Source organism: Mobula hypostoma, chromosome 2 (assembly GCF_963921235.1).
Source record: "Mobula hypostoma chromosome 2, sMobHyp1.1, whole genome shotgun sequence".
NCBI lineage: Eukaryota > Metazoa > Chordata > Chondrichthyes > Myliobatiformes > Myliobatidae > Mobula > Mobula hypostoma.
Genome location: NC_086098.1, coordinates 155,714,029 through 155,858,207, shown reverse-complemented (window position 1 = coordinate 155,858,207; position 144,179 = coordinate 155,714,029). Strand labels below are relative to the sequence as shown.

Sequence of the window (144,179 nt, the reverse complement as noted above, 5' to 3'; positions counted from 1 at the left end):
GGATTCAAACTATCCTTTTTGTACAGGTACCACCTGCCCCAAATGAGGTCCCAAAGATCCAGATATCTGAATCCCTGCCCCCTGCTCCAATCCCTCAGCACTGTCACATGGCACAGGCAGTAATCCTGAGATTGCTACCTTTGAGGTCCTGCTTCTCAACTTCCCTCTTAACACTCTGTAGTCTATTTTCAGGACCTCCTCCTTTTTCCTACCAATGTGGTTGGTACCAATATGTTCCAGGACCACTGGCTGTTCTCCTTCCCACTTCAGGATATTGTGGACTGTCACAATGGCGGGGCATTGGGAGCACGGGTGGACCCAAATGCAAGACACATCTTGTGAGGTTACTTAGGTTTAGTTTATTGTACGATACCAGGAGAGCAAGACAGAAGTAGGAATAGCGAACAGGATAAGGACTCAGGACCTCGACTAGGCTGGGACCTAGGGTCTGGGCTAGGACTCGGAATTGGCTCCCAGAACTAGAGGAGACATGAAGAGGCTAGGGGTTGGACTCCGAGCCCGAGACTGGGCAAGGACCCAGTACCTGGTTCTTGCCTCGGGCACGGACCCCAGAACCAGGCATGGACATGACATGGGTTAGGGAGAGGAGGAACATAGAAAACAGAGCCTCGGTCTCGGGAGAGCAGGTACATGGAACCATGGATACATACACAGAACACAGAGTCAGGACCCCTCCTTGGGTACAGGACATAGGGCCGGGAATCATGTCCCTCCGCGGGGCAACGGCAAGACGGCCTGACTTACCCCACGGAGACCAGGACAAGACACGACAAGACATGACCCACCCCCCCCCACCCCCCGCGAGGCAACGACAAGATGGCCTGACTTACCCCACGGAGGCGAGGACAAGACAAGACAGACACGACTCGCCGCGGGGCAACGGCAAGACGGCCTGACTTACCCCATGAAGGCGAGGGCAGGACAAGACAAGACCAACACGAATGAACACCAGACAGTACCTATCTAGCTCCGGTGATGGAACTATACCGAACTGCAGGCAGGGGCTGCAGATGAGGGCCAGAGGCGAGAGGGGCAGAGAAGGGATTCAGACAGGGGGATAGGACAGGAATCACAGACTGCCAGGGCCAGGACTTGATTCGGAAATGGGATGCCGCCGGAGCCAGGACGTGGACGTGGCACTTGGATGCCGCCGGAGCCAGGACGTGGACGTGGCACTTGGATGCCGCCGGAGCCAGGACGTGGACGTGGCACTTGGATGCCGCCGGAGCCAGGACGTGGACGTGGCACTTGGATGCCGCCGGAGCCAGGACGTGGACGTGGCACTTGGATGCCGCCGGAGCCAGGACGTGGTGCTTCGGACCTCCGGGTAGTGCCGAGCTCTGGACTCGGCCCGGGAACAGTAGACAGCGGCTCTTGATTCTCAGCGGCGGGTTAACTGACGGGCCCACCTTGAAGAGGAAACTTTGCAGGCTCGCTCCGGTGAGGAAAGGCGAATTACCGGCACTCGATTCGGGCGGAGATAAGGCTTGCACCGGCCAGATGATATTGGCACGCCGTGACTTTGCAGACGCTCCCGCACTGAACGGCTGAAAGCCGGAGACTATAAACTACCGGTTCAGCCAAGCGTTAATTGCCTCTAATCACCAAAGTCGAGGGACACGGGAAAACAGGGAATCAACGGTCGGGATCGTAACATAAACAAGGTAAATTTAAAGGGATCCCGATCCGGACCATGACATGGACGTGATCAGAAACATCCCCGACGCTGGCAACTGGGAGGCAAACTGCCCTCCCCGTTTCTTTCCTGCGTCCACAGAACCGTCTGTCTGACCCCCCTAACTATAGAGTCCCCTGTCACTGCTGCCATTCTCTTCCTTTCCCTACCTTTCTGACCATAGGGTCAGACTCTGTGTCAGAGGCGCGACCACTGTTGCTTCCCCCAGGTAGGCCGTCTCCCCTAACAGTACTTAAACAAAAGTACTTATTGTTAAGGGCGACAGCCACTGGGGTACTCTCTAGCATCTGCTCCGGGATAACCTCCTGGAGGCTGGGAGTCTCCAGGACCTGCCACATCTGACACCGAGTTCAGAAAGCCAACCTCACAAACATAATTCCTGTCTGTATTCTACACGTACCTCTCCTCGTCCCTATTCGGCCCATCGAGTCTCCTCCACCATTCGATCTTGGGCTGATCCACATCATCCAGTCATCCCTATTCTCCTGCTTTCATTTCATACCCTTTGATGCCCTGGTTAATCAAGAACCTATCTATTTCTGCCTTGAATACACCCAGTGACTTGACCTCCACAGCCGCTAGTGGCAACAGATTCCATAGATTTACCGCCCTCTGACTAAAGTAATCTCTCCACATCTCAGTTCTAAAAGGATGTCCTTCAATCCTGAAGTCGTGTCTTCTTGTCCTAGGATCCCATATCATGGGAAATAACTTTGCCATATCTAATCTGTTCAGGCCTTTTAACATTTGGAATGTTTCTCTGAGATCCCCCTCATTCACCTGAACTCCAGGGAATGCAGCCCAAGAGCTGCCAGACGTTGCTCTCATTCCTGGAATCATTCTCGTGAATCTTCTTTGAACCCTCTCCAATATCAGTTTACTGTATCCTTTCTAAAATAAGGAGCCCAAAACTGCACATAATACTCCAAGTGTGGTCTCACGAACGGCCTTATAGAGACTCAACATCAGATCCTTGCTCTTATATTCTATACCTCTAGAAATGAATGCCAACATTGCATTCGTCTTCTTCACAGCCGACTCAAACTGGAGGTTAAACTTTAGGGAATCTTCCACAAGGGCTCCTAAGTCTCTTTGCATCTCTGCATTTTGAATTTTCTCTCCATCTAAGTAATAGTCTGTCTGTTTATTTCTTCCACCAAATGCATGGCCATACATTGTATTTCATTTCCCACTTCTTTGCCCATTCCCCCTAAACTATCTAGGTCTTTCTGCAGGGTCTCTGTTTCCTCAACACTACCCACTCCTCCACCTATTATTGTAACATCGGCAAATTTAGTCACAAATCAATTTAATACCGTAGACCAAATCATTGACATACATTGGAAAAAAGTAACGGTCCCAACAGCGACCCCTGTGGTACTCCACTGGTAACCGGCAGCCAGCCAGAATAGGATCCGTTTATTCCCATTCTCTATTTCTGCCGTCCAGCCAAGTAACCTCCTTGTAATTCCATGGGTTCTTATCTTGCTAAGCAGCCTCATGTGTGGCACCTTAGGGCCTTCTGAAAATCCAAGTGCACCGCGACTACTGCATCTCCTTTGTCTACCCTGCTTGTAATTTTCTCACAGAATTGCAGTCGGTTTGTCAGGCAGGATTTTCCTTTCAAGAAACCATGCTGGGTTTGGCCTATCTTGTCCTGTGCCTCCAGCTACTCCGTAAGCCCATCCTTCACAGTCTATTCCAACAATTTCCCAACCACTGATGTCAGGCTAACAGTTCTATAGTTTCCGTTCTGCTGCCTCCCACCCTTCTTAAATAGCGGAGCAAAAGTCAGACACATCGTGCAGTTTGTAGGCGATGTCTGTATTTAGGATATCATCCGCATTTTCTACTCAGCAAATTAATGTATTTTCATTGAGCAGAGGACATCATGGTGATGTTCATGTCGGTTGTTTGTAACCCACATAGTGATGTGGATTGCAGCTTCTCGTCTGCTGCGAGGAGGGTGTTTGTGGATGATGGCAGCGGTCATTTCTACATTTGGATTTGTCTGTTTTCTTAGATGGCATTTCAAAGTCCACCCAACTGTTATGACACGCTTTGTAAATGGTATTGAAAGTTACATCCCCTCCTTAGCACTTGTGAATGTGACCACAAGGGATAGTTTGAAGCCAAGGGTTATGAAACTTTGACGGAACTCGCACAAACTTTGTTTTCACTCTGAAGATGGCTGAACACTGGAATGATCTGCTGAGAAAGAGATCCGAATGACATATAAAAATGTTCAGATTAACGTCTGAAACGACATGGGAAGAAGGACAGAATCCGAGAGCTGGATATTGGGATCAAAACATAGGGAGACTCCTGTTGCGGTTCGTGGAGAGAGAGTCGAAATAGCGATTCAAGGTTTAATGACTCTACGACACCTTTTTTTTTGTGGCCTTTCATGGACGATGACATAATTTGGAAGGTGCCAGTCTAGGCGGGTGTGGCACTGGGTGTTTCTTCTCATGAAGTACAGTGTTGGATGTAACAGAGTCGTCTTGGACCGTGCGAGAGTCTAAGTAACTGTTTCTTATTCATACATGAAGCAGGTCTGGTAACGCAGTCTTTTTCGATACGTTATCGTGCCAAAATTCTGATCTATAGACAACTGTAAAACAAGATCTTGTAAGTAATAGCGGTACCCAGGATTAAACTGACCTTCAACACTGACATTCTCCGGTTAATATATTCATACCTTGCTCGGTCAAAACATGCACAATACACCGAATTCAATTTACTCATCTGAATGCCTAACCTGGATTAAATACATCAACTCATTTATTGCGTAATAAATTAGTAGCAAATTTTAGTTTTACTCACTTAATTCTAATCGCAGGCCTGGCTGCCCTGGTTACATGTATAAAAAAAATTACAGTCATTCAGAAAATAATATGAATGCCCCAGATTTAACACTTACACGCCCCCATCACGCATTTACTGTTGTTGGTCGATCCGTCCCCACTTCTACGCCCGTTTTTTTTTGTTCCTAGTTACTAGCTGTGCACTTTTATTTCTAAGTTCATTCTCAGTTCTATCATACTTGATTCCATCCCCCTGCTATATTAGTTGAAACAACTCCCAGATTGCTGACCTACTGGGCAGCAATTGTTTTGGTACTTTATTTTGTTTTACTTGGGCACTTAGATTATAGTAGTGGTCTTCTAAAGCAGGTGGTAACCACAGACTAAAGCAGGGAGAGGTCCCATTTATACAGGTCACACCTGCCCCAGAAGAGATCCGGATTATCCAGAAATCTGAATCCCTCTCTTCTGAGTTAATTCTTCAGCCACACATTTATCTGACACCTTATTCTATTCCTATCGGCATTGTCGCGTGACACAGCCAACAATCCTGAGATTACTACCCTTGAGGTACTGCTTCTCAACTTCCTTCCCAATTCCCTGTATTCTGTTTTCCTTTTTCTACCTATGTCATTGGTTCCAATATGCACCACGACTTCTGGCTGCTCACCCTCCTTTCTCAGGATATTATTGAAAGCGTTCAGAAACATTGCGGACCCTGGCATCTGGGACGCAAACCACCATCCACGTTTCCCTACTTACCATACCTAATTCCCAACACATTATTTGTGGATTAACCTTTCGTGCTGGTAAGGATCACAGCTAACACCAGTTTCTTTGTCATCCAATGGAACTGAAACAATAATCTGTGACACCTCGCAGTTTGCAGATCTTGTTTGCATTTCGTACACGATTAACCTGCCCTGCCTGTGGTGAGAAGAGGTAAGAGGCACCGTGGGCAGTAGAAGTGGGAGGCTTTGTTTACTGGAAGGAGAAATCGATATTCATACCATCAGGTCGGAGGCTACGCAGAGTGACTGTAAGGCGTTCTTCCTCCACCCAGGAGATTGGCCTCATCTTAGCACAAGAGAAGGCCATGGACCGAGATGTCAGAAAGGGAACGGGAGGCGGAATTAAAATGCTTGGCCACAGGGAAGTTCCGCTTTTGGTGGATGGAGTGGAGGTGCTCGACGAAGTGGTTCCCCCAGTTCACGACGGGTCTCATCAATGTAGAGGCCATATTCGGTACACCAGATACAATAGACTACCCCAGAAGATTCCAGCTGAAACGTTGCTTCACCTCGAAGGACTGTTTAGGTCCCTGAATGGAGGTAAAGGAGGAGGTGAATGGGCAGGTGCAGTAGTTGGGCTGCTTGCAGGGATAAGTGCCAGGAGGGATGAACGGACAAGGGAATCGGGAGGGAGCGATCGATGCGGAAAATAGAGAGTCGGGGGGGAGGGGAGGAATAGGGAAAGGTGTGTTTGTCTGTGGGATCCCTTTGGAGATGGAAAAATTGCAGAGGATGATGTATTGGATGTGGAAGCTCGCGGGGTGATAGGTAAGAACAGGAGAAACTCTATCACTGTTAATGCGACAGGAAGATGTGGTGAGCGTGGATGTTAGACACTGGAATGATGAAAGGGTAGAGCAGAGAGCAAAATGCATTAGATAGATGAAACCCCACTGTAGGGTGTGCGGACCATCAGAATTTGTGCCAGAGCTCCAGAATATAGCAATAATTTTGCCTGAAGACAACAAATTGACCCAGCTTGGGATCTCATGCTTATGTGGTAGAACCTGGTGACCCATATCTTGATCACAATGCATTGGGACATTATGCGTTCCTTCCAGGCACAAATGAGATAGTGCCCACACCAGTAAGCCCTAGAGGTACTAATGAAGCCTGGAGAACCGATGCTAGGGACCATGCTCTAGAATTTCTAAAAAGATTTACTATAGCCAGTAAATGAAGAATGCAGAAACAGGTTCCTGTATAGGGAGCTGCTGCAATTTGTCCAGAACAAACTTCCCATCGAATCTTTGGACCGTTGACTATTCAGAGGTTGCAGGCATTTATGTGACTCGTCTCCTGCTGATGCCGAAGGAATGCCAGAGGTTATAGGCCTTCTGGGTCAGACATACTTTCCTGCATATTCAGCAATTTTTATTCATGTTATTTCTCATAGCCTAGGCAACACCTCCACAACAGTGTGGAAATCCATGCTAGATACGTGCACGGATTTACAAACAAATAAATTGTGCCAATGTACCCAGAAGACAGTAGTGCATTGAGTAAAATAATCAAACCCAGGGCTCAATGACTGCCTGTAAGTCCAGAGAAGAAAGAACAACGGCAAACTCGGACCTAGTTCATTTTATAACCCTAGTGAAAGTCTGATCACCTCTGAGGAATCGCTGTTACTCAACACCCAATACATGAACGATTTCAGGCTGTTGAAGAGATCCTATGCACCCACATAGTGGAAGCAGGATTGACGGTCATACCTGTAATTGGACAAAGAGGAGCCGGCATAGAACCGTCCCCATTTCCCTCTAAAGGCAATTTAGGAGCTTAGGGTCAATAACAAAGTCATCAAATCAGCCTCATTCCACAGATCAATCGCATTCACAGCGTTCTGCTACACCAACATCTCAGAAAGGAAATGTAATTATCAAACTGAACAAGTTCCCTGGAGACCACCTGCCTTAGGAAGAGATATTCACTCTCAGGCTAGATTGCTAGACACTAGGTATAGGCCATTCCCTTTGGCCCCACACCTTTCTTTGCATAAGAAAGTTTTAGACCAAGATACTACTTCCTGGACAGAGGGAACAATCAGAGGCCAGAGCGTTATTATCGAGAATAGCGCAAAAATGAGTACATCCCAGTAGGCCCACTTCCTCTTTCACCCTCTAAATATGCAAATGGACGGGACCGATCACTAATATCCACTCCCTCCCCTGCAGTCCAGGGAAAGAAAGAGAAATGGAAGGGCCAATGTAATAAGAACTCGACAGGAGAAATTCAGCAACAACTCTAATCAAAATGTTCTCCCTGATGAATAGGACGCAGGCATAAATGGTCTCACATTTCCATATGCCAAAGATCGTTTTTTTGGGCTAAATTCGACCCTGTCATTTTAATACAACAACAGCCATTGCAATCTGCGCAATTAATGATTGGTCGGTATGATGTTGTAGGCTTCACTGAGTCGTGGCTGAAGGAAGGCTTTAGTCGGAAGATTAACATCAAAGGATATACTTTGCATCGAAAGGACAGGCAGGAAGGCATAGGCGCTGGTGTGGTTCTGCTGGTAAGAGATGGAATTACATCTTCAGAAAGATGTGTCACAGGGACAGAGAATGTTGAATCTTTGTGGATGGAGTTAAGAAACTGCAAGGGTAAAAATAATCCATTATGGGAATCATATATAGGCCTCCAAATAGTGGCCAAGAGGTGGGGTTGAGATTGCAAAGGGTTCTGGAAAGCGCATGTAATAAGAGTAACTTCACGATTGCAACGGGGTCTTCAATGTACAGAGAGATTAGGAAAATCAGCTTGGTGTCGGATTACAAGAAAGGAAATTTGTTGAATGCCCTCAAGATGGATTTTTGGAGCATCTTCTGGTTGATCCTACTCTTGGAAAGGTTATCTCAGATTTGGATGTTGTGTAATAATCCGGATCTTATTAGGGAACTTAAAGTAAAGGAACCCTTAGGAAGCAATGATCATAATATGATTAATTCATACATGGAGAAGCACGAGTCACATGTATCAGTATCGCAACCTATCGAATATTGAAATGACTAGATAACGTGGATGTGGAGAAGATGTTTACCATGGCGGGGGTATCCAGAACTGGAAGGAACAGTCTCAGATTTGAGGGGCGACCCTTTAGAACAGAGGCATACAGGAATTTCTTTCAGCAAAGAGTCTCTTTTTGGCTATCCATCCCATGGAATGATGATGGTTCCTTTCAGTCAGTTAGTGGAGTGGTACCCCACTCCTCGGAAAGGAACAGCGTGTGACTGAGTGGATTTTCGGTGAGTAGGGGGTTGCGCACGTCCAGACCCACCCTCTCGACATTCCCTCCCGGAACTGGTGGGGTCCAAGACGGCTGGGGGAAGTTCTGTTGCAGTGAATGGCCAGACCAAGCTTCGATGCAAGGGATGCCCTTTCTACTCCTCACAGCACGTGTTTGCCAGATGGCTGTTGACCCTACGAGAGGGTTCATTCACCCTTTGACAGGTCTTGTTTTTCGCCCTGCGGATGTCTAGCCACCCTCCTCACCAGGCAAGCCTGGTGGGAGAGCCAGTTCAGTCGCCGACCACCCGACCATGCGACAGGTAGTACTGGGTTACATGGCACCAGTAGCACTCAGTCGAGTGACCTGAACAGAGAAGTGAATCTGTGGAATGTTCTTCCACAAACTGCGGTGGAGGCGAAGTCTGCGAGTACTGTTTAAAGCCGATGTTGATCACTTCCTGTTTGGTCAGTGCACCAGTTCTGTCTTTGCTCTGTCAGTACTTTGGTTTTGTTTTCATTAAGGAGGACATGAATAATCTTCCGGAAATAGTAGGGGACAGAGGGTCCAGTGAGATGGAGGAACTGAGTAGGCAATGACCAGTGGGGTACTGCAAGGCTCAGTGCTGGGACCCCAGTTGTTTACCATATATCTTAATGACTTAGATGAGGGAATTAAATGCAGCATCACCAAGTTTGCGGATGACACGAAGCTGGGCGGCAGTGTTAGCTGTGAGGAGGATGATGCAGTGTGACTTGGATAGGTTAGGTGAGTGGGCAAATTCATGGTAGATGCAATTTAATGTGGATAAATGCGAGGTTATCAACTTTGGTGGCAAAACCAGGAAAACAGCTTAATATTTCTAATACTATTTTTATTTCCATGACTATTACTATTTACTAATAGTAGTATTACTATTATTATTTCTATTACTATTTATTATTTATGCTGCAACTGTAACGAAAACCAGTTTGCCCCTTGATCAACAAAGTATGACTATGACTATGACTATGAATGGCGATTCTAAAAATGGATTCCCGAGACTAGTAAGAGCATATGAATAGTGTGCATGGCTTATGTTGAGCCGAGTTTATTTTGAGCGTCCTTCTATGTCCCCGGAAATATCGAACATACTAAAGCCTTTTATACAATTTGCAATCTTATTGCCATCCCTTGTCAAATAATTAGAATTAATTGGTTTAGGTTCAATTGGGATTCTCAAGGGGTTGCGGGGCGGTGCGGAATAGAAAGTGCCTATTCGGCGCTGTATCTCTACATAAATGGAAATCAAGAAATATTTATGCTGGTTAGGTTGTAACCGGTGCCATCCGATCCCAGCCGCTGCGCGCAGTCGTTGTTCCCGTTGTCTTACAATTCAAAATCTCAGTTGTAATGAAAGCTGTCTACTTCGGACGAAACATAGAAATCAACCCAACAGGAGTTTGTGGCACCAAGAAGAATCGAATACATGAAAGAAATGAACTATAGAGGATGATTCCATTCCTGAGCGACCGCGTACACACAGTTAACATATAGGATCTCTAGAGAGCGAAATTAGGCTACGTGTTCTGTCTACGATACTTCAGAACTGGCCTATTATATTTCGTCCGTTTTTCTTTCCACATGTAGAGTGTATAAAACTGTTGAGTGATCCCATCACTTTTAGACTTTATTTCAGATTTTCCGTATCTGCGTTTTCCTCGTATATTTTCACAACGGGATTTATTTTTTATCACAGGTTCAGCTGTTCAAGGTCATTTTGTTCAATATTAAAGCTTAACATTAACAATTTAATTGCTTTATTAAGTTAGGAAAAGATTCTACCACATCATATTACTAATTTGAAAAATCTACTTCCAGCTTCAACAGGTTTTCAAACTAAAGCACGAAGGGAGATCAGAACTGATAGCTTTCAAACATTAAACGGAATTACAGAAGGTTTAAAATTTGGAATATTGAATCAGTACAGCTCACATTTCACAATTTTATGTTTCTACTTAACTATTTAGCATCGCACTTCTTGAACTTTAGGGTTCCCGAGGACTAATTGGTTCTTCTGCGTGAGAAAGCTACGGAAATAGAGAACAATTACCTTTGTACAATTATGCGCTTCACAAATTATGTCGTTCTCTCCTGTTTATTAACCGTGAGAATGCACTGAAACAAGTAATTCCTGTCGTAGTGTTGGATTCATTCCAACAACCTTAATGAAAATTCTTGTGGTATCTAAACAGTTGGTATGGATTTCTTATTCTGAAAGGGGTAGAGAAAAAAACGTTCTGGTTAATTGCATTGGAAGTGTCAGTGCTATGTGAAATCGTTTGTTTGGCCTTTACTTAACCGCCCCGGTTTTTTTAAACCAGATCCTCGGCCCCCAGTCGTATCGGTCTTGCCCCCTTCAGCGGACGAAATCAGGGTGAAGGGAAGCGCCACCCTTGTGTGTTTAGTGAGCGGGTTTAATCCGGGAGCTGTGGATATTGAGTGGGCTGTGGACGGCAGCGCGAGAAGGAACGGCGTTGAGAACAGCCGACTGCAACAGGAGACGGACAACACGTTCAGCGTGAGCAGTTACCTGACATTGAAAGCCTCAGACTGGAACTCACACGAGCTTTACTCCTGTGTGGTAAAACACGAGACCCAAACAAACCCTCTACGGGCAAATATCGCAAGATCCCGCTGTACTTGATGTCATAAACTTGTCAGCCGAGCTAAGAAAATTTCTTTGACAATTAGTTTCTTTTATTCTTTGGAATGTTATTATTTTTTTTTAAAAAATACGTCCTTTGCAGCAGAAGCTTCAGCTTTTACCATTTGTTTCCTGTAAACTCTGTTCTGTTGACAGAAAGCCAGTGTTGATTGAAGACTCCAGATTAATTGAAAGTTGTTTCGGTGCATTAAATAACATAACTAAAGCCAGGATGCAACTATTGCATCTTTGTAGTGGTTCAATAAAGTCAGCAAACTTATCTCAAATGCAAGGTTATTACATTCTGATGGGGGAAAATTGACTGGAAATTTGAGAAAAATTGATCATCGGACCTCTTTTTTCTCTGTGGAAATTAATCCCTCTTGGTTTCGGTCATGAATGGCAATTCTGTAACTGTAATGGGTATCAACTGGTTTTCAGGTTCCACGACGCGGCTCATTTGGCACAGGGTAATGCAACGAAAGCAACTGGCGTAGTTAATCATTTTGCAACACCGATTTGATAGCTGTCCTGTCAAGAGCTTTTGCATCGTGGCAGGTAAACCACCGTGTGTACCATGCAGGGCACACTTGGTCTGACTAGGAAGTGGAGGTATAACCTCAGCGTTCTTACTCGTACACTGTTTTACTCTGTATCAGAGACTCGTTTGTACACCAAACAACCTTAAGTAAACTTCAAATAATGTTCCCGACAGACGTCCTTTTAAAATAATCAATTTGTTCATTGACTTTGAATAATGAGTCTAGACTTAATAAAAATCATGTAGTAGATTCAATTGCATAGAAAAGGTCAACTTACAGAGCAATAATAGAAAACAGAAAATCCATGCAAGGTTCACGAAGTTTCGTCGCCGTAGTGTCAGGGTTATCATGATGCTTTATAGTACCAGCGAACCAGGTTCATTTCTCATCTCTGCCTGTTAGGAGTTTGTAGTTCCCTCTATGACCGCGTGGGATTCCACCGGGTGCTCCAGATTCCTCCCTCAGGCCAAAAACGTACTGATTAGAAGGATAACTGGTCATTTTGATTTGTACCATGATTAGGCTAGGATTAAATCGGGGGATCACTGGGTCTATTCCATACTCTATCACATAAACAAACAAATAAATACATAAGCGAGCAAATAAATGAGGGCAGCATAATTTCTCTAAAACAGTGAGTGCAGTGAGCGTACAATTTTTCTGCGCAAGTAGACAGTCAATTAGTTTTAGCACTGTGGTCTGAAACGCGACAGAACATTGAATTAAGCCATCGCTGGCACCCTCACTAGCTACGAGGTTGCTGCACGCACCTTAAATCAACGATAGCTTGCTTGGCTTAACCTTAGGTTTCAAAGAGATTAAATACTTTCAATTCACTTCTACTTTCGCAGTACAGATGTCTTTAATGTTGGGTATGTTGCTGATTAGAGATTCGAGTTTTTATTCCGTATTTCAATGCACTGCCTCGGTAAAACGACAAATTTCACGACATACACCTATGATTTTAAACCTGATTCTGATACTGACATCTCGTTTCATGAGTGATTTTTCTGACACGTTCAGCAAATCTTCCACTTATCATAAAAAGATTATTTCAAGTAAGAGAAAGACCTTCAGTTATTTATTGTTTTACAGGTTCACTCAGTCCACCCAGGAACCAAATTCTATGGTTACCCAACTAATTTTGTACTGTAGTCACCTCACACTATAGCAAATCTGGCAGGTAGTTTTCACGGATCAGACTCCAGTGAGGGTACCAATTGGCCGAGACATATTTGCGTGACGCACATCCAACCACTGACGAAATCATTGCACACTACATAGCACGAAACTCCACGCTTTCCACTCAGTGTGTGTAACCGGTAAGAAAGGCTGAAAGCCAGTAATTTCGATGTGACCACTTGTCTGTGGATTGATGTTTATCAGTTAACGTCAGAAGTCCTCAGATGCAGATATCTATCAAAAGGGGGATCTTTTAAATTAAGACCCAGGGCTTACCGTGCTGGGATTTCGGTAGTAGAGGTCAAAGTAGGTGAATTAGGCAGAGCCATTGACCTATAATAAGGTAGTAGGCCTGACCCGCCACATGGAGCGGAGACAAGTATATAGACGGTACAACTTTCCAAGTATCTTTTCATTTGTTATGGGCCCCCAAATCCTAAGAACTTTCTGCAGGCGCACAATTGAGAGCATCCTGACTGGTCGCATCACTGCCTGGTATGGGAGATGTACTTCCCTCAATTGTAGGACTCTGCAGAGAGTGGTGCGGACAGCCGGGCGCATCTGTGGTCATCTCACTATTCAGGACATTTACAAGGACAGGTGTGTATAAAGGGCTGGAAGTATTATTGGGGACCCGAGTCAACCCTAACACAAAATGTTCCAGCTGCTACGATCCGGGAACCGGTACGACACCATAAAAGCCAGGGCCAAGAGACTCAGGGACAGCTTAGCCACCAGGCCAATCAGACTGATTAATTCATGCTAATGTAATTATATTTCTATGTTATATTGACTGTCCTGTTATGAATACTACAAACCCTCAACGGGCAAATATCACAAGATCCCGCTGTGTTTCATGTCATAAACTTGCTATCTGATCTAAGAAAAGTTTTTGACAATTTGTTTCTTTTATTCTTTGGAATGTTTTTTTTAAAAAAACAAACATGCTTCGTAGCGGAAGCTTCAGCTTTACGAGCTGTTTACCGTAAACTCTGATCTGTTGACAGAAAGCAAGTGTTGATTGAAGACTCCAGATTAACTGAAATTTGTTTCGGTGCACCAAATAACATAGCTAAAGCCACGGTGTCACTATTGCATCCGCATCACTCTTTGTAGTGTTTCAATAAAGATGGCAAACTTATCTCAAATGGAACGTCGTTTCGTTTGTTTTCTGATGGGGGAAAACTGACCGGAAATTTGAGAAAAAATGGATCATCTCACCTCTCCTTTCTTTGCGGAAATTGCTTCCTCTTGATTTCGGTCATGAATGGCAATCCTGTAACTGTAATGGGTATCAACTGGTTGTCAGGTTCCACGGCGCGGTTCATTTGGCACAGGGTTACGCAACGAAAGCAACTGGCCTAGTTAATCCTGACTGGCCGCATCACTGCCTGGTATGGCAACTGTCTGTCCCTCAATCGCAGGACTCTGCAGAGAGTGGTGCGGACAGCCCAGCGCATCTGTGAACTTCTCACTATTCAGGACATTTACAATGACAGGTGTGCAAAAATGGCTCGAGGTATCATTGGGGACCCGAGTCACCCCAAACACAAACTGTTCCAACTGCTACGATCCAGGAGACAGTACCAAAGCATAAAAGCCGGGACCAGAGGCTCCCGGACAGCTCAGCCACCAGACCAGTCAGACTGATTAATTCCTGCTGATGCAATTATATTTTTAAGTTACATTGACTGTCCTTTTATAGATACCGTGTATTATAAATTACAATAAATTGCACATTGTACATTTGGACGGAAACGTAATGTAAGTATCTTTATTCCTCATGTATATGAAGGATGTAAGAAATTAAGTCAATTCAATTCAAAATTTCTGGCTGCTATATGTAAGAATAACCTACTGCACCATCGATCGCCATCTTCACCGAGACTAACCTGCCTGTACGGATGACGATTGCGGCGAAGTTTAAACGCTTTATCTTTAAGTCATATCGTGAAACAAGTATTAATTTCCTCTGACATTATTCAGTCCGGCATGGAATTCCAGTTTCAAATGATATCATTGTACTTAACATTAGATGGGAATAACACGAGAATTATTGGCAGTGGCGAGTGGCGCGGTTACAAAGCTAGCAGGTAATTGCATTTACAGTGAAGATTTTCCATTGCCAAACTTTTTCATGGCATAGGAGAGATAAGTGGCATAAGGCCTCCAAACGGTAATTCCAGTCTGCCAAAGAGACAGCAATAGAATCGATTGTTGGACTTAAGTAGAGGCGAACATGTGCCCGTTTCCTTGGAGGAAGAACAAAACGGGCGTTTAAAGAGTCTTTGACGGTTTCCTGTGAATTATGTCAAAACTTAATTCTGTGGTTTAAGGCCAAATTCTAACGCCATTGGCTCCTGACTCCAGTGAAACGCCAGTGTTCTCCGGTTATTGATCTTAATTGTGGCGAGTAACGTCCATGCAGACAAATACAACCTCAAGAAAATATGCTTTGTTCCAACGTGTCACTGAATTCTATTACTGGAACTACACTGAAGGAAGTCAGATTATCACCAGCGTTAATTTGCGTTGACCCTTGCACTCACGTCCGGATTGTCTTGGCAATTTGCGTACTGCTGAGAAAGCCAGCGGTCACTGGCCGTTTTTAATTCGCCTTGAAGGGATAGTTGTGAGCCGATCTTCTCCAGCGCTGTGCTTCTTCTGTTGACCGGACTCCCTCAGTATTATTGACGGGGAATTGCCATCGCTGGACGTAGTGAAAAAAAAAAGGGAAAACAGTTTTTTTTTTCCAATTTAGGTTGGATTATAGTTGTTGGCGCTGCTGTCGGTGTCCCATGTACTTGGAACAATTGTCTTTCTTGTTGATAAAAGTTGCCAGTTTGGCAGGTGTGTTGTGATTATTGGTTAACTGCAAAGAATTTAATAGATTATATACATTGCAGCCATTATTCTTCAGCGGTTTGCATTGGTTTATTATTGTCACATGTACCAAGCTACAGTGAAAAGATGTCTTGTATAAAATTTAACAGTGTTAAAGCTTACCACTGAAGGGGAAGGCTTTTTTTCGCTAACAACACCGTGCTTTTTGAGTGTAATTTTAAATAAAGGATTGGGTAGGGCATTCAATTATACTGGACATATGTCATGTAGTTGGTGCTATGGATTTGTGACCTCCACAGGGCCCACGGTCTCTACTTGAATTGATTACCTATGTTGACTTGAAAGAACAAGTTATTTTTATCGCTTTCCAGAATTCAATCGTGACTTTATTTACTAAAGTATTTGCAACAAATGCATATCTTCAAACTTGTGTCAGGAAATCGCCATTTTTTGGGATATCTCAATACTGTTCCAAGGACAGTTTATATACTCTCCCAAAGTGCTTCATACTTTGTTTTGTTTTCCACCGCACATTCGCACCAGCACAGTCAGTTACTCAACTCGACTGGACGGTAAGTATCTCTATTCATGATAAAATCACTTTTCATTGCGGATATAAAAAGAAAAGAACACATCTAAATGATGATAATCATATATTAGCCGCATTGTCACGAAGCTTATATGACTCATTATTGCACGTTAGGGGATAAATTCTGCCATCCGTACCCAGTTAGGCTTATATATGACCCCAACCTTACAGTAACTGGACAATTAACTCGTTTCCGTTTTAAGATGGCTCTGGTGAAGCACAACGACGACTTGATGGCAGAAAACACGATTAAGGACTACTAGTCACACATTTTTTCTTGATAACGATCACTAAAATCAATAGCCTGTAATTTTTGTTTTGGAGTTCAGCCTTTGAAATGGCTTTGCGACTTGGCATTTTTGAGGTGTGATCTGAAGACTGGAGCGTGCAGATCGGTTGCGACGTGCTGTGTTCAGGCTGAATTGAGGAGGTGAATCCGGAGCAAGAGAGAGGAAAAGAGCCAATGTTTTGATGTTGCTGGAGCGGACTTGGAACCTATCGAAGCGGCAGGGCCCGGGAGTGCGATCGAGGAACAACCTAAGATTAAGCCAATTTAAGCGCCAGGCCGGAATGAAAATACCAGGGTGTCAGGGAGGCGATGGGTGCACCGGTATGCCGCTCGCTGCTCCACGATGTTTACTCGTCTCTGCACTGAACTGTGAGGCTGTGGCCTGCAACTAACGGTCTCCTGAACCAGTCGAGGTGACGACTGGCTTCGTGCCGGTGGGCTCACTTACGCAAACTTCAGTTCTGAATGTCATTTGCTTACTTTGATTGTTTGGACGCTTTGTTTTTTTTACCCCTTGCACTCTATGTGTTTGACGGTCTTCGTTTTTAATTAATTTTATCGGGTTTCTTTGTTTTGTGGTTTCCTGTAAGGAGACGAATCTCAAAGTTGCATATAGTATACATAATTTGATAATAAACGTTCTTTGAAGATCGAACTCCGAATTGTCATCAGCTGTACAATACAGAGCTATCTCTCTGTCCCCCCTTCTCACTCTCTTGCTCTCTCACTAATTCGCTTTGTCACACTCTCACTCTCCCTCTCAGTCACTCTCTCTGAGTCTCCGGCTAAACTCATCGCAATTCATTGATACTACGGCTCCATTATAGAAAGAAAGGCTCGTGCTAAGCCGCTTCGAGCAACTGGAGCCCCTTTCGTGCTGTTACTGCTAATTATATACAATATCCTAAGATTTAGCCGAAGCAATATTAGACAGACGGCAACGTATTTCCCAGACACCGTGACTTGAATATTAAATTGCAATCTGCGATGTTGACCTGCTGTCCATGTCCGTTTGTCTACAGGCGTTCTGCTGGTTATAAACTACGTAAGTGACAGGACGAACTTTTGGAATGAAGCATGGTGAAGGTACAATCAGTATACGGTATAGTCTAAGTATTGGAACAGCCAAAGATCGCAGACCAAATAAGCAAGCGGAGCATGGAAAGAGGCAATAGCAACAGCCTAATTGTACGGGGTAACTTTCGTATCCGCAACATTAATTGCGACTTTTTGAAAGACGAACGGTTTATTGGAGCATAATTTGTTGAATAAATTGTGCTAATTTGTGAAATACTACTTGCAGCAGGCACGCGGAGAGTAGATAGGGAGCGGTTGTGGTCATGTAACTGCACACTTAACAAGTGAGAGCTGTTTCACGGTCAGAAATCAAGACCTACGCAATCCTTTAAGCATCAAAGACAAGGATGGCAAGGCAACAAAACTTTGGATGATGAGAGATGTTTCAAATTTGGTGAAAATGGAAAAGGAGGCATATGTAAAGTTTTACAACCTGTAATCGGACGGGAAATAGAAGAAAATACAGGAAGTAAGAGAGAAAAGCAAGAATAAAAGGGGCCAATAAATGTCCTTGCCTATTGGAATTGAGAATTTCGAAGCAGTTTATACATGCGTTGAAAAAGAGAGTCGCAAGAGAGACACTGGCTACTAAAGGGAAAAGTGGGGAATTTATATCGGGAGCCACGGAATGTGAATGAGGTGGTAAACGTCCAACAACCACCTACTCTGCTGGGGGTCTATGCGGCTCCGCAGTTGGGCTGCACAACGGGTCGGCAATTTTGCTCATGACAAAATTGTTGAGACTCGACTCAAAGCACAGCAACGATACGCTGCCTGCGCAATCTCCTTCCTGTCCGGAAAAACAGGACAACCCTTTAGACTGACGCTGGAAAGGAGCGGTAGTTATTTAGTATTGCAGTATTGCTTCCAGCCACATTGGTGGAATTTGACTTTCAGTTAACGGCCCTGTTGGCATGGCGTTTATTTTTTTCTTTCCTCTTAAATTCTGTAACAGTTCTCGACCCGCTTCAGTCTCTCTCTCTCTCTCTCTCTCTCTCTCTCTCTCTCTCTCTCTGCCACACTTGGACCATATAGGAACGTTCTGACTGTGAGACCCGCCAACAAAAACAGATACAGTAGAGAGAAAGCAACTCACCTTGGCCCTAAGATTCATTGACCATATAGGGTAGAAGTTACAGGTGATCGAATCTGTTTGGGAGAAGTGACTGAAGTAATGCAGCAGATAATCGCATTTCGCAAGCTCAGTCTCAATTGTGGGAACAGATGTCATATCTCGCAGCAATAATTCAGCGGCAAACCACGGACAATCGAATCAGATGTCTGTCATTTCTGCTTTAACAGCTACAGTCCATGAACTTCCAGTGCATAACTAGCGTTAGCTGACAGCGATTAGCGCTCTCACAGACGCAATTTAGCAGCCTTTTACCACGTATTCCCCCGAGTATTTAATTTTCCACGCAACTCTTCTAGCTTTCCGAATTAATATAATACTGATACGGCGAACATTCAAAAAGCTGGAGGAACTTTGCTGGTCCTTCTAGCATCTATGGAGAGAAATGGACAATTGACGGTCATGTCTATAATTGGGCAACGAATTGCCAGCACAGAGACCTCCCTATTTACCTCTAAAGGGAACTTAGGAACTTAGGGTCAATAACAAAGTAATGAAACCAATCTCATTCCTCAGATCAATCACATTCACAGCGTTCTGCTACACCAACATCTCAGCAAGGAAATGTAATCATCAGACTGCTCACGTTCCCTGGAGACCACCTACCTCAAGAAGAGATATTTACTCACAAACCAGATTGCTAGACGCTAGGTATGGGCCATTCTCTTTGGCTCCACAACTTTCTTTACATAAGAAAGTTTTAGACCAAGATACTACTCCAAGGACAGAGGGAACATTCAGAGGCCACATCATTATAACGGAGGAGAGCGTGAAACTGAGTACACCTCAGGAAACTCACTTCTTCCTTCACCCTCTAAATATAAAAATGGACAGGGAACCTCCCTAATGCCCACTTCCCCTCCTGTAGTTCAGGGAAAACAAAAGAGAAGGGGAAGGGTAACGTGAGTAAGAACGTTACAGGAGAATGTCAGCAGCAACTCTAATCAAAATGTTCTACCTGGTGAATAGGGTGCAGGCTTATTTAGTCTCACCTTTCCAGATCCAAAGGTCGCTTTGTTTGGCTAAATTGGACCCTGTCATTTTAATACAGCAACAACCTTTGCAATATGCGCAATTAAGAATTGGTCGGTATGATGTTGCGGGCATCATTAAGTCGTGGCTAAAAGAAGGCCGTAGTCAGAAGCTTAACATCAAAGGATGTACTTTGTATCGAAAGGACAGACAGCAGGCAGGAGGGTTTAGGCGCTGGTGTGGTTCTGCTGTGAACAGATGGTATTACATCTTCAGAAAGAGGTGGCACAGGGACAGAGAATGTAGAATCTTTGTGGGTGAAGTAAAGAAACGGCAAGGGTAAAAGTAATCCATTATGGGAATCATAGATAGGCCTCCAAATAATGGCCAAGAGGTGCGGTTGAGATTGCAAAGGGAGCGGGAAAGGACATATAATAAGTATAACCTCACAATTGCAATGGGGGACTTCAATATACAGAGGGATTAGGAAAATGAGCTCGGTGTCGGATTAAAAGAGAGGGAATTTGTTGAATGCCCTCAAGATGGATTTTTAGAACAGCTTGTGCTTGAGTCTGCTCTTGGAAAGGTTATCTCAGATTGGATGTTGTGTAATAACCCGGATCTTATTAGGGAGCTTAGCGTAAAGGAAACCCTAGGACGCAGTGATCATGATAGGATGAATTCATACTGCAATCTCAGTGGGAGAAGAATGAGTCACATCTATTAGTATCGCAGTGGAATAAAGGCAATTACAGAAGCATGAGAGAGGAGCGTACTCAGGCAGATTGGAGGAGGATACTGGCAGGGATAACGGCAGAGCAGAGGTGGCTGTAGTTTTTGGAAACAGTTCACATAGCGCAGGATAGATATGTCCCACAGAAGAAGAAGTTCTCAAGCAGCATGGGCAGGCAAATGTGGCTTACAAGGGATGTTGAGGACAGCATTAAGCCAAGGAAAAGGCACGTAAGGTAGCAAAAGTGAGTCGGAAGCTTTTAAAATCCAACAAAAGGCAAATAAAAATCAGTAAGAAAGGAAAAGATGAAATATGAGGGCAAAGTAGCCAATAATATAAAGCAGAATACTATTTTTTTCAGCTACACAAGGAGTAAAAGAGAGGTGAGAGTTGATATTGGGCCATTGGAATGTGATGCTAGTGAGGTAGTAGTAGGGTTGGAAGAAATGGCAGATGTACGTAATGAGTACTTTGCATCAGTCTTCACTGTGGAGGACATTAGCAGTGTGTGAGTGTCAGGGAGCAGGAGTGAGGGTCATTGGTATTACAAAGGAAGAAACGCCAGGCAAACTGAATGGTTTTAATGTAGATATGTCATCTGGACTAGATGTACTACATCCTTGAGTCCTGAAAGAGGGTGCTGGGAAGATAATGGATCACTTGATGATGACATGGTCCCGGAGAACTGGAAAATTGCAAATGTCACTCCACTGTTTAAGAAGGGAGAAAGTCAAAAGAAAGGAAATTATAGACTAGTTAGCCTAACCGTAGTGGTAGGGAATATTTTGCAGACTATTATTAGTGATGCATTTTCGGGGTACTTGGAGACTAGTGATAAAATTAGTCAGCCAACATGGCTTCTGTAAAGGGAAATCTTGCTGACATATCTTTTAGAGTTCTTCGAGAAAGACACAAGCAGGATCGACAATAGAAAGGTAGTGCATGTCATTTACTTGGATTTTCAGAAGGCATTTGAGAAGATGACATTCGTGAGGCTGCCTAACAAGATAACCTCCCATGGCGTTACAGGAAAGATACTGACATGGATAAAGGAATGGCTGACAGACAAGAGGCAGTGAGTGGGCATATAGAGGACATTTTTTGATTGGCTGCCAGTGACTAGTAGTGTTCCTCAGGCGTCAGTATTTGGACCTTTACTTTTCGCATTGCTTGTCAATGATTTAGATAATGGTGAACTCAGCATCTATAGGAAGAGGTGCAGTCGACGTTTCAGGACTAACTGAAAGAAGAGATAGTAAGAGAGTTGAAAGTGGGAGGGGAGGGGAAGATCCGAAATGACAGGAGAAGACAGGAGGGGGAGGGATGGAGCTAAGAGCTGGAAAGATGATTGGCTGGAGAAAGGAGAGGATCATGGGACACGAGGCCCAGGGAGAAAGAAAGGGAGAGAGCCCAGAGGATGGTCAAGGAGTGATAGTGAAAGGGACAGAAGGAGAAAAAAGAGAGAGAGAGAAAAGGGGAAAATCATCATCATAATAATAAATAAATAAATATATAAATAAGGAATAGGGTACGAAGTCGGCTGGGGTGATATACTGAGTCCGGTGCTCCCGATGCGGCCTTCTATATATTGGCGAGACCCGACGCAGGCTGGGATACCGTTTCGGTGAACACCTACGCTCTGTCCGCCAGAGAGAGCAAGATCTCGCAGTGGCCACATATTTAATTCCAGGTCCAGTTCCCATTCTGATATGTCCATCCACGGCCTCCTCTACTGTCAAGATGAAGGCACACTCAGGTTAGAGGAACAACACCTTATATTCCGTCTGGGTAGCCTCAAACCTGATGGCATGAACATTGTCTTCTCTAACATTAACTTCCGCTGATGCCCCATCTCCCCATCATACTCAATCACTTATCTATCTATCTATCTGTTTATTCATTCATTTTATCTATGCATTTATTTATCTATCTATCTATCTATCTATCTATCTATCTATCTATCTATCTATCTATTTATTTATGATGATGATTCCCTCCCCACTTTTTCCCTCTTTCTCTCTCTCCCTCTTTTCTCCCGCTGTCCCTCTCACTATAACTACTTGCCCATCCTCTGGGCTCTCTTCCCCCATTCTAGCTCCCTAGGCCTCTCGTCCCATCATCCTCTCTCTTCTCCAGCCTCGTATCCCTTTTTCCAATCATTGTTCCAGATCTTAGCCCCATCCCTCCTCCTCCTGTCCTCTCCTATCATTTCGGATCTCCCCCTCCCCTTCCCACTTTCAATTCTCTTACTATCTCTTCTTTCAGTAGGTTCTGACGAAGGATCTCGGCCTGAAACGTCGATTGTATTTCTTCAGATACATGCTGTGTTCACCAGCATATTTTGTGTGTGTTGTTTGAATTTCCAGCATCTGCAGGTTTCCTCGTGTTCGTGTAGATAATGGAAGTGATGAATTTGTTGCAATGTTTGCGGGTACGAAGATAGGTGGAGGGGTAGGTGGTGCCGAAGAAGCCATAGGATTGCACCAGTGATCAGACAAATTGGAAGAATGGGGGAAAAGGTGGCAGTTGGAATACAGTGTTGGAAAACGTATGATAATATATTTTGGTAAAAAGAAATGATAGTGCAGTCTATTATCTAAATGGGGAGAAAATTCAAACATCAGAGGTGCAGGGGAAATTAGGAATCCTCGTGCAAGACTATCAGAAGGTTAAGTCACAGACTGAGTCTGTGGTAATGAAGACAAATGCAATGTTGACATTTATTTCAAGAGGAATGGAATATAAAACGCAATGAGATAACGCTGAGGCTTTATAAGCCACTATTCAGGCCACACTTGGAATATTATCAGCAGTTTTAGCCCCCAAAACTCAGAAAAGATGAATTGTCATTGGACAGAGTCCAGAGGATGTTCCCGAGGATGATTCCCGGAATGAAGGGGTTAAGATCTGACGAGCGTTTGGCAGCTTTGGGCCTCTACTCACTGGAATTTAGAAGAATGCTGGGGGATCTCACTCAAACCTACCGAATGTTGAAATGTCGAGATAACGTGGATGTGGAGAAGATGTTTACCATAGCGGGGGTATCCAGAACTGGAGGGCACAGTCTCAAATTTCAGGGGAGACCTTTAGAACAGAGGCACACAGGAATTTCTTTCACCAGAGAGTAGTGAATTTGTTGAATGTACTTCCACAAACTGTGGTCGAGACCAAATGCACAGGCATCGCTTAAAGCGGATGTTGATTGTTTCTCGATTTGTCAGGGCGTGAACGGATATGACGGGAAGGCAGGTGTATGGGGTTGACTGGGATCCAGGATGAGCCATGATCCAATGGCGGCATAGACCCGATGGGCGGAGTGGCTTAATTCTGCTCCTATGCCTTATAGTCTCATGCTCTTATCCTATCCATCCATCTACCTTCCTGTTTGAGTTCCAAACATCAGGCAGGAGACTCCGAAGCATAAAAGCAAGAACGTCAGGATGGGAGAGAGTCTCTTCCTTCAGGCCATTAAGCTTCTGAACTCACAGCCGCATCACATTCGAAGTGTCACCGGTTAATCTGTTCTCTACCTTACAATATTTAATTTATGCGCAGTTCTACTGTAGATTCTATCCTTACTCTCCTAAGTTAGTGTGCGTTATGTGTCTGTTATATTTGCTACCGTGCTTTTACATCCTGGTTCAGAGAAACGTTGTCTCGTTTGACGGTATATATGTACAAATGACAATAAACCTGACGTGACAAGGCAAGTTACACAATCAGAGAGTGGGTGACTGGACAACACTTTATGGTGAAGTGTTGAAAATAAATACAATAGCAACGCTTAAGCGGCATTTAGACAGACACGAGAACAGGCAGGAAGCCGAAGGTGCTTCTAATTTGTAGGAAGATTCAAAATGACATTAGCACTCTCCTGCAGTCTAGAAAAAAGTAGCACCGTATTACTTTATGATCCGTTCTTCCAGGGCGCCTCAACCGTACATGTTTTAAATCCTGGCAACAGACGTCGCTGCCGCACGTAAGAAATCCGAAGAACTTCTGAACATTACTGAAGCAACTCTTATAACAGCAGTTAATTAAAAAGTAGAAATTAAATTTCGGAATCTGAGCACAGTGAGCTGATGAGTTACATGGCGCAACTTCTGTCATTGATTCAGGGCTAATTTCTAATTTTCATTGCTTCTGCACCGAGAGAAATTGTCTGGTGTTATACAGTATATTGAATATGTACCAATCATATGAAATCCTGATACTTGATGCTGCTCCTGATTGAATGATACTATACGCGGATGTGATGAACCGCTTAAAACAGAGCAGCAGGTTTTTGTTTGCAACATCCCGATGAACAACGACATTTTGTTTTTTGACGTTAATCACTTTGTACGTTACCATCACCGGGTCGGTTAAGCTTATTTGTGCCTTCACCAAATTCAAGTGCAATGAACCTGCTGATTTATGATTTATGAACCTGCCCGGAGCACCGATGTTGCTGCCGTGTGCTGGGGAAAAGTTTGTGGCACAGCCCCGACAGCTCACTCAACGCAGAGAATACATTTCATTGTAATTGCCTTCCTGAACAACAACCCAGAATTTATTTCCTGTGAAACTTTTTCATCGGTTTAATGTTGTTCTGAAGTTAGCCTACGGCTCCCATGCAGGAAAATGGGATTAATATAGAGGTAGGTGGGTGTATACTTGACCTGGTATGGACTTGGTGGCCTGGGAGATCTGTTTCTTTTCTTCATTACACTTAAGATTCTACATCTTATATACATAATATGCAGCGCTGCCTCGTAGAACGTCTCTGATCACAATAATCCGATTAAGAAATTCTGTTTTGTTTTATCCCAGTTGAAGAGTCCTGAATAAACTCGTGGAAAACTTATCTGGTATTGAGTACCGTGCAAATAAGCGTACAGAATCCAAAATTAAACGACCGTTCTTTCATGTAATGTTTGCTTGTAATATTTAAAAATACATCGAAATGATCAGAAATACCGAACTTAAAACTATTTCTGGCTTGAATGGGGACACACGGAGAAGCTGACAACTTCTGATTGGCCAAAGGAACGCCATAATTTGCATTAATGAGGTGACACTTTGCAACATACTTCATAAGCGCGTTGGCAACAAGTTTACAAACCACTTCATCCAGAAATTGTTGCCCTGCCCGACTTAATTCGGTCATTTACAATGTCTTACTGGATCCGTGTTGTCAGTGCGCTCCTTTATCTTGCGAATTGTAAGTATTTTATTTTCCGCGATATTAGATTTCTTCTCAAGGACGATTCACCGGAACGTTTCCCTCACGTTTTTCATTATAAACTATTGTTATAAATATGTCGCATTTTTTTCAGATTTACGCGCAGAAGTTACAGTAACTCAGCCGCTATCGAAGTCGATCAGTCCGGGGCAGAACTTACAATTAAGCTGTACCATGTCCGGGGCCAGTTTAGGGAATTATGACGGTGTGTCCTGGTATCAGCAGATTCCCGGAAAGACTCCCCGACTTTTAGTCTATTATTGGTCCAGCAAGGGAAGCCCTGGACGAGGTCCGGGAGTTTCAGAAAGGTTCTCCGGTTCTCAGTCGGGCAATACGGGATATTTTACAATATCCAACGTTCAATCGGAGGACGCAGCGGACTATTACTGCGCCATGTGGAAAAACGCCTTAATATTTGGAAAAGGAACAAGGGTGGCAGTGGGCAGTAAGTAAAATTTCTTCTTTCTAAGGCACTGTGTGAGTTATTGTTAACGTTCTAAATTAATTGCATAATCTAACTTTAAATCTGCCGAGAATATGCAACCATAATGAGTTTGTCTTTATCGAATCTTGCTCTCCTGTTCTAACGTTAACCACATCGTCAACATCACCACCCTCACCCGCCCACAACCCCTCACTGCCTGCGCACGTTTCCCCCTCCCGTTCGAACGGTTGAACAGAACAATTGGAAATGAAAGTTAATAGTTTCCTCCAACCTTTCATGAAATAGCTCTCAATTTCAAAATATAAAAGAAAAGTAGCACCCAGAGCGTTTGCAGCTGACAATGAATGATCGTTTTGTTTGTCAGTTGGTACTGTGTTACCGCGATGCAGTGTTCACAGCGGTTCTAAAAATGGATCCCTGACAGTCTTAATAGGTACCCTCACGATTTGCATGGCTTATGTTGAGCCGAGTTTATTTTGTGCGTTCTTCTATTTGCCCAGAAACATCGAACATATACCATTTTATACCTTTTATACCAATTGCAATCTTATTGCCGTCTCTTGTTAAATAATTAGAAGTAATCGGGGATTCTCAAGGGTTTGCGGGCGGTGCGGAAGAGGAAGTGCCTTTTCTGCGCTGTATATCTACATAAATTGATATCAATAAATACTTATGCTGGTTAGGCTGTGACTGGTACAATCCAATCCCAGCCGCTACGCAAACAACAGGAATTCTGCAGATGCTGGAAATTCAAGCAACACACATAAAAGTTGCTGGTGAACGCAGCAGGTCAGGCAGCATCTCTAGGAAGAGGTGCAGTCGACGTTTCAGGCCGAGACGTCGACTGCACCTCTTCCTAGAGATGCTGCCTGGCCTGCTGCGTTCACCAGCAACTTTTATGTGTGTTCCCAGACGCTACGCGGAGTATTTGTTCCCGTGGTCGTAAAATTCAAAATCTCAGTTGCAATGAAAGCTGTCTACTTCGGAAGTAACATAGAAAGAAACCCAACAGGAGTTTGTGGCACCGAGAAGAATCGAATACAGGAAAGAACGGAAACATAGAGGCTGTTCGTATTCCTGAGCACCCGCGTTCTCACAATTACTATATAGGATATCCAGAGAGCGAAATTAGGCCACGTGTTCTGTCCACAATACTTCAGAAATGGCCTATAATATTTCGTTCGTTTTTCTCTTCATATAGTATAAAAGTATAAAAAACTTTTGGGTAACCCACCATTTTTAGATTTTATTTCAGAAATTCAGTATCTGCATTTTCCTCGTTTCTTTGCATTACGGGGTATCTTCTTCATCATAAACTGTTAAAGATCATTTTGTTCAATATTAAAGCTTAACATTAACAATTTGATTGCTTCATTCAGTTATGAAAAGATTCTAACGCATCACATTACTAATTTGAAAAATCTACTTTTAGCTGCAACACGTTTTCAAAATAAAGCACGACAGGGAGAACAGAACTGATAGCTTTCGAATATTAAACTGAATTACAGAAGGTTTAAAATTTGGGATATTGAATCAGTACAGTTCAAATTTCACAATTTTATATTTCTACTTAACTATTTAGCATCGTACTTCTCGAACTTTAGGGTTCCCGAGGAGTAATTGGTTCTTCTATGTGAGACAGCTATGTAAATAGACAATAATTAACTTTGCACAATTATGCACTTCACAAATCATGTCGATATTTCCTGTTTATTAACCGTGAAAATGAACTAAAAGAAGTAATTCCTGTCGTATTGTTAGATTTATTCCAACATCCTTAATGAAAATTATTGTGCTGCCTAAACAGTCGGGATGGATTTCTTATTTGGGAAGGTGTAGAGATAAAAACGTTTTGTTTAATTACATTGAATGTGTCAGTGCGATGCAAGAACGGTTCTATGGCTTTTTCATAACCGCCACTGTTTTTTTTAAACCAGATCCTCGGCCCCCAGTCGTGTCGGTCTTGCCCCCTTCAGCGGACGAAATCAGGGTAAAGGGCAGCGCCACCCTTGTGTGTTTAGTGAGCGGGTTTAATCCGGGAGCTGTGGATGTTGAGTGGGCTGTGGACGGCAGCGCGAGAAGGAACGGCGTTGAGAACAGCCGACTGCAACAGGAGACGGACAACACGTTCAGCGTGAGCAGTTACCTGACATTGAAAGCCTCAGACTGGAACTCACACGAGCTTTACTCCTGTGTGGTAAAACACGAGACCCAAACAAACCCTCTACGGGCAAATATCGCAAGATCCCGCTGTACTTGATGTCATAAACTTGCCAGCTGAGCTAAGAAAATTACTTTAGCAATTTGTTTCTTTTATTCTTTGGAATGTTATTTTTCAAAAACAAAAATTCCTTTGCAGGGGAAGCTTCAGCTTTTACGAGTTGTTTACTGTAAACTGTGTTATATTGACAGAAAGCCAGTGTTGATTGAAGACTCCAGATTAATTGAAATTTGTTTCGGTGCATTAAATAACACAACTACTGCCAGGGCCCGACTATTGCACCGGCAGCACTTCTTGTAGTGGTTCAATAAAGTCAGCAAACTTAACTCAAACGCAACGTCATTTCGTTTGTTTTCTGATGGGGGACAAACTGACCGGAAATTTGAAAAAAAAAATGATCATCTCGTCTCTCTTTTCTTTGTGGAAATTACGCTGCACGTACCTTAAATTAACGATAGCTTTCTAGGCGTAACCTTAGGTTTCAAAGAGACTAAATATTTCCAATTCAGTACTATTTTCGCAGTACAGATGTCTTTAATGCTGGGTACGGTGAAGATTCGAGAATACAATACAATTTACACGTACTCACATCGTACTGTAACTTACAGTTTTTAAATGTATTTCAATGAACTGCCTCCGTAAAACAACAAATTTCACGACATACGCCTATAATTTTAAACCTGATTCTGAAACGGATATCTCCTTTAATGAGTGATTTTTTTCTCTGACACGTTCTGCAAATCTTCCACTTAACATAAAAAAGATTATTTCAAGTAGGAGAAAGACCTTCACTCTTTTATTGTTTTACCGGATCACTCAGTCCAACTAAGAACCAGATTCTATGGTCACCCAAGTAATTTTGTACTATAGTCACCTTATACTATAGCAAATCTGGCAGGTAATATTCACATATCAGAGCTCCAACGAAGGTACCAATTCGCCAAGACATTTTTGCGTGACGCAACTCCAACCACTGACGAAATCATTGCACACTACATAGCCCGAAACTCCACACTTTCCACTCAGGGTGTGTAACTGGCAAGAAAGGCTGAAAGCCGGTAATTTCGAAGTGACCTTGAGTCTGTGGATTGATGTTTATCAGCTACTTTCAGAAATCCTCAGATGCAGATATCTACCGAAGGTGGGGTTCTTTTAAATTAAGAAAAAGGCTTACCGTACTGGGTTTACGGCAGTAGCGGTCAAAGTAGGTGAATTAGGCAGAGCCATGCACTTATAGTGAGGAAGTAGTCCTGAACCGCCACATGGAGCAGAGACAAAGTATCTAGACAGTTGAGTTCTCCAAGTATCTTTTCATTTGGTATAAGACCATAAGACCATAAGACAAAGGAGCAGAAGTCGGCCATTCGGCCCATCGAGTCTGCTCCGCCATTTTATCATGAGCTGATCCATTCTCCCATTTAGTCCCACTGCCCCGCCTTCACACCATAACCTTTGATGCCCTGGCTACGCAGATACCTATCAATCTCTACCTTAAATACACCCAATGTCTGGCCTCCACTGGCAACAAATTCCATACATTCACCACCCTCTGACTAAAAAAAATTTCTTTGCATTTCTGTTCTGAACTGAATGGGCGCCCTTCAATCCTTAAATCACGCTCTCTCGTACTAGACTCCCCCATCATGGGAAATAACTTTGCCATATCCTCTCTGTCCCTGCGTTTCAACATTCACAATGTTTCTGAGGTCTCCCCTCATTCTTCTAAACTCCAAGGAATACAGTCTAAGAGCGGACAAACGTTCCTCATATGTTAACCCTCTCATTCCCGGAATCATTCTAGTGAATCTTCTCTGTACCCTCTCCAACGTCAGCACATCCTTTCTTAAATAAGGAGACCAAACCTGTCCACAGTACTCCAAGTGAGGTCTCACCAGCGCCTTATAGAGGCTCAACATCACATCCCTGCTCCTATACTCTATTCCTCTAGAAATGAATGCCAACATTGCATTCGTCTTCTTCACTACCGACTCAACCTGGAGGTTAACCTTAAGGGTATCCTGTACGAGGACCGCCAAGTCCCGTTGCATCTCAGAACTTTGAATTCTTTCCCCATTTAAATAATAGTCTGCCCGTTTATTACTTCTGCCAAAGTGCATAACCATGCACTTTCCAACATTGTACTTCATTTGCCACTTCTTTGCCCATTCTTCCCATCTATCCAAGTCTCTCTGCAGACTCTCCGTTTCCTCAGCACCACCAGCCCCTACACCTATCTTCGTATCGTCAGCAAACTTAGCCACAAAGCCATCTATTCCATAATCCAAATCGTTGATGTACAATGTAAAAAGGAGCGGCCCCAACACAGATCCCTGTGGAACACCACTGGTAACCGGCAGCCAACTAGAATAGGATCCCTTTATTCCCACTCTCTGTTTCCTGCCAATCAGCCAACGCTCTATCCATGTACGTAACTTTCCCGTAGTTCCATGGGCTCCTATCTTGTTAAGTAGCCTCATGTGTGGCACCTTGTCAAAGACCTTCTGAAAATCCAAATATACAACATCCACTGCATTTCCCGTGTCTAGCCGGCTGGTAATTTCCTCAAAAAATTGTAATAGGTTTGTCAGGCAGGATTTTCCTTTAAGGAATCCATGCTGAGTTCTGCCTATCTTGTCATATGCCTCCAGGTACTCTATAACTTCATCCTTGACAATCGACTCCAACAACTTCCCAACCACTGATGTCAAGCCAACAGGTCTGTAACTTCCTTTTTGCTTCCTTGCCCCCTTCTTAAATAGCGGAGTGACATTTGCAATCTTCCAGTCGTCCGGAACCATGCCAGAATCTATCGACTTTTGAAAGACCATTGCTAATGCCTCCGCAATCTCCACAACTACTTCCTTCAGAACACGCAGGTGCATTCCATCTGGTCCGGGAGATTTATCTACCTTTAGACTATTCAGCTTCCTGAGTACTTTCTCTGTCGTAATTGTAACTGCGCACACTTCTCTTCCCTGCCACCCTTCAGTGTTCGGTATACTGCTGATGTCTTCCTCAGTGAAGACTGATGCAAAATACTCGTTCAGTTCCTCTGCCATCTCCTTATCTCCCATTACAATTTCTCCAGCATCATTTTCTATCGGTCCTATATCTACTCTCATCCGTCTTTTACTCTTTATATACTTGAAAAAGCTTTTAGTATCCTCTTTGATATTATTTGCTAACTTCCTTTCATAGTTAATCTTTTCCCTCTTAATGACCTTCTTAGTTTCCTTTTGTAAGGTTTTAAAAACTTCCCAATCGCCTGTCTTCCCAGTAATTTTTACTTCCTTGTATGCCCTCTCCTTTGCTTTAACTTTGGCTTTGACTTCTCTTGTCAACCACAGTTGCATCCTTTTCCCATTCGAAAATTTCTTCTTTTTTGGAATATACCTGTCTTGCATCTTCCTCACTTCTCGCATAAACTCCAGCCACTGCTGCTCTGCCGTCTTTCCCGCCAGTGTCCCTTTCCAGTCAACTCTGGCCAGTTCCCCTCTCATGCCACTGTAATTTCCTTTACTCCACTGAAATACCGACACATCAGATTTCGGCTTCTCCTTTTTAAATTTCACAGTGAACTCAATCATTTTATGATCACTGGCCCCTAAGGGTTCCTTCACCTCAATCTCTCTAATCACCTCCGGTTCATTACACAATACCCAATCCAGTACAGCCGATCCCCTAGTGGGCTCAACAACAAGCTGTTCTGAAAAGCCATCTCGCAGACATTCTACAAGTTCTCTCACTTGAGATCCAGTGCCGACCTGATTTTCTCAATCCACTCGCATGTTAAAATCCCCGATAATTATCATAACACTGCCCTTCTGACAATCGTTTTCTATTTCCTGTTTATAATTTGTAGTCCACGTCCCTGCTGCTGTTTGGAGGCCTATAAATAACTGCCATCAGGGTCCTTTTACCCCTGCGATTTCTTAGCTCAACCCATAAAGATTCTGCACCTTCTGATCCTATATCACCTCTTTCTAATGATTTAATATCATTTCTTACCAATAAAGCCACGCATCCCCCTCTGCCTACCTTCCTATCCTTCCGATACACCATGTATCCTTGGACGTTCAGCGCCCAGAGACATGCATCCTTCAGCCACGTCTCAATGATGGCCACAATATCATACTACGGGCCCCCAAATCCTAAGAATTTTCTACAGGGGCACAATTGAGAGCATCCTGACTGGCTGCATCACTGCCTGGTATGGGAGATGTACTTCCTTCAATTGCAGGACTCTGCAGACAGTGGTGCGGGCAGCCCGGCACATCTGTGAGCTTCTCACTATTCAGGACACTTACAAGGGCAGGTGTGTATAAATGGCTGGAAGTATTATTGGGGACCCGAGTCACCCCTAACACAAAATGTTCCAGCTGCTACGATCCGGGAACCGGTATGACACCATAAAAGCCAGGGCCAAAAGACTCAGGGACAGCTTAGCCAACAGGCCAATCAGACTGATTAATTCATGATGATGCAATTGTATTTCTATGTCATGTTGACTGTCCTGTTATGCATACTGTTGATTACATATTACTATGAATTGCACATTGCACATTTAGACGGAGACGTAATGTAAAGATCTTCATTCCTCATATATATGAATGATGTAAGAAATTAAGTCAATTCAATTCAATTCAAAATTTCTAGCTGCTATATGTAAGAATACACTCCTCCACCACCGATCCCCATCTTCACCAAGACCAGTCTGCCTGTAGGAATGACGAATGCGGCGATGTTTAAACGCTTTAACTTTAAATCATATGGTGGCACAAACATTCATTTCCTCTCGCACTTTTCAGACCGGCGTGGAACTCCAGGTTCAAATGATATCATTGTACTTAACACTAGACCGGAATAGCCCGAGAGTTATTGGGAGTGGCGAGCGGTACGGTTACAAAGCTCGCAGGTAATTGCATTTACAGTGAAGATTTTCCATTGCCAAACTTTCCATGGCATAGGAGAGATAAGTGGCATAAGGCCTCCAAATAGTAATCCCAGTTTGCCAAAGAGACAGCAATAGAGTAGATTGTTGGACTCCAGTAGAGGCGAACATGTGCCGGTTTCATTGGCGGAAGAGCAAAACGGGCGTTGAAAGAGTCTTCGATATTTTTCTTTCATAATGGGAATGCGTTGGCAAAGGGGTTAGATTAGTTTTACATGAAAGAAAGTGTTCATACAGGAATTTCAACCTGCACACGAAACAATGATTTTCAGACCCTTAAGACAGAAATCCATTCCTCTTCTTCTTCAACACATCAACCCCACAACAGCACAGGCCGCTGAGAGTAGCTCGGCAGAGGCCTCAGTCCTGGGCCGAAAGATGATTGGCCCTGTGGATTCCGCTTTCACCACACGACTTCATACGTCTTTTAGGCGAAGATCATTCCTGCCGAGGGATGTGGTCTTTAGGGCTTCTTCTGGCGTTTCCGTGGCTCAGGGTTTTTACAGGTTGTGGTTGCTAGCCTCATGTCCAACCCTCCGCCTCTCGCAGACGAGTGTGGGACTGTAATGGTTCATGTAATGCTTTGAGGAGATTATACCACACATTTTTTTCTAGTCTGCTCCAGGAACTCTACGTCTTTGATCGATTTATGTCAAAATTTAGTTCTGGGGATTAAAGACAATTTCTAACGCCATCGGCTCCTGACTCTAGTAAAACGCTCTCATTTTCCGGCTATTGAGCATGATTGTGGCGAGTTACGTCCAAGCAGACAAACAGAGCCTTAAGAAAATATGCTTTGTTCTAACGTGTCACTGAATTCAATTCCTGGAATTACACTTAAAGAAGTCAGATTATCACTAGCATTAATTTGTGTTGACCCTTGCACTCATGTCCCGCTTGTTTCGCTGATTTGGGTGTTGCTGACAAAACCGGCGGTTATTGGCCGTTTTTAACTCGCCTTGAAGGGACAGTTGTGAACCGATCTCCTACAGCGCTGTGGTTCTTCTGTTGACCGAACTCCCTCAATATTATTGACGAGGAAAAGCCATCGCTGGACGTAGTGAAAATGAAAGAGGGAAAACAGCTTTTTTCCCAAATTAGGATGGATTACAGTTGTTTGCGCTGGTGTTGGCGTTCCCACGTACTTGAAACAATTGTCTTTCTTGTTAGTAAAAATCGCCAGTTTGGCGGGTGCGTTGTGATTATCGGTTAACTGCAATGAATTTTATAGATTATACACTTTGCAGCCATTATTCTTTAGCGATTCGTATTGGTTTATTATTATCACATGTACCTAGATACAGTGAAAAAGCTTGTCTTGTATAATATTTAACAATATTAAAGCTTACCACTGAAGGAGAGGGCTTTTTTCGCTGACAGCACCGTGGTTTTTGAGTGTTACTTTAACTAAAGGATTGAGGAGGGCATTCTATTATACTCGACATATGCCTTGTAGTTGGTGGAATAGATTTGTAACCTCCACAGGGTAAACTGTCTCTACTTGACTTGACACCCTAAACTGACTTGAAAGAACACGTTAATTTTATTTCTTTCCAGATTTCAATCATATGTCTTTATTTACCGATGTACTTGCCAGAAATGCATATCTCTAAATTTAGTGTGAGGAAGTCGCCATTTTTTGGGATATCTCAATACTGTTCCAAGGACAGGTTATATTCTCTCCCAAAGAGTTTCATACTTTGCTTTGCATCCAGCCGCACACTCACACCAACACAGTCACTTAATCAACTCCACTGGACGGTAAATACTGCTATTCATGGTAAAAGAAAAACTTTTCATTGGCGATTTAAAAGTAAAGAACACATCTGAATGATGATACTCTTATATTCACCGCATTGTCACGAAGCTTATATGGCTCATTATTGCACGTTAGTGGATGAACTCTGCCATCCTTACCCAGTTAGGTTTATATATGACCCCAGCCCTATAGTAATTGGGCTATTGACTCGTTTCCGGTTTAAGATGGCGCTGGCGAAACACAGCGATGGCAGCAAACTGGATTAAGTACTTTATTTTTTCTTTTCTTTTTCTTTTTCTTGAAAACGATCACTGAAGTCAATTGCCTGTAGTTTTCCTTTCGGAGTTCAGCCTTTGAAACGACCTGGCATTTTTGAGGTGTGACTTAAAGACTCGAAGGTGCAGGACGGTGGCGGTGTGCTGTGTTCCGGCTCAATGGAGGAAACAGATCCCGATCCCGAGAGCCATTGTCTAGCCATTGCTGGAGCGGACTTGGAACCAATTCGAAGCGGCAGATCCGAGGCGAGGCAGAGAGGAGACGGCGGGGCACGGGCTCGAAAGGGTATCGACGCGGCAGGACCGGGGTCCGTGATCAATGAACAACACAAGTTTTGGGCAATTTAAGCGTCGGCCCGGTTTGAAAACGCTAGGGTTCTCCGCGAGGTTTACTCGTCTCTGCACTGAACTGTGCGGCTGTGGCCTGCAACTAACGGACTCTTGAACCGGCCGCAGTGATGACTGGCTTCGTGGCGGTGGACTCACTTACGTAAAGTCCAGTTCTGAATGCCATTTGCTTAATCACATGTCAAATCTGAAGTTTTTTGCTTGTTTGGACATGTGCAAGCTATATAAAGGTCAGAAATCAAGGATATCTTTAAGGATCAAAGACAAAGGTGGCAAGGTAACAAAACCCTGGATGATGAGCGATGTTTGAAACTTGGACTAAAAGGAAAAGGAGGGACATGAAAAGTTTTACACCCTGAAAACTGGTGGGAAATAGAGGGAAATACAGGAAGTAAGAGATAAGTTAAACACAGTTGTGTTGGGCAAGTGGCCAAGTGGTTAAGGCGTTCGTCTAGTTATCTCAAGGTCAGCTAACCTCAGCTGTGGCAACGTGCTTGTGCTCTAGAGCAAGGTACTTAATCACATATTGCTCTAGTCTGTGCGAGGAGTGGCGCCCCACACAGACTTCTAATCTGCGCCTTGTAAGGCATGAAAATGCCCGACGCAGGCCTCTCATGGTCTGAGGCGACGTTCTCTCCCCTCCCCTAAACACATAGTCGGGAGGAATGTAAGGGGCCAATAAATGTACCTATTGGAATAAAGAATATGGAAGCTATACAATATAGAGCGCTCTCTCTCTCTCTCTCACACACACACACACACACACACACACACACACACACACGCACTCTCTCTCTCTCTCTCTCTCTCTCTCTCTCTCTCTTTCTCTCTCCCCTTGTCACTCTCACCTCACTCTCTCACATTCTCACTGAGTCTCCGGCTAAACTCATCACAATTCATTGACAGGGCGGCTGCATCGGAGAAAGAAAGGTTCGTGCAAAGCCGCCTCGAGCAACTGGAACCCCTTTCTTGCTGTTACTGATATCGTGCCGGATATACTAAGATTTAACCGAAGCAATTTTAGACAGACGGTAATGTATTTCCGAGACACCGTGTCTTGAATATTAAACTGCAATCTGCGAAGTTGTTATGTACCCGCTGTCAATGTCCGTTTGGCTATAGGCGTTCTGCTGCTTATATACTACGGAAGTGACAGGGCGAACTTTTAGAAAACGATGGACGCTGCAGCTATGACATCATTGAAGACTCATCCTGTGAATCTCTATGGGTAGCAATGAAGCATAGAAAAGGTACAATCAGTATACGGCATAGTCTAGGTATTACACAGCTGAGGAGAGATCATGGAGCAAATAAGCAAGCGGAACATGGAAAGATGCAAAAGCGACAGCTTAATTGTAGTGGGTGACTTTGGTATCCGCAACATTAATTGGGACTTCTTAAATGCCAAAGGGTTAGATGGAGCATAATTTGTTAGACAAATTGTGCTAAACTGGGAAATACTAGTTACTGCTTAACTTCGGAGATGGAGCAGAGTGATGATGAGGCTAAACGGCGGCTCCTGTCGTGATTTTACAAATGACCAGGAGACGCAGAAGATTCTTCAAGAAGTTTTTAAACTTTAATTTGCAAATCAAAGCTGAGACAGTCAGTGAGCTAGTCGCTAAATGCCCGCCCATCTTTTTACACAGCGTTCTTTATAGCCCCCTTTTGGCTTAACTGCGTTAGCGTACTGTTGTATGTTTCACTCTAGCTAATAAATAAACCACCCTTATCTTTCTACTTGGTTACATTGTTCTTTCTCATGGGGTCAATAGTACACAGGTTTCATTCTAGCTAATAAATCAATGGTTACGTAGTAAAATACCGTAGGAATCCCCTACGTACTCAATAACAAACGCTTAATGCGTAGTAAAGGCACAGTAAACACCTAAGTAAAGACTTGATGGGCAATAACAGCATAATAAGTACTCGAGTAAACACTTGATATGTAGTAGAAGCACACTTGAGTAAATACCTAGAAAACAGTCAGTGGTTTCACTATAGTGTTACAATGTTTTCCAATATAATTCACCCTTGAGATCCACAGGGTCTAACACAGAGAGAGGAAACTACGAGTCCACGCACAAAAGCTCAAATAAACTCCAGTATTTACTCCCAAATCTGGGTCAAACTATAATTTTTTGTGCTTAGAACTCGGTGTTCTCTCCCTACCTTCCTAGGCCACTGAGCCAAAAACCTGTCTCTTTGTGTCTGAGACAGGAAAAAAGACTCTGGAGCCTTTACAGTCTATTCCTACATTATCATTTCCCTCCTGTACATGTTGCATGTCGTGTAAGCTGTAAGAGTACATCATCGGTACTTCTCTTTCCACTGGTCTTGATTCAGCAATTTTCAGGAGCATTGGAAAACGTCCTATTGTGGCCCGCACTATAAGGGACTGGAGACACGGAAGAAAACAGCACAAAACAATCGCACAGCTTACCAATACAATACCTACAGTTATCGCTAACTTGGTTAGCCATGCTCCCCATCCCCCTAGTTTACTATCTAACCAGCCAAATAGCTGATGTCCGAGCCCTGCATTCTGTCTAACTTCTCTTCTCAGACTTTTCAATTTGTTCATTGCTCTAGTAAATGATCCCTCCGGACTAGTGTTATTTGGTATAAAAGTACAGCACTGTTCTCCAAACATTACACAAACTCCTTCTTTTTCTGCCAACAGCCAGTCTAACACCTGTCTATTCTGCCACGCCATTCTACTAGTTGCATCCAACTGTTGTCCTAGTGCCTCCAGCGCATCGTTGGTGTAGTTAATGAATCTCTGTTGATTATAATATATATAATTTATCCACTCAACGTTTTTGCTAGCCCCTATTACAGGTATAATTGCTTCCCAGCTAGCAGAAATCTCGTTTCTTACCATAAACTCGTTAGGTATACCTCTCGGCTGTCCTGTACTGTCGATTCGGATCGTTGGGTCAGGTTCATATTTTCGCCTCTTCCACCGCAGTGTCTGCTGCTCCGGATGTCAAATTATACTTCAGGGGATACTACAACTTCTTGAATCAGCATAACCCGTGTACATGTACCTGCCCAACTAAGAGGAAGCGTCGATCTCAGGCCTTCCTCCATTCCGCACAGCCACCAAGTGTCTGTTAATGGGATGTTCTGGACATCCAACGCACCTTCGGGTGGAGGGGTACCTACTATGTATCTTCGGCCTGGGGTTACACCCCAAGTCCAGACGCAGTTACCCCTAAAATGGCCAACCGAAAAAGCACCTATCCGTGTAAAGCATTCATAATTCAAATGATCCTGCACTATCAATTTTCCCACTGTGGGGGTCTGACTTCTTTTACTGATGGCCCAAGGTCTGCTATAATTACATTTAGGGGCAAGCACGTTTCGATCGAATTGCGAGGAGGCTTGGGATAGCATACACCAATAAGGGAAATAAGGGGTGTTGTCAATACATTTCTGATAACAAGGATCCGTCCCGCTACAGATTCCCATGTTGCAAGTCTTGACTACACTTGGACACTGCTGCGCACACTGCCCCCTCCGCTCCTTTCGCCATTGAGTGCAGGTGGAGGAGTTATAAGGCTTGGGGGCTACGTGTTGTACGGGCTTCGCCCTGGAGCACAGATAACAATTCTGTCTCTCCATCATTCCTGCTGTGTATTGTGCCCATTGGTACCACTGGCTAGTACGTGTCTGTTGCCACTGCAAAGAGGTAACTGTTGCGCTCCGCTTACTCCTTTCTTTTAAGGTTTGCGGAGTTCTAACATTCCCATGCCATATCTGCCAAATTAGTGGTTTCCAAGTCCGTATAGGGGTTTGTGGGTGTTTCATCCCAAGGGGCAAGACTGGTCGCTCCCAAGTTATCCTCACTATCTGAAGGAGTACTACTATCCACAACACCATCCTTAGGGTCGTCAGACCTGTTCTCAAAACCAAAAACTTCCCTTATCGTCCGATCAAACTCCTGTGGTGCAGTGACAGCTTCTTGTTCCTCTTGACTGTCCCCTGCTATCCGTTCCTCTTTACCACTTACCTCGGGCTCCACACCTGGCTGTACCTGCGGGACTGCTCTGTTGCAGAGATTGAGATGGTACCAGGTGGAGCGTCCCTCTACTTGAACTGCGGTGGGTGGCGCCTTGGTTACCGTAAATGGCCCTTCCCTTCTTGGTTCGTTCGACTTTCTTCGAAAAGCTCGCACAGAGACCTGATCTCCTGGCTTGATTGGTCCTTCCCTTTGCACGATCTCCGGTTCTTTCCGTTTTTCCTGTGCATAGATAGACTTATGTATCATGGTTAGTTGCTGCATGTATTGTTTTACTTCTACTTCCAATTGTTCCAAGTTAGGCCCTTTGTATGGTCCTCTCCACTGGGGCACTGGCATGGGCCTTCCGGTTAGACACGTCACTCGATTAGTTTGCATGCCGTAACTCATTAACGCTAGCGGCCGCGCGTCGATCCAGTTGAGTTTAGTACCCGCACAAATTTTATTCAGTTTGGTTTTTAGCGTCCCGTTAATTCCTTCCACCATGCCCTGCGACTGAGGGTGATACACGCATCCAAACCTGTGCTTTATTCTTACTGCTTGCAGTACTAATTTGACCAGCTTTTGGATGTACGCTTAACTATTGTCTGAGCTGACTTCTGTAGGTATTCCGAATCTTGGGATCACCTCGTTTGTCAGGAATTTTACTACTGTTCCTGCCCCTTGATCTTTCGAGGGTGCCGCTTCTACCCATCTACTGAATCTGTCAATTACTACTAACATGTATCTTTTCCCTCTTACTGTCGTTATCATGTCTACGTAGTCAATGACTAAATGTTTAAATGGCCCTTCGGGCAGGGGTATATGACCTATTGCGGTTGTAATTCCTTTCCAAACATTATTCTGTGCACATACCTCGCACTGCGACAAAACATGGTCTACTGAAGCCTGTAGATAAGGCGGTCAAAACCCGTCCTTTTTTATTTTCCTTATCACGTCCCCCCTTGCACAATGATCCACCCCATGCGCTTTTGAAATCAGGATAGTCAACACGGGGTGGGTGCTACCAATAAACCGTCCTCCGTGCTCCACAGACCGTCTGGGTTCTGCTTGGCCCCCCTTCGTCTCCACATTGTCTGCTCTGCCAAAGTTGCCTTACCTTGTATTTCAATCCGGTCCTCTACCATAGGTTCCGGGTCCAAGCTTACCTGGGGCGCAATGATGGCCAACGTACATCCAGATGCTTTCCGGCCTGCTTCGTCTGCAGCTTGATTTCCCTTGGTTATTACATCGTTTCCTTTTTTATGTGCCTGACACTTCACTATAGTAAGCGCTTTGGGTTTCATCATCGCTGTTATTAAATCTAAATTTTGCTGACAGTGCTGTATGGGATCTTCATTACCCTTCTTAAAGCCTCTCTGTTTCCACACTGCCCCAGGCAAATGACACACTCCATGTGCATATGCCGAATCAGTATGAATGTCTACTTTCTCACCTTCCATCATTTCGCACGCTGTTGTCAGGGCTTTGACTTCCGCAAACTGGGCTGAACACGGTTGGGGGCAAGCTTCCATTCTAATAGTCTTAAACCTTGTCTGATCCTGCTGCACTACTGAGAAAGCTGCATGATTTCCTTCATAATCCCTATAACAGGAGCCATTTACAAAGAAAATCTTGTTATCTTCATCTTCTAGTGGTTCGGATCGTAAATCCGCTCTTAATTTGGCAAATACCATTGCCTCCCTTACACAGTCATGGGGTTCTCCTTCATGACCCAAGGGGACATAATCAGCTATGTTACTGGTGGTACATCTCTGTATAGTTATATCTGGAAATGTCAATGACATCTGATATGCTGCTATTTTGGCTGGTGTCAACACGAATTTACCTCTTTCCAGTAATTCGGCTACCTTGTGGTGTGTGTACAGGATCACAGGGTAGCCCATGGTCATGGATGATGCCTTTTCATAGGCATAGTACAATGCTGCCAGTCTCTGATAGCAGGGTAGGTACCCCTGAGTCACTTCATCCATTTCGCACTATAGTGTGCTATTGTCTGTTTTGCTTTTCCTGTGTCCGTCTCTTGTGTCAGAACCACTGCGACAGTGCCCTCCTGCTGGTTGGATACATACAGATGGTAGTCCCTCCCATAGTCGGGCAAAGCTACCGCTGGGGCTGACTGCAATTCCTGTTTAATAGTATTAAACGCTATTTCCGCCTCCTCATTCCACTGTAGGCCATTCTTCAAACTTGTATGTCCTGCTTCCTTCACTAGTTCCCTTAATGGCATTGCGATTTCAGTATATCCCCCAATCCAGTCTGAACTGTATCCTGGTAATCCTAAAACCTTCATCATCTGCTTTACTGTCTGGGGTTTAGGAGCTTTAGTTATTGCCTCAATTTGATCCGGCGCTATCACCTTCATTCCCTTGGAGATTACCCTACCTAGGTATTCTACCTGTTGCTTACAGAATTGCAACTTCTTTTTGGATACCTTATGTCCTCCTTACGCCAGTCTTTCTCAAAGGGTTATGGTGTCCTGTTCACGCTGCTCCTCACTTTCGGAGCAGATTAACAAATCATCCACATAAAGTATCAATGTACTTTCCAACGGTACTCCCTGTAGGTCTGCCTTTAATACTCGATTAAAAATGCGCGGTGGGTGCTTAAATCCTTGCGGCATTCTTGTATAGGTATACTGGTTTCCTCTGCATGTAAATGCAAGTAGATACTGACACTGATCGGCCAGAAGAATGCTGAAGAAAGCTGAGCACAAATCAATCACTGAAAAATAACTTGATTCCGGCGGAACGTTAGTCAAAAGCGTGTGCGGGTTGGGGACTACCGCTAGCCATTCCTCCACTACCTCATTTACCGCTCGTAAGTCATGTACCAGTCTCCATTTGGATTTGTCCGCTTTGAAGACGGGCAGCAGCGGGGTATTACATGGACTATCTACCCTCTTAAGTACGCTTGCTTCGAATAACCCCTGTATCGTGGGTGCTATTCCCTCCTCTGCTTCTGGTCTTAGAGGGTATTGTGGTCTCCAAGGTGGAACTGCTTCCTTTTCCAGTTTTATTTCTACCGGACTGGCTGTTTTTCTTCTCCCTACGTCCGTGTCATATTGCGACCACAGAATAGATGGTAACCTATTCAGCCTGTTATCTTTTTCCTGATCTTTCCCCTTTTCCAATAGTGACATGTGCAGCTGAGGAATTACTTCGACCTCCTTTATAGTTCCTGTCATATCAATATCTACCATTATTTTAATGTAGTTGTTGTCTCCCGATGCCCATACCTCCGGCATGATTTTCCTCCAAACCGTTACGGTTCCAGCACGTTTTACTAAGGGTTCTAGGTCTTTAGACTGGTATCCTTCATTCACCAGCAACGTTATGTGGGGCACAGCCTCCGGTATTCTATACCATTTCTCCAAGAAGGTGTTTCACCTGACTTGTAGGGCTGCCCCTTGCTTTCCAATTATTATAGCCTCTCCTCTTAGGTGCTACCGGGTACATGTCCCCTCGTGCCATCTCTCCTCTAACTTCTCACTCTGAGTCTCGTCAAAAATTACTGTGCAATGTAACTCAGACTTGGGCGCTACCGCCTTGGGAAATATAGCCTGCACGCTCGTTTTCCATTTTTCCCAGGTTTCCCAGATCTGATCTTCTATGTCTCCTATCCAGGAAACATTAGCTTTCTTGATTTCCCGCACTACTAACTGAGTATTCGCTCTTTCCACACTCAACCCATTTCTAGTGCATTCTAATTTTAATTCTAGTTTTAATAGGGCATCTCTGCCTAGCATATTAATCGGGGTTCCTTTGGACACTAGTACTGGCAGAACTATTCTTTTACTGCCCATCCCCAACCGTACTGGAGCTGTGCATTGTTGTTAACTGTGTTTTCCCCGAGAACCCTACAGTGTTAATAAATTTTCCTGACTGGGAAGGCGAAGGGCATACTGCGGCTGTACACAGGTATACGTGGTTCCAGTCTCTATCATCATGGGTGTCATTGGCCTTCTAACATAACCTGAACAATGGGTTCCTCTTCCGCCTCCCTTGTTATCACTGGGTAATGTCCCTTCCCACCTGGGTTCTCTGGGCACCCCTAGCATCTTGCATAAGGGTTCACGGGTCCACCTGAGCCTGTGGGGGCTGGTCCTTGTCTAATCTGCGGTTCCCTTCTCATCGGTCCCTGCTGGTAAGTAACGGATAATGACCTGAGTGACAGTCTCTTCTCATGTGTCCTGGCTGGTTACAGCCCCAGCTCAGTCTCTCTATCTCTCTCTCCCCTTGTCTCCTCACTGGCCCTCTTTGTCCATAACCTCTCTGTCCCCCTGCTTGGGATTTCCAGTCCTGTCTGGGCTGCTGTTTAAGTTTACTCTGTTCCTGATAGGGCATTCGTGGGAATGCTCCTCCAAAGACGTTTATTATTGGCATGGGGTTTTCTGGCCCCTGTCTGACAGCGCGACCGGTTCCTCCATACAGTGGTGTTTCATTCATTTCAACGGTTGCACTCAAATCGGGTGCTACTAGCAGCATCTTTTTTCCCTTCTCTTTTTCCTTCTTTTTGAGTTCTTAAGCTGCATTTGCATTAGCTTTCTTTGCACCTCTTCCTGCTGCTCAATCAGCTTCCGTTTGTCTTTCCGATATTTCTCAACCGCATGGAGTACGTGGTCTCTAAATTCATGTGAGTTCATTGACGTCAGTCCGACCACTTCCTCCAGTTTAGATTTAACTTGCGGAGGCATTGTGTCCAAAACGATGGTTCTGAACAGTATGCTCATAAACGAGTTGCCTTCCACTTCTTGCTCAGTCTCCAGTCTCCACCTTTTTAACTGATTCTCTACATAGGCTGCTGGATTCTCAATGTCCCCCAGCGGATCCCCTTTCAGACTTTGGGGTCCACTTTGGGTGGGTAAAACTTCCTGAGGGCCTTCCATATCTTCTGCCTCACTTGGTCAAAGCTGTTCCCGATGAACGCATTTAATAGTCCAGCCGTTTCCATCAGCTCTTTTAATTTGGAGGTTCCCATCAACCTTATCAGCAGTGCCTTCAAATCTCCCATAGCCAATAACCGTCCCGTGGTTTCTTCTTCAAATGCTCTAATCCACCTCCCTGCTCCTTCATGTAAGCTAGGCACGGTGTTTCTCAGCCCTTCCAGGTCCTGGGAGCCCCAAGGAGCATACTGTATTTGTCCCGATCTTTTTACTAACAACGGCATCACTTTTTCCTTCTCTCCCCGTATTCTGATTTTCCTCCTCAACCGACTCCTCATCTCCTTCTGACCTTGTTCTTACTGGCTGCCACACAAATCTCTCCGGGGTTTCCTCTCTCCCTTGTTTTCCTATTTTCTCTTGACATCTTCTTGGAGTCCTCCCTTTCTGATTCGGGCTAGCATTTGCTCGGGTCCTCGTGAATTCCTCAAACTTTTGTTGGAAACCCAGTGGGAAACCCAATTCCCGCTGTAATATCCTACACTCTTTCTCCGCTTCTCTTAGCTCCCTTTCCACTCTCTCTTTTTCCTCTTCAAGGCTATCCTCTTCTATCCCCCGTCTACACTCTCTTGTTCCCTCATATTCATTACTTGACTCTTGCTCTTCTGATAAGTCATCTTCTCTTCCAGCCTGTTGTGTCGCGTTCCTGTAACAGGAATTCCTCCGGATTTTTCCTCAGTCTCCATTCCCACAACTCTTTAATACATTCTGTTATTATCTCACTTTCTCGTTCTACTTTTTTCTTGTCTTCCTGCATCTCCTTCCACAGTGCCTCCCTCTCCTCCTCAGATTTTCTTCTTTCCTCCTCGGTATCCCAGACTTTAAACTCTCCCCTGAGTTCTAGTTTTCCTGATAATACAGGGCATTGTTTATGAGTCTCCTTCTCGTAATTGGGGGGGGGGGCGGGGGCGGGGTGCAGTGGTTTCTACATTTCTCAGGTCTGGGTATAGAGTCGGCTCCTTATTCTGTTTCTCCTGTGGTTTACAAGACTGCTCTTCTTGTTTCTCAGTGTCTTCTTTACTTACTACTGATATTCTTCCTTTCTTTCTCAATCTTTCTCCCTCCATCCTAAAGAGTTTTAACACTTCTGTCTCCTGTTTTCTTTTTTACTCTCCTTTCTTGGATTTATCTCTTGGTTTGTGATTTTTAATCAGCGCCTCCATTTCCTCACATAAACTTACATCAAATGTTCCTTCTTTCGGCCATTTCGTGTGCAGATTTGTGGTTCTTTTTTCCAATTTTTCTGAAATTTCCGCGATCTTACCTTAACACACCGGGAATATTTTGCTCAGTATTTCTACTGCCGTTCCTTCCCCTGTCATGTTGTTCTTCCCCTTTTTAAGGTATTCTTGGCGTCTCACACCTTGGTAATGCTATTTTCTGTAACCTCGTTCTCTATCTAGCCTTATGGTTTCTTCTCACCCGCGTCTAAATTACCTACTTAAGCTATCCTTATCTTCTGTTCTGTTCTGCCCGTGCAGACCCCTTTCTCGGGCGGTATCGGCAGAACTTTCTTTTTGTACCTCCTCTATTCAGACACTTACTTTTCTTAAGCCGGTATTCACGAGAGTTTTCCCTTCTTTTCTTTCTTTTTCTGCCCGTTCAGACCTTCGTCTCGTACGAAGCGGTATCCACAGGGACTTACCAACACTACGTGGAATTTCTCTTACTTAACTTCTCGTTACCTTATTCATACTCACCCCCCACTGCAGTGCTCTTGCTCAATCCTCCGAGCCTCCTTTTAACCCTCAATTCTGCCAGATTCTTTGGATGGGAGAGACTCTTCGGCAGTGGTTTCACACTTCTGATTCCCCGAGATCTCCCCAAAAACCGATAGAATTCTTAGTCCAAATTGTCGTTAAAACGCGCTTACCTTTGTTTGGGTGCACCCTTAATTCTGTTAGCTCTGTGGAAATCCCCCGGGGACCGGGAAGCGCCCTCAATCTGCCGTTTCCTTCTTCCACGGGTCTCTTCCCGATCCCACCGACTACGTCAGTTTTGTCGCCATTTTACAAATGACCAGGAGAAGCAGAAGATTCTTCAAGAAGTTTTTAAACTTTAATTTGCAAATCAAAGCTGAGATAGTCAGTGAGCTAGTCGCTGAATGCCCGCCGATCTTTTTTACACAGCGTTCTTTATAGCCCCCTTCTGGCTTAACTGCGTTAGTGTACTGCTGTATGTTTCACTCTAGCTAATATATCAACCACCCTTATCTTTCTATTTGGTTACATTCTTCTTTCTCATGGGGTTAATAGTACACAGGTTTCATTCCAGCTAATAAATCAATGGTTACATAGTAATATACCGTAGAAATCCCCTACGTACTCAATAACAAACACGTAATGCGTAGTAAAGGCATAATAAATACCGGAGTAAACACTTGATGTGCAATAAAAGCATAATGAATACTGAATAAACACTTGATATGTAGTAAAAGCACACTTGAGTAAATACCTAGAAAACAGTCAGTTGTTTCACTATAGTGTTACAATGTTTTCCAATACTGCTTTGCTTGCATCTTCGGAAACAGCTCTCCATCTTTAGAATTTTTATTTTTCCCTTTCAGGGTTCTTTTGAAGTCTCTGACCCGGCATTACACGCTGACTGCTGTTCTTTGCGGGAATGCGACCCGCTCTCGGAGTTTCATAACCGGGCGTTGCTGTTCGGCACCCCAAAGGCTCGGCCTAAGTGTCCGGCTCGGCTTTGGAGGCCTAGCGTGTCGGGGCTCTGGAGAAGGGCGGATCGAAGGCCGGTGTCACGGCAGGGGATCAGTGTGTCGTCTGGCAGTGGAAATATCTACGGCTGTGTGCCCAGATGTATGGGCACAGAGATCAGAAAAAAACGGATCGTTACGGACTTTCAATACCGTAATCCAGCGGGTTGTTTGTTATGTCTCCCCGCTTGCTGTGAAAACGGAGACATCTCTCTCTCCCAGAGAGCGAGAGCCTGCGGTATGTCGTATGCCGGGTGAACGCGTAGTCTTTGGGGTACTGCAAGTCTGTGTCTTTGCTGTTGCTCTGCTCACGCTTGAGTGCTCGGTGTCGGGTGCCGATGCTTTTTTTTGCCGGTGGAGGTGGGGGTGGATCGATGCTTGCTGCCGCTTACATGCGGGAAGGAGGGGAGCCGGGGGGTGGAATTTGGGGTGCTATCAGTTAATTATCGTTCATTCTTTGGGGAAGCCCTCGGTTTTCATGGATGGTTGCGAAGAAAAAGCATTTCAGGATGAATACTGTATACATGTTTCTGACATTAAATGTATCTCTGAGATTTTGAAACGCAACGTTTGGTCTACAAATGTTTCAGGTAAAAGTTTCTGTCATAAGGGGGGCATTGGTGGCGGACCCAAATGCAAGACACAGACATTGAAGTACTAGGAACAGGACTCGGTGTGTCAGGAATGCAAGGGAAGTGGGGGAGAATGGACGCTGGTCATTGACACAGGCCCTGGGCGAGACTAGGATGCAGGACCTGGGCTAGGACATGGACAAGAAACACGGAACCCGGACAAGGAACTAGGAACAAGGAGCCTTGACTAGGGACACGGGACTCCGGAACTAGAGCCTGGACAAGGACCAGAACCTGGGTTTTCGTTAGGACTAGGAACCTGGGTCTTGACTTGGAACCGGAATCCGGGTTTAGGCTAGGACAAGACGTAGCTACCGGACAGGACGAGGGACTCCTGGACAGGACGAAGGAACTCCAGCACAGGGCTCGGCGGGCACTCCTGGGCTGGGCAAGACACGTGGACAGGACGAGACACATGGACAGGACGAGAACACGAAGCCTTGACTTGGTCTTGGGAGACAGGAATCTCTGAGCATTGGACTTGGAACTCAGTGTAAGGGGTTTCTTCTTTGTTATATTAAAATTAAAACGGTTTCTTTGTTATGTTAATCTTCTATGTTGATGCGTATGTGAAATAAAATGGCTTCAATGTTATGTTAAATGCTAAGAAAGTCTCTAGCTAGCACTTTGCTTGGGTTATAACAGATAGCAGATGTACTATGAGCCAATGGGTGTCCATGTTATTCTTTCTTGGGGTGATATGCTGTCTCATATGACTGGGAACCAGGGGCTTTTGGCGGGGAGTTGGAGGAGAGACCGCGAGGACGACGGACGTGCGGGAAAGCTCAAGTTGATCACTCCAGGTGGTCCCGAGCTGCGAGTCGAAGGGGTCAGAGTGGTCCCGAAGAGGTCCCCGAGCTCCAACGTGTGCACGAGGAAATTGAACTTTGATAAGTCTGGCCCCTTTTCCATTGCTTTTTTTTTGCATTGAACTACTATTAATCTCATAGACTTAGCAATATCTATAAAGTGTAATTGGTAAAACGTACATTGTTTGCTGGCCGATGATTGATGTTTGAAGCTGAATCACGTGGCAGTTGTACAGCAACCAACATAACCAGGAGACAAGGTGGGCAGCAGACGGGTTTCCCCTAGATAAATACGAGCCAATATAGCTGAGCGCTACATCAGGAACCTCGGAGCCTTGGATTTGGAACGCAGGAACCTCGGAGCCTTGGATGTGAGCACGGGAAACACGGAACCTTGGACTTGAACACAGGAACATGGAACACAGAGCCGGGACACCTCCTTGGGAACAGGACCAAGGGCCGGGGCTCTTTCTATACACAGTACACTGAACACGAAGAGACAGTTCTTCACTCAGGGTAGCGGCAAACGGCCGGACCTACCTATCGAAGGCGAGGACACAAAGAGTCAATTCCAAACAATGACTGACTGTTCCCTATCATGACACAGCAAGACCCCGGTCTTGCTCCGGCAGTTGAACTTGACGGCGTTACAGGCGAGGACGCAGGCGAGGTTGTAGGCGATGGTTCAGGCGAAGGTCGCAGGCAAGGCTTTAGGTGGAGGTTGCAGGCAAGGCTTCAGGCGAAGGTTGCAGGCAAGGCTTCAGGCGAAGGTTGCAGGCAAGGCTTCAGGCAAGGCTTCAGAAGGAAGGGGAAGGGAAAGGAACAGTCCAACAAATGAAGCTGAACCCAGGAGCCAGCCCAAAATGTGAATCAGGTGCCTCATTTGAGAGACCCTAACAGAACAAGGGAAAACTGGAAAACCCGGAATAAGGATCGATGGACCAGACCGTGAACCGGAATTCAGACTTCACGGACCAGACCATGACAAATTCTGGCTCTTCTATTCCTTGGTTAGAATTGGCGTGAAACAATGCAGAGATAATTAAAATGTCTTCAGGTCATAGTGTTAGGTGGATCACTTGAGTAAAGGAATGACAGGACTCAGACAGTTACGAAGTTCAAAAACTTACAAACTTAAAACTAAAATGTATTATCAGAGTACATGCATGTCACTACACACAACCATGAGATTGTTCTTCTGTAGGCCATTTTTAGCAAATCTATAGAACAGTAACTCTGAGCTGGATCTGTAAACTGTAAACATCAGGAACTGTAAACTGTAAACAAACTGTGCAAATGGAGATAATAAATAAATTGCAAGAAATAATGAGCATGAAGTAACACGATAAAAGAGTCCTTAAAAGAGTATGGTTATCCCCTATTGTTCAAGAGTCTGATGATTGAGGGGTAGTAGCTGTTCTTAAACCTGGTGTTGCGAGTCTCGAGGCACCTGTACCTTCTACCTGATAGTAGCAGCGTGAAAAGAGCTTGGCCTGGGTAGTGAAGATCTCTGATAATGAATCTCTGGGGTAATGTTTCAATTTGATCTGGTCAATGGTTGGGAGGATTTTACCCGTGAGGTACTGCACCGAATTCACAAACCTTTGTAGGATTTTCCACTCAAATGTATTGTTTTTCCCATACAAGGCAGTAAAGCAGTCAGCACACTTTCCACCAAACATGTATTGAAATTCGCCAAGGTTTTCGATGACATGCCGAATCTCTGCAGACGCCTGAGGAAGTAGAGGCGCTGTCGTGTTTCTTCGCTTATATTTATATGATGGAACCAGGACAGACCTTCTGAAGGAGGGGTTCCTTCATACCTTCGAAAGAAATGTGCTGGTAGAATTGGAATACACCTTTGAGCTGTCATTGTCATTAACGGACGTTAAAACGTAATCAGATAAAAATCTTTCAGTGCATCTGAAATGATAAACTTTGAGCCACACACACAAATCATTGCTAGATCCCAGCAGGTCAGATAGCATCTCTGGAAATGAATAGACGGTCACAACACGCTGGAGGAACTCAGCAGGTCGGGCAGCATCCGTGGAAAAGATCGGTCGACGTTTCCGGCAGGACTGTAGAGGGAAGGGGCAGAGGCCCTATAATGAAGGTGGGGAGGGTAGGAAGGAGAAGACTGGTAAGTTCCAGGTGAAAAACCATTAAGGGGAAAGACAAAAGGGTGGGGGAGGGGAAGAAGGGAGGTGATAGGCAGGAAAGGTGAAGTAGGAATAGGGGAAAACACAATGGGTAGTAGAAGGAGGCGGAACTATCAGGGAGGATCTTTTACACAGATGCTGTCCGACCTGCTGAGTTCCTCCAGCGTATTGTGAGTGTTGTTTTGACCCCAGCGCCTGCAGATTATTTTGTGTTTATGAATACACGGTCGACATTTAGGATCGAGATCTTTCTTCAAAACTGGGAATGAAAGAAGGAAATCGCCAGAATAAGAAGATGGGGGAAGGGGAAAGATGAAGACATGGGATGGGAAAGTTAAAGGGTGAGAGAAGAAGGAATCTGATAGGAGAGGAGAATATCCCTTAGGAGAAAAGGAAGAAGGAGGGGTACCACGGGAAGTGATAGGCTGGTGAGGAGAAGAGGCGAGAGGCCTGAATGGGGAAGAGGGGGGAAGAGGGAGGGAAAATTACTGGAGGGGGAATCGATGCTCATGCAAGCAGTTGGGGGTTTCCGAGTCAAACTATGGGCTGCTGCACCTCCACACTGAGAGTGGCCTCGTCGTGACAAAAGAGGAGGCCACTGACCAACATGTTTGAATGGGAATGGGGATAAGAATTAAAATGCTTAGCTACTGGGAATTTCTGCTTTTGGCGGATGGAGCAGTGGAACTCGAGAAATTTGTCTGACAAATCTAGAGAAGGCCGCATCTGGACTACCAGATACAATAGCGACACCAACAGATTCAGAAATGATGTGTTGCCTCACCTGGAAGGACTGTTTGGAGCCCTGAATGGAGGCGAAGAAGGTGCTGAATGGGCATGTGTAGCATTCATCTCTCTCGGATTGCTACAAAGGTACGTGCCAGGTGGGCGCTGAGTGGGGATGGAGGAATGTTCAAGGGACTCGCGAGGGAGCGATCACTATGAAAGCGGGGTGCCGGCAGCGGATAAAGATGTGGTTGCTTGTGGTATCCCGTTGAACATGGCGGAAGGTGCGGAGAAAGATGCGATGGTTGCGGTGTCTCATGGGGGATAGGTCAAGCCAGGTGGAACACTATCGCCGTCAGGGTGGCGGGAAGACGGAGTGAACGTAGATGTCCGAGAAATGGAGGAGTACAAACTGTTGGCTGGAGTTTTTGCAGTATCTAGTGTCCTCATCTATTTCTTGTTCTCACGTGGACTGAATGGAAGTGAACAAAACCTGGCGTAAGCAAGGGTGTGGTCGGAGAAAAATGTACGGTCCACTAGGCAAGTTTGACCATACAATGTTCGGGGTATTGCAACGTTCTCTTCAGCATCCATAACAGACGACACCATGGTTGAGGATGACCATGTTCTATAACCACCAACCCGTCATCTTAGCTCTTTAAGTGGCATAACCAGGCATATCTATGGTGAAAGTAACAGGATTTCCAAAAATTGATCTAATATGCTGGTTGTGGCATCGTTTGCTTTTCTAGGGCATAGACCGTTGAACATTGAGGAATACAGTAAAAGGACAGATCATTCGGCCCAGAATATTGTGCTGTACCAACTAATAAGTAAATCAAAAACGCCGACACACGAATCACTTCTACCGACACCATGCCCATATCCCTCAATCCTCTTTACATCCATGTGCCCATCCAAACGTCTAGGGGCCTCGAATGTATTTGCCTCTACCATCATGCCAAGCAGCGCATTCGAGGCATCCACAACTCTCTGAGTAAGTAACTTAACCCTCACATCCTCCTTGAAAATACACCATCTCACATTCAATGCATGCCCTCTTTTATTAGAGACTTCAGCCCCGGGAGCCTCTGCGCTCCAGGGAAAATAGCCCAAGTTTATCAAAACACTCGTAATAGCACATGCCCTCTAATACAGGCAGTATCCTGATAAAGCTCTTCTGTACCCTTTCCAAAACCTCAACATGCTTCCTATCGTGGGCCGACCAGAACTGTATCCAGTACTCCAGAAGTGGCCGAACCAGAGTTTTATAAAGTTGCAATCTGCTGATTTTTAAACTCGGTGCCTCTAGTAATAAAAGCAAGCATTCCACAAGCCTTCTCAACCACCCTATGAACCCGTGAAGCCACTTCCAAGGAGCTGTGAACGGTTCCCAAGACCTCTCTGCTCATCAACACTGCTACGGATGCTGTCCTTAACAGTGTACTGTCTCCTTACCTCCTACCGAGATGCAACAACTTACATTTATTCGGCTTAAGCTCCGTCTGCCACTTCTCAATCACCCACAGCTCCACCAATCTTGGCAACATCCTCAAACTTACTAAAGCAACCATCTACATTTTCATCCAGGTCATTTATATACATCAAAAACAGCAGACGTCGCAGCTGAGGTCGCTGAGAAACTCCACTAATTACAAACCTCCGGCTCATGTAAGTCCGCTCAACCACTACCATCTGTCTTCTATGCGCAAGCCAGTTCTGAATCCAAACAGCCAATGGACGCTATGATGTCTAATCTTCTAGAGTAACCTGCCATGAGGGACTTTGTCAAAAACCTTACTAAAATCTATGTAGACGACATCAACTGCCCTATCCTTATCAATCTCTCTCGTAACCTTGTCAAAAAAGCTCCATCAGTTTGGCAAGGCACGAGCTGCCACGCACAAAGCTTTGCTAGGTTTCCTTAGTTAGATTGCGCGTTTCCAAATGCTAATATATCGTATCCAGAAGTAATTTTCCCAGCAATTTCCTTTCAACGGACATCAAGCTCACTAATTCCTAGGATTTTACCGAGTTCCCTTCTTAAATACAGGTACAACATTAACTATTCCCTTGTACTCCGGGACCTCGCCTGTGACTAGAGCGGGCATGAAGATACTGGTCAAGGCCCCAGCCATCTCCTTTACTGACTCCTTCCTGTGGTAACTTCCAGCAGACCCTGGGGCATCCATCTTAATACTCATTAGGAGGCCCAATACTCCCTCCTCCTTAACCTCTAAATGCCCTGATGTGTTTATACAGTCAGCATTGTATTATTTTGAAAAGATGGCTTCATTTTTGTTATTTTGCATACATGTAATGTTACGTTGGCCTTCTCTAGCTTCACACGTCATAGTCGTCTGTCCGTCTGTTTAGGTACCACATCCGATGCGGACTTTGGTGACCGTGGTTTTCCATATAGATCTATCCTTCGTTTTTTGGGTGACTTCCATTTCGTCGACTTGTAGCCACCTGGCTATGCTTTTGATGTACATAAGCCGAGGTCTTCCTCTAGGTTTGCTACTCTCAATCTTTCCAGAGAGTATGAGTTTTTCTAGTTCATCTTTCGGCATGATGTGTCCTAGGAATCTGAGTTGTCTTTCTCTAATTGTTGGTATGAGTGATTGAACTGCTTGGGCTCTTCTGAGAACTTCTTCATTTGATGTGTGTGTGGTCCATGATAATCTTAACATTCTCCTGTAGAACCATAATTCAGCTGCTTCTAGTCTCTTTTCCATTGCTGGGGAAATGGTCCAGCATTCACCTCCATAAGTCAGGATAGAATAAATGTAGCACTGCAGTATTCTGTTTTTAGTGTATGTGCTCATCTTTCTGTCTATTAATATGGTCTTCATTTTTTGGCAAGCTTCTTTTGCCATTGCTATTCTGTATTTGATATCTGTGTCGCACCTGCCATTACTTGTAATTAGGCTGCCAAGATATTTGATATCATGGTCGTACGGCAATCAAAATAAAAGTCAGGTGCTAGAAATCTAAAGCAAAACGGAGCATCCTGGAGACACAGCTGCTCAAGCAGCACCTGTGGAAGAAGCAGAGTTTACATTTCAGATCCCACACCTGCTATCACAGTATTCTGATGAATTAAATTGTCAGTAATGCCCCCTCTTCCACATAGGCTCCCTGCCTTGATGAGTGTTCCCAAAATTTTGTGATTATGCTTAGCTGCACATTTACAGCTCCGAGCATGTATTTTGACATTTATTCTGTTCTCTCTACCTTCCCTATTCCCTGTACTTAAACTATTTGCACTTTCTGATGAAAGGGCATTGAATTAAAATGATAGCAGTTATACGGAAAGATGTCTGACTTGTTCAGCATTTCTTATCTTGATTAAATCTTTTTGATGACATGCAATTTGTATATTACGCAATTTCAAGCTTTGAGAACAATTTATTGAAAACGATCTGCATGCTGGTCAGTTTTCGTTGGAGTACCAAATACTGCGCTGCACGAACCTATAGCAGAACCAAAAGGACATCAGCCAGCATTACACTGTTCAATCTGCCTTGTATCTTGGGCCAGGTTCACCCTTACAAAACACTGGAGACACCATTGTTAGTGAGGAGTATGGAAAAGATGAGTTGTATAAACGGAAGGATAAAATGTTTAAATGTGGTTTATTTTAACTTATTATTTTAACTATTTGTATGTTTACCTGTTTCAGGAACTAATTTTAATTAAAACGTTAGTTTAATTGTTTAAAAACATGATCCAATTTCAATATATTTTAGAATTTTATGTGGGAGATTCGGTAATGTTCTTGCTTAAAGCAAACTAGGCGTCGGCTTCTTGAAAGCTGAGATGCCAAAGAACAGACCACGAGAAAGATAAACGTTACTTGTCATGAGAAAATTTGTGTGTAGAGATGATGACGTCGTTCTCTGCTTTTGCTACGGCTGTTGAAAAAGATGGAAGGATTTCAAGAAGTATTCAACAGACCAGTCCTGAATTCGCCAGCTGAGAAAAAAAATTACGTAGTCGGACACTGTTTACTCCAGAACTTCCGAGAATGAGGGGATATCTCGATGAAAATTTAAATCCCACCAGGACTTAACGTGAAGAGAAGATACTTTCCTAGATGAGGAGTCCACAATCATGGCTCCAGTCTCCTTGAGCGGTCGCTACTTGGGTCTGAAGTGAGAAGAATTCGGCGTTTTTCCCCATAGATGGCGGCTCACTTATGCACTTAATGGGTACTCGATGGTGGAAATCTCCGCCCGTTGGAGTCATTAAATTCATTCAATGCTAAAACCGACGGATTTCTAAATATTAAGACAGAAAGCAGGTCGAATATCAACCAGAACTTGATGAATGTCTGAACATGTTAAAGGGATAGAATGCCTTATTCCTCCTCCCTGTTTTACGGTTAATAACCGATACAACCAGAGTCACGTTATCAACTGTCCCCCTTCTGGTTATATTCCACCCTTAACACACAAAATATACGTTGCCAAAAGAATAAAAGTGTTTTTTGCCATAATGTAAATATATTTAAAGTTCGATTGTGAAAAAGCCACTTACAAACAGAAGGGAAACAATCGTGGAACGTTGCTGTGACCGACCGTAAATAACAGCCCGAACCCAGCCGGCCGGCTCCCCCTTACATGCAGCCTGATCTCTGGATGCTTCGCTTCCACAGAGACTCGAGTTTCACCCCACAAGTGTACTTTTCGTGTGAATTCCAACCGGAGGTGGTCAGGGCGAGGTAACTGCTGAGGTGGTAGCTATCGCGGACGGTTCGTGGTGTCAGAACACCAGCCTTCACGTTATTGTTGTTCATTTTCCATGAAGCCTCCACCGAATCAGGGCAAAGATAATTGACGAGACACACCAGAATCGCCATCAGTCATTCAGTGATTTGTTTGAACGTGGCTGAAAGAAGGGTAACCGAGGGGGTGGACAATTTTCCACCTAGAATGAAAAATAAATGTCCACATTAAAGAAAGATAGCGAAACATGTGTGAATCATCTAATACTTAGTGGCTTGAAGTGCGGCCTCTCAGATGGCAAGTTGCGGGTTGAAGTCCAACAACGAAGACGTATGAAACACGTGGACTGAGATTGTATAGCGGTGCCGAATGCGCGTTAAACCATCGGCATTAGATAGGTGTGGTGACGGTATACGACTTTTGATAGGAGAGATTATTGTTCTAGACAATGTTTATAAGTCAAAACAATCACAAAACAATTACTTAGCTACATTGTAATTACTGAGCCATACTGAATAAGGGGTCTTCTTGAGCTGGACCCATTCCCCTGCATTTGCCAGTATCTCTTTAAACATATCCTATCCTTGCGCATCTCCAAACGGCTTTTAAAATTCGTCATTGTTGCAGCACCTACCGCATCCTTTGGCAGATGTACCACCTACTCACTACTTTTGTCATAAAAACTTACCTAGAAACTTACCCTTTCATTTTCCCCTTTCGCCGTAAGCCCATGCCTTCGAGTTTCAGGCACCGCGACAAAGAGAAATAGACTTTGACCATTCATCCTATATATTCCCGTTACTATTCAATGAACCTCTAGAACGACATTGCAGTGTTCCTGATCATTCCTTGCCTATCCATATGCATGTAGATACGACATTGCAGTGTTCCTGATCATTCCTTGCCTATCCATATGCATGTGGATACGACATTGCAGTGTTCCTGATCATTCCTTGCCTATCCATATGCATGTGGATACGACATCGCAGTGTTCCTGATCATTCCTTGCCTATCCATATGCATGTGGATACGACATCGCAGTGTTCCTGATCATTCCTTGCCTATCCATATGCATGTGGATACGACATCGCAGTGTTCCTGATCATTCCTTGCCTATCCATATGCATGTGGATACGACATCGCAGTGTTCCTGATCATTCCTTGCCTATCTATATGCATGTGGATACGACATCGCAGTGTTCCTGATCATTCCTTGCCTATCCATATGCATGTGGATACGACATCGCAGTGTTCCTGATCATTCCTTGCCTATCCATATGCATGTGGATACGACATCGCAGTGTTCCTGATCATTCCTTGCCTATCCATATGCATGTGGATACGACATCGCAGTGTTCCTGATCATTCCTTGCCTATCCATATGCATGTGGATACGACATCGCAGTGTTCCTGATCATTCCTTGCCTATCCATATGCATGTGGATACGACATTGCAGTGTTCCTGATCATTCCTTGCCTATCTATATGCATGTGGATACGACATTGCAGTGTTCCTGATCATTCCTTGCCTATCCATATGCATGTGGATCCTGTCTGACAGAATCACCTGTAGTTCCCTAGCTTATCCTTGAGGATTTTCTTAAATAAAGATGCAACATCAGCCAACCTTCGGGTTTTCGAAACCACAATGATACCAAAATCTCTGCAAAGGTCCTAGCAAACTGTTACCAAGCTTGCTACACGTTTTTAGAAGTAGATAATAAGATCCCAGGATTTATTCACCGTAATGCTCCTCAGAAACACTAACTGTCCATTTTGTGTAATATCATCTTTCAAGGCATCACTGTGCTCGTCCTTGATTTTGCTAGCTTTCAAGACTCTTCCACTTGAAGTAGAGTAGAAGTATTCATTTAAATTCTCGTTTGTCTCCTAAGGATCAACACTTCAACGATCAATTTAATTCCTCAGTGGCCCTTCTCCCTTCCCAGCTGCCTCTCTGTTCCTTATATATTCAAGGAATCGCTTAGGATCAACTTATCTGCCAAGGTTATCTTATGACCCTATTTCCCTCCTTGATTTCTTCATTAACTGGCTTTAGCTGTCGTTATTTTCCTAACAGCGTTTGCTTAATCAGCTCCATTAGCCTGCACTCCTTAATCCTACCTATTTCGCCGTTCACGCTGACAGGAATATATTTGCCCTGAATTTTCTGCATCTGATTTTCAAAAGCTTCCGATTTGCCAAACGTCACAATGATTGCTGACAGCTTCTCTGAATTGATCTTTGAGAGTTCGATCTAATCCCATCAAAAGTTGTGTTTCCAATTTAGGCCTTTAACTGATCAACTACTAAAATCTCTTGATCAAATTTCTTCTAAAAGCTAACGGAATTATGGTGACTAGTCCCAAGACGCTCCTTCAGTTACTTGCCAAGCTCATTTCCAAAAAGGAAATCGACTTTGATGCTGGAAAAGAAACTCTGGAGCACCTAAAGTAAATTCTATATTCAGTTTCAGGTCACGGTGCGACTACAGAATTCTCATCATCTATTGACAATTGCTACTCACTGACGGGTAATGTAGCAGTTTTTCTTTCTATCTACCTCGCGCTGTCCTGGCCCCGCCAGTGTTTATCGCGATATTGTTAGTGAAATCAACCTGTTTAACTCATCATACTCGCATCGTTGGTGTATTTAAAGGAAAACGTGCAGGAATGAATTTTACTATTGCAAACTCGGAGAGATAATACTGGGAAAAAGAAAAAGAGCTTTACTCTGTAACAAATCCGTGCACTATCTTCTTCTGTTTTGCATGAAACATTCACAGACAGGTACCTCAAGAATTAAATACAAACTAAATATCCTACCACACAGCTCTGTAAAAATACTCCGAGGTCCGAAACAGACGTCGGGAAAATAACTTGAAACCTGCGGCATCGATTACTTTTAGAAACATATTGTGATTCTATAAAGCAGAGGGAGGATGCTAACCATGTAACCCTCTGCAGCAGTTAATGCCTCCAAATAATAGTCCAAATCCAGTCATTTGCCCTTTCAAGATTACTGCATGATGATTGCTAAATTAGTTTAGTGCAAATCATATAATATTCTTGCAGGCTTATTATAGTTTGAGCCTCCTTTGTTGCCTCGGGACCAGGACGGCTTTCCAGCATTGTTAAAACTATGAATTTGGAAATGTACCGGCAACGTCTACAGGACAATGTCCGGGTATCTGTCCGTGAACTGAAGCTCAATAGAAAGTGGATCACGCAGCAAAACAGCAGCCCTAAACAGACAAGTCAGTCTACCAAAGAATGGTTAAAGCAGAATAAATAGGTTTTGGAATGGCCGAGTCAAAGTCTTGACCTTAATCCTATACAATTGTTGTGGAAGGGCCTGAAGCAAGCAGTTCGTGCAAAGAAGCCCACCAACATCCCAGACTTGAAGCAGTTTTGTAACGAGGAATGCCCTAAAATTTCTCCAAGCTGATGCGCAGGACTGATCAACAGTTACCGGAAACGCTTGGTTGAAGTTATTGCTGTACAACAGGGTCACACCAGTTACTGAAAGCAAAGGTTCACATGCTTTTTTTTTCCAACAAATACATGAAATATTGGATCATTCTTCAATAAATAAATGAACAAGTATAATGTTTTGTGTTATTTATTTAATTGCGTTCTCTGTATATAGCTTTAGGACTTACGTGAAGATCTGATCACATTTTAGGTCATATTTAGGCAGAAATAGAGAAAATTCAACAGTGTTCACAAACTTTCTAGCACCACTGTATTCTAACTGCCCTTTTCAATTTCATTGAGTCAAGCGTCCTCTCTTTTTATGCCCCCGGAAATGACAGTAATCTACAGAGTTTGTTCTGAAAATTTTTGGGAAATAAAGGAAAGCCCTGGAATAGCACAACAAAACCCGTGGCTTAAATATTTGATCTAAAATTCCTTGTTCTGTTAACAGCTCCTCACGTCCCAAACTTACATATTTTTAAGATGGGTGTGTACGATAGTTCGACTATTATTAAGATCCCTGAATTATTTCGCTGTTCAGTACTTGGCTTGAACAGCGAGACTAACAAAAATAAAGTTTTACTTACAGAATGCCTACCTAATTCACCTAAACAGATCAACAGCATTATTTGCAATATTGTATGGCGTGGGCGATCATGGTATTATCCATGACATTATTGTTTTTCGCATTTTTTTCTACAGAGGTGGTTTGCCATTGCCTTCTAGCGGGTAGTGTCTTTACAAGTTGCGTGAACACAGCCATTATCAATACCCTCCAGAAATTGTCTGCCTGGCATCAGTGGTCGCATAAGCAGAACTTGAGATATGCACCAGTTGCTCATCCGCCATCCACCACGAACTCGCATGGCTTCATGTGACACTGATCGTGCGACTAAGCAGGAGCGACGCATTTTCTAAGGGTGACCGCAGGCGAGCGGTGGGAAGGAGCGCCTCAAACCTCCTGTGGTTATATGTAAAGATAATTCCCCATATTGGCCTAAGGTTGGTAGAATTTATAGTGAACCAGCCTCGGCAGCAGCTGAATCATTTGATTCACTTTTAATTACTCACAACACGGAATAAGCTGTCTGGTCGATTCAATATATTTCTCAAAATTCCTTGCTGAATAACTTCAGTAAAGTGAGTGATTAGAGTGTTGCTGGAAAACATTATTGCAAACCGGTTACATCCCTTTGGCAACAAGTTTTCTAAGATTACACAGACAAGATGTTCGGAATGTATCCGTCAATAACTACAAGAAATTATTTTTTCATCTTTTGCTTTCAAAGATCTCAGATACACCATCTTTGATAATGGTGGGAGCTGAGGATCTTCGCGAATTTGAAAAATACTGTGCAATTGAAGGAGCAAAAGGACAAGTTCTTTATCTACAATACAATGGCAAAATACACAACGCGGAACCAAATATTTATCTGACTAACAACTTGAAAATAATTTGACACTCGAAAAAGTTGGCAATTTCTGACTGGTGTTAATGTGCCACTCTGCTTTATCTGATTTACATAAATAGGGAACACGCAGTACCAGCTCGTCACTTAATTTATAAGCGAGCGAAAAGGTTCAGACGCCACTTAACCGTAGCACATTGTGTGAGTTTCACAAAGTTAATTACAATGTCTTGCTGGGTTCGTCTGGTCAGTACGCTGGGGTTCACTGCGATTTGTGAGTATTTTCTTTGGACATTATTTTGAATCTCGAATACCTTGAATGATATTATTCTCGCACTTCTGCTGTTACTCGAATATTAATCTCGGTACATTGTTTCTTCCCACTGAACTTTTCTAGATATCAACGCGGAAGTTGCACTGAATCAGCCACCTTCGAAATCCACGACTCTGGGGCTTAAAGTTCAAGTGCCCTGCACCTTGTCTGGAACCTCTTTAAGGAGTAGCAATATTTACTGGTACCAGCAGATTCCCAGAAAAGTTCCTCGGTATCTGTTCTACCATTATTCGGGGAGCAGAATGAACAGAGGCTCCGGAGTTCCGAACCGTTTCGGCGGCAACACGGCAACATTGACAATATCGAGCGTCCAGTCGGAGGATGCGGCAAACTATTACTGTGCTGTGTGGAAAAATGCTTACATCTTCCGCAAAGGAACGAGGGTGGAAATTGGCAGTAAGTAAAATATCAATTCAATGCGCTTGCCTTTCTGGTACTTAAGTGAAAAATATTTCTGTTGTCATCTAATAGTTGCATCGAAACAAATGTTTTTAAAGGCGGCATTTTTCAGATATCCAACCACGATTAACGGTCCTTTGGCAATTTATTAGAGCTCACGCGCCCGAAGCGCCAAACGTTCCGATATTTCTTTTTAAAATGTATGTTGGTTTAGTACAAGATGAACTAATATTTTCCAAACCAGGTTAGGAATATTCTGGTCTTTCGTAAATGAGTATTATCCTGAATTCCCGAATTTAGATTGCATCTATGACCCTGCTAGTGGCGTAGTGGCATCAACATTGGACTTCGGGACTAAAGGTCCCGAGTTCGAATCCAGCCGGCTCCCCTACACGCTTTCCAACTGTGCTGGGTTACGAACTGGTGATTTCTTTGGAAACTCACCCGGCAGAAGGCAAACCACTGCTGTAACTTTCCTCTTATTGGTTCCCCGTTACGTCAGAGAGGCGTGGAGGGAAATCGTCCGCTAACTGGAGAAACCCCGGGTGCGACGTACCTTTCCTTTCTATGATTTTATCAGTGGATACACCTGTGCTGATGACACCACTTTGTGTTGATGCCCGTCAGAACCATAAGATATCTGCTAGCCATTGATCACTGGACTCTGGAGGGTTCCTTAAAATCATAAACGTGCAGAGATGAAGAAAGAAAGATGACCGAAGAGATTGGTTCCACTGCAATAACTTATACTATTTCCAAAAACTCAACAGTATCTAGTTATTGTCTGGCGCAGTAAACGTTTGAACCAATTATGTAGAGAACCTTTATTAAAGACGAGCACAGGATTGAAACTTCTGTAACAATTCATGATTTGATGATGTTTTCCCTGATGTGGTCCTTGGTGTAGCGAAGGAAGGCGTAAATGAAAAAGACAAACAAAATTTGAATCCTGTTTGCAAAGGGTTCTACACCCTGCGGGAGTTATCTTTGTGTCTCCTTACATTTTCCTAAAAACAACAGAACTATTACTATATTTTCCACCTGACACATTGGTGATAATATACACAGCAGTGAATGGAATTCTTTAAGCGTCCGGAGAAACAGAATGCAGACAACAGCGGATTTAACTCGTCCATCGATTCTAGGGAGAGTTTTTAGATGTCACTGAGAAGATTAACTGCTAGGTTAATCCTTGTCCAATTTTATATTTAAAAGCTTTTAACGCCAGTTTGAACGGTTAAATATTTGTATTAAACCACCAAGGGAATATTCCTCGAGTGTTTTGCTGTATAGAATTCAATTTGAACTTGAATAAATTCTGAAACACTCGCCCCATTTAAGACCATAACGGGCTTCGAGGAGAAGCACGTAGATCTTACAATGGAAATTCTCAATCTTTATTAGCAGACGCCTTTTAGTATTTTATGTTTTCAACTGTTGGTATTATTTCTCGTTCACTTTGAAATGTCAATGTGTCCAAACATAGCAGACAGTCTTTTCTACCAATTTTAATATTGAAATTATTTTGTAGTTTAAAATCGTGATGCATTTGGGTCACCGTGTGGAAATAAACCTCCAATAACCTTAACGTAGGAATTGGAGACTCAATGACCCGCAGAACTATATTGCTAGATTCAGGCTTTGGCTCTTGGTCGGGTCAACCATGCCCAACAAGGGTAGGGGGCAGACTAAGAGTAGTCCATCATGCATCCAAAATCGGGAGTTCCGTTCAGAGCTCTCAATCCTGACTGGTCAAAGTTTATTATGGAAACAGCAATGAAGAATCCTTCTATATCTGTGTGCGACGGTTTATACAGGCAGATTGAGGACTTTCATTGTTGTCCTAAACGATGCAGGCGTAACGGGCGGTGAGTTAGCGATGCCATCATTACATTATTCATTGCACCAAAAGTAGAATCACGGAACAGCGAGTCTTTCAACTTTAACACGATAAATAACTTAAAAATACAAAAGTGAACCGTGGTGAGCCGTAGTTCTGAACCATATCAGCCGAATAGGGGGCTATTCTCTTTTTTTGCTACCTCCACCGTGAACATCGTAAAAAGCTGGTTTTCTCAGCGGTGAGTGCAAGGTGGAAAATCCGCTGCACTCCACAAACCAGATTGGAATTATTTACTTCAAGTGGGAAAAAATAACATTACGGAAACAAAGCGTGTAAGTTTCAACATTAATGTTAAACTTTCCTAAAGTGATTTTAAACACAAGCAGTCTGTAAATGTAATGTTGCCGCAAAACAAACTCTGTATTCCGATGGCTTAGATGCATAAAATATACTAATACAACAGGAATTCTGCAGATGCTGGGAATTCAAGCAACCCGACGAAGGGTCTCGGCCTGAAACGTTGACTATACCTCTTCCTAGAGATGCTGCATGGCCTGCTGCGTTCACCAGCAACTTTGATGTGTGTTGCTAAATATACCCCTTGGGTAAGAGTGACCATAATATGCTGGAATTCTTCATTAAGATGGAGAGTGACATAGTTAATTCAGAAACAAAGGTTCTGAACTTAAAGAGGGGTAACTTTGAAGGTATGAGACGTGAATTAGCTAAGATAGACTGGCAAATGACACTTAAAGGATTGACGGTGGAAATGCAATGGCAAGAATTTAAAGGTTGCATGGATGAACTACAACAATTGTTCATCCCAGTTTGGCAAAAGAATAAATCAGGGAAGGTAGTGCACCCGTGGCTGACAAGAGAAATTAGGGATAGTATCAATTCCAAAGAAGAAGCATACAAGTTAGCCAGAGAAAGTGGCTCACCTGAGGACTGGGAGAAATTCAGAGATCAGCAGAGGAGGAAAAAGGGCTTAATTAGGAAGGGGAAAAAAGATTATGAGAGAAAACAGGCAGGGAACATAAAAACTGACTGTAAAAGCTTTTATAGATATGTAAAAAGGAAAAGACTGGTAAAGACAAATGTAGGTCCCCTGCAGACAGAAACAGGTGAATTGATTATGGGGAGCAAGGACATGGCAGACCAATTGAATAATTAGTTTGGTTCTGTCTTCACTAAGGAGGACATAAATAATCTTCCAGAAATAGTAGGGGACAGAGGGTCCAGTGAGATGGAGGAACTGAGCGAAATACTTGTTAGTAGGGAAGTGGTGTTAGGTAAATTGAAGGGATTAAATGCAGATAAATCCCCAGGGCCAGATAGTCTGCATCCCAGAGTGCTTAAGGAAGTAGCCCAAGAAATAGTGGATGCATTAGTGATAATTTTTCAAAACTCGTTAGATTCTGGACTGGTTCCTGAGGATTGGAGGGTGGCTAATGTAACCCCACTTTTTGAAAAAGGAGGGACAGAGAAACTGGGGAATTATAGACCGGTTAGCCTAACGTCGGTGGTGGGGAAACTGCTGGAGTCAGTTATCAAAGATGTGATAAAAGCACATTTGGAAAGCGGTGAAATCATCGGACAAAGTCAGCATGGATTTGTGAAAGGTAAATCATGTCTGACGAATCTCATAGAATTTTTTGAGGGTGTAACCAGTAGAGTGGATAGGGGAGAACCAGTGGATGTGGTATATTTGGATTTTCAAAAGGCTTTTGACAAGGTCCCATACAGGAGATTAGTGTGCAAACTTAAAGCACACGGTATTGGGGGTAAGGTATTGATGTGGATGGAGAATTGATTAGCAGACAGGAAGCAAAGAGTGGGAATAAACGGGACCATTTCAGAATGGCAGGCGGTGACTAGTGGGGTACCGCAAGGCTCAGTGCTGGGACCCCAGTTGTTTACAATATTTATTAATGACTTGGATGAGGGAATTAAATGCAGCATCTCCAAATTTGCGGATTACACGAAGCTGGGTGGCAGTGTTAGCTGTGAGGAGGATGCTAAGAGGATGCAGAGTGACTTGGATAGGTTGGGTGCGTGGGCAAATTCATGGCAGATGCAATTTAATGTGGATAAATGTGAAGTTATCCACTTTGGTGGCAAAAATAGGAAAACAGATTATTATCTGAATGGTGGCCGATTAGGAAAAGGGGAGGTGCAACGAGACCTGGGTGTCATTATACACCAGTCATTGAAAGTGGGCATGCAGGTACAGCAGGCGGTGAAAAAGGGGAATGGTATGCTGGCATTTATAGCAAGAGGATTCGAGTACAGGAGCAGGGCGGTACTACTGCAGTTGTACAAGGCCTTGGTGAGACCACACCTGGAGTACTATGTGCAGTTTTGGTCCCCTAATCTGAGGAAAGACATCCTTGCCACAGAGGGAGTACAATGAAGGTTCACCAAATTGATTCCTGGGATGGCAGGACTTTCATATGAAGAAAGACTGGATGAACTGGGCTTGTACTCGTTGGAATTTAGAAGATTGAGGGGGGATCTGATTGAAACGTATAAAATCCTAAAGGGATTGGTCAGACTAGATGCAGGAAAATTGTTCCCGATGTTGGGGAAGTCCAGAACAAGGGGTCACAGTTTGAGGATAGAGGGGAAGCCTTTTAGGACCGAGATTAGGAAAAATTTCTTCACACAGAGAGTGAATCTGTGGAATTCTCTGCCACAGGAAACAGTTGAGGCCCGTTCATTGGCTATATTTAAGAGGAAGTTAGATATGGCCCTTGTGGCTACGGGGATCAGGGGGTATGGAGGGAAGGCTGGGGCGGGGTTCTGAGTTGGATGATCAGCCATGATCATAATAAATGGCGGTGCAGGCTCGAAGGGCCGAATAGCCTACTCCTGCACCTATTTTCTATGTTTCTATGTTTCTATACTAATCCCGGGGTTCCCAAACTAGGTCTGTAGACCCCTCTGCAAATGGTAGTGGTCGATGGCATGAGAAAAGTTTGAAAACCATTGTTTTAATCCCTAATTTTAAGCAAAACATGAATAGACTTCCGTCTCTTGCCTTGATGACTGAACAGTTGAAGTAAGTGAAGGTGTCTAAGGTAAAAGTAGGGACGGTGGATTCTTAGGTGCCAGTGGAAGTCACAATTAGCAGTCAAGTATAACTTCGGATTTTTATTCAAGCTGAATCCAATGGATGCTATGCACTGGAGACCGTTTAAAACCCGTGCCGAAAGCATTGATTTTACGCCACTGCACACATAATGCCCTAGTTTCAGAAAGAACAATTATGCATGGGAGATTTCACCTGGCAATTTTTTCATGTCCAATTTAACCGATTGCAACGGGAAATCGGAAAAAAGAAATATTCATTCATTAAGATGAAGGGATACATGCAATACTAAATACACTTTCAACAAACGGGATGTTTTAACTGAAACGGTTTCTCAACCTGTGCAAATCTGGGACCGTATTTTACACAGATCCTCGGGCTCCCGCCGTCTCCATTCTCCGACCTTCCCCGGAAGAAATCAGGGGACAAGGCACAGCGACGGTGGTGTGTTTGGTGAGCCGTTATTAATCCGGGCGCAGTGGACATTGAATGGACCATGGACGGTCGTCCAAAAAGGGATGGCGTGGAGACGAGTCCTGTCCAGCAGGAAACAGACAACACGTTCAGTGTGAGTAGTTACCTGACTCTGCCAGCCTCAGAATGGAGCGCACACGAGCGTTACTCCTGTGTGGTTAAACACGAGAGTCAAGTAAACCCGTTTGAAGAAACGATCGCGAGATCCGGCCGGAGATCAGGTCAGTCTGCTCCTATTGTAATTCCTTCGTATGTCCACAACTTGAACTTGTTCAGAATGATAATGGCGATAGTCATTTTACATTGGATATCTTTTTTTTAAAAAACTCGATTTTAATATTATTTAAACCGAAGGGACAGATTAACATTTTCTGCTCCAGCAGAATAAAAAAATAATCGTGGTTACTAAACTCTTAGTATTCAAATACAGTGAAATGGATTAACTGTTCATATCCACCTGAGGGCAAATTGGAACCATAACTGTGAGTTCTTACAAGCGTCCAAATTGCATAGATACAGTTATAGAACACCACTACACAGAAGCAGGCCCTTCGGTCGATCTAGACTGTGATAACTAATACATGAACTGGTCACCAGACCATTGCTCTCCATACTCTCCCATTGATGTACCCATCCAAATTGGTCTTAAATGTTGAAATAGAACCCACACCCAGTCCTTTCACTGGAAGCTCATTCCACACTCTCACCACACTCCGAGTAAAGACTTACCCCTCATGTTTCAGTTAATCATTTCCTCTTTCACCCTTAATCCATGATCTCTAGTTCTAATTTCACCCAACCTTAGCGGAAAAGCCCAGCTTGCATTTATCCTGACTATACCTCTAATAATTTCGTATACCTCCGTCAAATTGCTACTCATTCTCCTTTGCTCCAGGGAATGAGTCCAAATCTATTCAACCTTCCCTATAATTCGGGTTCAGTCTCGGTAATACCTTTGCAATTTTTCTCTGCACACATTCAATCTTATTGATATTGTTCCTGTGGGCAGGTGACTAGAACTATATACAATGCTCAAAATTACGCTTTGCCTACGTCTCATACAACTTCAAGTTTTCATCGCAATTCTTTAATCCTATAATTACTTTGCTGTCAAAAGCTCTCTGATAAGTTAGGGGTGTTTACAGTGGAGATGCTGACGGTGTTGGTGGCGTTGCAATGGGTGCAGAAAGCCAGACAAGTCAAAGCATTGATATGTTCAGATTCATCCTCAGTTTTAGCTAGTTTGTCTTTTCTCACAAACAGTCGGCAAGATGTACTTTATGAAGTCCTTCAGTTAGTTACAAGAATTGCAAATCAGGGAGGTCAGGTAAAATTTCTATGGGTTCCAGCACATGTAGCGGTGAAGGGGAATGAGAGGGTGGATGAGTTGGCAAGGAGGGCGTTAAAGAAAGAAAATGTGGAAATGCACATTAGTATCAGTAAAGCAGAGGTTAGGTGTGTAATCTGGGAAAAAGTCAACCGAATGTGGCAAGAAAGATGGGACAGGGAGGGGAAAGAGAGCATTTATATCAAATACAAAAGTGTTGCAGTTACTAGGGTAGGTAATGAAAACAGAAGAGAGGAAATTGTGTGGACTAGGTTAAGGCTGGGGCATTGTGCATTAAACAAAACATTGAAAATGATAGGGAAACACCAGATAGGATTGTGTGAGGAATGTCAGGAAGAAGAGTCAGTAGAACATGTAGTTTTGTGTTGCAGGAAGTATGGGATACAGAGAGAGAAGATGAGAAATAAATTAAGGGAGTTGGGGTTGCAGGAATTCACATTAAAAGGGTTGCTGGGCATGGGTGAGAGAGCACAAGTCCGGGTATTTTTAGCGTTTTTAAGGGGTACAAGGGTTTTTTTTTATCGATATGACGAATAAACAGGAATAGGATACTAGGATGGTCAAAGATGGGAGGGTGAAGTGTAGGTTTGTATATATGTGTGTGTGTGTGTGTGTGTGTGTGTGTGTGCGTGCGCGCGCGATTGGGTGAAGGGATTTTGAATGTATGTCTAGTGCACATTCCAGAGCACAGGGTGGTGGTAATGCACCATTAAGCCAACCGCCGTAAAACAAGATACAGACAGCTCTCATTACGGAGCTATTTCCCTATGACGCCACTTTGATGAAATTATGGATCCACATTCCGTCTGTTCTACCGTACTCTCAGTGCCCTGCCGGTCATCGTGTGAATCCTATCCGGTTTGTCCTCTCAAAATACAATAATCACCATCTGTCATTATTCAGCCCATTTATTGCATCTGCTCCAGATCCCGCTACAATCTTCAATGGCCTTACATGCCGTTCACTACGTCGCCAATCTTGCTGTTATCCACAAATTTGATGACCCAGTTTGCCACATTATGATTCGGACCATTGATATAGATGACAAACAACAACAGCCATAACACCCATCCCCGAGGTACACCACTGGTCACAGGCTTCCACTCAGAGAGGCAAACGTCTCGTAGCACACATCTAGTAGCACTCTCTAGCAAAGCCAATGTCTAATCCAGATTTCTACCTTACTCTGAATGCCAAGCGACTTAACCTTCATGACACCCTCCCATACAGGGCCCAGTCATCGGCCTTGCTATAGTACAGTGGACAATATCCACAGTCTTTCCTTCATCAACCCACTTGATAACGTTCTTGAAAAACTCTATTAGACTGCTGAGACATGACGTACCATGTACAAATCCATGTTGACCTTTCTAATATGTTTTTCTCCAAATACCTATAAATCTGCTTCCTTAGAATCCTTTACGATAATCTTCCAGGTTAGTTTCCTATGAGGGGCTTTGACAAGAGCCTTACTAAAATCCATGAAAACAACCTCCATTGCCCTACCCTGAACAATCTCTCGTGTAACCTTGTCAAAAACTCCATCAATATGGCAAGGCATGACCTGCCACGCACAAAGCCATGGTGACTTTCCCTTGTTAAGCAATGGGTTTCCAGATGTTCATATATCCCACCCCGAAGCATTATCTCCCGCAATTTCCTACAACTGAGGTGAGGCTCTCTGGACTATAGTTCCGAGGATTTTCCCTTGTTCCCTTCGTAAATAGAGGTACATCATTAGCTACTCGACGGTCTTATGTTGGCTAGAGAGGAGACGAAGTCTCCAGCCATCTCGTTTCCTGATTCCTTCAATAACCAGAGGTAACATCCATCTGGCTCTGGGGATCTAACTAACGTAATACACATTAGGACGCCCAGCACTTCTTTTTTCTCAACCTCTAAATGCCCTGATATATTTATACAGTCAGCACTGTATGTTCTTGAAAAGACAGTTTCCTGTTTGCTATTTTGCACACATGTAATCTTGCGTTGCACCTTCACTTGCTTCACACGTCATAATCGTACGACAATGAACGTCAGATGCTCGAAGTCTAAAACAAAAACAGAACATGCTGGAGACGCAGCCGTTCAAGCAGCATCTGTGAAAGAAGAAACAGAGTTTGCATTTCAGATCCCACACCTCCCATCAGAATATTCTGATGAATTGAATTGCTAGCGCTGCCTCTTCTTACCCATGGTCTCCCTCCCCGCTGACTGCTTCCAGCATTTTCTGTGTTTAAGTTTGGCCGCACCTTTACTGTTCCGAGCATACTGTTCGGCATTTCGCAATGAACCGCGGTTGATCCTCTGTCTTGACAATATTTGTACAATGCTCATCCTGAGGAAGATCCGCGAAGGTTTTCCGATTTATACACGTGACCTTGCATAATCTAAGCTCTTGCATTCACTTACAGCTCTCCTAGCCGTGTCTCCTGGGCATCTGGGTAGCGTGGCGGTCAGCGCAACACTGCAACAAATCGGGGCCTGCCATAGTTCGAGCTTCACTTCTGGGGCTGTGTGTTGGCGGTTGCTCGTTCTTCCCGTGAACTGCGTGTGTTTCTTCCGGGTGGTCTGGTTTCCTCCCACAGTTTAAAGACTCCCCGTTGCTAGGTTAATTGGTCATCGTAAATTTCCCGGGATTAGACTCGTTTGAAATAGGTAGGCTGATCGACTGTGTGGCTCCTTGGACCGGAAGGGCCTGTTGTGTGCTGTATCTCTAAACAAGCAAAAACCTGTGATTGACCACATTTCTCTTGATGGAGTGGGCCATTCGTTTTCCCTTCATCCTATACCGGACATTGTTTTGTTTTCTCTGCCCTACCTATCCTCTATACTTCAGCCATTTACACTTTGTAATGCAAGGGAGTTGAACTGAAATGTTAAGGATTATACGGATAGCTGTCTGACTTGTTCCGCATTCCTAGCTTTGATTAAATCTTTTTCGACGGCATGCAATTGTCAAGAAAACAATCTCTGCCTCAATGTCGCAAAAAGAAAGGATCTGTCTGTGGACTACAGAAGGAATGGATACAGGCTAACCCGTATTGACAGCAATGGATCTGGGGTTGAGAGGTTTAGGCACCGCGGCATTCATATCGCCGAGGACCTCACGTGGTATGTACACACCAGCTGTATGATGAAAAAGGCATAAAACAGCACCTCTTTCACCTCAGACTGTTGAGGAAGTTTGCTGTGGGCCCCCAAATTCTAAGAACTTTATACAGGGGCACAATTTACATCTGAACTGGAGGGGGACAAATATTCGTGCAGGTAGATTTGCTGGAGAGGCTCCAGTGGATGTAAACTAAATACAAGGGGTAGGAGAAACAGAATGTAGGAACAGATGCAGGGGAGAAGGAAGAAAAGGAAAATAATAAAGTTATTTGCACCGTTATTGATAAACAGAGAATAAGAGGTGGACAATTTCTTACATGCATTTATCTTAATGCTAGCAGCATTATAGGAAATGTGGATGAGCTTAAAGTATGGATCGATACCTGAAAGAATGATGTGGTAGCTATTAGTGAAACATGGTTACCGGAGGGGTGTGATTGGCAACTAAATACTCCTGGATTTAATTGTGTCAGGTGTGATAGAATCGGAGGGTCAAGAGGGGGAGGTGTTGCATTTCTTGTCAGAGAAAATATGATCATGGTGCTCTGCAGGATAGATTAGCGGGCTCGTGTAGGGAGGCTATTTGGGTGGAATTGAGGAATGGGAAAAGTGTAGTAACACTTACAGGGGTGTATTATAGACGACCAAATAGGGAGCGAGAATTGGAGGAGCAAATGTGTAAGGAGATAGCAGATATTTGTAGTAAGCACAAGGTTGTGATTGTGGGAGACTTTAATTTTCCACACATAGACTGGGAAGCCCATACTGTAAAATGGCTGGATGGTTTGGAGTTTGTAAAATGTGTGCAGGATAATTTTTTGCAGCAATACACAGAGGTACCAACTAGATAAGGGGCAGTATTGGATCTCCTGTTAGGGAATGAGATAGGTCAGGAAACGGAGGTTTGTGTTGGGGAGCACTTCGGGTCAAGTGATCATAAGGCCATTAGTTTCAATATAATTATGGAGAAGGATAGGCCCGGACCCAGGGTTGAGATTTTTGATTGGAGAAAGGCTACCTTTGAGGAGAGAGGTGCGAAAGGATTTAGGAGTGGATTGGGACAATTTGTTTTACGGGAAGGATATAATAGAGAACTGGAGGTCATTTAAAGGTGAAATTTTGAGGGTACAGAATCCTTATCTTCCTGTTAGATTGAAAGGAAAGGTTAAAAGTCTGAGAGAGCCATGGTTTTTAAGGGATATTGAAAACTTGGTTCGGAAAAAGAGAGATATCTACAATAAATATAGGCAGCATGGAGTAAATGAGGTGCTAGAGGAATGTAAAGAATGTAAAAAGAATCTTATGAAAGAAACTAGAAAGGCTAAAAGAAGATATGAGGTTGCTTTGACAAGTAAGGTGAAAATAAATCCCAAGCAGTTCTGCAGTTATATTAATAGCAAAAGGATAGTGAAGGGTAAAATTGGTCCCTTAGAGAATCAGAGTGGGCAGCTATGTGTGGAGCTAAACGAGATGGGGGAGATTCTGAACAATTTCTTTACTTCGGTATTCACTAAGGAGAAGGATATTGAATTCTGTAAGATAAGGGAAACAGGTAGGGAAGTTATGGAAACTATGACGATTAAAGAAGAGGCAGTACTGGCGCTTCTAAGGAAAATAAAAGTGGATAAGTCTCCGGGTACAGATAAGATATTCCCTAGGACCTGGAGGGAAGTTAGTGTGTTAATAGCAGGGGCTCTGACATAAATATTTCAAATGTCATTAGAAACGGGGATGGTGCCAGAGGATTGGCGTATTGGTCATGTTGTTCCATTGTTTAAAAAAGGGTTCTAAGAGTAAACTAGCAATTATCGGCCTGTGAGTTTGACGTCAGTGGTGGGTAAATTGATGGAAAGTATTCTTAGAGATGGTATATATAATTATCTGGATAGACAGGGTCTGACTAGGAACAGTCAACATGGGTTTGTGCGTGGAAGGTCATGTTTGACAAATCTTATTCAATTTTTTGAAGAGGTTTCTTGGAAAGTTGACGAGGATAAAGCAGTGGATGTTGTCTATATGGACTTCAGTAAGGCCTTTGACAAGGTTCCACACGGAAGCTTCAATCGGTAGGTATTAATATTGAAGTGGTAAAATGGATTCAGCAGTGGCTGGATGGGAGAAGCCAGACAGTAGTGGTGGATAACTGTTTGTCATATTGGAGGCCGGTGACTAGTTTTGTGTCTCAGGGATCTGTACTGGGGCCAATGTTGTTTGTCAGATACATTAATGATCTGGATGATGGGGTGGTAAATTGGATTAGTAAGTATGCAGATGATGCTAAGATAGGTGGCGTTGTGGATAATGAAGTAGGTTTTCAAAGCTTGCAGAGACATTTAGGCCAGTTAGAAGAGTGGACAGAAAGATGGCAGATGGAGTGTAATGCTGATAAATGTGAGGTGCTACATTTTAGTAGGACTAATCAAAATAGGACATACATGTAATTGGTAGGGCATTGCCGAATGCAGTAGAACAGAGGGATCTAGGAATAATGGTGCATAGTTCCCTGAAGGTGGAATCACATGTGGATAGGGTGGTGAAGAAAGCTTTTGGTATGTTGGCCTTTATAAATCAAAGCATTGTGTATAGGAGTTGGGATGTAATGTTGAAATTGTACAAGGCATTGGTAAGGCCAAATTTGGAGTATTGTGTACAGTTCTGGTCACCGAATTATAGGAAACATGTCAACAAAATAGAAAGAGTAAAGAGAAGATTTACCAAAATTTTCCCTGGGTTTCATCACGTAAGTTACAGAGAAAGGTTGAACAAGTTGGGTCTTTATTCTTTGGAGCATAGAAGGTTGAGGGGGGACAAGATAGAGATATTTAAAATTATGAGGGGGATAGATAGAGTTGACGTGGATAGGCTTTTTCCATTAAGAGTGAGGGAGATTCAATCAAGAGGACATGAGTTGGGAGTTATAGGGCAAAAGTTTAGGGGTAATATGAGGGGGAACTTCTTTACTCAGAGAGTGGTAGCTGTGTGGAACGAACTTCCAGCAGAAGTGGTTGAGGCAGGTTCGAAATTGTCATTTAAAGTTAAATTGGATAGTTATATGGACAGGAAAGGAATGGAGGGTTATGGGCTGAGTGCAGGTCGGTGAGACTAGGTGAGAGTAATGGTTCGGCACGGACTAGAAAGGCTGAGATGGACTGTTTCCACGCTGTAATTGTTATATATTTATATGGTTATATTAACTAAGAGCATCGTGACTTGCTGCATCACTGTCTGGTATGGGAACTGTAACTGCCTTGATCGCAGGATTCTGTGGAGTGGTGCAGACAGCGCAGCACATCTGTAGCTGTGAACTTCCCATATTTCAGGACATTTAGCGTTAGGGTTTGGGTTAGGGTGTGATAAAAGGGTCCAAAGGATGATTAGGGACCCTCAGCACCAGAACTAAAATCTATTCCAGCTGCAACCATCCGGGAAACTTTTCCGCAGCATAGAAGCTAGGACCCGGGACAGCTTCTTCCACCAGGCCATCAGACTGATTAACTCACGCTGATTTGAGTGTATTTCTATGTTCTATTGACTGTTTTATTCATTATAAATTATTATAAATTACTAGGATTGCACATTGCACATTTAGACGGAGACGTAACGTAAAGATTTTTACTCCTCATGTACGTGAAAGTCAATTCCATTCCAATTGGTAATTCGATTTAAAGTGCACATTTTCAAACTTTGAGAAAAGAAATTGAAAACTATCCGTATGACAGACAGTTTTCCTTGCAACAACAAATGCAACGCTGCAAGAACCTGTAGCAGAACCGAAAGGACATCACCCAGCATTACACTGTAGATTGCGCCTTGTATCCTGCGCCAGATTCACCCCTTCAAAACATTGGGGACACCATTGTTCGTGGGGTGTGGGGAAAAGATTAGTTGTATAAAGGGAAATATAAACTATTTAAATATGATTTATTTTAATTCATTGTTTTAACTATAAATTTGTTTATTTGTTTCAGGAACTAATGTTAAATAAAACGTCAGTTTAATTGTTTAATAATTTGCTCCAATTTTAATATATTTTAAACCACGTCGATTACTTTAATGGCTGGACATTTGGTGATGTTCCTGAAAGCTGAAGTTCCAGAACAACAGACCACAAGGAAGACAAATGTTATTTTAGCCTTTGTCACGAGAGAATTTGGGTAAACGAATGGTGACGTCATTGTATGGTTTCGCTATCGCTGCTTAAAATGTGGAAGGATTTCAGCAGGCGAGTTCTAGATTCACCGTCTGAGAAGAAAATGCGTCGTCTGACCCTGTTTTCTCTAGAATTTACGAGAATGAGGGGAGATCTCGATTAAATGTAAAATGCCAACAGATCTTAACATGCTGCATAATGATAAAATAATTTCCTAGATGAGGAGTCCAGAGCCATCGCACCAGTCTCAGACTGAGCGGTTGCTACTAGGAAAAGAAGTGAGAAGGGGGTCTCAGGAGCTGCATCTTGACACACCTGGTGAAGATATGGCCGTCCTGGAGGCTGGGAGACTCCAGACCTTCCCACATCTGACACCGAGCACAGAAAACTGGCCTCACACGCATACTTCCTCCATTCCGCAATTAATACAAATAAACCTATCCCGCCTAAGCCCGTTGAGCCAAAGCCCTATCATTCTGCCGCCTCTCACTCCGCTGCCCGCTGTACATTGCGGTCTTCTTTTTAAACCTTTCGAGCTCTACTGGCAGACGTCACGCGCCTGCGCAGTCTTAACTCTCTTTTACCCCGAGTATTAAAAAAAAACTCCCTTCGCTCCGAAAAATCAGCCCTGCACGTTCAGCCTTCTTGCACCGAAACTCTGTAGAAACTCTGGGGATTTCCTTAGCTTTGTCTGCTAGAGCAACCTGATGCCTTCAAAATTTCTTTCTTAACTGCATTCTTATACCCCTTAGAAGTTCATTTCTTAGACTCCTCAGGTACCTCATTTGGTCCTTGCTGCCTTTACCAACTGTGAACTTCCTTCGTCGTAACTAGGATTTCAATGTCTCTCGAAAACCAGTGGCTTCTCCAAACCTGAACACCTTCTGGTTTACTCTGAATGTTCACCACAGCCTCAATTCTTATGCAGTTATTAGCAGAATCTGAGTGCCACGTAGTTACTAAATAGGGAAAGAGTGGTGCATCAGTCAGTTTGCACCAAATTTACTACTTCGGAATTATGGCGAGCTGTTGATTCCTCCAACAGTTTGGGTTTGACAGAAAATAATCACCTTAAGTGCATCAATAGCCAGAAGGAAATGGCAGTAAATCATAAACATGAGAAATTCTGCAGATGGTGGAAATCCAAAAAAGCACACAGAAAAAGTGCTGAAGGAAAACGGCAGTTCAGGCATCTTTTATGCAAATATATAGTTAGTCCACGTTTCGGGCTGAGACCCTTCTTCAGGAAGGACAGCACTTGCACATATATTTAGAAATGTTTAACCTGGCCAATTTTTAAAAATTTAGCTAAAACGTCACCAAGGCTACGGCTTCAGAGGAGGCTCAACAGACCTAAAGAGAAATTAGCACACATTCAATCTCGAAAATGAAAAACTTAGCTTATGAGACGCGATTGTTGTCTCTCTGCCTGTACTCAACGAGGGGAAATCTCAATGCAACTTATGGTAGAGTGAAAGACCTAGATAGAATGGACGTGCTGATACTTCCGTTACTAGAGAGTCTCGGATACAAGAACATAGCCTTAGAATAAAGGAAGGTTCCCTTGAAACTGAGGAGGAATTTATTCAGAGTGTGGTAATTCAGTAGCTCTGCCATAGCCGGCTGTTGAGGCCACGTTAATGGGAGTATTTCGGGCTAAGTTAGTAGTCTCTTGATTGGTAAAGCTTTCGGAGATAAGATGGGAGAATTGGGTTGAGAACAATCACACATGCTTGAATTTACAGAACAGAGTCGATCGACCAAATGGACTTTATCTTGTACCTATGTATTATGGTCCTATGGCTTAATCCATCGTGACTGTGTTTGTCGAGAAGTACTACCCAGCCTGATCACATCTGGCACCATTTTGTCTGTGGTCCTGCAAATCGCGGCCAGCGGAGTAAACATCCGGAGATTTCTAACTATGATACATTTCACGGTTCCACGAGATATTTATGTATAACTCACGAGTGTCGTATGTCTCATTCGGTTGTATAATTTTTTTTGTGTTTTTTTCAATATTCACTTCCATTTTGCCGGACATAGTTACATATAGAAATGGTGGCAAGCAATTTAACAAATGTTGCTAATTCCCACACATTGTGCGCTTAGTCTTTAACAGTTAAATTTGTATGTTTGCTGCTGATGTTATGGCCAATACATTACATATTATGGGTTAGGATGAGAACATTCTTGGTCAGACATTGTCACTGAAGATTGTCAACTGAAGTGAGTAGTAAGAGGATATTTGGCCAAGGAATTGCAGACAAAGGATTTGATTCCAGAACGCACAATCTGGTGCGAGTTGTTCATGATATTCGGAGTATATTGACAGCTCCAGGCATTTGCAGAGACATTTCAACGCGTGTATGTGGAGTTAGATGAGGCATTTTGTGGTGAATTACTTTTCGGCCTGAGATTATTGGTGATAATCGATGTGCAGTAAACAAAAGCATTCATAACTGAGTCCTAGATGCGACAAAAAGAGAGATGAGCATTTATCAAACTTAAGAGGAAGGTGGAAGTTGAGCATAATAAATGTATAAGTCGTGCTCGCTGTGATGTAGAAATACCTCTCTGCTCCAGGTCAGAGAGATGAGTGGCATTGCAGGTTGTCAGGTCAGTTTGAAAACAGGGAGAGGTGGAGTCAGTTTCCGGTCTACAGATTTTGAAATGCACCATGTGGTCTTCCTATTGTTTTACGTGAAATTTCTGGCTTATCTATTCCTTGATTAGAATTGGCGTAAAACAATGCAGAGATTAATTGAAATGTTTTTAGGTCATAATGTGAGGTGCAGCACTTGGATAAAGGAATTGCCGGGTTCAGACAGTCCTAAAGTTCAAAAGTACAAACTTCAAAGTAAGATATATTACCAGAGTACATTCATGTCATCACATACAACCCTAAGATTCTTCTTCTGTGCCCATTTTTAGCAAATCTTTAGAACAGCAGCAGCAAGCAGGATCTGTAAACTGTAAACATCGAGAACTACAAACTGTAAACAAACTGAGCAAATGCAGATAATAAATAAATAGCAAGAAATAACGAGCATGAAATAACAAGATAAAAGAGTCCTTAATTGAATGTAGTTATCCACTGCAGTTCAGGAGCCTGATTATTGAGGGGTAGTGACCGTTCTTGAACCGATCGATGCTGCTTTTCTGCGGCAACATTTCATATAGATGTACACTGGGCGCGTATTACCCGTTGATGTACTGGGCCGAGTCCACTAACTCTTTTAGGATTTTCCGCGCAAAGGCATTGCTGTTCCCACACAAGGCCGTAATACAGCCAGTCAGCACACGTTCCTTCAATACACCTAAGCAACACACACAAAACGCTGAAAGATCCCAGGTGGTCAGGTAACATCTGCGGACATGAACGAACAGCTGACGTTCAGGGCCGAGACCCTTCTTTCGGACTAGGAATGAAGGAAGTTGCCAGAAGAAGAAGATGGGGCAGGGGAAGGAGGACGACATGGAATCTGACAGATGAAGACATGTGCTGGAATTTTATATATAAATTTAAAGCACAAAGGACTGACAGGGGAACTGGCCCAGTTAAGGGTAGTCAGAAAGCCATAGAATTAGAGCACACAGAAGAAGGCCCTTCGGTGTCCTATGTCCTTTCTGAACATGAAGTAACCATCTGTACGAATTGAAAATTAAAACAATAGATTACAATGTCAGTATCAGAAGACAATTTAGGATCTGCAAATGAATCACCGAGAGTCAATGTGAATGAAAACCATTAGTGGGAAGGGCAACAGGACATGATTATAACGGTAAGTTAAGCACAGTCACACCTCAACAGTACGGCATCTGAAGACTCATTTATTTATTTAGAGACATTGCGTGGAACAGGCCCTTCCGACCCAGTGAGCCTCACAGCCCAGCAACCCACCTAGTAATCTTAAACTAATCACAGGACAAGTTACTTCGGAATTTGGAGGAAACCAGAGCACCTGGAGGAAACCCGCGTGTTCACGGAGAGGAATATACAAACTCCTTACGAAAGACGTCGGGCTTGAACTCTGCACTCCGATACCCCAAGCTGTAATATTTTCGCGCTAACCGCTACGCTCTCGTGGTGTCCGATTTGAACAGCTGGTAATTCTCTCTCCAAGGATAGATACGAATGCGATTAAATGAAGAGGGTTCGTCCGTTTAGCATCTGGGAGTAGATGTTGATTTTATGTCGAGAGTTAAGAGGCTATACCTGAATTCTCCAGGGTTTAGAAAAGTGGTCACCTCACTGAAATACTGAAAACACTTACCACACTTGACAATATGGAAGTGGGAAAGTAATAGTGAAGTCGTTTCTTACGAGATTAGATAAACCAAACGGAAATGGAGAAACTTAGAGTGGTGATATTCAATATATTGCGCCATACGTTACGATTTTGCAGAGCAATAAATTAAAAGTGATATCTTGACTTTTATAATTGATTAACAGTAAATGATGTGTCCATATTTTGATGCATTTGCTGACCTTTTTGTTTCCGATTTTTAAATTTGATTTGCCAAAGGTAATAGAAAATGTTTACAATATTACTTTCACGCATTATTATTTGGCTTCGTATTGAGGTGGTAAGTCGTATATTTAAATAAATTGCTCAAATTGTGCAGGGAGTTCCAGAGATCGCTATTTTTCTACCCAGTGCTTATTTACTGTGTATAAGACACGATATATTTGCTTGGTATCAGTGCAGCGTCGTAGTCTGAATTAATTCCCAAGGTGAAAACAATATCAATTAAACTCATATTTAAGAAAACTGGAGTAAAGTTACTGTAGATTAACGGAATGTCCGACGATCTCTGTGCAAAATTCTCAATTCGTTTGAGAAACATAGAAACATAGAAACATAGAAAATAGGTGCAGGAGTAGGCCATTCAGCCCTTCGAGCCTGCACCGCCATTTATTATAATCATGGCTGATCATCCAACTCAGAACCCCGCCCCAGCCTTCCCTCCATACCCCCTGACCCCCGTAGCCACAAGGGCCATATCTAACGCCCTCTTAAATATAGCCAATGAACTGGCCTCAACTGTTTCCTGTGGCAGAGAATTCCACAGATTCACCACTCTCTGTGTGAAGAGGTTTTTCCTAATCTCGGTCCTAAAAGGCTTCCCCTCTATTCTCAAACTGTGGCCCCTCGTTCTGGACTTCCCCAACATCGGGAACAATCTTCCTGCATCTAGCCTGTCCAATCTCTTTAGGATCTTATACGTTTCAATCAGATCCCCCCTCAATCTTCTAAATTCCAACGAGTACGAGCCCAGTTGATCCAGTCTTTCATCATATGAAAGTCCTGCCATCCCAGGAATCAATCTGGTGAACCTTGTGTGTACTCCCTCTAAGGCAAGGATGTCTTTCCTCAGATTAGGGGACAAAAACTGCACACAATACTCTTGGTGTGGTCTCACCAAGGCCTTGTACAACTGCAGTAGTACCTCCCTGCTCCTGTACACGAATCCTCTCGCTATAAATGCCAGCATACCATTCGCCTTTTTCACCGCCTGCTGTACCTGCATGCCCACTTTCAATGACTGGTGTATAATGACACCCAGGTCTCGTTGCACCTCCCCTTTTCCTAAACGGCCACCATTCAGATAATAACCTGATTTCCTATTTTTGCCACCAAAGTGGATAACTTCACATTTATCCACATTAAATTGCATCAGCCATGAATTTGCCCACTCACCCAACCTATCCAAGTCACCGTGCATCCTCTTAGCATCCTCCTCACAGCTGACACTGCCACCCAGCTTCGTGTCATCCGCAAACTTGGAGATGCTGCATTTAATTCCCTCATCCAAGTCATTAATATATATTGTAAATAACTGGGGTCCCAGCACTGAGCGTTGCGGTACCCCACTAGTCACCGCCGGCCATTCTGAAAAGGTCCCGTTTATTCCCCATCTTTGCTTCCTGTCTGCTAACCAATTCTCCAGCCACACCAATACCTTACCCCGAATACCGTGTGCTTTAAGTTTGCACACTAATCTCCTGTGTGGGACATTGTCAAAAGCCTTTTGAAAATCCAAATCCACTGGTTCTCCCCATCCACTCTACTAGCTACATCCTCAAAAAATTCTATGAGATTCGTCAGACATAATTTTCCTTTCACAAATCCATGCTGACTTTGTCCGAACATTTCACCGCTTTCCAAATGTGCTGTTATCACATCCTTGATAACTGACTCCAGCATTTTCCCCACCACCGACGTTAGGCTAACCGGTCTATAATTCCCCGGTTTCTCTCTCCCTCCTTTTTTAAAAAGTGGAGTTACATTAGCCACCCTCCAATCCTCAGGAACTAGTCCAGAATCTAACGAGTTTTGAAAAATTATCACTAATGCATCCACTATTTCTTGGGCTACTTCCTTAAGCACTCTAGGATGCAGACCATCTGGCCCTGGGGATTTATCTGCCTTCAATCCCTTTAATTTACCAAACACCACTTCCCTACTAACATGCATTTCGCTCAGTTCCTCCATCTCACTGGACCCTCTGTCCCCTACTATTTCTGGAAGATTATTTATGTCCTCCTTAGTGAAGACAGAACCAAACTAATTATTCAATTGGTCTGCCATGTCCTTGCTCCCCATAATCAATTCACCTGTTTCTGTCTGTAGGGGACCTACATTTGTCTTTACCAGTCTTTTCCTTTTTACATATCTATAAAAGCTTTTACAGTCCGTTTTTATGTTCCCTGCCAGTTTTCTCTCATAATCTTTTTTCCCCTTCCTAATTAAGCCCTTTGTCCTCCTCTGCTGAACTCTGTACTTCTCCCAGTCCTCAGGTGAGCCACTTTCTCTGGCTAATTTGTATGCTTCTTCTTTGGAATTGATACTATCCCTAATTTCTCTTGTCAGCCACGGGTGAACTACCTTCCTTGATTTATTCTTTTGCCAAACTGGGATGAACAATTGTCGTAGTTCATCCATGCAATCTTTAAATGCTTGCCATTGCATATCCACCGTCAATCCTTTAAGTGTCATTTGCCAGTCTATCTTAGCTAATTCACGTCTCATACCTTCAAAGTTACCCCTCTTTAAGTTCAGAACCTTTGTTTCTGAATTAACTATGTCACTCTCCATCTTAATGAAGAATTCCACCATATTATGGTCACTCTTACCCAAGGGGCCTCTCACGACAAGATCGCTAATTAACCCTTCCTCATTGCTCAAACCCCAGTCCAGAAGAGCCTGCTCTCTAGTTGTTTCCTCGACATGTTGGTTCAAAAAACCATCCCGCATACATTCCAAGAAATCCTCTTCCTCAGCACCTTTACCAATTTGGTTCACCCAATCTAAATGTAGATTGAAGTCACCCATTATAACTGCTGTTCCTTTATTGCACACATTTCTAATTTCCTGTTTAATACCATCTCCGACCTCACTACTACTGTTAGGTGGCCTGTACACAACTCCCACCAGCGTCTTCTGCCCCTTAGTGTTACGCAGCTCTACCCATATCGATTCCACATCTTCCCGGCTTATGTCCTTCCTTTCTATTGCGTTAATCTCTTCTTTAACCAGCAACGCCACCCCACCTCCCCTTCCTTCATTGTCTATCCCTCCTGAATATTGAATATCCCTGAACGTTGAGCTCCCATCCCTGGTCACCCTGGAGCCATGTCTCTGTGATCCCAACTATATCATAATCATTAATAACAATCTGCACTTTCAATTCATCCACCTTGTTACGAATGCTCCTTGCATTGACACACAAAGTCTTCAGGCGCTCTTTTACAACTCTCTTAGCCCTTATACAATTATGTTGAAAAGTGGCCCTTTTTAATGCTTGCCCTGGATTTGTCGGCCTGCTACTTTTACTTTTCTCCTTAGTACTTTTTGCTTCTACCCTCACTTTACACCCCTCTGTCTCTCTGCACTGGTTTCCATCCCACTGTTGTGAAATAACCTCGTCACGCCTAGCCTCTTTAATTTGATTCCCACCCCCCAACCACTCTAGTTTAAAGTCACCTCAGTAGCCCCCGCTAATCTCCCTGCCAGGATATTGGTCCCCCTAGGATTCAAGTGTAACCCGTCCTTTTTGTACAGGTCACGCCTGCGCCAAAAGAGGTCCCAATCATCCAAAAACTTGAATCCCTGACCCTGATCCAATCCCTCAGCCACGCATTTATCCTCCACCTCATCGCATTCCTACTCTCACTGTCGCGTGGCACAGGCAGTAATCCCGAGATTACTACCTTTGCGGTCCTTTTTCTCAACTCCCTTCCTAGCTCCCTATATTCTCCTTTCAGGACTTCATCCCTTTTCCTACCTATGTCATTGGTACCTATATGTACCACGACCTCTGACTCCTCACTCTCCCACTTCAGGATATCTTGGACACGATCAGAAATATCCCGGACCCTGGCACCCAGGAGGCAAACTACCATCCGGGTCTCTGGACTGCGTCCACAGAATCGCCTATCTGACCCCCTTACTATTGAGTCCCCTATCACAACTGCCCTCCTCTTCCTTGCCCTACCCTTCTGAGCTACAGGGCCAGACTCTGTGCCGGAGGCACGGCCACAGTCGCTTCCCCCGGGTAAGCTGTCCCCCCCCAACAGTACTCAAACAGGAGTATCTGTTGTTAAGGGGCACAGCCACCGGGGTACTCCCTATTACCTGACTTTTCCCCTTCCCCCTCCTAACCGTGACCCACTTGTCTGCCTCCCGTGGCCCCGGCGTGACCACCTGCCTGCAACTCCTCTCTATCTCCTCCTCATTCTCCCTGACCAGACGAAGGTCATCGAGCTGCAGCTCCAGTTCCGTAACGCGGTCCCTTAGGAGCTGCATCTCGATGCACTTGGCGCAGATGTAGACGTCCGGGAGGCTTGGAGACTCTAGGGCCTCCCACATCCGACACCGAGAACAGCAAACTGCCCTCACACTCATACTGCCCCTCTCCTCAAATAACAGCAGAAAATGAATGCCAAACCTTCCTCGCCTCGCCTGTTTCCGCCTAAGCCCGTTGAGCCGAAGCCCTTAAGTCTTCACTGTGCTCCCGGCTCACTCCGCCGCCCGCAAACTACGCTGCCCGCTCTATGAGGCTTTGTTCCTTTTAAATCTGCCGCACTGCACAGTCGACGTCACACGCCTGCGCAGTCCCGCCTCTCAGAACGCCGTTGGAGAAAAACAAATAGCGAAAATTTCAAAAATGTCTTTCTCGGCACGCCCACTCAGACTCTCAGACTCCTTCTTCGAATCCAGATATTGGGAAGTGCTTTCTGTAGCTGTTAAAGCTACATCTGAAGTCGACCGTCTTCAGTTGAAGATTTGGATAATCTGAGGACTAAAAAGCTTCTTTTTATATGAAGCATTCCCAACTTTCTCCTCAGAGATCAGTGATATACGGTATTTATCGGTGACACTGACAGATTCTAGAACTCCTTGTGAAGAACCGCGTACGAGGAACAGCAGGGCAATGGGCAAGATAAGTGATCTTGCTGGAGCAGGGATAGGCAGTGGGTGGAGGTAGGTGATCCTGTGTTGGTACTGCTGCATCTTTCTTCGGTCTTTAACTTGCTAGGCGAGACCAAAGTTACTAATTCACAACAAGAAACTTTAATATAATCAGATATTTAATATAATCAAACATTGCATGCTTAACGGAACTGCTGAAATGTGTCCGCTTACTTTTACTTCAAAGATGACTGCAAATCCCTGCAGAAATATTAAAGCTGAAAACAGACGGAGGTGGTAATTAGAGATTTGACTGGGATTCACTTCACGGTGTACTTATTGATTAGGTTTTCCAGTAGAATATTTATGCTTTCTAAGGAGAGCCAAGTTTAAGAGAAACGTAACATGCAAGCATAAAATGGACATTTATATAAGGATTGCATCGGCAATGAGGGGGAGATGCACAAGATGGATTCTGTATGCCTGGGCCACGGAATCCATTCAGGTTATTCAAAGTATCATTCTCACACTATGGATAATGATGTCAATGACAGGGAGAAAACATCCGCAACTTAAATGTATTGTTGAGAAATATTTACTGGCCTCAACCTCACACGCGTGCTCAGGATCAATAAACACCTAAACAAATCCTAACTCTACATAATCACAAAATGAGTATCATTGCCGCCTTCTTGTTACGCACATATATCACCGCTCTAATAAGAATCCTTACCAACTTCTACTTAATATTATTACACCACAATATTCATAGCACTACTGCGACAAGCATCAGAACATCTGACATCTTGTACGTTCGTCCATCTAATCTAACATAGTAATCGTTCATTCAACGCACAATCTTCTTATATTCAGTAAAAAAAAAGGTCGAACATTGGTTGAAAAGATGGTTACTTTTTAGCGATTTTCAATATACGTAATCTTCTGTTGCACTTTCACTAAGCTAATTCGTCATAGTCGTACTGTTACGTAACCGGCAACAATGAATATCAATCGAAACAGGTTGCATAAAAACAACCAAACATTTATTAAACACGGATAAACAATAAAAAACTAACGGAAACCTTAACCGGAAGTTAACCGGTATGCGAATGTTCAACAAATCGTCACCCGGCACCGGTTCTTAAAGCGTTAAAGGCGAAAACAGTTCTTAAAGCAGTAAAGTCAGATACAGTTCTTAAAATGGTAAATTCGAAAGTCCAACAGATTTATATATTCAATTGGGAGAGACATCGCTGGCGAAGGGTTTCTTCATAAAGGCGACTTTCCTGTTGATTCTGTCCAAAGGTTTCACGATGCAGGAAATAAACGGTTTAAAACAACTGACCTTAATTTCTAGAGAGCAAACCTTGCATGAACTTCCTTATCTTTTGGCAAGAGTTATCACGATGCAGGTCGCTACTTCTTCAACGAAGACTCAATAAGTTCGATCCTTTGTTAAACTGCCGAACGACACCAACTTCTCTTAATCCTTCGGGTCCTGTACTTCGATAAAGTCATCACTCTCCCATGCTACTGGAAAAAGTTACATCAGCACATCTAGCAAAAATTGCCAGTCCAGCACTATTATACCTTGCAACAGAACGTAACACTCCGTTTTAAAAATGAAACTGCGTCATAAAATAAATACGCAACAGAAACGAAGACACACTAACGTTCTAGCGGAAAACTAAAAACTGAAAACTAACCGCGTCACCTGAGGTCTTCCCTTTATACCCGTGATGAACATGTCCTCACGTGACCGCACATCGGCGGGAAAATTACATCGGGTGACATCCAAAAGACCATTACATCATTCTCACAAAAAAAATCACAAGATCTCCTTGAGGTATGTAAAAGTACGATAATCAAAACTAAACGTTAGATGCTAGAAACCTAAAGCATAAGCAGAACATGTTGAGACACGGCGGCTCAAGCAGCATCTGTGGAATGAGGAACAGAGTTTACGTTTCAGATCAGAATATTCTAATGAATGATTTCGGAATTGAATTGTCAGCAATGCCTCTTAATCCACATAAGATCACTTCCCTGCTGAGTGTTCTCAAAAATTTCTGTGGTTACGTTTAGTAGCACCTTTACTGTTCCAAGCATGCCCTTCGGCAGCTAGCAATGACCCACGGCTCATCCTCTGTCTTCACAGCATTTGCACAATGAGGGGGATATGCTCATCTTGAGGAAGATCCACGACGGATTTCCTATTTACATACTTTATCTTACGTAAGCTAAGTTTTGTATTCACTTCCACCTTCTGGGCGCCAGGGTAGCGTAGCGGCTCGCTACATCTCCGGGGTTCCTTAGTTCGGAGGTCAGTTCTGGCGCCGTCGGTAAGGAGTTTCTTTGATCTCCCCGAGAACGGCGTGGGTTTCCTCCGGGTGCTCTGGTTTCCTCCCACAATCAACAGACATTCTCTTTGGTGGGTTAATTGGTAATTGTAAATTGTCCTGTGAATAGGCTAGTGTTAAAAAGGCAGGCTGTACCGGAAGGTCCTGTTTTACGCTGTATCTCTAAATAAATGTGATTCACTACCTTTCACTTGATGTGATATACCATTGATTCTTTCTTGGTCGACATCACGTTGCAGACATTTATTTTCTTCTCCCTACCCTCTCTGTTCTCTGTAGTTAAACTATTTAAACATTCTGATGAAAGGACGTTCAACTAAAATATTAACAGTTATATGGAAAACTGTCTGAATTGTTCAGCATTTCCTGTTTTGATGAAACCTGTTTCGAAGACATTGAATTGGTAATACTTTGTTATGGAAACAATCGTGGGACGTTGCTGTGCCCGACCGTAAATAATAGCGCGCACACAGCCGGCCGGCTCCCCCTTACGCGCAGCCTGAACTCGGAATGCTTCGCTTAAGCGGACACTCGAGAAAACTGCTTTAACACAACATGTGTACTCTTCGTGTGAGCTCCACTAGGAGGCGGCCAGGGTGAGGTAACTCCGGCTGTAGGTCTGATAGTTGTCGGAATGTCTCGACACCTGTGGCCACAACCTTACCGTCGGTGCTCCAGCACATTTCCACCCCTCCAGGGTAATAACAATCGACTGGACACACCAGAGTCGTCTTATGTATTTCAGTGATCTGTTTAGACGCGGGTGGAAGAAAAGTAATCGAAGAGCTGGACAAATTTCCACCTGCAAAGAAAAAGAAATACCCATTGTTAAAGAACGAGAAGAAAGCGTGTGTGAGTCATTTAAAACTTAGTGGCTTGACCTGTGGCCTCTCAGGTTCAAGTCCCATACCGAAGACAAGTGAAAAACGTGGAGTGACATTGTACAACGGTGCCGAATACGCGTTAAACTAACGGAATGACTTAGTTGCGGTGACTGGAAAAGACCCGTGGGCGTTATTTTCAAGAGAAGCAGGACAGATTATTCTTCTGGGCAATATTTATAATTCAAAAATATTACAAAACAATTAGCTATCTACACTGCAATCACTGAGACATTCCGGTGCCAGTTATAATTCTAATATTTACAGGAAGAGTTAGAGTCGACGTATCGGGCCAGGACCCTGTAGTCCTGACGAAGGGTCACGGCCCGAAACGTCGACTGTACCTCTTCCTATAGATGCTGCCTGGCCTGCTGCGTTCACCAGCAATTTGTGTGTGTGTTGCTTGAATTTCCAGCATCTGCAGATTTCCTTGTGTCTTCAATTCTAATATTTGTTTGTTTGCGTCCCCGAAAGCCCATATATCTGAGGGTGATTTATTTTAACGTGGATTACCCTTTGCAGAGCAGCTACTTCGGGGTTATCACAGAGAGATATCGAGATCTAAATGCATGAATATAGAAGAAGACTGGAGATCGCTCTACTGCGTGGTTTTTAGCAAAACGACCCAGGATACCTGAGCAAACACAGAGCGCTACTCGCACACTTCCGAATTCGCACGGGATCACATACAAGAGCATTCGCTCTTGCTCAGCCCTCTACCTTCAGCTCCCTTCCTATCCCATGACTCTCGAACAATCGCCTGTTGCTGTGCATCGTTGATTGAAGGGCATCAGCCTCCGGAGAGTTATTTACGGTTCTACTCCTCAGACCTCAGACACACGAACAACAATTTTGTATACTATCATTAACTTCCAGGGCAGCACTGGGTTCGTCCTTGATTTTGCTAGTGTCCATGACGTTTTCCACTTTAAAGTAGAGGAAAATTATTCATTTTAAGTCCTACTTTCTCTCCTAAGGCTCAACAACTCGACGAACAAATTCATCTTAAGTGGACCTTTCTTCTATCCAGCTACCTCGCCGTTCTGTATATATTTATAGAATCTCTTAGGATCATCTCATGTCCTCTTCCCCCCCCCCCCCCGGTGTCTTCATTAACTGGACTCTAACTGTCCTTGTTTTCCTAACAGCGTTGGTTAAATCAGCTCCATCAGCCAGCAGTCCTGAATCCTACCTACCCCGCCGTTCACCCTGACAGGAATATATTTGCCCTGGATTCTCTGTGTCTCATTTTCAAAAGCTTCTGACTTGCCAGACTTTCCCATACCTGCCAACACCTTCTCAGAATTACTCTATAAGAGTTCTGGTCGAATCCCATGAAACTTTGCTTTGCTCCAATTTAGGCATTTAATTTGTGAATTACTCCCATGTCTTTTAAAATCCTTTAAAATCCAATCCAATTCTGGTAATTGGTCTCAAAGCGCTCCTTTAATTACTTGGCAATCCTCATTTCCAAAGAGGAAATCAATTCTGATGCTGTTAGGGAATCAATGGAACACTTTATTAAATTATTTATCTAAATTGAACACTTCCACTAAATTCTATATTTCGGACACGGTGCAACTACAGAATTATCCATCATCTGCTGAGGACAGATATTCACTAACGGGCAGTGTAAGAGCTTTTCTTTCAATCTAACTCCTGATGTCCTGGCCCTGACAGTATTTATCGCGATATTGTAAGTGAAATTAATTTGTTTTTAACTTATCATTCTCGTATCCGTGGAGTGTTTGAAAGGGGAACGTTCAGGAATGCATTTTACTCTTGCAAACCCGGAGAGATAATAATGGGAGAAAGTAAAGGAGCTTTACTTTGTATCTAATTCGTGCACTAACTTCCGTGTCGCATGAAACATTCACAAAAATGTACCTCAAGACTCAGATAGAAACTAATTGTCCCTCCACACAACTCTGTCAAATACTCCCAGATCTGAAACAGCGCGGTTTAGGTACTGCGACAATACCCTGAAACCTGTGGCATCGATTACTTTAGAAACGTATCGTGATCATATAAAGCAAAGGGGACAGGTGCCAAACATATAACGCTTACTCAGCATTTAAGATGTGTCATAGTGGGGGACGTTGGGAACGGACCGAAATACAAGACACAGACACTGAAGTACTAGGAACAGGAGTAGACTAGACAATTAGAGTCAGGGACGGGACTGGAAGCAGAGAAGGAGCTGGGACAGGAACACAGACTAGGCTAGGGAAGCAGGACCAGGACGAGGGACTAGGAACGAGGAGCCTGGACGTGGACTCCGAGCCAGAGACTGGACAAGGACCCAGAACCTGTATCTTGACTCGGGTTCGGACCCCAAAACCATGCGAAGACGTGGCGAGGCTTGCGTTCCTGGGGAACAGGGGAAGACGTGGCGAGGCTTGGATTCTTGGAGGCTCGACAAGGACATGACGGGGCAAGGGTGTTTCGAGGCAACTCCTGGGCAGGACGCGGGACTCATCCCCACGGATGCAAGGGCAGGAAGGGACAGACCCAACTGCAGGGCAACAGCAAACGTCCTGGCTTACCCGACGGAGGCAAGGGACAGGAAGGGACAGAACGAACCGCAGGGCAACGGCAAACGGCCTGGTTTACCCGCCGCAGGCAAGGGACAGGAAGGGAGCTAGGACCGGAATGACTCCAAGACTCGAGGCGGCCGGTAACCTCGGCAGGCTAAGGAACAGCTAAATCCATATCCCGATGACCGCACTAGCCTTCTACAAGTGGGTTGCTCCAAGGGGAGACTGACGAGACTACCCAGCAACCACACTCGATCCCAGGGCGACTTATATTCCCAGCCCCAAGATGAGCATCAGGTGCGAATGGTTAAGTCCAACCAAAGCCAGGGACAGCTGGAAGACCTGCAGTCCGGCGTCCGCGGACCAGACCGTGAACCGGAATGTCCAAATAATAGACCAAACCCAGTAATGTGCCCTTTCAAGATAACTGCAGAATGATTGCTGCAAATGTAAATTAGTTTAATGCAACTCCTTAAATATTCATGGGGACTATTTTGATTAATCTTATTCAACAACAAATGGAATTCGAATCATGTATGTCTGCAGGGTTCACGATAACTGTACTGCAGCAATCTCTAGTGAGGGGATAGAAAGCGCCATAGAAACAGTCGTTTCTGTGTTCATCATCCTAACATATTAAAGAAGACTTCTAATCGTTCGCTTCAAATCATTTTGTAACAACAATGCACTTATTCCCATGAGCGCTGAAGGTTTAAATGCTGCTGTTACTTTCAAACTAACCTCATTCGCTGTTACGTTAATGTGAATATAGAACGATTGAAGTTACAAGCAATAAATCTCAGTAGTCTTATGTTTAGAAATAACGAACACTTGCCGTACAGTAACAAATACAGTAACGCACAGGCAAAATGCTGGAGGAACTCAGCAGGCCAGGCTAACTATCCCTTTCAATTTCTTTCTGTCAAACATGCTCTCAATGTATGCTCCCGAAAATGACTCAAATCTATAGGTTTTCGTCTGATATTCTTTGTAGAATAAAAGAACCCCGTAAAATAGGATAACAACACCCATGACTTAAATATTTGTTCAAAATTCCTATTCCTGCTAATAGCTCCTCAGGTAACTAACATATATTTTGTAATTTTCCCATCTACTATGCTTTGACTTCAACAAGACCCTACGAAGTCTTCTCGCTGTTCACCTCTTCTGCTTGAATGAAGAGTCGAATTTACAAAAAAGCTTTTACTTCGAGAATGCCTGCTTAATTTATCTAAGAACATCATCAGCATTATGTGAAGTTTTGTATGACGTGAGCGATCTAAGACCATGATTATTCTTGCAATTTTTTCTGCAGAAGTCGTATGCCATTGCCTTCTTGTGGGCAGTGACTTTACAAGAGGAGAGACCCCAGCCATTATCATCACTCTTCAGAAAATGTCTGTCAGGCGTCTATGGACGCATAACCAGGACTTGTGATATGCACCGGCTGCTCATGCGACCATCGAGCATCTATTCCGTGGCTTCACGTGACGCTGAACGGTGGAGGGAGGGGCGTGGCTGAGCAGGCACTACACCTGTAGGTTTTCTATGTTTCTATGTTTACACTCAGCACCTTATCTTGAAAAGATGGTTTCCTTTTTGCTCTTTTGCGTACATGTGATCTTCTGTTGCACCTCACTACCTTCCGACGTCATATTCGTACGACAATCAAAATGAACGTCGGATGCTGGAAATCTAAAGCGAAAACTGAACATGCTGGTGACCCGGCAGCTTAAACAGGGTCTGTGGAAGAAGAAACAGAGTTTGCGTTTCAGATACCACACCTACCATCAGGAATTCTGATGAATTGAATTGTCGGCAATGCCTCTTCTTACACCAAGGCTCCCTGCCCTGCTGACTGTTCCCAGCATTTTCTATATTCAAATTTAGCTGCACCTTTACTGTTCCGAGAATGCCCTTCGGCGTTTCGCAATTAACAGCGGTTGATCCTCTGTCTTGACAATATTTGTACAATGCGGGAACATGCTTATCTTGAGGAAGATCCGCAAAGGATTTCCCTTTTGTACATGTTACCTGATTTAATCTAAGCTCTTGTATTCACTTACACCTCTCCTTGCCCGTGTTCCTGGGCATCCCGGTAGCGCAGCGGTCAGCGCAAGACTACAAAAACTTAAACTGTTTTAAATAAAATTAGTTGCTGAAACAAATCGGGGAGTACCATAGTTCGGACTTCACTAACGGCGCTGTGTGTTGGAGTTTGTTTGTTCTTCCCGTGAACGCGTGGGTTTCTTCCGGATGCTGAGGTTTCCTCCCACAGTTCAAAGACGTTCCCGTTACTAAGTTAATTGGTCATCGTAAATTCTCCTGGGCCTAGGCTCGTTTGAAATAGGTAGGCTGATCAATGGTGTGGCTCGTTGGACCGGAAGGGCCTGTTCAGTGCTGTATCTCTAAACAAGTAAAAACCTGTGTTTCACCACATTTCTCTTGATGGAGTGGGCCATTCGTTTTCCCTTCATCCTATACCGGACATGTTTTTGTTTTCTGTGCCCTACCTATCCTCTATACTTCAGCCATTTACACTTTGTAATGCAAGGGAACTGAACTAAAATGTTAAGATTTATACGGAAAGCTGTTTGACTTGTTCCGCGTTGACAGTTTTAGTTAAATCTTTTTCGACGACATGCAATTGTCAAAACAATCTCTGCCTCAATGTCGCAAAAAGAAAGGATCTGTCTGTGGACTACAGAAGGAATGGATACAGGCTAACCCGTATTGACAGCAATGGATCTGGGGTTGAGAGGTTTAGGCACCTCGGCATTCATATCGCCGAGGACCTCACGTGGTCGGTACACACCAGCTGTGTGGTGAAAAAGGCAAAATAGACGGTTGAGGTAGTTTGGTATGGGCCCTCAAATTCTAAGAACTTTCTACAGGGGCACAATTGAGAGCATCGAGACTTGCTGCATCACCGCCTGGTATGAGAACTGTAACTCCCCTAATCGCAGGATTCTGCCGAGAACGATGAGGACAGCCCAGTGCATCTGTAGATGTGAACTTCCAATTTTTCAGAACATTTAGGGTTAGGGTGTGAAAAAAGTGTCCGAAGGACGATTAGGGACCCAAGGCACCAGAACCACAATCTATTCCAGCTGCAACCATCCGGGAAACGTTTCTGCAGCACCGAAGCCAGGACCAGCAGGCTCCGGGACAGCTTCTTCCACCAGAGCATCAGACTGATTAACTCCTGCTGATTTGAGTGTATTTCTATGTTACATTGACTGTTTTATTCGTTATCAATTATTATGAATTACTATGATTGCACATTGCACATTTAGACGGAGACGTAACTTAAAGATTTTTACACCTCATGTACGTGAAAGTCAATTCCATTCCAATTGGTAATTCGATTTAAAGTGCACATTTTCAAACTTTGAGAAAGATATTTGAAAATTATCTGTATGCCAGACAGTTTTCTTTGCAACAACAAATGCAACGCTGCAAGAACCTGTAGCAGAACCGAAAGGACGTCACCCAGCATTACACTGTAGATTGTGCCTGGTATCCTGCGCCAAATTCACCACTTCAAAACATTGGAGACACCATTGTTTGTGGTGTGTAGGGAATGGTACAGGAATGGTGACGTCATTGTGTGGTTCAGCTATCGCTGCTAAAAAGATGGAGGGATTTCAACAGGCGAGTCCCAGTTTCGCTATCTGAGAAGAAATTGCGTCGTCTGACTCTGTTTTCTCCAGAATTTACGCGAATGAGGGGAGATCTCGATGAAAATGTAAATTTCAACATATCTTAACATGCCGCATAATGACAAGATACCTTCCGAGACGAGGGGTCCACAACCATCGCACCAGTATCAGACTGATCGGTTGCTACTAGAAAAAGAAGTGAGAAGGGATCGCGGCCTTTTGCCGGAATTCCGACTTAGGGACGTTCCGTCAAGTTCCCAGATATGACACCTCGGCACAGCCTGCACCTTACTCAACCACACCTACTTAATGTGCTGTCGATGGGGTAATTCTCCAACCTTTGGAGGCATCGTCATTAAATTCGTTCATAAAACCGCGGATTTCTCAATATTAACGGTAAGGGCATGAACATGACGCTGAGATCGAATATCGACCAGAACCTAATGAGGGTTTCAACATGTTAAATGACAAAATGCCATATTCCTCTTCCCAGTTTTATGGATAATAACCAATACAACCAGAACACGGCATCAGCTGCTCGTCCTCTGGTTATACTCAATCGTTGGCACACTGGATATATATGTTGCCAGAAGAATATAATTTTATTTTCTGGAACAATAGATTCTACATCACATTTTCAAAGTGAAGGTTTTTTTCATACCATAACTTAAAGCACAACTGTAGGAAAGCCGCTTGCAAACAGAAAGGAAACAATCGTGGAACTTTGCTGTGCCCGACCGTAAAGAACAGCGCGCACCCATCCGACTGGCTCCCCCTTACACGCAGCCTGTCCTCTGGATGCTTCGCTTCCCTGGAGACTTGATTATAACCCCACAAGTTCACTTTTCTTCTGAGTTTCACTCGGAGGCGGTCAGCGTGAGCTGACGGCTCACGGTGTGGGTCTGGTCGCTATACCGGACGGCTCGATTTGTCTGGACACCAGTCCACGACATCGTAATCCATTTCTCAAGACACCACTACCGGTCCAGAGAAAAAAATATGTAGACTAGTCATAGCAGAGTCACTATCTGTCCTTCTTTGTTCTGTTTAGTCACGGGTGGAAGAACAGCAATCGAAGAGCTGGGCAATTTTTCATCTGGAATGAGAAAGTAATGTCCATATTAAAGTCTAATAACAAATCGTGTGTCAGACATTTAATACTTGGTGGCTTGACCTGTGGCCATTCCTTTGGCAGGTTGGGGGTTCAAGTCTCATACTGAAGACAAGTGACAAATATGGATTGACATTGTACAACGGTACCGATTGTGTACCGATCGTGTTGGCGCGTGGCCAAGTGGTCAAGGCGTCGGTCTAGTGATCTGAAGGTCGCTAGTTCGAGCCTCTTCGTAAACAAATACAGAGCTCTACTCCAGCACTTCTCAATTCGGAAGCGATAACATACACAAACATTCTCTCTTCCTCAGCCTTGCAACTTCAACTCACTTCCTATGCCATGCTATGAAGCCAGGAAGGGCGAGGTATCAACAATCACTCTCTCGCGTGCATTGTGAGATAGGAGCCGCCTATGTAGTGAGATGAGGCGAGGCCATCCGTCAGTCATAGTCGACCATGTGTGTGGCATCACAGTTGTCCAAATATGCAAGTCTGTGCAGTACGATATCAACGGCAAGCTGTTGCACATGTAGCTAGTCCTCCCCCACCCCCACCCCCACGCATGTGGTGAATCCAAAGGAACGAGAGACACCGATACAATTTGGTACCAGCAGCGTCGCAGCAGTTAACAGTCAATGTGAGACTGCCGCAGGGACTGCGGCTCCAGATTGTTCCCTCGGGATTTACTCCGAAGCCTTCCCCATGAGTGGGTATTGCCACAAGGCAACAGAGGTTAGAGAACAGAGTTTTCCTTCTCCTAGATGAGATGCCAACCACGGCTAACGAGCCCCATCTGCTCCAAACAACCAATGCAGCAGCTGATCGATAAACGCATTTATCACTGCATTGCGACCACCACCCCAATGCTTCGACCCACTTCGTCTATGCCGACTAAGGAGTCTTCTTGAGCTGGACCCATTCACCGGCATTTTTCACGTATCCCTTTGAACACTTCCTATCCGTGCACATCTCCAAACGGCTTTTAAACCTGTAATTGCTGCAGCGCCTGTCACTTCTTCTGGCAGCACGCATCAAAGTTGCTGGTGAACGCAACAGGCCAGGCAGCATCTGTAGGAAGAGGTGCAGTCGACGTTTCAGGCCGAGACCCTTCGTCAGGACTAACTGAAGGAAGAGTGAGTAAGGGATTTGAAAGCTGGAGGGGGAGGGGGAGATCCAAAATGATAGGAGAAGACAGGAGGGGGAGGGATAGAGCCGAGAGCTGGACAGGTGATAGGCAAAAGGGGATACGAGAGGATCATGGGACAGGAGGTCCGGGAAGAAAGACAAGGAGGGGGGAGGGACCCAGAGGATGGGCAAGAGGTATATTCAGAGGGACAGAGAGAGAAAAAGGAGAGTGAGAGAAGGAATGTGTGCATAAAAATAAGTAACAGATGGGGTACGAGGGGGAGGTGGGGCCTTAGCGGAAGTTAGAGAAGTCGATGTTCATGCCATCAGGTTGGAGGCTACCCAGACGGAATATAGGGTGTTGTTCCTCCAACCTGAGTGTGGCTTCATCTTCACAGTAGAGGAGGCCGTGGATAGACATGTCAGAATGGGAATGGGATGTGGAATTAAAATGTGTGGCCACTGGGAGATCATGCTTTCTCTGGCGGACAGAGCGTAGATGTTCAGCAAAGCGGTCTCCCAGTCTGCGTCGGGTCTCGCCAATATATAAAAGGCCACATCGGGAGCACCAGACGCAGTATATCACCCCAGTCGACTCACAGGTGAAGTGTTGCCTCACCTGGAAGGACTGTTTGGGGCCCTGAATGGTGGTAAGGGAGGAAGTGTAAGGGCATGTGTAGCACTTGTTCCGCTTACACGGATAAGTGCCAGGAGGGAGATCAGTGGGGAGGGATGGGGGGGGACGAATGGACAAGGGAGTTGCGTAGGGAGTGATCCCTGCGGAATGCAGAGAGAGTGGGGGAGGGAAAGATGTGCTTAGTGGTGGGATCCCGTTGGAGGTGGCGGAAGTTACGGAGAATAATATGTTGGACCCGGACTTCTTCTGGCAGGTACGTTTGTATATCTACATAATCACCAGTTTTGTGATGAAAAGTTATTCATAATCCCCTTTGATATTTCTCACTCACATTAAGCCTATCCACTCCAGTTTTAGGCAACGCGTCAATGGGAAATGGACTTCGAGCATTCACCCTGCAAACCTCGATAACATCACACCAGCCCACTTGCGTCTAAGGAAAGCAATCCCAGATTATCCTGACGAAGGGTATCGGCCCGAAACGTCGATTGTACCTCTTCCTGGAGATGCTGCCTGGCCTGCTGCGTCACCAGCAAATTTGATGTGTGTTCCCAGATTATCCCAGTCGTTCATTATAATTCAAGGCGTCCATTCCATGTGGTCAACTATAGCCCTGCTCTCATCAACTATTTTGGTCACATCTTCAAAACAGCATTTTAAATTCGGGAGCCGTGATTACTCACGCATAAATCCACCTTAACTACACCTGATTATTCCTTGCGCTTCTATATGCATATAGATCCTGTCTTACAGAATCACCTGCAGTAACTTTCCCACCACTAATTTTAGGCTTGCCAGGCTGTAATTCCGCAGCTTATCTTTAACGTTTCTCTTAAATAAACATGCAGCATCAGCCACCCTTGTGCATGTAAGCTTGCTACACGTTTTCGGATATAGATGGCAAAGATACCGGTAGCTATTCACCATTATCCTCCTCAAAAACACAACAACAGTGATTTTGCATACTATCATTACCTTCCAGGACATCACTGTGTTCGTCCCTCAGTTTTCTAGCTTCCATGACTTCTCCTATTCTAAGAAGAGTAGAAGTCTTCATTTAGATCCTCCTTCGTCTCGACGATCAAATTAATTCTTAAGTAGACCTTTGATCTCCCCAGCTGCCTTTTATATTTAAAGAATCTCTTAGGATCAACCTATCTGTCAAGTATGTCTGATGTCCCTATAAGTTCCTGATTTCTTTATTAACTAGAATCCATCAGTCCTTATTTTCCTAACAGGTTTTTCAACATCCCAGCTGGCTATTCCTTTCACTTCGGCAGATCTCAATCTTCTTCCATCAGTCAGCTGTCCTGAATCCTACCTACCTTGCCGTTCACTGCTAAATTGGCCCTGAATTCTCTGTGTCTCATTTTCAAAAGCTTCCGACTTGCCAAACTTCACTATGCCTGCTAGCAGCTTCTGTGAATTGATCTTTGAGAGATCCGGTCTAATAGAACATAGAACATAGAATAGTACAGCACAGTACAGGCCCTTCGGCCCACAATGTTGTGCCGACTCTCAAACCCTGCCTCCCATATCAGACCCCACCTTAAATTCCTCCATATACCTGCCTAGTAGTCTCTTAAACTTCACTAGTGCCTCTGCCTCCACCACTGACTCAGGCAGTGCATTCCACGCACCAACCACTCTCGGAGTAAAAAACCTTCCTCTAATATCCCCCTTGAACTTCCCACCCCTTACCTTAAAGCCATGTCCTCTTGTATTGAGCAGTGGTGCCCTGGGGAAGAGGCGCTGGCTATCCACTCTATCTATTCCTCTTATTATTTTGTACACCTCTATCATGTCTCCTCTCATCCTCCTTCTCTCCAAAGAGTAAAGCCCCAGCTCACTTAATCTCTGATCATAATCCATACTCTCTAAACCATTCAGCATCCTGGTAAATCTCCTCTGTACCCTTTCCAATGCTTCCGCATGCTTCCTATAGTGAGGCGACCAGAACTGGACACAATACTCCCAAGTGTGGCCTAACCAGTTTTATAGAGCTGCATCATTACATCGCGACTCTTAAACTCTATCCCTCGACTTATAAAAGCTAACACTCCATAAGCTTTCTTAACTACCCTATCTACCTGTGAGGCAACTTTCAGGCATCTGTGGACATGTACCCCCAGATCCCTCTGCTCCTCCGCACTACCAAGTAACCTGCCATTTACTTTGTACTCTACCTCGGAGTTTATCCTTCCAAAGTGTACCACCTCACACTTCTCCGGGTTGAACTGCATCTGTCATTTCTCAGCCCACTTCTGCATCCTATCAATGTCTCTCTGCAATCTTTGACAATCCTCTACACTACCTACAACACCACCAACCTTTGTGGCGTCTGTAAACTTGCAAACCCGCCCACCTTGTACCCCAACATCCAGGTGATTAATAAAAATCACGAAAAGGAGAGGTCCCAGAACAGATCCTTGTGGGACACCACTAGTCACAATCCTCCAATCTGAATGTACTCCCTCCACAACGACATTCTGTCTTCTGCAGGCAAGCCAATTCTGAATCCACCTGGCCAAACTTCCCTGGATCCCATGCCTTCTGACTTTCTGAATAAGCCTACCGTGTGGAACCTTGTCAAATGCCTTACTAAAATCCATATAGATCACATACACTGCACTACCCTCATCTATATGCCTGGTCATCTCCTCAAAGAACTCGATCAGGCTTGTTAGACACGATCTTCCCTTCACAAAGCCATGCTGACTGTCCCTGATCAGACCATGATTCTCTAAATGCCCAGAGATCCTATCTCTAAGAATCTTTTCCAACAGCTTTTCCACCACAGACGTAAGGCTCACTGGTCTATAATTACCCGGACTATCCCTACTACCTTTTTTGAGCAAGGGGACAACATTCGCCTCCTTTCAATCTTCCGGTACCATTCCCGTGGACAACGAGGACATAAAGATCCTAGCCAGAGGCTCAGCAATCTCTTCCCTCGACTCGTGGAGCAGCCTGGGGAATATTCCATCAGGCCTCAGGGACTTATCCGTCCTAATGTATTTTAACAACTCCAACACCTCCTCTCCATTAATATCAACATGCTCCAGAACATCAACCTCACTCATATTGTCCTCACCATCATCAAGTTCTCTCTCAATGGTGAATACCGTACAGAAGTATTTAATGAGGACCTCGCTCACTTTCACAGCCTCCGGGCACAGCTTCCCACCTTTATCTCTAATCGGTCCTATCTTCACTCCTGTCATCCTTTTTTCTTCTTCACATAATTGAAGAATGCTTTGGGGTTTTCCTTTACCCTAATCGCCAAGGCCTTCTCATACTCCCTTCTTGCTCTTCTCAGCTCTTTCTTAAGCTCCTTTCTTGCTGCCCTATATTCCTCAATAGACCCATCTGATCACTGTTTCCTAAACCTCATGTATGCTGCCTTCTTCCACCTGACTAGATTTTCCACCTCACTTGTCACCCATGGTTCCTTCACCCTACCATTCTTTATCTTCCTTACCGGGATAAATTTATCCCTAACATCCTGCAAGAGATCTCTAAACATCGACCACATGTCTATAGTACATTTCTCTGCAAAAACATCATCCCAATTCACACCCGCAAGTTGTAGCCTTATAGCCTCATAATTTGCCTTTCCCCAATTAAAAAAATTCCTGTCCTCTCTGTTTCTATCGTTTGCCATGATAATGCTAAAGGCCAGGGAGCGGTGGTCACTGTCCCCCAGATGCTCACTAACTGAGAGATCTGTGACCTGACCCGGTTCATTACCTAGTACTAGATCTAGTATGGCATTCCCCCTAGTCGGCCTGTCCACATACTGTGACAGGAATCCGTCCTGGACACACTTAACAAACTCTGCCCCGTCTAAACCCTTGGAACTAATCAGGTGCCAGTCAATATTAGGGAAGTTAAAGTCACCCATGATAACAACCCTGTTATTTTTGCACCTTTCCAAAATCTGCCTCCCAATCTGCTCCTCTGTATCTCTGCTGCTACCAGGGTGCCTATAGAATACCCCCAACAGAGTAACTGCTCCCTTCCTGTTCCTGACTTCCACACATACTGACTCAAAAGAGGATCCTGCTACATTACCCACTCTTTCTGTAGCTGTAATAGTATCCCTGACAAGTAATGCCACACCTCCTCCCCTTTTTCCGCTCTCTCTATCCCCTTTAAAGCACTGAAATCCACGAATATTGAGAGTCCATTCCTGCACTGGTGCCAGCCAAGTCTCTGTTATGGCCACTACATCATAATTCCATGTATGTATCCAAGCTCTCAGTTCATCACCTTTGTTCCTGATGCTTCTTGCATTGAGGTACACACATTTCAGCCCTTTTACCTTACTGTCTTTACACAGTTTATTCTGCTTCTCTTTCCTCAAAGCCTCTCTATATGTCAGATCTGGCTTTACTCCATTTACTTCTTTCACTGCTCTATCGTTCTGGGTCCCATCCCGCTTGCAAATCAGTTTAAACCCTCCCGAACCATGCCAGCAAAACTACCTGCAAGGATATTGCTCCCCCTCGAGTTCAGGTGCGACGCATCCAATCTGTACAGGTCCCACCTTCCCCAGAAGAGATCCCAATGATCCAAAAATCCAAATCCCTGTTCCCTGCACCAACTCCTCAACCACGCATTCAACTGCCATCTCCTCCAATTCTTACCGTCACATTCACATAGCACTGGCAGCAATCCTGAGAACGCCACCCTCGAGGTCCTGTTCTTCAGTCTTCTGCCTAGTTCCCGAAACTCAGACTTCAAGATCTCATCCCTCTTCCTGCCTCTGTCGTTGGTCCTATCATATTTTGCTTTGCCTCGTTTTAGGCCTTTAACTTGAGAACTAACCCTGCCTCCTTTTGAACACTCCTTTAAAATCTAATGCAATTATGATGACTGGCTCCAAACCGCCCCGACCGGTCGCCTGCAAAGTCTCAATTCCCTAGAGGAAGTCGATTCTGATGCTGGAATGGAAATAATGGAGCTCTTTAACTAAATTCCATATTTAGTTTCAGGATACGGTGCTACTGCAGAATTCTCATCGTCTGTTGAAGATTGTTACTCCCTGACGGGCAGTGTCGCAGCTTTTCTTTCCATCTACCTCGTGTTGTCCTGGCCATGCCAGTGTTTATCGCGATATTCTAAGTGAAATGAATTTGTTTTTAATTCAGCATACTCGTATCCTTGGAGTCTTTGAAAAGAAATCGTACAGTAATAAATTACACTATTGCAAACTCGGGGAGATAATAATTTGGGAAAGTAAAGGAGATTTACTCTGTACCTAACACGTGCACTAACTTATTCCGTGCCGCATGAAACAGTCAACAAAAAGTACCTCAAGAATCAGATGTAAACTAAATTTCCCTCCGCACAACTCAACTCAGATACGCCCAGGTCAGAAACGGCGCGATTTAGCTATTGGGAAAATAACCTGAAACGTGCTGCATCGATTACTGCGGAAACATATCGATAAGATAAAGGTTAGGAGGGATATGTCAGGCATGCAACCCTATGCAGCAGTTAATGCCTCCAAACAATAGCCCGAATCCTGTAACTTGTCCTTGCAAGATAACTGTAGGATGTTGGCTGCAAATGTAAATTTAGCTTAATTCAAATCATTAAATGTTCCTTCCGGCTATTTTGATTAATGTTACTGTTGCAGTTATCATGTATATTTTTTCAATGTTCGTAGGGTTTATGTCACCTGTACCACAGCAATCCATGGTGAGGCGATACAAAACTCCGCGGAAACGGTCGTTTCTGTTGATCATTATCCCAATACATGATAGAAGACTTGCAATTGTTCGCTCCATTTGGTAACAACGATGTCCTTATTTCCATTCGAGTTGTGTGCTCAAGGTTTAAATGCAGTTGTTGCTTTCAAATCAATCTCATCCGGTGTTTCATCTCAATGTGCATATAGATGGATTTAAGTTTCAAGCAACAAATCTCAGTGATCTTTTGTTTGGAAATAACAGACATGTGATGACGGTAGATTACCCGGAAAGAGTTCTGCCACTTATCTATTGATAGAATAAATTCACTTACTCGCTTTCTTATGTAAAAACCTGTTGCAAAGAGGACTTGAATTTACACAGAAAAACATAGAAACATAGAAAACCTACAGATTTGTGCTGAAAATGTCCTTACCTTAGAATTTACTAGGCTTACCTATAGCCCTCTATGTTACTAAGCTGCATGTACCTCTCTAACAGTATCTTAAAAGACCTTATCGTATCCGCCTCCACCACCGTTGCCGGCAGCCCATTCCACGCACTCACCACTCTCTGAGTAAAAAACTTACCCCTGGCATCTCCTCTGTACCTGCTCCCCAGCACCTTAAATCTGTGTCCTCTTGTGGCAACTATTTCAGCCCTGGGAAAAAGCCTCTGACTATCCATATGATCAATGCCTCTCATCATCTTGTACACTTCTATCTGGTCACCTCTCATCCTCAGTCGCTCCAATGAGAAAAGGCCGAGTTCACTCAACCTATTCTCTAATTTCTAGGATTTGGAACTCGTCCTTCAAATTCTGTGTTGTTTTGTGATATTTAGGTACCTGCTGGTTGTCAGATTCTAAATCTCCTGCCCGACAGGAGATATCCCATATCCAAGGTTTGCTCCCCTGGTCTACATAGAGTAACACACAAACAAAATTCTGGAAAAGAGGAGCTCAGCATGCCAGGCATAATCTATTCCAACTAATCCTTTCCATTTCATTCTGTTAAACTGCGTCTTTTTTATGCTTTGAAAATGACATTAAAATGTAGAGTTTGTTCTCATATTCTTTAAGGAATAAAGAGACCCCTAAAATAGAATAACATCACTCATGGCTTAAATACTTGCTCGAAAACTCATTATCCTGCTAATAGCTCCTGATGTCGCAAAAATATATTTTGTAAGTTTGCTATGTTCGATGGTTTGACTGTTATTAAGAACTCAGAATTATTTCGCTGTTGTCAACTTCTGCCTGAACGATGAGACTTATAGAAATATAGCATTCACTTCCAGATCGTCTACTTGATTCATATAAACACATCATTAGCATTATGTGCAGTGTTATATGACGTGGGCGATCATGGTATTATCCATGACATGATTGTTCTTCGCAATTTTTCCCCACAGAAGTGGTTTGACATTAACTTCTCCTTGTCAGTATCTCTTCAAGTCGAGTAAACACAGCCATTGTCAATTCAGAGATTGTCTGCCCGTCGTCAGTGGTCGCATAACCAGGACTTGTGATATGCACCAGCTGATCATACGGCCATCCACCGCCTGCTCCCCTGCTTCACGTGACATTGATCGTAGGGCTAAGCAGGTGCAACGCATTACCTTAAGGTGACCTGCGCTTTAGCGGTGGAATGGAGCGCCTCACATCTCCTTTGGTAGAGACGTATCTTAACCCCGCAGTGCGTTTTCTAAAAATATACAGACAAGTGGCTTGGACTTCATTGTCAACCCTATAGATCCTTCAATAATTGCCAATATTGTTTTTTCTTTATTTGTTGATTTCGAAAATCTCGGACCAACCATCTTTAATAATGGTGCAAGCATCGCGTATTTTAAATATATTGTACAACTGAATGGAGAAGAGGACAAGTTGTTCATCTAAAATACATCGGAGAAATACAGAACTCGAAACCAAATGCTTATCTGTCTAAAAACTTGAAATTACTTTGACACAGGAAAAAGTTGGCAACTTGTGATTGGTGTCAATGTGCCGTTCCGTTTGAAATGATTTGCATAAATAGGGAACACGCAGTGCCAGCTCGTCACAGGATTCATAAGCGAGCTGAACAGTTGAGACGCCACTTAACCGCAGCACCTTCCGTGAGCTTCACTCTATTAACTACAATGTCTTGGTGGGTTCGTGTGGTCAGTACGCTGGTGGTTACTGCAATTTGTGAGTATTTTCCACGGACATCATATTGAATCTTGAATACCATTCAATGATATTCTTCTCGCACTTCTGGTATTTCTCGAATATTAATCTCGGTACATTGTTTCTTCCCTCTGATCTTTTCCAGATATCAACGCGGAAGTTGCACTGAATCAGCCACCTTCGAAATCCACATCCCCGGGGCAGAACGTGCAAATGCCCTGCACCTTGTCTGGAACCTCTTTAGGAAGTAGCAATATTTACTGGTACCAGCAGGTTCCCGGAAAAGTTCCTCGGTTTCTGTTCTACTATTGGTCGGGGAGCAGCATTTACCGAGGCTCCGGAGTTCCGAACCGTTTCGGCGGCTCAGTATCAGGCAACACGGCAACATTGACAATATCGAGCGTCCAGTCGGAGGATGCGGCAGACTATTACTGTGCTGTATGGAAATCAAATGTTTGCACCTTCGGCAAAGGAACGAGGCTGGCAATTGGTAGTAAGTAAAATATCAATTCAATGCGCATGGCTTCCTGGTACTTAAGTGAACAATAATTAATTTTTTGTCGTCTAATTGTAGCTTCAAAGCAAACGCTTTTAAAGGCGGTACTTTTCAGATATCCAACCACGATTAACGCTGTGTGTGTATGTGCGCGTGCCATTAACTCCTGCTGGAGTCGTCGGGGCGCCGTCATTCAAGCTTTTTGCACAGATCTTTTTGGTATGCTGATCGTACGGCGTGTCATGGGCATCTGAAACCTGGCGGAAGCCATCCCTCTCCAGTTTTTTTTACGAGGTCGAGTTGTTATCTCGACACTCAACCCAGGCACGGATGCAGAGCTCGCAAGGGAGGTGGCCGCATTCGAACTCGGGACTTCTCGCCCCGAAGTCCAGCGCTGATGTGGCTTCGAAACAAATGCTTTTAAAGGCTGTTAAAGATATCCAACCACGATTAACGGTCCTTTGGCAATTTAGTTGAACTAGCGCGCCCGGATATTACTTTTCATATTCATGTTGACTTAGTACAAGATGAAATAATATTTGCCAAGCCAGGTTAAGAATATTCCGATCGTTTTTAAATGAGTATAATCCTGAAATCCCGAATTTAGATTGCATCTATGATTTTGTTGGTGGAAACACCTTTGCTGATGCACCACTTTGTGTTGATGCCCGTCAGACCCATAAGTTAATGGCTAGACACTGATCACTGGACCCTAGAGCATTCTTAAAAATAATGAAATTGCATAGCTAATGAGAGATAGATGACCAAAGCGAATGGTTCCAATAGAATAACCCATAATATTGCTAAAATCTCGATTGTGTCTAGTTATTGTTCGTTGCGCTATAAACATTTTAACCAATCATTTAGACAGCCTTTATTAATCACGAGCACAGGATTTAAACTTCTGCAACAATTCATATAATTTGATGATGTTTTCTCTGATGTGGTCCTTGGTTGTCGCGATGGAAGGTGCAAATGAAAAAGACGAACAAAATTTGAATCCTGTTTGCAGAGGGTTCGACACACTCGCATGGTATTTTTGGGTTCCTTATGTTTTCCTAAAAATAACAGAACTAGTGCTATATTTTCCACCTGACACATTGGTGATGATATACACGGCAGTGAATGGGGACTCTTTAAGTGCCCGGAAAAAAAACAGAATGCAAACAACAGCGGATTAATTAGTCCATCAGTTCTAGGGAGAGTTTTCAGATGTTTTCAGCACAGCCAAGAAGGGCCAAAAGGCCTGTTTCTGTGCTGTAGTTTTTCTATGGTTTCTATGGTTCTATGTCACTGAGAAGACTAACTGATAGGTTAATCATTGTCCAATTTTATACTTGAAAGCTTTTTAACGGCAGTTTGAACAGTTAAATATTTGTATTAATCTGCAAAGGGATGTTAAAATATTCCTCCACTCTTTTGCTGTATAGAATACAAATTGAACTTGAATGAATTCTGAAACACTCGCGCCATATAAGACCATAACGGACTTCGAGGAGAAGCACGTAGATATTAGTAGATATTAGAATGAAAATTCTCAATTTTCATTAGCCGACTCCTTTTAGTATTTTATGCTTTCAACCGTTGGTATTATTTCTCTGTTACTTTGGAACGCCAACGTGCCCAAACATATTTTTTTTACCAATTTTAATATTGAAAATCTTTTGTAGTTTAAAATCGTGATGCATTTGGGTCACCGTATGGAAATAAACCTCCAATAACCTTATCTCAGGATTTCGAGACATGCGTGGCTCAGTGACCGCAGACCTAAATTGCCTAGATTCAAGGCCTTGTGCTTTGGTTCTTGGTAGGGTCAACCATGCCCAACAGGTCAAAGGGTAGAGGCCAGACTATGAGTGGTTAAGTGGACATCCAAAATCGGGGGTTACGTTCAGAGCTCTCAACCCTGACTGGTCAAAGTTTGTTACGGAAACAGCAATAAAGAATCCTTTTCTATTTGTGGGCGACGGTTTTTACAAGCAGATTGAGGACTTTCATTGCTGTGCTAAACGATACAGGCATAACGGGTGGTAAGTTAGTGATGCCATCATTACATCTTTCATTGCACCAAAAATTGAATCATGGAACAGCGAGTGTTTCAAATTTACAAGATAAATAACTTCAAAATACGAAAGTGAACCGCGGTGAGCAGTAGCTCTGAACCATATCAGATGAATTGGGGGTTATTCTCTTTTCTTGCCACCTCGACCGTGAACATCGTAAAAAACTGGTTTTCTCAGCGGTGTGCCAGGTGGAAAGTCCGCTGCACTCCACAATCCAGATTTGAATTATTTACTTCAAGTGGAAAAAAATAATATTTCGGAAACAAAGCATGTAATTTTCAACATTAATGTTAAACTTTCCTAAAGTGATTTTGAATACAAGCAGTCTGTAAATCTAATGTTGCCGCAAATCGAACTCCGTATTCCGATAGCTTAGATACTTAAAATATACTAATCCCGGTGTTCCCAGCCTAGGGTCCATAGACCCCTCTGCAAATGGTAAGGGTCCGTGTCATTAAAAAAAAAAGGTTGAGAACTATTGTACTAATCCCTGATTATAAGCAAACCATGAATAGACTTCTGTCTCTTGACTTGATGAATGAACAGTTGAATCAAGTGAAGATGTCTAAGGTAGAAGTAGGGACGGTGGAAGCTTAGGTGCCAGTGGAGGTCACAATTATCAGTCAGGTGTAACCTCGGATTTTTATTCAACCTGAATCCAATGGATGTAATTCTTGGAAGACCGCCACTGCACACATTATGCCCCAGTTTCAGAAAGAACAATTATTCATGGGAGATTTCACCTGGCAATTTTTTCACCTCCAATTTAACCGATTGCAACGGGTAAACGGAAAAAGGAATTTTCATTCATTAAGATGAATGGATACGTGCAATGCCAAACGCACTTTCAACAAACATGATGTTTTAACTGAAACCTGTTCTAAACTGGGACCTTATTTTACACAGATCCTCGGGCTCCCGCCGTCTCCGTTCTCCGACCTTCCCCGGAAGAAATCACGAGAAAAGGCACAGCGACGCTGGTGTGTTTGGTGAGTCGTTTTAATCCGGGCGCAGTGGATATTGAATGGACCATGGACGGTCGTCCGAGGAGGAATGGCGTGGAGACGAGCCGTGTCCAGCAGGAAACGGACAACACGTTCAGTGTAAGCAGTTACCTGACTCTGCCAGCCTCAGAATGGAGCACACACGAGCGTTACTCCTGTGTGGTTAAACACGAGAGTCAAGTAAACCCATTTGAAGAAACGATCGCGAGATCCGGCTGTATCTAAAACTTTATTTAAAACTTAATCAAAATAAAAAGCTTGTTTTCCCCGTCTTTTTCTTCATTAAAATGATTTTGAGGCATTATTGTTTTGTAGATAAGTATTTGCAGTCGGAGTCATCATTTAAGTTTTGTCAGTCTTAAATGTGTTTCTATTAAATCGGCATCATTGTTAATTGAAACTCTAATGTTAATTAATCTCAGTTAATTGAAACCCAAATGTTCATCAAATGACCGTGGTCTGAAGATTGCATTCTTGGTGCTTGCCTACTGCTGACAAGTTCGAGCACAAATATCCAATAACATTAACGACCAAGTCTGATTTACAGTATGCTTTGATGGCTTTTATTTCGAGTACTGAATAAACTAAAAATATAATTTAATTCTCTCTTTAATGATATTGCCTTGATACAAAAATGCAGCAGTGAAATGTGCGTGATATTATGTTTAAAAGTTGTGCAGTCATGAGATGGTTCACGCACCCACATTTAAGCGCACACACATGCAAAGACAGCCACACAATGATACCTCATGGAAAACTCATTCAACTGAGGGCGATTCCCACATATATACGCGGTGAAATGGTTTGGGAAGACTTTAGTCTTGTTGCCATTATATTGAGGCATCACCTGGAGTATTACATATAGTTCTGACTCCTTTCCCTGCGCAGCAGGTTCTGTTTACGTGAATTAATCTATAGGGCATATATCCTACAGCATTTGGATGAAATAGAGGCGATGTCATTGAAATATATAAAACTCTTTGTGGACTAGGCAGATGCCGAGACAATTCCTGCTTATTTTTTCTTGAGAACGGAAGGCTGCAGAATTAGATAATGGGTTTGAGTATTCGGGACTGAAAGAGATAATATTCTTCCCTCGACGCACGTTTAATCTTTGCCTTTGTTGATGCTCAAGTAGATTGAGATCGAAAGATCTTTAAGTGATTCAAGGGATTGAGTCATGACAGGAGGCCGGGGATCTGGAGACCCTGTCCCTATTGTTATTCCTTCATATATCCACAGCTGCAACTTGGCCAGAAGTATACAGGCGATAGACATTTGCATTAGAGTTTTTTTTTAATCTCAATTTTAATTTCATTTAAACCGAAGAGACAAAATAACATATTTTGCCCCAGAAGAATTAAAAACATAACCATGGTTACCAGGCTCTTCGATTGCAATTCCAGTGAAGTGCATTAACTGTTCATTCACACCTGAGGACAAATTGGAACTAGAACTACTAGTGCTTTCAAATGTGCAAGATATATAGACACAGTTGTAGAACACTACTGTGCAGAAGCAGTCCCTTCGATAAATCTAGACTGTGCTGAACTATTACGCTGCCTAGTCACCAGACCATTCTTCTCCTTCCCGCTCCCATCCATGTAGCTATCCAAATTTCCCTTGAATGTTGAAATCGAACCTATACCCAACCCATTCGCTGGCAAATTGTTCCACACTCTCACCATCCTCTGAGTAAAGACTTGCCCCGCATGTTCCATTTAAACTTTGCATCGTTCACCCTTAACCCACGATCTCTAGTTCTAGTTTCACCTAACGTAAGTGGAAATGGTTAGCTTTCATGTATCCTATCTATAGTCCTCATAATTTTGTGTACCTCCATCAAATCGCCATTCATTCGCCTTTGCTCCAGGGAATGAACCCTTAATTTATTCAACCTTTCCCTATTGCTCAAGTTACATTATTATACATTTTCTCTGCCCTCTTTCAATCTTACTGATATCATTCCTGTGGGCAGGTGACTAGAACTGTATACAATACTCCAAATTAGGCTTCCCCAGCGTCTTACACAGCGTCAACATGACATTATGGATGAAATTATGGATCTTTATTCCTTCTGTTCTACCGTACTCCTCAATCCTTTATTGCTCAACGTTTAAGTCTTACCCTGGGTTGTCCTCACAAAATGCAATGCTTCACATCCGCCATTGTTCACTCTATTTTCCCAGCTGCTCCTTATCCCGCTACAAGCTTCAATGGACTTAGTCGCTGTTCACTGCCTTCCCAATCTTCGTGAGATCCCAAATATGATGATCCAGTTTATACATTATCATTCGGATCATTGATATAGATGACAAACAACAACAGACATAACACACATCCCTGAGGTACACGCAAGACACATCAAAGTTGCTGGTGAACGCAGCAGGCCAGGTAGCATCTCTAGGAAGAGGTACAGTCGACGTTTCGGGCCGAGATCCTTCGTCAGGACTAACTGAAAGAAGAGCTAGTAAGAGATTTGAAAGTGGGAGGGGGAGTGGGATATCCAAAATGATAGGAGAACACAGGAGGGGTAGGGTTGGAGCCAAGAGCTGGACGGTTGGTTGGCAAAAGGGCTATGAGAGGATCATGGGACGGGAGGCCCAGGGAGAAAGAAAACGGGGGGGGGGCCCCAGAGGATGGGCAAGGGGTATAGAGAGAGGGACAGCGGCAGAAAAAGGAGAGAGTGAAAAGCAATGTGTGTATATAAATAAATAATGGATGGGGTACGGGGGCGGGGCGGCATTATGGAAGTTTGAGAAGTCAATGTTCATGCCATCAGTTTGGAGGCTAGCCAGACGGAATACAACGTGTTCTTCCTCCAACCTGAGTGTGGCTTCATCTTTACAGTAGAGGAGGCCGTGGATAGACATATCAGAATGGGAATGGGACGTGGAATTAAAATGTGTGGCCACTGGGAGATCCTGCTTTCTCTGGCGGACAGAGCGAAAGTGTTCAGCGAAACGATCTCCCGGTCTGCGTCGGGTCTCGCCAATATATAGAAGGCCGCATCGGGAGCGCGGGACGCAGCATATCACCCCAGCCGACTCACAGGTGAAGTGTCGCCTCACCTGGAAGGACTGTCTGGGGCCCTGAATGGTAGTAAGGGAGGAAGTGTAAGGGCATGTTTAGCACTTGTTCCGCTTACAAGGATAAATGCCAGGAGGGAGATCGGAGGGGAGGGATTGGGGGGACGAATGGACAAGGGGGTCGCGTAGGGGGAGATCCCTGCGGAAAGCGGGGGGGGGGGGGGATGATGTGCTTAGTGGTGGATCCCTCTGGAGGTGGCGGAAGTTACGGAGAATAATATGTTGGACCCGGAGGCTGGTGGGGTGGTAGGTGAGGACCAGGGGAACCCTATTCCTAGTGGGGTGGAGGGAGGATAGAGTGAGAGCAGATGTGCGTGAAATGGGGGAGATGCGTTTGAGAGCAGAGTTGATAGTAGAGGAAGGGAAGCCCCTTTCTTTAAAAAAGGAGGACATCTCCCTCGTCCTGGAATGAAAAGCCTCATCCTGAGAGCAGATGAGGCGCAGACGGAGGAATTGCAAGAAGGGGATGGCATTTTTGCAAGAGACAGGGTGAGAAGAGGAATAGTCCAGATAACTGTGAGAGTCAGTAGGCTTATAGTAGACATCAGTGGATAAGCTGTCTCCAGAGATAGAGACAGAAAGATCTAGAAAGGGGAGGGAGAAGTTGGAAATGGACCAGGTAAACTTGAGAGCAGGGTGAAAGATGGAGGCAAAGTTAATGAAGTCAACGAGCTCAGCATGCGTGCAGGAAGCAGCGCCATTGTAGTCGTCGATGTAGCGAAGGAAAAGTGGGGGTAGATACCAGAATACGTTTGGAACATAAATTGTTCCACAAAGCCAACAAAAAGGCAGGCATAGCTAGGACCCATACGGGTGCCCATAGCAACACCTTTAGTTTGGAGGAAATGGGAGGAGCAAAAGGAGAAATTATTAAGAGTAAGGACTAATTCCGCTAGACGGAGCAGAGTGGTGGTAGAGGGGAACTGATTAGGTCTGGAATCCAAAAACAAGCGGAGAGCTTTGAGACCTTCCTGATGGGCGATGGAAGTATATAGGGACTGGACATCCATGGTGAAAATAAAGCGGTGGGGGCCAGGGAACTTAAAATCATCGAGAAGTTTAAGAGCGTGAGAAGTGTCTCGAACATAGGTCGGAAGGGATTGAACAAGGGGTGATAAAACAGTGTCAAGGTATGCAGAAACGAGTTCGGTGGGGCAGGAGCAAGCTGAGACAATAGGTCTGTCAGGACAGGCAGTTTTGTGGATCTTGGGTAGGAGGTAGAAACGGAAAGTGCGAGGCGTGGGAACTATAAGGTTGGTAGCAGTGGATGGGAGATCCCCTGAGCAGATAAAGTCGGTGATGGTGTGGGAGACAATGGCTTGGTGCTCCTTAGTGGGGTCACGATCGAGAGGTAAATAAGAGGAGGTATCCGCGAGTTGTCGTTGTGCCTCAGCAAGGTAGAGGTCAGTACGCCAGACTACAACAGCAGCCCCCTTATCGGCGGATTTTAAAGTAGGGTTAGGATTAGTGCGGAGGGAGCGGAGGGCAGAGCGTTCGGAAGGAGTGAGGTTGGAATGGGAACAAGGTGCGGTGAAGTCCCGTCGGCAGTTAGCAATAAAGATATCCAGAGCAGGCAGAAGACCAGAACGGGGTGTCCATGAAGAGGAGGAGGGTTGAAGACGGGAGAAGGAGTCATCTCCTATCATTTTGGATCTCCCCCTCCTCCTCCCTCTTTCAAATCTCTTCCTAGCTCTTCTTTCAGTTAGTCCTGACGAAGGGTCTCGGCCCGAAACGTCGACTGTAGATCTTCCTAGAGATGCTGCCTGGCCTGCTACGTTCACGAGCAACTTTGATGTGTGTTGCCTGAATTTCCAGCATCCCTCGTGTTTGTGCCACCATGTTCTCCATCTTCCATCGTTCGGATCATTGATATAGATGACAAACAACAGCGGACATAACAAACATCCTTGAGGTACACTACAGGTCACAGGCCTCCACTCAGAGAGGCGAAAATCTACTAGCACCCTATGGCTGTTACAACGAAGCCAATATCTAATCCAGATTACCACATTATAGTGAATGCCAAACTACTTAACCTTCATGACAACCTCCCATAAGGAGCCCAGTCGTCGGCTTTGCTGTAGTGTATGTTGGCAATATCCACTGCCTTTCCTTCATCAACCTTCTTGATAACATTCTGAAAAAAAACTCTATAAGATTGGTCATGATCAACCACGCAAAAATCCATGTTGACTATTCCTAATTAGTCAACACACATCAAAGTTGCTGGTGAACGCAGCAGGCCAGGCAGCATCTCTAGGAAGCGGTGCAGCCGACGTTTCAGGCCGAGACCCTTCGTCTGACGAATCTCATAGAATTTTTTGAGGATGTAACTAGTAGAGTGGATAGGGGAGAACCAGTGGACGTGGTATATTTGGATTTTCAAAAGGCTTTTGACAAGGTCCCACACAGGAGATTAGTGTGCAAACTTAAAGCACACGGTATTGGGGGTAAGGTATTGATGTGGATAGAGAATTGGTTAGCAGACAGGAAGCAAAGAGTGGGAATAAACGGGACATTTTCAAAATGGCAGGCAGTGACTAGTGGGGTACGGCAAGGCTCAGTGTTGGGACCCCAGTTGTTTACAATATATATTGATAACTTGGATGAGGGAATTAAATGCAGCATCTCCAAGTTTGCGGATGACACGAAGCTGGGCGGCAGTGTTAGCTGTGAGGAGGATGCTAAGAGAATGCAGGGTGACTTGGATAGGTTGGGTGAGTGGGTAAATTCATGGCAGATGCAATTTAATGTGGATAAATGTGAAGTTATCCACTTTGGTGGCAAAAATAGGAAAACAGCTTATTATCTGAATGGTGGCCGATTAGGAAAAGGGGAGGTGCAACGAGACCTGGGTGTCATTATACACCAGTCATTGAAAGTGGGCATGCAGGTACAGCAGGCGGTGAAAAAGGCGAATGGTATGTTGGCATTTATAGCAAGAGGATTCGAGTACAGGAGCAGGGAGGTACTACTGCAGTTGTACAAGGCCTTGGTGAGACCATACCTGGAGTATTGTGTGCAGTTTTGGTCCCCTAATCTGAGGAAAGTCATCCTTGCCATAGAGGGAGTACAAAGAAGGTTCACCAGATTGATTCCTGGGATGGCAGGACTTTCATATGAAGAAAGACTGGATGAACTAGGCTTGTACTCGTTGGAATTTAGAAGATTGAGGGGGGATCTGATTGAAACGTATAAAATCCTAAAGGGATTGGACAGGCTAGATGCAGGAAGATTGTTCCCGATGTTGGGGAAGTCCAGAACGAGGGGTCACAGTTTGAGGATAAAGGGGAAGCCTTTTAGGACTGAGATTAGGAAAAACTTCTTCACACAGAGAGTGGTGAATCTGTGGAATTCTCTGCCACAGGAAACAGTTGAGGCCGGTTCATTGGCTATATTTAAGAGGGAGTTAGATATGTCCTTTGTGGCTACGGGGATCAGGGGGTATGGATGGAAGGCTGGTGCAGGGTTCTGAGTTGGATGATCAGCCATGATAATAATAAATGTCGGTGCAGGCTCGAAGGGCCGAATGGCCTACTCCTGCACCTATTTTCTATGTTTCTATGAAATGGCCATCCTAAGCTGCCTCAAAACAGTAAGCACTTCCTCCTCTTACGTCAATGAACACACTGCTGTTCTGCCTTGTTCTGTGTCCGTCTACCGAGTAAATACAGATACTAAAAAATCCTTTTGTGATCTCCCCAAGCTCTTTCGGCTTCATGGCCACTCTGATCGGAAACAGCACCAATTAGTCATTTGTTATCCTTTTACTCGTAATATACATAGAAACCTTACAGCACAATACAGGTCCTTGGGTTCACAGAGTTGTGCCGAACATGCCCCTACCTTAGAAATTACAGGGCTTACCTATAAGCTCCATGTACCTCTCTAAAAGTCTCTTAAAAGCCCCTATCGTATCCGCCTCCACCACCATTTCCGGCAGCCGATTCCACGCATTCAGCACTCTCTGAGTAAAAAACTTACCCCAGACATCTCCTCTACGCAGCACCTACTCCCCAGCACCTGAAACCTGTGTCCTCTTGTGGGACCTATTTCAGCTCTGGGAAAATGCCTCTGACTATCCACATGATCAATGCCGCTCAACATCTTATACATCTTAGCCTCTCATCCTCCTTCGCTCCAAGGAGAAAGGGCCGAGTTCACTCAACCTATTCTGATCAGGTGTGCTCTCCAATCCAGGCAACATCCTTGTAAATCTCCTCTGTGCCTTTTCTATGGCTTTCACATCCTTCCTGTAGTGAGGCGACCAGAACTGAGCACAGTCCTCCAAGTGGGGTCTGACCAGGGTCTATATAGCTGCAACATTACCTCACGGCTCCTAAATTCAGTTCCACGATTGATGAATGCCAATACACTGTACGCCTTCTTAACCACAGAGTCAACTTGCGCAGCTGCTTTGTGCGTCCTATGGACTCGGACCCCAAGATCCCTCTGATCCTCCACACTGTCAAGCGTCTTACCAATAATACTATATTCTGCCATCATATTTGACCTGCCAAAATGAACCATTTCACATTTATCAGGGTTGAACTCCATCTGCCACTTCTCAGCCCAGTTTTGCATCCTATCAATGTCCCGCTGCAACTTCTGACAGCGCTCCACACTATCCACAACACCTCCAACCTTTGTGTCATCAGCAGTCTTACTAACCCATCCCTCCACTTTCTCATCCAGGTCACTTATAAAAATCACGAAGAGTCAGAGTCCCAGAACAGATCCCCGAGGCACTGTATTGGTGACCGACTTCCACGCAGAATATGACCAGTCTAACACCACTGTTTGCCTTTTGTGTGCAAGTTAGTTCTGGATCCACAAATCAATGTCTCCTTGGATCCCATGCCTCCTTACTTTCTCAATATGCCTGGCATGGCGTACCTTATTAATGCCTTTCTGAAATCCATATATACTACATCTACTGCTCTTCCTTCATCAATGTGTTCAGTCACATCCTCAGAAAATTCAATCAGGCTCGTAAGGCACGACCTGCCCTTGACAAAGCCATGCTGTCTACTTCTAATCATATTATACCTCTCCAAATGTTCATAAATCCTGCCTCTCAGGATCTACTCCATCAACTTACCAACCACTGTGGTGAAACTCACTGGTCTATAATTTCCTGGGCTATGTCTACTCTCTTTCTTGAATAACGGAACAACATCTGCAACCCTCCAATCCTCCGGAACCTCTCCCGTCCTCATTGCTGTTGCAAAGACCATCGCCAGAGGCTCAGCAATCTCCTCCCTCGCTCCCACAGTAGCCTGGAATACATCTCATCCGGTCCCGGCTACTTATCCAACTTGATGCTTTCCAAAGCTCCAGCACATCTTCTTGATGCTTTCCAAAAGCTCCAGCACATCCTTTTTCTTAATATCTACATGTTAAAGCTTTTCAGTCTGCTGCAAATCATCACTACAATCACCAAGATCCTTTCTCATAGATAATACTGAAGTAAAGAAATCATTAAGTACCTCTGCTATTTCCTCCGGTTCCATACACACTTTACCACTGTCACACTTGATAGGTCCTATTCTTTTACGTCTTATCCTCTTGCTCTTCACATACTTGTAGAATGCCTTGGGGTTTTCCTTAATCCTGCCTGCCAAGGCCTCCTCATGGCCCCTTCTGACTCTTCCAATTTCCTTCTTAAACTCCTTCCTGTTAGCCTTATAATCTTCCAGATCTCTAGCATTACCTAGCACTCTGAACCTTTCGTAAGCTTTTCTTTTCTTCTTGACTAGATTTATTACAGCATTTGTACACCACGGTTCTTGTACCCTACCATAACTTCCCTGTCTCATTGGAACGTACCTATGCAGAACTCCCTGAATATTTGCCACATTTCTTCCGTACTTTTCCCTGAGAACATCTGTTTCCAATTTAAGCCTCCAATCTCCTGCCAGATAGCCTCATAATTCCTCTTACTCCAATTAAACGCTTTTCTAATTTGTCTCTTCCTATCTTGTCTCCAATGTTATTGTAAAGGAGATAGAATTATGATCACTATCTCCAAAATGCTCTCCCACTGAGAGATCTGAGACCTGCCCAGCTTCATATTGTGTCAAGAAACCTTCCTGAACATACCTAGCAAACTATACCCCATCTAAACCCCTTGCTCTAGCGAGATGCCAATCGATATTTGGGAAATTAAAATCTCCCATCACGACAATTTTTACAGCTTTCTAGGATCTGTTTCCCTATCTGCTCCTCCATATCCCTGTTACTATTGGGTGACCTATAAAAAACACCCAATAAAATTATTGACCCCTTCTTGTTCCTAACCTCCACCCACAGTGTCTCTGTAGACAATCCCTCCATGATGTCCACCTTTTTTCTGCAGCCGTGACACTATCTCTGATCAACAGTGCCACGCCCCCACCTCTTCTGCCTCCATCCCTGTCCTTTCTGAAACATCTAAAACCCGCACTTGAAGTAACCATTCCTGTCCTGAGCCATCCAATTCTCTGTAACGGCCACCACATCGTAGCTCCAAGAATTGATCCACGCTCTAAACTCATCCGCTTTGTTCACAATAATCCTTGCGTTAAAATAGACACATCTCAAACCGTCGGTCTGAGCGCGTCCCTTCTTTATCACCTGCCTATCCTGCCTCATAGACTTCTCCAAGTTTTCTCTATTTGTGAGACAACCGCCTCTTCCCCAGTCTCCTCAGTTCGGTTCTCCTCGGTTCGATTGTAGAAACTCTGGGGATTTCCTTTGCTTTGTCTACTGGAGCAACCTCATGTCTTCTTTCATCCATCCTAATTTCCTTCTTAAGTGCTCTCTTAGTCTTCTGAGAAGTACATTGCTTAGTCTCCATGTCATTTATATAAATCACAAACCGCATAACCTTGTCAAAAACTCAATCAGTGTAGTACGGCACTGCCTGCCACACACAAAGCCATGTTGACTTTCGCTAGTTGCGCTATGGGTTTCCGGATGCTCATATATCCTATTGCCAAGCGTTTTCTCCCGCAATTTCCTACAACTGACGTGGGGCTCTCCGGTCTATAGTTCTGATGACTTTCTCTTGTTCTCTTCGTGAACAGAGGTACATCATTAATCACTCGCCAGTCCTCTGGGACTTCGCCTGTGGCTACACAAAGATACTGGTCAAGGCTCCAGCCATCTTGTTTTCTGACTCCTTTAATAACCAGGGGTAACCTCCATCTGGCTCTGGGGACCTATCTACCTTAATACTCATTGGGAGGCCGAGCACCTCCTTCTTCTTAACCTCTAAATGTCCTGATGTATTTATACATTCAGCACTGCATTCCCTTGAAAAGATGGTTTCCTTTTTGCTATTTTGCATACATATAATCTTGCGTTAGGTCTTCAGTAGCTTCACACGTCATATTCATACGACAATGAACGCCAGATGTTTGAAATCTAAAGCAGAAACAGAACATGCTGGACACTCAGCCGCTCAAGCAGCATCTGTGGAAGAAGAAGCAGAATTTACGTTTCAGACCCCACACCTGCCATCAGAATACTCTGATGAATCAAATTGCCAGTAACACCTTCTCTTAAACAAGGGCTCCCTGCCCTGCTGAATATTCCTAGCATTTTCTGTGCGTAAGTTTAGCTTCATCTTGACTGGTCCGAGTATGCCGTTCGGCATTTTGCAATGAACCGCAGTTGATCCACTGTCTTGACAATATATGCACAATGAGGGTACATGCTCATCTTGAGGAAGATCCGCGAAGGCTTTCCCAATGATACACGTGATTTTGCACAATCTAAGCTCCTGTATTCACTTTCACCTCTCCTTGCCCGTGTCTCTTGGGCATCTGGGTAGCGTAGCGGTCAGCGCAACACGACAACAAATTTCGAACTTTATTTCTGGGGCTGTGTGTAGGAAGCTGTTCGTTCTTCCCGTGAATCGCGTCTGTTTCTTCCGGGTGCTTCGGTTTCCTCCCATATTTCAAAGACGTTCCCGTTACTAGATTAATTCCTCATCGTAAATTCTCCGGGGATTAGGCTCGTTTTAAATAGGTAGGTTGCTCGACGGTGTGGCTCGTTGGACTGGAAGGGCCTGTTCTGTGCTGTAACTCTAAAACCTGCGATTGATGAGGTGTGCCATTCGTTTTCTCTTCATCCTATGCCGGACAGTTATTTTGTTCTCTCTGCCCTCCCTATCCTCTATACTTCAATCATTTACACTTTCTAATGAAAGGGCATTGAACTAAAATGTTAAGAGTGTCAAGAAACCCCGTGACGGGAATAAAGAACCAGCAGAGATGGAAAGCACTTTGGAGTCTTGTATTGTTATAAACCAATAATATTTATTAGTAACTACGTAATACAGGAATATAAATGTAGATAAATCAAACTGCTTAGCAATGATTATATAAAAGTAAGTGTGGAATATAAATGTATGAAAAACCAAGCTTCTTTAAGTCCGGGGGTAAAAAGATACAGTGGATCTGGGGTTGAGAGGGTGAACAGCTTTAAGTTCCTTGACATCCGCATCACCGAGGACCTCACGCGGTCTGTACACACCAGCTGTCTGGTGAAATTGCAAAACAGCGCCCTTTTCACCTCAGACATGAAGAAGTTCGGTATGGGCCCCCAAATTCTGAGAACTTTCTACAGGGGCAGAATTGAGAACATCCTGACTGGTTGTATCACTGCCTTGTATGGGAACTGTACCTCCCTTAATCGCAGGATTCTGCGAGAGTGGTGCGGACAGCTCAGCGCATCCGTAGTTGTGATCTTCTTATGATTCAGGACATTTAGGGTTAGGGTTAGGGTTAGGGTGTGAAAAAAGGAATCGACGGATCATTGGGGACCCGAGTTACCCCAACCACAATCTATTCCAGCTAAAACCATCCGGAAAACTTTACCACAGCATAAAAGCCAGGACCAGCAGGTTCCAGGACAGCTTCTTCCACCAGACCATCAGACTGATTAACTCACGCTGATTTGAGTGTATTTCTATGTTACATTGATTGTTCTATTTCTTATAAATTATTGTAAATTACTACGATTGTCCATTGCACATTTAGACGGACAAGTTATGTAAAGAATTTTACTCCTCATGTATGTGAAAGATGTAAGAAATAAAGTCAATTCCATTGCAATTGGTAATTCAATCCAAAGTGCTAATTTTCAAACTTTGAAAGATTTTTGGGAACTATCTGTATGCCAGACAGTTTAGATTAGATTATGCAGATACGCAGTCCTCTTTTATTGTCATTTAGTAATGCCCGCATTAAGAAATGATACAATGTTCCTCCTGTGTGATATCAGAGAAACACAAGACAGACCAAGACTGAAAAACTGACAAAAACCACATAATTATAACATATAGTTACAACAATGCAAGCAATACCGTAATTTGATAGAAGAACAGACCATGGGCACGGTAAAAAAAAAGTCTCCAAGTCTCTCTAAGGTCCCAACATCTCACGCAGACGGTAGAGTAAAGAAAACTCTCCCTGCCATGAGCTTCCAGCACCGCAAACTTGCCGATGCAGCATCCTGGAAGCACCCGACCACAATCCGACTCTCAGTCCGTCTGAAAAATTCGAGCCTCCGATCAGCCTTCCGACACCGAGCACCGAGAACCATCTCTGCCGAGCGCTTCGACCCCAGCCCCAACCGCCAGCAACAGGCAAAGGCAGGGATTTGGGGCCTTCCCCTCCGGAGATTCTCGATCGCACTGTAGCAGCGGCAGCGAACCGGGCATTTCAGAAGTTTCTCCAGATGTTCCTCCGTGTTTCTTACGTCTGTTTCCATCAAATCAGGATTGTGCACGGCACCTATTTAACAAATACGATATCATTTTCACCGGAGAGGCCGCGCGCGCTGCGTCGCGCCGCCATCTTCTCCTCCCTTCTCTTTGGAATAGCAAATAAAACGCAGAAAGAACCCGTAGCAGAACCGAAAGGACGTCACCTAGCATTACACTGTAGAGTGTGCCTTGTATCTTGGGCCGGGATCACCACTTGAAAACAGTGGAGACACAATTGCTTGAGGGGTGTAGCAAAAAACTGAGTTGTATAAAGGGAAATATAAACTTTCCTAGATGATGAGTCCATAATCATGTCTCCAGTCTTAGATTGAGAATTTACTACTAGGAACAGAAGTGAGAAGGAATCGGGCCCTTTTGTCGGAATTCCGACTTAGTGGCATTTCAAGTACCCAGAAATGACACCTTGGCACAGCCTGCTCCTCGTTCAACCACACGCACTTAATGTGCTATCGATGGTGTAATTCTCCAGCCTTTGGAGGCATCGTTATTAACTTCGTTCATAAAATCACTCATTTTTGAATATTAAGGCAAAGGCCAGGAACATGACGCTGAGGTCAAATATCAAGCAGAACTTGATGAATGTCTAAACATGTCAGGAGGACAAAATGCCGTTTTACTCTTCCCAGTTTTATGGTTAAAACCGATACAACCAGAGCACGGCATCAGCTGCCCGTCGTCCGATTATACTCAACCACTGACACGCTAGATATACAGGTTGCCAGAAGAATACAATTTTATTTTTTTGTAACAAAAGATTCTGGGTCACATTTACAAAGTGAAAGGCTTTTCTGTCATAATTCGAAGTACGGCTGTAGGAAATCCGCTTGCAAACAGGAAGAAAATATTCGTTGAATGTTCCTGTGCCCGACCATAAATAACAGCGCGAACCCAAACGACCGGCTCCCCCTTACACGCAGCCTGATCTCTGGATGCTTCGCTTCCGCGGAGACTCGAGTATACCCCCACAAGTTCACTTTTCTTCTGAGTTCCACTCAGCGGCGGTCACCGTGAGGTAACGGCTGATGGTGCAGGTCTGGTCGCTATCCTGGACGGCTCGGGTTGTCTGGACACCAGTCCACGACATTATGGTCCATTTCTCAGGCCACCTCCACCGGTCCAGGGGAAACGTTGTTCCACACCAGAGTCGCCATCTGTCCTTCAGTGCTTTGTTCAGTCGCGGGTGGAAGAAAAGCAATCGAAGGGCTGCACAATTTTCCACCTGGAATGAAAAAGAAATGTCCATATTAAAGAACGATAACAAATCGCGTGTCAGACATTTAATACTTGGTCGCTTGACCTGAGGCCACACCGATGGGAAGTTGCAGGTTTACGTCCCACACTGAAGACTAGTGCCAAACATGGACTGACATTGCAGAACGGTGCCGAATGTCTGTTAAACAATCGCCATTAGGTAGTTGCGGTAACCGTACATGACCTTTGGCAGTTATTTTCAAGAGAAGGAGGACAGAGAGATTATTGCTCTAAACAATATTTATAACTGAAAACTATCAACAATATTAACTGGCTACATTGAAATTACTGAGACCTTGCGGTGCTGGAATTGGCTGAGCAGTTGCAGTTACAAATCGTGCGTGTGTGTGTGTGTGTGTGTGTGTGTGTGTATGTATGTGTGTGTAAATGTATATATGTATATACATGTATACACACACACACACACACACACACTTATTTATTTATTTATTTGTTTATTTATATTATCTAATATTTATTTTAATGTGGATTACCAGTTGTACAGGAACTACCAGTTTCATAGACAGATGTCGTCAGTTAAGTGCTTGACTATACAAGAAGACTGGACGTCGCTCTGCTGCATGGGTTTTAACAAAATGACCCTGGATATCTAAGCAAACATAAAGCGCTACCCAAACACCTACCAATTCGCGCGCCATCACCTGCACGAGTATTCGCTCTTCTTAAGGCTTCGAAGGAACTTTCTTCCTATCCCATGCAATGAAGCCAGAAAAGGCGAGTTTTCAACAATCACCGCCTGGTGTGCATCCCTGATATAACAGAGACCTACAGTATGTAGTGAGGTGAGGCGAGGCCTTCGGTCGGTCATAGTTGACCATGGATATTGTGTCCTAGCTTTCCAGATACGCAAGCCCGTGCACACGAATTGAAGAGCAAGCTGTTGCCCATGCAGCAAGCTTCCCTTTTCCGCGCACCTGGTGAACCCAAAGGAACAGCAGAGGCCGATACAGTTTGGTACCAGCAGCGTCGCAGTAGTTGCCAATCAACATTGAACTCAATGTAGGACTGCCATAGGGACACCAGCCCCGGATTGTTCCCTCAGAGTTAACTCCGAATCCTTCCCAACGAGAGGCTATAGCCGCAAGGCAGCGTAGATGTCACAAGGAGGACATTGATGGCGGACCCAAATGCAAGACACAAACACGTCTTGAGGTTAACTAAATTGAGTTTATTGTTCGTTACAAGGAGAGCAAAGCAGAAGTGGGAATAGCATAATGGACAAGGACTCGGGCCCTGGACTAGGCTGGGACTAAGGGTCTGGGACAGGACTCGGAACACGGACCTCGGAGCCAGGACTCGGAACACGGACCTCGGAGCCAGGTCTCGGAACATGGACCTCGGAGCCAGGACTCGGAACACGGACCTCGAAGACAGGACACGATACCTGAAACCTCCGGAGCCAGGACTCGATTCTCGAAACCTCCGGAGCCAGGGCTTTATACCTGAAAACCTCCAGAGCCAGGACTTGATACTTGAAAACCTCCGGAGCCAGGAACTCTGCTTATTCACGGGACAGACTCAGAATACGACATAAAACATTGAGCCGGGAATCCTGCTTAGACACAGGACGGAGTCGAGACTATTCTTGGCACAGGGTCAGGACCCTTCCAGGCTACAGGGCCGTGCCCCTTTTAGACAGAGTACATGGATACGGAGACTACACAACGATAGACAGTACTATAACTGGGCACAAGTACGCTCCAAGCAGCGGCTAGCTCTTGACTCACCCCAGCGGGTTAACTTTGACTGACCCGCTCTGGCAAGGGAAGGTGGCTTGCTGGCACTTGCTTCGGGAAGAGACTAGGCTTGCTCCGGCAAGAAACTTAGTAGGCTCCGGCCAGATGACATTGGCTCGCACTACCTTCGGTGACTTCATTAACGCTCTTGTGCCGAACGGCTGAAAGCCGAAGACTTATAAACTGCCGGTTCAGCCAAGAGTAAATTGCCTCTAATCACCAAGCCTGAAGGACACGGGAAAACAGGGAGCCAAAGGGAAACAGGGATTCAATGGTCCGGATCGTAGCATAAACAAAGTAAATTGAAAGGGAAACCCGATCCGGACCATGACAGTAGGTTTGAGATCAGAGTTTTCCTTCTCCTAGATGAGCTGCCAACCACGGTTAATGAGCCCCATCTGCTCCAAACGACCAATGCAATAGCTGATCGATAAACGCATTTATCACTGCATTGCGACCAACTCCCCAATTCTTCGGCCCATTTCGTCTATACCGACTAAAGAGTCTTCTTGAGCTGGACCCATTCACCGGCATTTTCCGTGTATTTCTTTAAACATTTCCTATTTACGCACATCTCCAAACGGTTTTAAAACTTCGTAATTGTTGCAGCGCCTACCAATTCCTCTGGCAGGTATTTCCACATCGTCACCGCCTTTATGATGAAAGTTTACTTATAGGTCTCCTTTGATATTCCCCTCTCACCTTAAGCCCATCCAATCCAGTTTTTGGCACTGCGTCGATGGGAAATGGACTTTAGCCATTTACGCTATATATTCCCATCACTATGTAATAAATCTCTACAATGTCATACCAGCCCACTTGCGTCGAAGAAAAGCAGTCCCAAATTATCCCAGTCGCCCATTATAATTCAAGACTGCCATTTCATGTGGTCAACTACTACCATGCCTACATCAACCATTTTGGTGACATCGATAAAACAGCCATGTAAATTTGGGAGTCGAGATTTCTCACGCACAAAACTATTTTAAATATTCCTAATTATTCATTTGCCTTTGCATATGCATATGGATCCTGTCTCGCAGAATCACCTGTAGTAACCTTCCCAACACTAACGTTGGGCTTGCCTGCCTGTAATTCCGTAGCTTATCCTTAAAGTTTCTCTTAAATAAAGATGCAACATCAGCCAACCTATAGGTTTCCAAAACCACAACTGTGGCTAACGAAGATGCAAAAGTCTCTGCAAAGGTCCAGCAAACTGCACCCAAGCTTGCTACACTTTTTCTGAAATAGATAGCACGATCCCAGGAGTTACCCACCGCTATCCTCCTCAAAAACACAAATAACGATTTTGCATAATATCATTACCTTACAGGGCATCACTGTGCTCGGCCTTGAGTTTGCTAGCTTCCATGATTTTTCCTCTTTAAAGTAGAGAGAAGTATTCAATTAGGTCCTCCTTTGTCTGGACGATCAAATTATTTCTAAAGTGGACCTTTTCTCTCCCCAGTTGCTCTTTTGTTCTTTATATATTTTTAAAAATTCTTAGAATCAACTTATCTGCCAAGGATGTCTTATGTCCCTTTTCGCTCCTGATTTCTTAATTAACTGGACTCCAGCAGTCCTCATTTTCCTAACGGGTTTTGCTGCATCTCAGCTGGCTATTTCTGTCTCTTCGCAGACGACAATCTCCCTCCATCAGCCAGAACTCCTGAATCCTACCTACCTTGCTATTCACGCTAACAGGAATATATTTGTCCTGAATTCACTGTGTCTCATTTTCAAAAGCTTCCGACTTGCCAAACTTCACTATGCCTGCTAACAGCTTCTCTGAATTGATCTTTGAGAGTTCCGGTCTAATCCCATCAAATTTTGCTTTGTCCCAATTTAGTCCTTTAACTTGAGAACTAACCCTGTCTCTTTTTCAAAACTCCTTTAAAATCAAATGGAATTATGGTCACTGGCTCTTAACCACCACCTTCAGTCGCTTACCAAGTCTCATTTCCTAAGAGGAGGTCGATTCAGATGCTGGAAAAGAAACAATGGTACTCTTTCACTAAATTCTATATTCAGTTTCAGGGCGCGGTGCTACTGCAGAATTTTCATCATCTGTTGAAGATTGTTACTCACTGACGGGCAGTGTCGCAGCTTTTCTTTCTATCTATCCCGTGCTGTCCTGGCCATGTTTATCGCGATATTCTAAGTGAAATGAATTTGTTTTTAACGCACCATACTCGTATCTTTGGAGTGTTTGAAAGGAAAACATACAGGAATGAATTTTACTATTGCAAAATCGAGGAGATAATAATTAGAGAATGTAAAGCTCCAGCAGAAATACTTGATCTATAGATGTACCATAGAGAGCATTCTGACAGGCTGCATTACTGTCTGGTATGGAGGGGCTACTGCACACGACCGAAAGAAGCCTCATAAGGTTGTAACTCTAGTCAGCTCCATCATGGATACTAGCCTAAAAATTACCCAGCGCATCTGTAGGGAGCGGTGGCTCAGAAAGGTAGCGTCCGTTATTAAGGACTTCCAGCACCCAGGGCATGCCCTTTTCTCACGGTTACCATCAGGTAGGAGATACAGAAGCCTGAAGGCACACACTCAGCTTCTTCCCCTCTGCCATCCGATTCCTAAATGGACATTAAAGCTTTGGGCACTGCCTCACTTTTTTAAATATACAGCATTTCTGTTTGTTCACATTTTTAAAAGTCTATTCAATATACATAATTGATTTACTTATTTATTTTTTATTATATTTTATTTTATTATTCTCTCTCTCTCTCTCTCTGCTAGTTTATGTATGGTATTGAACTGCTGCTGCTAAGTTAACAAATTCACCGTCACATGCCGGTGAAAATGAACCTGATTCTGATTCTGATTCTGAAAAATCATGATCCTGCGAATAGTTTCTCATGTCCCAAACCGATATATTTTGTAAGTTTGCTATGTTCGATGGTTTAACTATTAATAAGACCTAAGAATTATTCCGCTGTTCACTAATTCTGCCTGATCCGTGAGACTCATAAAAAATAAAGCATTTATTTCAAGAATGTCTGCTTAATTCATATAAACACATCACCAGCATTATGTGCAGTGTTGTATGACGCGGACGATCAGGGTATTATCCATGGCATGATTGTTGTTCGCAATTTTTTCTACAGAAATGGTTTGCCATTGCCTTCTCCTGGGCAGTAGCTCTACAAGTCGGATGAACGCAGCCTTTGTCAATACTCTTCAGGAATTGTCTGCCTAGTGTCAGTGGTTGCATAACCAGGTCCAGATGCTCATACGACCATCCACCGCCCGTTCCCTTGCTCCATGTGAGATTGATCGTGGGGCTAAGCAGCTGCGACACATTACTTTAGGGTGACCTGCAGGCTAGCGGTGGGATGGAGGCTCCACATCTCCTTCGGTAGAGACGTAACTTCACCCCGCCACAGCTATATATATATTCTATGGTATAAGGCACCTGTGGTTTCATGTAAATATAGTTCCCAATCTTGACCAAAGGTTGGCAGAATTTATAGTGAACCACCCACGGCACCAACTGAATCATTTGATCCACTTTTAATTATTCATAACACGCAATAAGATGTCTTGTCGATTCAATACATTTCTCAATTTTCCTTCTGAATATCTTCAGTAAAGTGAGTGATTAGGGTGCTGCTGGAAAATAGGCTTTTCAAAATCATTGCAAACCCTTTACATCTGTTTGGCAGTGGTGAGTTTTCTAAAAAAATATACAGACAAGCGGCTTGGACTTTATTATCAACTCTACAGATCCATTTATAATTGCCAGTATTTATTTTCTTCATCTCTTTCTTTCAAATTTCACGGAAAAACAATCTTTGATCATGATGCAAGCTTCGCGCATTTTAAATATAGTGTGCAACTGATGGGGCAAGAGGACAAATTCTTTATCTAAAATACATTGGCGTAAGACGCAACTGGAAACCAAATACTTATCCGGCTAACAACTTGAAAATAATTTGACACTCGAGAAAGTTGGCAACTTGTGATTGGTGTCAAGGTGCCATTCTGTTTGAACTGATTGGCATATATAGGGAGCACGCAGTGCCACCTCGTCACAGGATTCATAAGCGAGCAGAAAAGTTGAGACTCCATTTAACGGCCGCACCTTGTGTGAGCTTCACTCAAATAATTACACTGTCTTTCTGGGTTCCTGCGGTCAGTACGCTGGTGTTCACTGCAATATGTGAGTATTTTCTATGGATATTTTATTGAATCTCGAATACCATTCAATGATATTCTGCTCGCACTTCTGGCATTACTCTAATATTAATCTCGGTACATTGTTTCTTCCCACTAAGTGTTTCCAGATACCAACGCGGAAGTTGCACTGAATCAGCCACCTTCTAAATCCACATCCCCGGGGCAGAACGTTCAAATACCCTGCACCTTGTCTGGAACCTCTTTAGGAAGTAGCACTGTTTACTGGTACCAGTAGATTCCCGAAAAAGTTCCTCGGTTTCTGTTCTACTATTGGTCCGGGAGCAGCATTCACAGAGGCTCCGGAGTTCCGAACCGTTTCGGTGGCTCAATATCAGGACAACACGGCAACACTCACAATATCGAGCGTCCAGTCGTAAGATGCGGCAGACTATTACTGTGCTGTCTGGAAAAATAGTTTAATCTTCGGCAAAGGAACGAGGCTGGCAATTGGCAGTAAGTAAAATATCAATTCAAGGCGCTTGGCTTCTTGGTACTTACATGAACAATAGTTAAATTTGTGTCATCTTATGGTTGCTTCGAAACCAAATTTGGCATTTTTCAAATATCCAAGTTCTAGTAACGGTCCTTTGGCAATTTAGTAGACCTCGCGCCCCCGACACTCCAAATGCCCCTCTAGTTTTTTTTTTAATTTGTGCTGGCATTCTAGAAGATGAGCTAATAATTGCCAAACCAGGTGAAGAATTAGTCCGATCGTTAATAAATGAGTATAGTCCTGCATTGCCGCATTTTGATTAATCTATGATTTTGTCGCTCATCCACCTTTGCTAATGATACCATTTGTGTTGATGCCCGTTACAAACCATAAGATATCTGCTCGCCACTGATCACTGGACCCTGGATGATTCTTTTAAAATCATAAACTTTCATAGATGAAGAAAGATAGATGAATAAGGCGTTTCGTTCCAATGCAATCAGGTATAATCTCCCTAAAACTTCCACAGTATCTGATAATGTCCGACTCGCTGAACATTTGTTAATGATTTTTTTAAATCATTGGACACCTTGCGAAAATTATTTGTGTGTCTCCTTACGTTTTCCTAAAAATAACAGAATTGGTACCATAATTGCCATCTGACGCATGGATAATGATAAACACGGCAGTTAACGGGAATTCTTTCGGTGCCTGGAGAAACAGAATGCCAACAACAATTATTCCATCAATTCTAGGGAAACTCTTTGAGATGTCACTGAGAAGACTAACTGCTTGATTAATCATTGTCCTTTTTTTTATATTTTTTACCGCCAGTTTGAGCAGTTAAAAGTTTGTATCAAACCACCAAGGGGTGTTAAAATAATCCTTCAGTGTTTTGCATACGCCTTTTTGTATTTTTTTTACAGTTTTCAACCTTTAGTATTACTTCTCTCTTACCTTGGAAAAGTTAACATGTGCAAATTTAGCAGACTGACTATTCTGCCAGTTGTGAAATAAACCCCCAAGAGGACCACCATCTTATCGTAGGTTTTGAATACATGCGTTGCTCAGTGACCACTATGTTGGCGAGTGTTCGGGGCTTGTGCTTTGGTGCTTGGTAGTGTCAACCATGTCCAGCAGGTGAAAGGGTAGAGACCAGACTAAGAGTGGTACATATGCCATCCAGGATCAGGGGTTCAACTCAAAGCCAGCAACCCTGGCTGGTCAAACTTTTATAGCAATGAAGAATCCTTCTACCCCTGTTTGCGACCGTTTTTATAGAAAGAGATTAAGGATCTTCATTGCTGCCCTGAAAGACAGCGGCATAACGGGCAGTGGAATTAATCTATCATAAAATTTGTCAGGGCACCAAAAATGGAACCACAGAACAGCGAACGTTTCAACTTTACGCGAGAAATTACTTTAAAATATGAAAGTAAACCACGATGAGCCGTAGTTCGGAGCCATTTCCGATGAATACAGTTGTATTCCGTTTATTTACCACCTACGTCGTGAACACGGTAAGAAAGTGGTTTCCTTACTGGTGAGTGTAAGGAGAAAGATACGCTACACTCCACAAATCAGATTTGAATTACTTTCTTCAAGTGGAAAAATAATATTTCGGGAAAAAAGCGTATAAATTTCAACATGTATGTTAAACTTTCCAAAAGTGATTTACTATACAGGTAGCCTGTAAATTTAATATTGCCGCAAAGCGAACGCTGTATTCCGATGGTTAAGAAGCATTAAATATACAATTCTAGGGATTCCCAACCTGGGGTCCACACATCCCTCTGCTAATGGCAGGCGTCCGTGACATAAAAAAAGGTTGAGAACCCCCTGTACTAATCCCCGAGTTTAAGCAAAACATGAAGTAGAATTCTGTCTCTTGTCTTGCTGACTGAAGGGCTGAATGAAGTGACGATATCTAAGGTCGGTGGATTCTTAGGTGCCAAAGGAAGCCACAACTAGCAGTCAGGAATAACCTCAGATTTTTATTCAACCTGAATTCAATGGATGCAATGCCTAGGAGACTGATTAAAACTCGTGCCGAAATCATTCATTTTATGCCACGGCACTTATTGTGACCCAGTGTCACAAACAGTAATCATCATGGGAAATTAAAGAGGGCAATTTTTCAGTCCAATTTTACAGATTGAAGTGGGAAAACTGAAAAGAAGTATGTATGCATTAAGATTAATGAATGCACGAAATACCAAAGGCACTTTAAACAAAAGGGATGTTTTAACAGGAACAGTTACCCATACTAAACTAGCACCTTGTGTTAAACAGATCCTCCGAGCCCCGCCGTCACCGTCCTCCGGCCGTCAGCGGAAGAAATCACGGGAGAAGGCACAGCGACACTGGTGTGTTTGGTGAGCCGTTTTAATCCGGGCGCTGTGGACATTGAGTGGACCGTGGACAGACTTACGAAAAGCGATGGCGTTGAAATGAGCCCTGTCCAGCAGGAAACGGACAACACGTTCAGTGTGAGCAGTTACCTGACTCTGCCAGCCGCAGAATGGAGAACACACGAGCTTTACTCCTGTGTGGTTAAACACGAGGCTCTAGCAAATCCGTTTGAGGCAACGGTCGAGAGATCCAGCTGTATCTAAAAACAATTTACAACTTATTCAATATGAAAGGCTTTTTTTCACCGTCCTTTCCCTCATTAAAATGATTTTAAAACATTGTTCTTCTGCAGATAAGTATTTGCGATCAGAGTCGTCATTTAAGTTTTGTCAGTTTCAAATGCCATTCTATTAAATTATATAATTGTTATAATTAATATACTCGAATATTAACTAATCTCAGTTAAATGCATCCCCAAATGTTCATTAAATGCCGCTTGCTTTCTTGATTATTGCCAGATTGCTGATATCTAATAATACCGCACAGAAGCAGCTATCTAATCACATTAAAGATACAGTCTGATTTGTAATAAGTTTTCATGAGTTTTCTTTCGAGTGCAGAATAAAATAAAAATATAACTTAAATCTCTCTTTAATGATATTGCCTTGATGCAAAAAGCAGCAATGAAAGGTGCATGATACTATTTAAAAACTTGTGTAGCGATTGGATGGCTCACGCACCCACATATAAACGCACACACATGTACACACAGACACACAATCATCTGTCATGTAGGAACTCATTCAACTGAGGGCCATTGACAAATATATACGGGGTGAAACTGGTGGGTCTGGGACGATCCTGAGATTGTATGAAATGCAACAGGTTTTGTTTTTAGAATAAGTGCGTGTTTATGTAAATAAATATATAGGGCAAACAACAGGAATTCTGCAGATGCTGGAAATTCAAGCAACACACATCAAAGTTGCTGGTGAACGCAGCAGGCCAGGCAGCATCTATAGGAAGAGGTGCAGTCGACGTTTCAGGCCGAGACCCTTCGTCAGGACTAACTGAAGGAAGAGTGAGTAAGGGATTTGAAAGCTGGAGGGGGAGGGGGAGATCCAAAATGATAGGAGAAGACAGGAGGGGGAGGGATGGAGCCGAGAGCTGGACAGGTGATAGGCAGAAGGGGATACGGGAGGATCATGGGACAGGAGGTCCGGGAAGAAAGACGGGGGGGGGGTGACCCAGAGGATGGGCAAGAGGTATATTCAGAGGGACAGAGGGAGAAAAAGGAGAGTGAGAGAAAGAATGTGTGCATAAAAAAGAGTAACAGATGGTGTACGAGGGGGAGGTAGGGCCTAGCGGAAGTTAGAGAAGTCAATGTTCATGCCATCAGGTTGGAGGCTACCCATACGGAATATAAGGTGTTGTTCCTCCAACCTGAGTGTGGCTTCATCTTTACAGTAGAGGAGGCCGTGGATAGGCATGTCAGAATGGGAATGGGATGTGGAATTAAAATGTGTGGCCACTGGGAGATCCTGCTTTCTCTGGCGGACAGAGCGTAGATGTTCAGCGAAGCGGTCTCCCAGTCTGCGTCGGGTCTCACCAATATATAAAAGGCCACATCGGGAGCACCGGACGCAGTATATCACCCCAGTCGACTCACAGGTGAAGTGATGCCTCACCTGGAAGGACTGTTTGGGGCCCTGAATGGTGGTAAGGGAGGAAGTGTAAGGGCATGTGTAGCACTTGTTCCGCTTACACGGATAAGTGCCGGGAGGGAGATCAGTGGGGAGGGATGGGGGGGACGAATGGACAAGGGAGTTGTGTAGGGAGTGATCCCTGCGGAATGCAGAGAGAGGGGGGGAGGGAAAGATATGCTTAGTGGTGGGATCCCGTTGGAGGTGGCGGAAGTTACGGAGAATAATATGTTGGACCCGGAGGCTGGTGGGGTGGTAGGTGAGGACCAGGGGAACCCTATTCCCAGTGGGGTGGTGGGAGGATGGAGTGAGAGCAGATGTACGTGAAATGGGGGAGATGCGTTTAAGAGCAGAGTTGATAGTGGAGGAAGGGAAGCCCCTTTCTTTAAAAAATGAAGACATCTCCCTCGGCCTAGAATGAAAAGCCTCATCCTGAGAGCAGATGCGGCGGAGACGGAGGAATTGCGAGAAGGGGATGGCGTTTTTGCAAGAGACAGGGTGAGAAGAGGAATAGTCCAGATAGCTGTGAGAGTCAGTAGGCTTATAGTAGACATCAGTGGATAAGCTGTCTCCAGAGACAGAGACAGAAAGATCTAGAAAGGGGAGGGAGGTGTCGGAAATGGACCAAGTAAACTTGAGGGCAGGGTGAAAGTTGGAGGCAAAGTTAATAAAGTCAACGAGTTCTGCATGCGTGCAGGAAGCAGCGCCAATGCAGTCGTCGATATAGCGAAGGAAAAGTGGGGGACAGATACCAGAATAGGCACGGAACATAGATAGTTCCACAAACCCAACAAAAAGGCAGGCATAGCTAGGACCCATACGGGTGCCCATAGCTACACCTTTAGTTTGGAGGAAATGGGAGGAGCAAAAGGAGAAATTATTAAGAGTAAGGACTAATTCTGCTAGACGGAGCAGAGTGGTGGTAGAGGGGAACTGATTAGGTCTGGAATCCAAAAAGAAGCGTAGAGCTTTGAGACCTTCCTGATGGGGGATGGAAGTATATAGGGACTGGACATCCATGGTGAAAATAAAGCGGTGAGGGCCAGGGAACTTAAAATCATCGAAAAGTTTAAGAGCGTGAGAAGTGTCACGAACATAGGTCGGAAGGGATTGAACAAGGGGCGATAAAACAGTGTCGAGGTATGCAGAAACGAGTTCGGTGGGGCAGGAGCAAGCTGAGACAATAGGTCGGCCAGGACAGGCAGGTTTGTGGATCTTGGGTAGGAGGTAGAAACGGGAAGTGCGGGGTGTGGGAACTATAAGGTTGGTAGCAGTGGATGGGAGATCCCCTGAGCGGATAAAGTCGTTGATAGTGTGGGAGACAATGGCCTGGTGCTCCTTAGTGGGGTCACGATCGAGGGGTAAATAAGAGGAGGTATCCGCGAGTTGTCGCTGTGCCTCGGCAAGGTAGAGGTCAGTACGCCAGACTACAACAGCACCCCCTTTATCAGCGGGTTTAATAACAATGTTAGGATTAGTGCGGAGGGAGTGGAGAGCAGAGCGTTCCGAAGGAGTGAGGTTGGAATGGGGACAAGGTGCGGTGAAGTCGAGACGGTTGATGTCCCGTCGGCAGTTAGCAATAAAGAGATCCAGAGCAGGCAGAAGACCAGAGCGGGGTGTCCATGAAGAAGAGGAGGGTTGAAGACGGGAGAAGGGGTCATCGGTGGGGGTGGAAGAGTCCTTGCCGAAGAAGTAGGCTCGGAGACGGAGACGGCGGAAGAAAAGTTCCGCATCATGGCGAACACGGAACTCGCTGAGGTGTGGGCGAAGGGGGACAAACGTGAGGCCCTTACTGAGGACATATAGGGCCTATATTCTTTGGCATTTAGATGAAAGGGAGGCAATGCCATTGAAATCTGTAAACATGTTTGTGAGATTGACAGGTTAGATGCCGAGCCGAATTATAGAAAACATTGAAACATAGAAACTAGGTGCAGGAGTAGGCCATTCGGCCCTTCGAACCTGCACCGCCATTCAGTACGATCATGGCTGATCATCCAACTCAGAACCCTGTACCTGCTTTCTCTCCATACCCCCTGATCCCTTTAGCCACAAGGGCCATATCTAACTCCCTCTTAAATATAGCCAATGAACTGGCCTCAACTGTTTCCTGTGGCAGAGAATTCCACAGATTCACCACTCTCTGTGTGAAGAAGTTTTTAGAAAATAGCAATACCAGACTCCAATCTGTTTTCCATTTCTGCTGGTTCTTTAACCCGTTACTGGGTACGTAACACACCAATAACCCGTGATCTCTAGTTCTAATTTCACCCAACCTTAGTGGAAAAGCCCAGCTTGTGGTCACGCTGTCTATACCTCTCAGAATTTTGTATACCTCTATCAAGTCGCCAATCACTCTCCTTTGCTCCAGGGAATTATGTCCAAATCTATTCTATCTTTCCCTATAATTCAGGTTCAGTGCCAGTAGCATCCTTGTACATCTTCGCTGCACTCTTTCAATGCTATTGATAGCGTTCCTGTGGGCACGTGACTAGAACTACATATAATACTCCAAATCAAGCTTCGCAAACGTCTTAGACAACTTCAAGGTTTCATCTCAACTCTTGTACTCAGTATTTATTTTGATCTACGAAGGCCAATATGCCAAAAGCTATCCTTACGGCCATATTTACCTCGGGCGATACTTTGAAGAAATTGTGGATCTGCATTCCTTTTGTTCTACCGTACTCCTCAGTGCCCTGCCGCTCATCGTGTAAGCCCTATCTGGTTTGTCCTCTCAAAGTACAATAATCGCCACCTGCCATTTTTCATCCCATCTATTCCAGCTGCTCCAGATACCGCTGCAAGCTTCAATAACCTTCTTCGCTGTCCATTAAGACCCCAATCTTGGTGTCATCCACAAATTTGATGACCTAGTTTACTACATTATGAATCGGATTATTGATATAGATGACAAACAACAACGGACATAACACCCATCCCTGAGGTACACCACTAGCCACAGGCCTCCACTCACAGAGGCAAACATCTACTAGCACTCTCTGGTGAACGCAACGTCTAATCCAAATGTTTACCTTATACCGAATGCCAAGCGAGTTAACCTTCAGGACAACTTCCCAAACGGAGCCTCGTCATCGTCCATGCTATAGTCCATGTAGGCAATATCCACAGTATTTTCTTCATCAAACCTCTTGATAAGGGTCTTGAAAAAATTTATGTGATTGGTTAGAACTGACACACCACGCACAAATCCATGTTGACCTTTCCTAATTAGTCTCTGTTTTTCTCCAAACGCCGTTCTATCTGATCCCTTAGAATCCCTTATGATAACCTACGCTCTACTAACGTCAAGCTCACCGGCCTATAATTGCCAAGTTTATTCTTGAGTGTTTCCTGAACAACGGAAGAACATTAGCTACCCACCTATCCTCTGGCCTCTCATCTGAGGCTAAGGACATTTTAAATATGTTTGCTAAGTCCCCTGCACTTTCTCAACAGCCTCCCACAAGGTCCGAGAAAACTTCTTCAGCCCCTAGGGATATGTCCAACATAAGTTACCTCAAATAGTAAAAACCGACTCTTCTGTAACCCTCTTACGTCCATGAACACACTACTGTTTTGCCTCACTCAGTGTCCGTCTCTCGAGTAAATACAGATGTATCTCCACTAATTACAGCCCTCCGGCTGGAATGAGTCCCTTCAACTACTACCCTCTGTCTTCGATGCGCAAATTGGTTCTGAATCCAAACAGCCAATTTGCCACGGACTCCATGCTTCCTAATCTTCCGGGTTAGCTTCCTATGAGAGACTTTGTCGAAAGCCTTACTAAGCCAACATCCACTGCCCTAACCTCATGAATCTCTCTCTTGTAACCTTCTCGACAAACTCAATCAAGTTGGCAAGGCACGATCTACCATGCACAAAGCCATGTTGGCCTTTCCGAGTTAGGCTATGGGTTTCCAGATGCTTATATATCTTATCCCTAAGCGTTTTTTCCCACAATTTCCTACAGCTGACGTGAGGTTCTCCGGTTTACAGTCCCAAGGATTTTCCCTTGTTCCCTTCGTAAATAGAGGTACATCATTAGCCACTCACCACTCCTCTGGGACCTCGTCTGTGGCTAACGAGGGCACAAAGATAATGGTCAAGGCCCCAGCCATTTCGTTTCCCGACTCCTTCAATAACCAGGTTTAACTCCCATCAGGCCCTGGGGCCCTATCTACCTTAATACTCATTAGGAGGTCTCACACATCCTCCTCCTTAACGTATTTGGTTGGTAAGTTGATGGAGAAGATCCTTGAGGCAGGATTTATGAATATTTGGAGATGCATAATATGATTAGGAATATTCAGCGAAGCTTTGTGAAACGCAGGTCGTGCCTTACGTGACTGCTTGAATTTTTTGAGGATGTGACTAAACACATTGAAGAAGACAGAGCAGTAGATGTAGTGTATATGAATTTCAGCAAGGCATTTGACAAGGTACCCCATGCAAGACTTATTGAGAAAGTAAGGAGGAATGAGATCCAAGAGGACATTGCTTTGTTGTTCCAGAACTGGTTTGTCCACGGAAGGCAAAGAATGATTGTAGACGGGTCATATTCTGCATGAAGGTTGGTCACCAGTGGTGTGCCTCAGCGATCTATCTGGGACGCCTACTGTTTGTGATTTTTATAAATGACCTGGATGAGGAAGTGGAGGGATGGGTTAGTAAATTTGCTGATGACACAAAGGTTGGGGATGTTGTGGATAGTGTGGAGGACCGTCAGTGGTTACAGTGGGATATTGATAGGATGCACAGCTGGGCTGCGAAGTGGCAGATGGAGTTCAATCCAGATAAGTGTGAGGTGGTTCATTTTGGTAGGTCAAATATGATGACAGAATATAGTATTAATGGTAAGACCCTTGGCAGTGTGGAGCAGCAGAAGGATCTCGGGGTCCGAGTCCACAGGACACTCAAAGCTGCTGCGCAATGTGACTCTGTAGTTAAGAAAGCTTAAGGTACATTGGCTCTCATCAATCGTGGGATTGAGCTTAGGAGCCGAGAGGCAATGTTGCAGCTATATATGACCCTGGTCAGACCCCACTTGGAGTTCTATGCTCAGTTCTGGTCACCTCACTACATGAAGGATGTGCAAAACATAGAAAGGGTGCAAAGGAGATTTACAAGGATGTTGCCTGGATTGGGGAGAATGCCTTATGAGAATAGGTGTCAGGGCGCTAAAGCAGGGACCCAATCGCAGACCAAGTACTGTGCGCACTGTGATATTTACTGAGTAGCAAATCCAGAAGGGCAACAAAGTTGGTGTCAAAGTTCAGGTGGAGATCAAAAATTCCAGAGAAATCCAAAAACCAAAATCAGGAAACAGGCAGAGTCGATATTCGGACGGACAGAGTTCAGATACGAATGCTGGAAAAGCTCAGGAAAACGCACTGGTACAGTTTGGAACAAACAGGTGAAAACACAGGATTAAAATACACTGAGCAGTAAACAGAGAGGCGGATGATAGGTGGAGAACAATGAGACACAGGTGGTAGCAAAACTGGTAAAAATGAGAAACAGGTGAAAAGCGGAGTACTCAGTAGTACAGGGGCCGGAGTAGAGCAGGTGCGGGGACAGGAGCACATGGGGCTTGAAAACATACGCGAGCACATGGCAATACAAAACCACAGACTGACAACTAGGGGGAAAACACACAAAAAGACAAAGTTCAACTGGAGATACTGACAATAAGTTGAGTGAACTCGGCCTTTTTTCCTTGGAGCGACGGAGGTTGAGGTGGCCTGATAGAGGTGTATAAGATGATGAGAGGCATTGATCGTGTGGATAGTCAGGGTCATTTTCCCAGTGCTGAAATGGCTAGCACGAGAGGGCACAGTTTTAAGGTGCTTGGAAGAAGGTACAGTGGAGATGTCAGGGGTAAGTTTTTTCACGCAGAGCATGGTGAGTGCGTGGAATGGGCTACGGCGATGGTGGTGGAGGAGGATACGATAGGGATTTTTAAGAGACTCCTGAACAGGTACGTGGAGCTCAGAAAAACAGAGGATTTTGGGTAACCCTAGGTAATTTCTAAGGTAAGAACATGTTTGGCACAGCTTTTTGGGCAGAAGGGCCTGTATTGTGCTGTAGGTTTTCTGTGTTTCTATAGTTACACTCAGCACTTTATTATTTTGAAAGGATGGTTTCCTTTTTGCACTTTTGCGTACGTGACCTTCTGTTGCACCTCGCTAGCTTCCGACGTCATATTCGTACGACAATCAAAATGAATGTCAGATGCTGGAAATCTAAAGCAAAAACACAACATGCTGGAGACACGACAGCTCAAACAGGGTCTGTGGAAGGCGAAATTAGAGTTTGCGTTTCAGACACCAAACCTGCCATCAGGAATTCTGATCAATTGAATTGCCTCTTCTTATACCTAGGCTCCCTGCCTTGTTGACTGTTCCCAGGATTTTCTATGCTCAAGTTTAGCTGCACCTTTACTGTTCCGAGCATGCCGTTCGGCATTTCGCAATGAACCGTGGTTGATCCTCTGTCTTGACAATACTTGTACGATGCGGGGACATGCTTATCTTGGGGAAGATCCGCGATGTATTTCCCATTTATTCATGTTAGCTGACTTAATCTTAGCTCTTGTATTCACATACGCCTCTCCTTGTCCGTGTTCCTGGGCATCTGGGTAGCGCAGCGGTCAGCGCAGCGCTACAAAAATTAAACAATTAAACTAATGTTTTAAATAAAATTAGTTGCTGAAACAAATCAGGGAGTACCATAGTTCGGACTTCACTTTCGACGTGTGTAGGAGATTGCTTGTTCTTCCCCGTGAACGCGTGGGTTTCTTCCGGGTGCTCCGATTTCCTCCTACCGTTCAAAGACGTTCCCGTTACTAGGTGAATTGATCATCGTAAATTCTCCTGCGATTAGGCTCGTTTGAAATAGGTAGGTTGCTCGACAGTGTGGCTCGTTGGACCAAAAGGGCCTGTTCCGTGCTGTATCTCTCAATAAATAAAAACCTGTGGTTGACCACCTTTGCCTTGATGGGGTGCGCCATTCGTTTTCCATTCATCCCATGCCGGACATTTACTTTGTTCTCTCCGGCCTCCCTATCCTCTATACTTCAATCATGCATACTTTCTAATGAAAGGGTATTGAAATAAAATGTTAAGGGTTATACGGAAAGTTGTCTGAAACAGCATTTCCTGTTTCGATTAAATATTTTTCGACGACATGCACTTGGTATTTCTTTCTAAAGTGCGCATTTTCAAGCTTTGAGAAAGATTTTTTTTTTGAAAAATATCTCCATACCGCCTAGTTTTCGTTGGAGTACTAAATATAGCGCTGCAAGATCCTGTAGTGTAGCAGAACTGAAAGGATGTCACCCAGCATTACACTGCAGAATGTGCCTTGCATCTTCGGCCCGATTCAGCCCTTCTAAACATTGGAGGCACGGCTGCTTGTGGGGTGTAGGGAAAAAGATGATTTGGAAAAAGAGAAAAATAAGCTTTTCAAATATGCTTTAGTTTAATTTATTGTTTTAACTATTCGTTTGTTTGTTTGTTTGTTTCAAGAAATAATTTAATTAAAACGTTAGTTTAATTGTCTAATAACATGCTGCAATTTTAATATATTTTACAAACATGTCAATTATTTTAATCGCAGGACATTCGGTAGTGTATTAAAAGTAACTGGGCATTGGCTTCCTGAAAGCCGAACGGTCAAACCAACAGCCCACAAGGAACATAGAACACAGAACCCAGCACAGTACAGGCCCTTCGGCCCACAATGTTGTGCTCACCCTTAAACCCTGCCTCCAATATACCCCCCCATCTTAAATTCCTCCATATACCTGTCTAGTAGTCTCTTAAATGTCTCTTAAAGGAAGACAAATGTTGTTTAAATCTCTCTCATGAGAGAATTTGCGTACACAAATGGCAACGTCATTGTCTGGTTTAACTATCGCTACTGAAAAAGACCATAAGACATACGAGCAAAATTAGGCCATCTGGCCCATGGATGGAGATTTCATCAAAAACTTGGAGAAATTTCATCAAGTATTCATACACTAGTTCCAGAATCGCCATTTGTGAAGAGATTGCGTAGTCGGGCCCTGTTTTATCTAGAATTTACGAGAATAAGGGGAGATCACGGTCAAATTTAAAACTCAAACAAATCTTAACATGCTGAAAGAAGAGAAGGTATTTTCCTAGATGAGGAGACCACAATCATGTCTCCAGTTTCAGACTGAGAACTTGCTATTAGAAATAGAAGTGAGAAGGAATCAGGGTCTTTTGCCGGAATTCTGAGTTAGGGGCGTTACGTCATGTTCCCAGGAATGGCACCTCGGCACAGCCTGCTCCGCACGCAACCACGCTCACTTAATGTCCTGTCGATGGTGTAATTCTGCAGCCTTTGGAGACATCGTCATTAAATTCATTCATACAACCACGGGTTTCTCAATATTAAGGCAAAGGGCAGGAACATGTCGCCGACGTCGAATATCAACCAGAACTTGATAAATGTCTGAAAATGTTAAAAGGACAGAATGTTTTATTCCTCTTCCCAGTTTTATGGTTAATATCCGATTCAACGAGGGCACGGCATCAGCTGCCCCTCCTCTGATTATATTCGACGGCTGGCACGCAAAATATACAGGCTGCCAGAAGAATATAATTTTACTTTTTTGTAACAAAAGATTCCAGATTACATTTAGAAAGTGAAAGTTGTTTTTTCCCTGCCATAATGTAAAGTACAACTGTAGGAAAGGCGCTTAAAAGTCTATGGTAGGAAAGCCGCTTCCAAATAGAAAGGGTATAATCGTGGAACGTTGCTGTGCCCGACCGGAAATAACTGTGCGCACCCATCCGCCCGGCTCCCCCTTTACGCAGCCTATCCGCTGGATGCTTTGCTTCCGCGGAAACTCGACTAGAACTCCACAAGTGCATTTTTCTTGTGAGTTCTATTTGGAAGCAGTCAGCGTGAGGTAACTGCTGAGGCTGTATGTCTGGTCGCTATACCGGATAGCCCGGATTGGCTGGACACCAGTCCACGACATTGCAATGCAGTTCTCAGGACACCTCCACTGGTCCAGGGATAAAAGTATTGACTAGTCACACCAGAGTCGCCATCTGTCCTTCAGTGATCTGTTTAATCGCGGGTGTAGGAAGATTAATCGAAGGGCTGGACAATTATCCACCTGGAATGACAAAGAAATGTCCATATTAAGGAACGATAACAAATTGTGTGTCATTCATTTAATACTTGTGGCTTGACCTACGGCCTCTCAGGTGGCAAGCTGTGGGTTCAAGTCCCTCAATGTGAACTGACAATGAGGACGGTGCCGAATGCGTGTTAAACAATCGGTCATGTGCGGAGACAGTACATGACCTTTGGGGGCGTTATTTTCAAGAGAAGCAGGAGCGAGGGAGATTATTCCCCTGGACAATATTTATAACTGAAAGCTATCAAAAAAAAAATTAACTGGCTGCATTGCAATTACTGAGGCCTTCCAGTTCCAGAATTGGCTGCGCAGTTGCAGGTACAATTCGAAAAAATATATATTTATTTAAACGTAGATTACCCGTTGCACACAACTACCTCGGGGTTGTCACAGAGAGATGTCGTGATCTAAATGCTTGACTATACAAGAAGACTGGAGGTCGCTCTGCTTCATGGGTTTTAACAAAATGACGCTAGATACCTAAGCAAACACACAGTGCCATTCGAGCACTTCCCAATTCGTGCCCGCTCACAAAGACATGCATTCGCTCTTCTCCAGTCTTCCACCTTCAACTCTCTTCCTACCCCATACTATGAAACAAGAAAAGGCAACAATCTCTCACTAGCGTGCATCCCCAAGATAGGAGCCACCTATACAGTGAGGTGAGGTGAGGTCTTCCGTCGGTCATAGTCGACCATGGATATGGCGTCCTAGCTGTCTAGATACGCATGCCTGTGCAGTATGATATGAACAGCAAGCTCAAACACGAGGAAATCTGCAAATGCTGGAAATTCAAGCAACACACACAAAATGCTGGTGGAACGCAGCAGGCCAGGCAGCATCTGTAGGAAGGGTCTCGGCCCGAAACGTCGACTGTACCTCTTCCTATAGATGCTGCCTGGCCTGCTGCGTTCCACCAGCATTTTGTGTGAACAGCAAGCTGTTGCCCATGTAGCAAGCTCCCACTCCCCACGCATCTGGTTAACCCAGAGGAACGGCAGAGACCGATACAGTTTGGTACCAGCTACGTCGCAGGAGTTGCCAGCCAAAAGTGAACTCAATGTACGACTGCTGTAGGGACTC

General features: G+C 44.0%; 1 protein-coding gene and 1 pseudogene across 1 annotated transcript; both read left to right on the top strand.

The window, feature by feature from the left end:
* The first annotated feature begins 25,693 nt into the window (after positions 1-25,693).
* Positions 25,694-109,612, top strand: LOC134357592 (uncharacterized). The gene is made up of 11 exons (XM_063069217.1): positions 25,694-25,799; positions 25,915-26,265; positions 28,203-28,522; positions 47,352-47,601; positions 61,840-62,172; positions 62,476-62,598; positions 67,589-67,804; positions 71,856-72,045; positions 105,665-105,816; positions 105,941-106,288; positions 109,261-109,612. Exons 1-11 carry the CDS (start codon positions 25,751-25,753, stop codon positions 109,581-109,583), a joined length of 2,655 nt encoding a protein of 884 aa, XP_062925287.1. The 5' UTR covers positions 25,694-25,750; the 3' UTR covers positions 109,584-109,612.
* Positions 109,613-126,032: 16,420 nt separating this feature from the next.
* On the top strand, positions 126,033-132,478 carry LOC134357581 (immunoglobulin lambda-1 light chain-like; annotated as a pseudogene).
* The last annotated feature ends 11,701 nt before the right edge of the window (positions 132,479-144,179 follow it).

What these genes read in the sequence shown, in the direction of transcription:
- LOC134357592 (XM_063069217.1), top strand. Translation starts at nt 25,751, where the DNA reads ATGTCTTACTGGATCCGTGTTGTCAGTGCGCTCCTTTATCTTGCGAAT. An exon ending in CTGTGCTGGGTTACGAACTG is followed by an intron (nt 62,599 to 67,588) that starts GTGATTTCTTTG and finishes ATCCGGGCGCAG; the next exon opens with TGGACATTGAATGGACCATG. An exon ending in GCTGGTGGTTACTGCAATTT is followed by an intron (nt 105,817 to 105,940) that starts GTGAGTATTTTC and finishes GATCTTTTCCAG; the next exon opens with ATATCAACGCGGAAGTTGCA.